Below are 111,356 nucleotides of genomic sequence, written 5' to 3'. Positions count from 1 at the left end.
CAGATCGATAGGGCTGTGCTGATGGAGACCTTGTGTACTGAACTTGAGTAATGAAAAAGAAGTGATGAATCTCTATCCGCTCGGTAGTTGGTTAGCCAATGCTGCTGAATGGCGGAGTCTGGGATGTTTTCGTTTAGCCATGTTTCGGTGAAAACAAACACACAACAATCCCTTGCCTCATGCTGTGTAGACCGACTGAGTTGAATTAAGTCCAGTTTGTTTTCCAGAGAGTGAACGTTTGAGAGCATGAGTGTTGGAAGATCCGGTCTTGTGGGGTAAAGCCCTTAGCCTAGCTCATATACCTCCACGCTTACCGCGCTTCCGTCCTCTCTCACACCGCTTGCGACGCTGCCTTGTGCAGATAGCGTCAGTAGGCGAGGCCGCGGCTTCGAGGTCTGGCTCCAGTAGTAAACAAAGGTCTCGTAGCTTCTCAGTAGCCGCCGGCGAGAGTTAGTGATTGTACACATTGCCGATATCCAAAAGACTTTGGAGATCATAGATGTGTTTTGGAGTGATTTCCTTGCGAGTTAGCGGTAATTTTACACTATTTGGAGACAAACAGACGACATTAAAAGACATAAAAGCACCGTCTTTGGGACCCAGAGAAGCCGTTGCGTCTGACCGCGCCGCCATCTTGGATCAAAAGAATGGGATTGAGCTCTTATGAAAACTGGACTTTAGAGAAATGATGCTCATCTTTGGACTGATGCTGCTGCTGCAAACTGCTGCATGTGAGTCACTTTCACATCAAACTCATGCTGATGATCAATCTCTGAAATAAAACACAATAATATTCAATTAAGTGCAAATGATATGGATATCTTCGTTGAAGACCCCCAAAAGTTAGTTGTGTCTTTAGAAGTTTGTGGTGGAAATTCAGAAATAAAATGCTGGAGTCTGAATTCCCCTAATGACAAAACTCTTTAGAAATCTAATTCTGTGATGTATAACTGTGTAACGGGGACGCTGAGGCAGAAGTTGAATCCATTTGCGGATGTTTATTAAGAAAAGCAGAGTACACAAAACAGGCAGGAGGTCGGTGTCAGAAGGCAGTCTAAGGCAGATGCAACATAAACGTATTCCAGGCAGCGGTGAGATAAAGCAGGCAGAGGGTCAATACCGGGTGATCAGTCCAAATAAACAAACGTAGCAAGAAGGGGAAATCTAGAGAGCAAAAGACATAGGCAGGCAAAAGGGGTCAAACCATAAAGCAGTCCTCACTGGCAAACAATCCAAAAGGGGCGATCCGTAAACTCGATAATCCAGAGGCAAAACAAGACGGCAACAGGTAATCAGACAGGGTATATGAAAAACGCTCGGTAAGGCAGGTGAAACTGGCAATACTTCGCAAGGTGGAAGCACATGGTGATCGCTTTTAAAGTACCAAACAGGAAGTGGAAGTAGAAGCAGCAGAGGGAGCATGCAGTCAGTATTCAGGTGAGGGCTCCCTCTGCTGGTGTGGCGTTACAAACTGCTTATTATGTATCAGGAAATAGCATTCGCTGACTGATTAAACATATTAATTTATCTTTTAAGGAGCTTGCAAACCAAGCTAACATTTATTTATAAAAGAAGAAAGAAATATATATTGTGCTTCTATTCTTGTTTTCACACATTATCACATGGCTCAGCTATATTGCTGCTAACAGCTCTCTGACTTCCTCTTTTCTCATTTATTTATTTATTTAGCAAATTGCATGCCTGTCATTAATAATTCATTATATTTTAGTAATTTTTGCTCCAAAGTGATCAGTCACATGACATTTATGCCTACACTGATTGTCTAAAAAACTGTCGAGATCAGACCACTGTCAGACTCATGGACCTGTTCTGTTGTGTTTTCTCCGTTATGTGCTCTGTGACCTAGTTTCCCGTCTGTGTCCGATTAGTGTCATTTAGTTCAGGTGTGTGTCATTAATTATCTTCATTAGCTTCAGCATTTATAGTCCAGTCTGTCCCATTAGTCTCCGTCCGGTATGTTGAATGTTACCCTGTGTGTTAGACTCTCTTCATCGTGTGGATTACCATTAAAAGGATTTGTTGTTATAATCTTCGTTATGCCTTCGTCTCCCTAACAGCAGTAGCGTGACAACCACTGCAGGGGCAGACTGGCCATCTAGCATATAGGGTGTTTTTCCCGGTGGGCCGATGCACTTTGGGGTCAATACTTTGGCCCGTCATGCAGGGACAGTGGTGCATTGTTTTGTCTACTGTACTGACAGCATAAACTCAATCCCAATGTGCCATAGACAGAATGATGAATTATCTTGCTCTGCATATTGCTTTACCCATGGAAATATGAGGAAATATAGGCCTGGTTTCACAGACAAGGCTTAGACTAAGGCAGGATTAGGCCATAGTTCAATTAAGACATTTAAGTGATTTTTATCTCTGACCCATGCGTACAAACTCTTTTTCCTGGAGTGAGAAAATTAATGAAGTTAACAACGATTTTAAACTCTGTTTTCATGTTAATATACACATTTATATTAAATATTCCACTCTCATTAATGGAGATAAGGACTAAAATTACATAAAGTCATTGCAAAAGTTAAACCAAAATGATATGAATTTAGAAATATTTGTAGTGGATGCGCTTGAACAATTTTCCTGTGGTATGCTATGCTTTAATGACAGCGAGGAGTGCTTTGGGTTACAAGTCTGACTCTCAAACTACTAGGCCACAACTGCCCTTTGATGGTGTTAAACATGGTGTTACGTGCATTGAAATTATATGCAGATGAGGTTATGCATAGTAAAAATAGGTGTTATGTGGTTATTTCGAGAGGAGATGAGGTGGAGATACACGTACGCACAATCTTCCTCTGACTGGCATTTATAAAGGGATTTTTGCGCATGTTCTGGCATACATATGTTTTTTTTCAGTGGATGTTTGTTAGTCAGAAATTGTTTTTATTCTCACCACAGCTAGTTTTTCCTTGTGGTCTTACAAAGATAGAAAAGCACTGTTAGTTATTTGTGTGTTCTTGTGCGAGATCTTAAACCCCACCCTGTGAATGATCTCAACTTCCTTTTCTCACTCAGAAACTGTGCAGTAGTTTAATAACTATATTGTGAGCACAGCTGAGTGTCAGTCGCTCTTCTGCCAGAGTGAGAAGCGATTGTGTGACTGAAGCAGCATCACACTCTTCTGCTGGGATTGAGTTCTTCTGGAAACTGGACTTTAGAGAAATGATGCTCATCTTTGGACTGATGCTGCTGCCGCAAACTGCTGCATGTGAGTCACTTTCACATCAATAACTGTAATATATCTTTAATATATCTGTAATATAACCTTTATTTTCGAGAAAGTATTCTCAGAATTGACACTCATAGACTGTGTCTGAAAGCACACACTAAACCCTCATTCACTAGTTCCTACATTAGTTCACTATATAGTCCACTAGACAGAGTGATTGAGAACATATGAGAGAATTCAGACACTGATGAAAACCTGCTGTTAACAAACACAATCACTGAAGGAAAGAACAAGAAACAAAACTACAACTGACATAAAGCCACAGCCTTAAATGAAATCAACTGAATAAAACAGAAGAGGATGATTAAACCACTCCACAAACAGCATCACCAGCTCCACTTTGTCACGGTGCACACAGCAGGGAGGACACAGGAAACGAGGATGTAACTCAAAAACATACTTTACTAGGACATCAGGGCAGGACAAGGCAAAGCTTACGCACAGGAACACCAGGGAGTAACGAGTAGACCAGACAAAATGGCACTACACAGACAGGACTATAAATACACAAGTAAATTAACGAACATGGCTGGACACGAATAAACTACTAATTACATGAAACGAGAACAGGAAAAAAACCAAATATGGGCACAAGAGGCAGGAACACATGACACACACACAACAGTTCCCTTACATTACTCCCCCCTCCCGAAAGGCTCGTCCCGAGCCTTAACAGTTCCATCGGGGAGGGGGGGTGGGCGCTCTGGAGGCCTCTCAGGACAGACACGGACCGGAACACAGGACAGGGACCTCCAGAGCGATACAGACAGACGGAGACATCGGAGAGCTGGATGAGACCAGCGGAGACACAGCGGAGCTGGACGAGACCAGCAGAGACACATGAGAGCTGGACGAGACCAGCGGAGACCCAGGAGAGCTGGACGAGACCAGCAGAGACCCAGGAGAGCCCAGGAGGCCATGATGGAGCCAGGGGCTCAGGTGACCATGGCGGTGCAGGGAGCACAGAAGGCCAAGGCAGATGGTCTACGGAGCCTTGGCCTCGGACCCCTCTCGGCCCGGCCCCTACAGCCGGAACCCTACTACCCCCCCCAAAAATTTCCCTGGGGATGTTGGGGGTATCAGGAGCCCTCCGGGGCTAGACACAAGTTAAAAAGACCTCGGTCACTGGTCAATACGGCGGCAGCCGGCTGCCACTACAACAACGGTGGCAGCTGGCCGGCTGACCATCCCAACGGCCATCCGGTGGGCTGGAGGCAGCCCCAACTGGTGTCGGGCCGAGTGACCTCGGACGGCGGGTTGGCCTTCCCCGCGAAACAGCGGGCTAGGTGAGCCGCGAACGGCGGCGTGATCTCCCGCGAACAGCGGGGACGGTGAGCCGCGGACGGCGGCGTGATCTCCCGCGAACGGCGGGCTGGAGACAGCGGCGATCCGGCGGGCATTGAGTCAGCGGCGATCCGGCGGGCATTGAGTCAGCGGCGATCCGGCGGGCATTGAGTCAGCGGCGATCCGGCGGGCATTGAGTCAGCGGCGATCCGGCGGGCTTGACTCAGCGGCGATCCGGCGGGCTTGACTCCCGTGAACGGCAGCCTCCTCTCCAGCGACCGGCGGGCTTGGTGATCCGCGAACGGCGGCCTCATCTCCCGCGAATAGCAGGCTGGAGTGAGCGGCCGGCATGACTTGGGGGAGCCGCGGACAGTGGGTGTGCTTTCCCCACGGACCGCGGCGTGAGACCCGTGAACGGCGGGCAAAAACACCAAACACAGGAACAAAAAAACACTAGAAAACTGGACAAAACAAAACGCGGTGAAGGGACGACGCTTACTGTATTGGTCTGGTCTTCTGTCACGGTGCACACAGCAGGGAGGACACAGGAAACGAGGATGTAACTCAAAAACATACTTTACTAGGACATCAGGGCAGGACAAGGCAAAGCTTACGCACAGGAACACCGGGGAGTAACGAGTAGACCAGACAAAATGGCACTACACAGACAGGACTATAAATACACAAGTAAATTAACGAACATGGCTGGACACGAATAAACTACTAATTACATGAAACGAGAACAGGAAACAAACCAAATATGGGCACAAGAGGCAGGAACACATGACACACACACAACAGTTCCCTTACACACTTATTACTAACCAGTTTGACTTCATTTCTTTCATATATCTACAAATTAACAGAGGTTTATATTTTATTTCAAATGTTTTGTTTGACCTCACCATTTTGGTGATTGCTTTAGTTGGGCTCTTGACCCTTGACTCTTCAACTTTAATTTTTCTTGGGCTGTTATAACTGTGTTTGTGAAGCATATTTGTAATGACAAGAAAAGTCAAGAGAAATTGTTGAGCAATTTTGATTAACTGCTGAGGGTCATCGCCAATTAACAATCAGATTCACTGATCTCAGTTAATATAAACCAATATGGGTGACTTTTAATTAATTTCATATTATTTATGGTAGAAATTAGTCTACAAGGTAGGTTGACTGACTATTATGAAAGAATTTTAAAACATTTTACACACAAAGCCTTTATAACTAAAGCACAATTTAGACAAACAGACATCAAGAATCAGCACATGAACCTCAACAATGGTGATTATTAATAATAAAAAAACAATTCATATTGCAAAGCATGCTGGGTGCCAGTGCAAAAATCCCAGAATGCATTGCAGCATGAATAAATTATGCAGCTGAATGTTCTTACTATTTTCTTTATTTGCTTTTATTTTGGTATTGTTTTGGTTGTGACTTCAGTAGACTGTGATGTTCTGACTTGAACCGATTTTTTTATTTGTTATAAAACAATTTTTTAGCATTTTTGATTGTCACCAATTTTGAGATTCATATGCTGATTGTTGATGTCTGTGTGTGTTTAAATTCTGCCATCGCTCAATACATTTATTTGTGCATATTGAGCTTAGAACTGTTTTACAACATTCGATAGCTGTAAGTGTATTAACATACCATATATTTAATAACAGATTAAACGTTGGGTAAGATCAGCAAACTAGACTAAATCATGATGGTTTTGACATCACAAACATCAGTCTCATCTGACCGCAGATTATTTTGGATTTTCTTGCTTTAAAAACTATACTTAATTAACACAGTTAATTAAAGCAACCAAATACAAATTAACTTTAAAAAGTCAAGGTTCAAGAGCCCAATTAAAGCAACCACTGATCGCCAATATGGTGACTTCAAATGAAAGCACAACACCTAAAAGAGCTTTTGTACACATATGACAGAAATAAAGTCAAAGTGTTTTGTAATAAGAAGCTGGTGATGCTGTTTGTGGAGTTGTTTAATCACTCTCTTCTGAGATTTTGGGAGATTTAATCTTTGGCTTTGGCTGTAAGTTTTGTTTCTCTGCTCTTTTTTCTCATTCCTTTGGTGATTTTACTTGTTAACAGCAGGTGTTCATCACTAAAGCTCAATCCTTATTTAATTAGTCACTTCATTCTCTCATTAACTTCAGTGTTACTTCAACACTTGTAGGGGAAGTCATGGCCTAATGGTTAGAGAGTCGGACTTGTAATCCAAAGGTTGTGGGTTCGAGTCCCCGGCCGGCAGGGATTGTAGGTGGGGGGAGTGAATGTACAGCACTCTCTCCACCCTCAATACCACGACTGAGGTGCCCTTGAGCAAGACACTGAACCCCCAACTGCTCCCCGGGCGCTGCAGCACTGCTCCGTGTGTGTTAGTGTGTGCATGTTGGATGGGTTAAATGCAGAGCATGAATTCTGAGTATGGGCCACCAGTATGGGCAGTATGTCACTTCACTAGTGTGGACGTATAAGTGCTCTTTAAAACCAAGGATTTTGCTGTGGGATTAAAAGGGGTTAAATGTGTGAGATGAATAAAAGAAAAATACACAAATGTAATTTTGACAGAAATACACCGTAAATTAAAAAAACAGTAGATTACTGGCAACCACAGCTGCCGGTATTTCACCATAAAATCAAGAACCCCCCCCGCAAAATACTGTAAAACCTAACAGTCTACTTCCTGTTGTTTTTTGTGGGTCACTATTGTGCTTGATCGCGGGATATAGAATATACAGATATATTGATACAATTGTTCAACATTCAAAACAATGCAGGGGTATAACAATATATCGTGTCACAATATATTGTAATAAAAAAATGCAAATGTATACAGAGGATAAGAGGTACGGAGAATGGATCAGATTTTATAGGGAAGTAAATGTTTAGCCATGTCACTCCTGATTTTTGAACTAATCAATCATGTTAACAACTTTACAGACTTGTTGTGAATTTCACTGACACTGTAGTAGGGTCGCTTTGTGAAAACATCTAAATGGTTAATTATAGATCTAGTAAGACAGAAACTCACCTGCTCCCCACTCATATTGGTCTGAAAAGGTAAAGAGGTGTTTCAGGTCTCGGGAGACTAGCGTAAATTGACCAACAGCGCCATCTGCTGTTTTGGAAAAGAAAGTTGCTCAATTGCTCGTGTGAGAAAATCTGCCCGCACTCATGTGAGAAAATCAAGCCAAGTTTCCTCATAAAAAGGCAAATGAGTCTCACAGTTGTAACACACAATACATATATTTGTCCATACCTCTGCATTTTCTCTCAAACAGTTTTGTATTTGAAAATCACTTTGCGTTTGTTTGAAAGTCGAGTTTTTCTTTGCAAAGCAGATTGTGTTTATTTGCAAAACACTGGATTTGTTTGATAAATATTGGCACAAAAATCGCTCCATAACAACTTCCCCACAAACTGTGTAGTTACTGATGCAGTGAGAATCTCTTCGCTAATTTTAATCACACTAGTTTAATCACTAGAGTGTGCTGCTATTATCTGCAAGAGATTTGAGTTGAACTGATGCTTTTAATGACTTTGCATAAATCAGTAGATTTTTATTCATGTACTTAAGCAAAACAGTTCTCAATACCCTTATGCTCACTTTACTTAAACATTATAAATATTAGTTTAAAAACAAATGGCAGTTGGACAATTTAAGTGCAGTTGGTTTCTGCAAATAAAATTAGTTAACTGAAAAGTTTGTATATTAACATTGTATTATTTAATTAAATACAGTTTTTCACTGTAAATTTGAACAGTTCTGTATATCCTAAAATGTTGCTACCGTATTTTTCACGGTAAAATTCTGGCAACCACAGCTGCTGGTATTTTACCATAAATTTAACAGATTTTTTTTACAGTGCACACAAAATCTTTCCTTGTCACACAATTTCTGAAAGCTGACACTCAAACAACAGAAGTCTGCAGAACCATACACTAATTATTTGCCTTTGACTCAGTTTTCAATTTCATAAAACATTTTTTGCAAAACACAACACACAATTCTGTATGTGACACAAAAATCTAACAGGAATTAATATCATGGTAAAGGTGTTTGCAAATGATTGCTTTTGAGATGTGTTTGTGATGTTTTAAATGCAAGTGCTTCATTTTGCCAGAAATGTGAGGTATTTTGCATTTTGTGTGTGCAATTCAGGGTCCAAAAATTCATACCCGAACCTGAAGAGACCCGTAAATGTGCTGCACGCAACCGACCAGGACCCGTATTTTATTGGAAAGTGGGACCCGAACCCGTGCAGACCCGAGAAATGCCTTAAATTTAGGCTACGCGGACCCGACCATTACTCGAGAGTGGGACCCGAACCCGGCTGGGAAGACACAGACCCGACACCCGATCAAAAAAAAAAATCCCTTAACCATTAGCCTTCTCCCTGACTGTGATGGCTACAATCCTCCTTGCCAATAAGTTTCCATGCATGTTAGGTGGTTCCTCTCTTGTCGACAGAGAGAGCCTTCTTAATCCACTCATTATTCCAGTTTTAAAAATCTACTTGCTGTTACTGTCGGTGACGGATGACTAATGCAACTTCGCAGTTTTTTTTTTTTCATCTCGAGTCAACTTCGTATGGAAGCCCGTTTCCGCCAATGAATAAAAAATAAAACGAGGTAATTGCGACTTTTTATCTCACAATTCAGACTTTTTTTCTCACAATTCTGAGATATAAACTCGCAATTCAGACTTTTTTTCTCGCAATTCTGAGATATAAACTCGCAATTCAGACTTTTTTTCTCGCAATTCAGACTTTTTTTTCTCGCAATTCGGACTTTTTTTTTCTCGCAATTCAGACTTTTTTTTTCTCGCAATTCGGACTTTTTTTTCCTCGCAATTCGGACTTTTTTTTTCTCGCAATTCAGACTTTTTTTTTCTCGCAATTCAGACTTTTTTTTCGCAATTCTGACTTTTTTTTCCTGGCAATTCTGACTTTTTTTCTCGCAATTCTGACTTTTTTTTCTCGCAATTCTGACTTTTTTTTTCTCGCAATTCAGACTTTTTTTTTCTCGCAATTCAGACTTTTTTTCCTCGCAATTCAGACTTTTTTTCCTCGCAATTCTGACCTTTTTTTTCGCAATTCTGACTTTTTTCCTCGCAATTCCGACTTTTTTTCACGCAATTCAGACTTTTTTTTCACGCAATTCAAAGTTTTTTTCCTCGCAATTCTGACTTTTTTTCCTCGCAATTCTGACCTTTTTTTCCGCAATTCTGACTTTTTTTCCTCGCAATTCGGACTTTTTTCCTCGCAATTCCGACTTTTTTTCTCGCAATTCTGATTTTTTTTCTCGCACCATAACAAACCACTCTCCGTGTAAGGCTTTGCAGTGCTTTGTTCAATTTATGAACTATAGATGAACTATATATTGAACTAGAGGAATGTTGCGCCCAAATATGATTTTTGAACAAACATAAAAATGACTCATTATTCTTTATTTCTGTTTTGCGCTCGTGTTGGACGGTACCATTACCGCTGGGCTTTCAGACACAACATTCTTCATTTCTTTATAGTTCTGAGTTTGAGGCAGCTTCTATCGTGTTATTTTAATAACAGCTGTAAAGTAAAGAGTGTATTACATTTACATTTATTCATTTAGCTGACGCTTTTATCCAAAGCGACTTACAATTGCTATATATGTCAGAGGTCGCACGCCTCTGGAGCAACTAGGGGTTAAGTGTCTTGCTCAGGGACACATTGATGTCTCACAGTGGATTCGAACCCGGGTCTCTCACACCAAAGGTATGTGTCTTATCCACTGCGCCATCACCACCCCTATTATTGTAACACGAGAGTGGATATATATGAATGCACGCAGGTAGGTTTCCTTCACTCTCGCATGTGCGCTTTCATCTCTATGTTCTTGCTATAGAATATCTTATCTCCTGTATTTAATGTTGTAAGATATCGTCCCTGATGAAAATTATAAATAATTTAAGGATTCATTATTTTTAAATGTTTTTTATTATTATTATTTAGTCAATTATATATGAAGAGTTCAGATGCAAAAGCTTAAATGCCATCTGAAATTTTCTTCTAAAATGAGCATTTTTCGTTTATGTTCAGTTATTTCACTTTAATGACAATGAAAAGAACCTGTACCTGAGAAAAATGCTCATTTTAGAAGAAAATTTCAGATGGCACTTAGAGGCTTTTGCATCTGAACTCTTCTTATAGGCCTATACATACTTCTGTGATTAAATTATCATTGCTATAGACAATAATAACATCAGTTGCTCTCGTTCTGGTTGCAGTTCTGGCTGTAAACTAGGTAGTGTAAAATCTTAGAAGCATATTCAGGAAAACGTTTATGAAAATGTCCAAACACAGGAAGCCTATATTCCAGATAAATGCCATCTAATTCAGGGATGCAAAATTCAGTTGCTTGAGGACCACAGCCCAGCAGAGTTTAGTTCCAACCCTGCTCAAAACACTGTTGTTGTTTTTTTATTCAGATTTATAGCTGAACCGTGTTGCGAGTTTATATCTCCGAATTCTGAGATAAAAAGTCGCAATTACCTTGTTTTATTTTTTATTCATTGGCGGAAACGGGCTTCCATAACTTCGACTGTTGCGTTTAACCTACAATAACTTTTTGTTGGTTGTAATAAAGAATCGGAGCAATTATTTTTTTGCAAAAAAAAAAAACATAAAAAAAACGCACTGAACAAGAAGTGCTTTACTGCGCGCGTGTTCGATAACAGGTGCGTCTCTTCAGTTTTGTTTCACATCACTGATGAAGGAATCCATGATCACTGTCTGCATTAACTCCGCTCGCGGAGTAATGCGTGTGTGTTTTTTTTTAACCTTATTTCCCTCTCACACTTTTCTCATCCTAATTTTACAAACTTTAAGTTACGCATACTGACTGACACTGATCACTGGCGGGTGCGGTATTGTATTACATACAATGTTAAACCGACCCGGGACCCGAAGTAATAGATTGGGACCCCGACCCGGACCATTTAAAATATAGACCCGAACCCGTACGGATCCCTCCGTGAAGACCTCTAGTTCAGATACTTTTCTGCTGTTTTTCTTTCTTACAGCTTCCATAATGATGAAACTTCCTCTTTCACTCACACAGATGTTCTTCTGTCTGTCTTTACATTGTGTGTGTGTGTGTGTGTGTGTTGTTCCTCAGGTCTGGAATTAAACTGCAGGTTTGATCAGTCTGATCCCTGTTACGCAGCTCTGAGACACAAACTCAATTTGCTGATGGTGCTGGACGCTAGTGAATATGACCTGAAGATACATAAGAGAATAAACAACAATCAAGATGATCCAGTTTGTAGAGTAAAGAATGGCAGGATGAGGACGAGTGAATGTAATCTTTATAATAACAGACCTGAAGTGACAGTCATTAATGGGACTCTGATAATAAACCGTGTGATCAGATCAGATTCAGGGAATTACAGATTAACACTCGATCACTCAGACGGCACAGAAACATCTAGAGATCTTCAAGTGATTGTTGAAGGTACAGAAACTCTCTCATCAGACTCATTACAATCTCATGTTCTCCAAAGATCTCACTCTTTGTTTTCTCTCTAATTGTTGTTGTTCATGTGTTCAGTGTCTGTGGTGTTTGTGCTGGTCTGGTGTTTCCAGCTGATGGTTCTGTTTGGTCTGTTAGGAGCTTTTCACATCTACATGAGACACACATCAGGTGAGAGACATTTATCATCATCATTTGACACACAGATATTAAGAGTGTGAAGATGATGATGATGGTGATGTGATGTTTTTAGGAAAGAAACAGGAAGATCAGAAAGTGAGGATGAGAAGATTCAGAGAAGGGCATGAACACACAGCAGAAGATTCAGCAACAGATCATCACATCTATGAATAATGACTTCATAATCTCACAGATTCTCACATCAGTCCAGCTTTCAGCTGTCAAATAAACCAGGAGAAGAAGTTTATATAGTCGACCCTGATCTTTACATGTGTTGTGTTTATTTCTTGTAGAGTATGTTAATGTGTTTCTGGACTTTGTGAGAATTATGTCTGTCAGGTTAGAACCAGTTGCTCATCTGTTTTAATTATGAAGTTCTATTTTATTATTATTATTATTTTTTCATTTGTCTTTGTAGCGGCTTCCACTAAGACACTAGTATTGGTAATAGGAGTGAGCCAGTAACTGACGTGTAAAAAGTCCATGCAAACACAAGTAAAATGCAAAGTGTCGTTTATTGTGCTCCAATGAATAAACATTTCTTCCAATTAGCTTCCTGTGGTGTCATTTAGTCTAGTTCACAGAGTACGAAAGTCCACACCTTGTAGACACAGCATACTGTTCAACTCAGTCCAAACACATAATCCAATAATTTGGCATGATGAAGCACGATCCAAACCCGTCCAACACAGTCGAAAACTGTGTGCTTCCCTACAGCCCATACACACCTGCTGTCTCATTAACCAAATACTCTGATATACTATTTCCAGTGCGCCACCCAATGGACAAACACATAAGTGCATTAAAATGGCTCCTACAGTTTTTATGCTTTGAATGAACTAGCAGTATTTGTATTTCATTACATGACACACCTTCTGTTCATTCATGATAAAACTCTTCTGGCAGACTGTGAAGTTATCCTGTGTGTTTGTTTTCCACAGCTGGAGTTATTTCACATTTCTACTCTTGCTCTTTTACTTTTTCTCTGTTGGTTTCAGTTGATTTATTTTCATTTATATTTTTTGTTTAGATGTTTTATGCAATAAAAACAGTTCCCCTTTATCTGTTTCTTGGTTTTGCAGTGTTTTTTTTTATTTTTTTTGTTTTTTTTAGGATTATATTTCTTTTAGTAATATATTTGACCAAATCTTGATAAACAAACTATTGCTTCAGAAATGTGAATAGAGATAGTGTTGAAGATATTAGGCTGAATGTGATCTTGACATGGTTTTAAGTGGGTTTCACTGATTTTACAGTTCATTGCCACTGAGACTCAGAAAGTAGCTCTTTTGCACGCTTTAGAATATTTTGTGACTGAGAATTGATTCTTCTTGTAACATCTTTCTCCTAGTTTCAGTCTTTTTTGTGTGTATTTAAAGAAGAGCTGTTTGCCCACATTGACCATCTCTGAAAGGCTTCCTCTTTCTTCTTTCTCTTTAATAGTCCAATCATTTCCTGGTGTGTCAGTAGAGCTGCTGTCTGTCAGTGAGACTCGATCTAACTCTCTTCTGCTGGACTTTAGAGAAATGATGCTCATCTTTGGACTGATGCTGCTGCTGCAAACTGCTGCATGTGAGTCTCTTTTACATCAAACTCATCTTATCGTGCTGATCAATCACTGATGAATCTCTGATGAATGTAATAGTACATTGAGAGCAGTGGCGGCTGCTGGTCTTTCAAAGAGGGGAAGCTCATTTTCGGCCTACATCATAAAAATTGTCCATTTATTTATACGTAAATTCTGCCCTACATTCCTTTTCATGAAAATGCTGTGTGACGCTGTCTAGGCGTCTTTTCCAGTGACTTGACCAGTGTCCTCTCAATGGCCAGCAGAGCTAGGCTGCTTAAACGGTCTTGGCCCATTGTGTTACGGGTGTAGGACTTGAGCCGCTTTAAGCAGGAGAAGCTCCTTTCTACACCTGCAGATGTAGCTCCAATTGTTGCCACTAATGAGAACAGTTTGTAAAGAACACTGTCCATCTCCGTGTCTTTAACCCTCTGGGGTCTAAGGGTGTTTTGGGGGCCTGGAGAAGTTTTGACATGCCCTGACATTTGTGCTTTTTTCAGTTGCTTATAAATATATAAATGGCTAAAGTCTAATAACACTGTAAACAGCACAAACTGGGCTACAATAATATGTTAGCAGCACCTATGTACTTGATTTTGTTTTTGAGAAAACAACGTTTATGCGTGGTTAGTGAAAAACTAACATTTTGAAGTCACTGAAATAAGGCCATAAAAAAAACATACAGAACATTTGTTCACAAGACTTCTGAGAACCGGATCTTGTAGCCTAGAATTTTTGCTTCAAAATAATGTGAAAATCATCTTGTTTATTTGCTCACAGAAAACAATATATTGATTTAAATTTCCTAAGACACTTTTTGAGTAAAAAGGGTCTATGCGAGAAGGCGTCAACCTTCACATTCACTGAGAAGACAGGCCTGCATAATGAGCTTCATAATGAGCTTCATAATCAGCTTCATAATGAGCTTCATAATGAGCTTCATAATGAGCTTCATAATCAGCTTCATAATGAGCTTCATAATGAGCTTCATAATCAGCTTCATAATCAGCTTCATAATGAGCTTCATAATCAGCTTCATAATCAGCTTCATAATGAGCTTCATAATGAGCCATTTAGCCATTAAGTATGTGACTGAGAGGGAAGATTTACAAGAAGGAATATGAGGACAAAATAATATATATTTTTTGTTTGTAGTTTATTAAGTATATATTTAGCTATCACACAAAATAACTTGAGATTCACTTGTGAATGCAGTTAAACAGTTTATTAGTAACAATCAAAGCTGTCTTTTTAGCATCATTACTCCAGTCACATGATCCTTCAGAAATCATTCTAATATTCTGATTTGCTGCTAAAAAAACATTTATTATTATGTTGAAAAGAGCTAAGAAGAATTTTGTATTTTTTTGATGAATAGAAAGTTGAGAAGAACAGCATCGTTTGTAACATGATACATGTCTTTATCATCACTTGTGTGCTAAATAAAAGTTTTAATTTCTATATATGCTGTCTCCAAGCCTTTGCACCTGGCATTTTCATAGTGTATATGTGCTCTGAAGGGGAAACAATTCTGGGTTATTTCTCTCAGCAGATCTTCTGCCAGAAACAGAAAATATCCGGGATAAACTTGTTTGTTTCCACTGACAGCATTAGATATGAGTTGACATCGCATTGGTTTCATACGGATTACTTTAACATAGAATATTTGTTTTTGTATTCATGTTGTTTTATTTACGTGTCTGTGAAGAGGTGACAGAGCCCGCAGAGAACGCACCCTGTTTATTTTCTCTATTTTTTTAAAAGCACATTGTCTTGTTGTTATTATGACTATACACGAATAAAAGTAGACCCTTTGCAGTTTCAAATGATACCTTGCTCTTATCTATACGATCAAAACTCGTGGAGTATTGTTAGTTTGTTTCGCTTCATAAAGAAAAACGAGACAGCCCGCACCAGTGGGTTAAGGAACACCAAGTAATCACAGCTTTCTCCTGTTATGATGAAAACTGGCCAGCAATTTCGCCAAGCAAATACCAAGAAAGAGGTTGCAGCAGTTTGTCAATCCGCTATATGGGACTGAGCTCGAATAGCTTCAGCATCAGTGACTTCTTATAGGACAAAATTGCTGTCAATCAAAAGGAGATGCAGTCTTTCGACAAACCCTCCAATCATCAGGCAGAAGCCCGGAGTCCAGCCCCCACTCCTCCATTCACCCCCAGAGACGCTGAGCGTCCGGGGGCGGGACATAATCGCAGCATTTATCCAATGACCGTCTAGTTTCGAAGCACTGAAAAAAACTGTTCAAAGCAGCCCCATTGAAGTCAACGGACGCTAGGCTTCAGCAGGGAAATACACTGATGCTACGGGAATATATGAGAAGGAAATCGCGTCACCTGCTATATGTAGCAGATTCTGAACGAACTCGTCTTCGAGATGAACGTGTTCTAACGCATTTTTAATCAATAAAATGTTAACACAATAGTACATATTTGACCATACATTTTTTGACATTATAGGGGAAGCCAAGCTTCCCTTGCAGTCTTAAAGAAATCCCCACTGATAGAGAGTCTGCAGTGATCTAGCAATAGAGTTTACTGATCTTCTTGACTGTGTGTTAGTGGATTACATCCTAAAAGTATGTGCACATTTTATGAAGAAGTACCTACAACATTTTGAGTGTGTAGTAGAATAGTAGACAATGTTTGGGAAAAGTTACTTTATCATAAATGTGTCTTTAACGGACACTCTGACACTTTACATGCATCCGGTCACTGTTTAAACCATAGAGATATATATACACATATTGTTTGTCACAATGCCCACACTTGTGATCTTTGCACTTGTTTTGCACTTGTCTACTTGCATGGCGTATTTCCTGTATTTGGTTAAAGTGTTCAAGTGTGTGTGAAGTCCACAACTGTGCAGTACTTTTAATTTACCAGTGGAACACACAACATACCCTAATGAAAAATAAATACTTAAATGTATTCGAAATACATTTATTTAATGCCAAGTATACTAAAATACATGTTTATGTTTATGTTCTTAATAAAATGCCCTGCAATTGTACTTTTAGTATACTAAACTGGTATACTTCTGCTGAATTAGAACAACACATTTTGTACTTAATGCACTTTAATTGTGCAGAAGTAGTGCTGAAGTACAATTAAAGATATACTTCAGGGAAACTTTAAATATTTTGCATATAAAGTCTGACATATTCAAAGATCATACAATCCTCATCTCAAGTGACGTTAAAACACATTGTAATAAGAAAAGTGCATTGTGCACAAGTAATCCGGCAAGTAAAGTTTAATTATAATTTTTATATCAGTAAGTCTCGAGTTATAATTCAGTAAATATGTTAATAGATTTGAACTATACTTAGTATGAAATAAATCTATTTTAAATATATTACTTTTTTACTATGGTAGTGTTGCAAAAATATTCAAGTTTTTACAGAGCTTTGTCTAACACGTTTTGTACATGTAATACTTTGCACTACAAAATAAACTTCAAAGTATCTGTTCAGTAGTAACTATGAATAATTGAATTGTGGCGCTTCTAATTAAGTGATAAAAAGCAGTTGCAAATGTATTGCAAAATACACATAGCTACCCTTGTGAAAAAGAAGTGCACTTAAGTATAATTTTATAAAGTGTACTTATTGCAGAAATAACATACTTTAAAAGAACACACAAGTGCAAATTAAATGTTATTTTCGAAGCTTAAATGCATTGTATTTGTAATTAACTTCAAATGTATCACATTTTGAAGTGATATTGAATGTAATAAGTTGAACTTTTGAGTGATTTTTTTTAAACCACTTAAGTGGTACTTTTTAGTACATCTTTATATGTACTTTCATAATTGTTTCTAGTGTCTTTAAAATATGGTTAAAGTGTACTACTAATGTACTGACAAGCAATTAATGTTAACTAAAATATGCTTTAATGTCAGTTAACAAGTTTAATTAACAGTTAAGCATGAATTAAATGTAATATTTTCAACCACCTAAATGCATGTTATTTGTAATTGATTGCAAGTATATTACAGTTTAAAATGACATTAAATGCAATTAGTTGAATTTTTGAGTGATATTTTTCAACCACTTAAGTGGGACTTTAGTATATTTTATATGTACTTTAAAATACATTTAAACATATTTTATATGTACCCTCTTCTCGTTTGGCTCTGTTCGAAGGCGGTCGCATTTTTCTACCCTCCCTATCCTGAACTTCCCTGCTTGCTCTCTCGTATTGTCTTGTCCTTCTTAAAGGAACACTCCACTTTTTTTGGAAATAGGCTCATTTTCCAACATCCCTAGAGTAATACAGATGTGTTTTACCGTTTTTGAATCCATTCAGCCGATCGCGGGGTCTGGCGGTCCCAAAATTAACATAGCTTAGCATAAATCATTGAATCCGATTAGACCATTAGCATCTCATTATAAAATGACTAAAGAGTTTCGATATTTTTTCTATTTAAAACTCGACTCTTCTGTAGTTGCATCGTGTACTAAGACTGGCGGAAAATGCAAACTTGTTTGTTTCCGCTGACAGCATTAGATATGAGTTGACATCGCATTGGTTTCATACGGATTACTTTAACATAGAATATTTGTTTTTGTATTCATGTTGTTTTATTTACGTGTCTGTGAAGAGGTGACAGAGCCCGCAGAGAACGCACCCTGTTTATTTTCTCTATTTTTTTAAAAGCACATTGTCTTGTTGTTATTATGACTATACACGAATAAAAGTAGACCCTTTGCAGTTTCAAATGATACCTTGCTCTTATCTATACGATCAAAACTCGTGGAGTATTGTTAGTTTGTTTCGCTTCATAAAGAAAAACGAGACAGCCCGCACCAGTGGGTTAAGGAACACCAAGTAATCACAGCTTTCTCCTGTTATGATGAAAACTGGCCAGCAATTTCGCCAAGCAAATACCAAGAAAGAGGTTGCAGCAGTTTGTCAATCCGCTATATGGGACTGAGCTCGAATAGCTTCAGCATCAGTGACTTCTTATAGGACAAAATTGCTGTCAATCAAAAGGAGATGCAGTCTTTCGACAAACCCTCCAATCATCAGGCAGAAGCCCGGAGTCCAGCCCCCACTCCTCCATTCACCCCCAGAGACGCTGAGCGTCCGGGGACGGGACATAATCGCAGCATTTATCCAATGACCGTCTAGTTTCGAAGCACTGAAAAAAACTGTTCAAAGCAGCCCCATTGAAGTCAACGGACGCTAGGCTTCAGCAGGGAAATACACTGATGCTACGGGAATATATGAGAAGGAAATCGCGTCACCTGCTATATGTAGCAGATTCTGAACGAACTCGTCTTCGAGATGAACGTGTTCTAACGCATTTTTAATCAATAAAATGTTAACACAATAGTACATATTTGACCATACATTTTTTGACATTATAGGGGAAGCCAAGCTTCCCTTGCGGTCTTAAAGAAATCCCCACTGATAGAGAGTCTGCAGTGATCTAGCAATAGAGTTTACTGATCTTCTTGACTGTGTGTTAGTGGATTACATCCTAAAAGTATGTGCACATTTTATGAAGAAGTACCTACAACATTTTGAGTGTGTAGTAGAATAGTAGACAATGTTTGGGAAAAGTTACTTTATCATAAATGTGTCTTTAACGGACACTCTGACACTTTACATGCATCCGGTCACTGTTTAAACCATAGAGATATATATACACATATTGTTTGTCACAATGCCCACACTTGTGATCTTTGCACTTGTTTTGCACTTGTCTACTTGCATGGCGTATTTCCTGTATTTGGTCAAAGTGTTCAAGTGTGTGTGAAGTCCACAACTGTGCAGTACTTTTAATTTACCAGTGGAACGCACAACATACCCTAATGAAAAATAAATACTTAAATGTATTCGAAATACATTTATTTAATGCCAAGTATACTAAAATACATGTTTATGTTTATGTTCTTAATAAAATGCCCTGCAATTGTACTTTTAGTATACTAAACTGGTATACTTCTGCTGAATTAGAACAACACATTTTGTACTTAATGCACTTTAATTGTGCAGAAGTAGTGCTGAAGTACAATTAAAGATATACTTCAGGGAAACTTTAAATATTTTGCATATAAAGTCTGACATATTCAAAGATCATACAATCCTCATCTCAAGTGACGTTAAAACACATTGTAATAAGAAAAGTGCATTGTGCACAAGTAATCCGGCAAGTAAAGTTTAATTATAATTTTTATATCAGTAAGTCTCGAGTTATAATTCAGTAAATATGTTAATAGATTTGAACTATACTTAGTATGAAATAAATCTATTTTAAATATATTACTTTTTTACTATGGTAGTGTTGCAAAAATATTCAAGTTTTTACAGAGCTTTGTCTAACACGTTTTGTACATGTAATACTTTGCACTACAAAATAAACTTCAAAGTATCTGTTCAGTAGTAACTATGAATAATTGAATTGTGGCGCTTCTAATTAAGTGATAAAAAGCAGTTGCAAATGTATTGCAAAATACACATAGCTACCCTTGTGAAAAAGAAGTGCACTTAAGTATAATTTTATAAAGTGTACTTATTGCAGAAATAACATACTTTAAAAGAACACACAAGTGCAAATTAAATGTTATTTTCGAAGCTTAAATGCATTGTATTTGTAATTAACTTCAAATGTATCACATTTTGAAGTGATATTGAATGTAATAAGTTGAACTTTTGAATGATTTTTTTTAAACCACTTAAGTGGTACTTTTTAGTACATCTTTATATGTACTTTCATAATTGTTTCTAGTGTCTTTAAAATATGGTTAAAGTGTACTACTAATGTACTGACAAGCAATTAATGTTAACTAAAATATGCTTTAATGTCAGTTAACAAGTTTAATTAACAGTTAAGCATGAATTAAATGTAATATTTTCAACCACCTAAATGCATGTTATTTGTAATTGATTGCAAGTATATTACAGTTTAAAATGACATTAAATGCAATTAGTTGAATTTTTGAGTGATATTTTTCAACCACTTAAGTGGGACTTTAGTATATTTTATATGTACTTTAAAATACATTTAAACATATTTTATATGTACCCTCTTCTCGTTTGGCTCTGTTCGAAGGCGGTCGCATTTTTCTACCCTCCCTATCCTGAACTTCCCTGCTTGCTCTCTCGTATTGTCTTGTCCTTCTTAAAGGAACACTCCACTTTTTTTGGAAATAGGCTCATTTTCCAACATCCCTAGAGTAATACAGATGTGTTTTACCGTTTTTGAATCCATTCAGCCGATCGCGGGGTCTGGCGGTCCCAAAATTAACATAGCTTAGCATAAATCATTGAATCCGATTAGACCATTAGCATCTCATTATAAAATGACTAAAGAGTTTCGATATTTTTTCTATTTAAAACTCGACTCTTCTGTAGTTGCATCGTGTACTAAGACTGGCGGAAAATGCAAAGTTGTGATTTTCTAGGCTGATATGTCTAGGAACTATACTGTCATTCCTGCGTAATAATCAAGGAATTTTGCTGCCGTACCATGGGTGCAGCAGGCGCAATGATATTACGCAGCGCCTGCTAATAGTATAACGTGACCACCTGTTTGCACAGGGAGCGTGCCTTGCAACCATGGAGACATTAGTAAGAGACGATTTAGAAAACATTTCCTTTGGTACAGAACCTGAACCATATCTGTTTGAACCTGAATACACAGAAGACGAACTTTTACAGCATGAAAGACAGGAAAGTTTGGAAAGTGTAGCTGAACAGTCTATGGCAGAAGAGAGGAGGAGAGCTGATTCGAACTGGTGGTGCAAGTGTGGGGTTTGCCAGCCCATGCTGACCGAAAGTGAGTGCCTGTGCTGTAGCGAGTGGGACCAGGTGTTGCCATCGATGGCAAGGGTTGATCTACCTGATGAGGAAGTGGCATGTATCGCAACATCCGAGGACCTCTTAGTAATGCTGCATCCTGCAGTGGTCGAAATTTTTTTCCGGTTTGACAAAATAAACTGGAAAAAATGTCCCATGCCGAGTGGACCTGACGGACAGCTGTCGCTAGAGTAAGTGATTTCTGCAATCATTACAATGCATGACTGCAAGATATAGAATGCGTACTGTCAGTATGCATTTTCAAACTTATATTCATGATGTGCTATTTCTCAGTCAATACAGGTTGGTGTCATACCGCGTTATAATGGAGTGGGCCCTGAAGGGAGAGACTTTGGGCAGAGGCAACCGAAAACCATTACCATCGTGTGTGGTTGGTGCTATTCGTCGTAGATATCCATCAGAGTCAGGAGCTTATGTAGGATTTCAAGAAGCAGAAGATGCAATAAGTATGCTGTAGGTACTGTAAGCCTACATTCCAAGTACTCAGTTTTTATTGCTTCTTACTGTCAAAATCCATTGTTGCACTCTGGTGGACTATAAAGACTATATTCTGTTTTATATTGCACAATGTGAATGTAAAACGTTTGGGTTCTGCTTGTGAGAGTTATGTTACAAGTATGTTATCAGTAATTACATTATTCTGCTTAGACATTTCATCTGCCTGTGAGATTTTCAGGCTTTTCCATAATAGTAACTAGTTTTAGAAGGCCTCTTGCAATATGTCTGAACTTTGCTGCCTTACACTCAGTGTCATTTAATTTTTCTAAATAAAGCTTTACCTTCATGTACATAAGAAATATGTAAAGCCTTGTTTTTTTTACATGATCTACCAACTTATACAAATAAATGTGTAACATGGCAACATGTACATTTTTTTTAGTTTTTTTTTGTGACCATATGTCAACAGATTTTACTAGTAAAATACATAAGCCTAGCTGATGTTTACAAATATAAGGAGAATCACAAATTGAGAATGCAGTCTTTTATGTAACTGTACAATAAAGCAAAAACATTTGTGTATGTGTGTACACACACACACACACACACACATATATATATATATATATATATATATATATATATATTATATACACACACACACATATAATGGGAAGTCCCATTATATGCTTCCATGTTTTCCAAATAGTCATCTGGTCCAAAATGATTGGAGCAAACACGCCATTTCTTGATTGATTCTACCGGTGTTTTCAAATCTATGTTCAGAGCAGCTAGCCATTGATTCTTTTGTTGCTTGTTTTTCGTTGGAATTCTATGAAACATGACGGTGGAATACACCTTCGACTTACTATTACAGCCCTTTACAACGCACATAACCATGGCTAATCGCACACAGGTAAATCCAGCCACTAAACTCAACGGCTGTAACTCAGCAACTACACAAACATAGTGCCGGTCACTTTGGAAGTTACCTAGATCGGGACTTCTTTCAGGCGCTGCGTAATATCATTGCGCCTGCTGCACCCATGGTACGGCAGCAAAATTCCTTGATTATTACGCCGGAATGAGAGCATAGTTCCTAGCCATATCAGCCTAGAAAATCACAACTTTTCATTTTCCGCCAGTCTTAGTACACGATGCAACTACAGAAGAGTCAAGTTTTAAATAGGAAAAATATCAAAACTCTTTAGTCATTTTATAATGAGATGCTAATGGTCTAATCGGATTCAATGATTTATGCTAAGCTATGCTAATTTTGGGACCGCCAGACCCCGCGATCGGCTGAATGGATTCAAAAACGGTAAAACACATCTGTATTACTCTAGGGATGTTGGAAAATGAGCCTATTTCCAAAAAAAGTGGAGTGTTCCTTTAAGAGACTCTCGCTGCACTATTTTACAAAACCGAAATTATGGATCTGATCAACTGGTCTCTTAACGCAGTTGACACCATCTTCTCGACTAGAAGATCGGGATCTGGAGAACCGGAATGTCCTGCTGGGACGTTTGCTGCTGGCTACACGATGGACTCATGGGAGAGATGGCGGGTCGTGTGTCTGGCGGCTCTCTCCGTGGAGGACATTGAAGACATCTTCTTATTCGGAACCATGATAACTGGGTTTCTGCTGTTTGGATTAGGTGTTGCCCTAAACTATCGGAAAATTAAGGAGACGGGATTGGCTATCCAAAACCTCTCAAGGCTGCCCGTCATGATTGAGGCTGTTGGCAGAGCGGTCGGCTCTGAAACAGAGACGATTAACCGCAATATGGATTCGATCACGGCTAAGCTCTCAGCTTTAGAAAGGAAAATTGATGGACAAGGAGATCAGAATGGACAATGAGAGTAGCTGTGAAACCAGAAGACAGCTGTTCACCCAAAGACAAAACAATCTTATCTCTTTCCGGCTTCCCAAAACAGAACGGCTTGGCAAGGCCGCTCTGGTATCAACTCTCATGTGAATACTGCAGGGAGACGCTCTTTCTTCCCTCCCCCATCAAACACCTTGTTATTGTCGGGTGCTTGGGCTCTGGCCAAGGTCGTTTCCATGGCAATTGCTATGTCGCACCACAACCTGCGAACTGAGACAACTGGTTTAGAGTGCTGGCGAAACGGATTTCAAGACATACGAACTCACACAAACTTACACATACACACACTCATACACCTCCCTACCCCCATCCCACGCCTTCGTCGCTTCATCCCGTCAGTTGATAACGGGTCTGTGTTCGCGCTGTAATGGCTGCAGGCCGGATGGCTGTTTCGTCTGAATTGGATTACTATGCAAGTTATGTTCCTGTGTTGACTGTGCTCTATGCTGAGGTTTTTGTCTGTTCTCACACTGCACTCTCGTTCAGGAGTGTAGTGTGAGGTCTATTTTTTTCTCCTCTCTTTCCTCATGTTGTGCTGTATTCTTCTTCTTTATTGCATTTCGTTGCCTTGTACCTACATGTGCAATGACAATAAATTGAATCCAATCCAATCCAATCCAATATGGTAAATATGTACTTCTCAATAAGATGTGATGTAATGTGAACTAAAATATACTTAAATGTCATTTCAATGTTCTTCAATGTTATATATATATCTGGCAATGAAGATGAAATTTAGTATGGGCTATTTAAAATTTGATTTAAAAAAAATCTCTTATTTACCTAGTTACAATCAACACAAACACAAAATGAAAATATTTGACAAAATCTCTAAAACAAATACACAAAAATGCTTTTTGCTTATACACAAGAAACTCAACAATATACACAGCTGCAACACTTTAACTCACTTATTAGAAAGAGTCTGGAGAACAATGCGAAATCACTTATACACAAAAGTACCTGTTCTCTACGACGTATAAGCCCATTTCCTCATTGGGGACCTAAAAATGTCCACAAGGTCCAAATTTACTGCTATTACTATCCTTGTGGAGTCATTTGGTGAAACCAGGCCATAAATTCTCAAACCTTTACTAGCACCAACATTAAACAGGACAGAAAAGTTTCTTCTTAAATCTTACTCCAGCATTAGTTGTTGCGAAAGACCAGACTGGGTTGGATCCATTTGCAGCTTTTATTAAGATTGGTCAAACAGGCAGGGTAAATCACCAGCCAACTGAGCAATAGAGGCAAGGCAGAGACAGTCGAGAAAACAGGCAGAAGGTCGAGGCAGGCAGCGAGAATCAAAAGTCCAATAAACAAATCCAAGTCGGAGCAGGCAGAGAATAATCAGCAACTTAACACAGTCCAGGGTCGAGAGGTAATAACGCTCAGAAATGACAACCGGGGCAAATCAAGACTTCACAATTAGGTGCTGTGTGTGAATGGCTTATATGTGTGTGTGTGTTAATGAGGTGAAATTAAAATCAATTATTTTACATGTGCTTTACTATATTGATAAATATATAAAAATAAGTGTACTTATTTAAAACACAACAAAATCATAATTATGTAAAATGTATGTTTAAGTAATACTTAATTAGACATTATTATAAAGTGCTTTTTAAAAAGTGCACTTAAGTATGTTAAGGCCTATTGTCATTAAAGTGTACTCTCTTTAAGTACACTTAAGTGACCTTTAATTTAGATTATATTATATTATCTGCAAGTGCACTTTTTAAAAAGTATACTTTTAATAATTGAAGTGCACAAAAAGTGCACTTTACTGCAATTAAGCACACTTCTTTTTTACAAGGATATCTCAGTACAAATTAAGATTTTAATGTATAAGACTTAATCACGCTGCATCACTGTAAGATGATGGAGAGGTCTGAGACGGGCGGGTGCACTGTGTTAATATTTTTAACACATTATTTTTTTTCTGTATTATCGCACCAATTAACACATTAAATCAACAGCCCTAGTTGCAATATTACTTTAAGGGTCTGCAGTGATCTATTCTGGTCTATACAGTTTATATTTGTGTAGTGCTAAAAAATGTAAGAGGAAGTGTGTGTTTCTTTCTTCATGTCCATTGTGCTGGTTTGAGGAAGGATTCTTTAAATGTTCTCAGTCCATTAAATGTGATACCAGAAAGATCAAGACATTTTTTTTTTAAAGAGAAATGTCACAGGTTAATGTCATTGGACAGAAAGTGAAGGACAAAGACAATTTATGCTTTATCATAATAAAGCATGTTAACATACAAGTGTTTTGAGACAGTGAAAGCGTGATAATTAAAGTTGAATACAATCAACATTTAGATTTGCATTTTGACTGAGAACATATAAAAAACCTGATATTACAGTGTCAAGCAGACATTTTAAAATGTAATTAATGTTTTATTTTAACAGTTATTTTTATTACACACTAAACCAAGTTAAATATGTCCAGTAATTTGAATATCTTCAGTGTCCTGCTGATTAGTAGTAAGTCAGGAGAAACACAAATGACACAAATCTGCATTCATGATGAAGATGAGCATTACATGAACTGAGATCAGATTAAGAGTCTGTTTGATGTGTTTCTTCAGCTGAACTTTAATTCTGTGAATGTATGTGTATCTGATTTTAATTAATGATGTCTGTATATTTTGGCACATTTCACTGTGTGTGTGTGTGTGTTTTGTTCTTCAGGTCTGGATCAGTTCTGCAGTTTTGTTCAGTCTGATCCCTGTTACGCAGCTCTGAGACACAAACTCAATTTGCTGATGGTGCTGGACGCTAGTGAATATGACCTGAAGATACATAAGAGAATAAACAACACACAACATGATCCAGTTTGTAGAGTAAAGGATGGCAGGATGAAGATGAGTGAATGTAATCTTTATAATAACAGATCTGAAGTGACAGTCATTAATGGGACTCTGATAATAAACCCTGTGATCAGATCAGATTCAGGGAATTACAGATTAATACTCGATCACTCAGACGGCACAGAAACATCTAGAGATCTTCAAGTGATTGTTGAAGGTACAGAAACTCTCTCATCAGACTCATTACAATCTCATGTTCTCCAAAGATCTCACTCTCATGCAAATGAATCAGTTGAGTCTCTGTGAAGGTTTTTATTCCTGTAGCACACAGTAAACACACTACATACTCCAGTAATAGTAACACGATTCTCCTGTGTTTGTCATGTGACTCTGATGTGTCCCTCCCTCCAGCTCCTATTGGCTCAGTGGAAGTGTCAATCATCTGCTCCTCCAGTGGGGTGATGAGGGTGTTCTGCTCCTCTGAGGGGGATCAGCTCCTCTACAGCTGGACTCTGAATGGAGATCCACTGATGGATGGAAACAGCAGCATTGATCTGGATGAGGGAACTGATGGAAACAGCAGCATTGATCTGGATGAGGGAACTGATGGAAACATCATCTGCAGCGTGAAGAACCACGTCAGTCACGCACAGAAGACCATTAGACTCCAACCCTGTCCTGGTGAGATCAGTTCTGTGAATCTGCAAATATTCATTTCATATGACTAAAGTTAAAACTGTTAAAATGGGTAAACAGTTGTGCTGCTGGATGATGTATAGGAGCCACAATACAATGTATTATACAAGGTGTAGGTCTATTTTAAATGCAAAAGTAACAGGTTTCTATTGTTATTTTATAAGAGGGCTAAATTCATTCTTGCAAATATTAGCAGAAAAGAGCATGGCTGCATGTGGAGGATTCTAAAGTTCTGTAATGACAACTGTCAGAAGATTTTAGCATGGTAATGAATATGACAATATTAATGTATTTAGAATAGATCTGCTGAATTGCTGCTGCTGCTGCTGTTGGTTATTGCTGTTGTTGTAGATTATTGCTGCTGAAGCAAAGCAAGCACAGGAACTTGATACTGCCAATACATATGCCGATACAAAGCTGTGAGTATTTAAGACATAATGCTGCTGCACAAATAGCATATAAAATAACTCGTAGGAGATCTATGCAGGTGCAGCTGGTGAACGTGGAGGGTTTCAGAAAAACTCTGAAAGCGTGCTGCAAAATGTTCTTGTAAATGCTAACCAGCCATTTAAATGTAAAGCAGAAAGCTCATTGGCTGCATATACAATATGAACCAATCAGCTTGTGCCAAGTAGTTTAACGCTGTGAATATCATCAAATAGGAAGCAAGCTAGAGAAGAGGAGAAATGCAGAGATTTGTGTGTGTGTGTGTGTAATGGTTTAAGAGTGTGTGATGGTTGATTGCAGAAGAGGTGTGTCTTCAGCTTTTTCTTGAAGTGAAGATGAAGTGACATGTGGCCAAGTATGGTGTCTTATACTCTGAATTTGTGCTCTGCATTTAACCCATCCAAAGTGCACACACAAAGCAGTGAGTAGTGAACAAACAAACACACACACACACACACACACATTGTGAACACACACCTGGAGCAGTGGGCAGCCATTTGCTGCAGCGACCGGGAAGTAGTTGGGGGTTTGCTGTCTTGTTCAAGGGTCTCACCTCCGTGGTCAAATACAATGCAAAATCAGGCTGTTCTTGAAGTGAACTCGTGTCTGTATCCACTGTTTTTGGACTATCACCATGAACTTGAACACGATTTATGCATCCGGTAAAGAACAGGTTGGCTTTTCAGAATCAGAACGAGCTTTATTGCCAAGTATGCGGCGCATACAATGAATTTGTTTTTTTGACATAGGCTTCCAGTACACAGAGACAACAACACACAAACAATAAACATAAGATGAGAATAAAAACTACACATATGTAAATATAAATAGACAGAAATTGAAAAATAAATAAATTGTATGTACAGTTGTGTTATAGATGATAGAATGGAATAGAATAGAAGTAGATGCAGTGATGTACTATGGAGGTGGTAATAAATAAATATAAGGTTATTGCTCATTTTTATTGCATAATGTGGGGAACATTTAACTGTGTATAAGGTAGATTGCCTGGGGGAAGAAACTGTTCTTGTGCCTGGCTGTCCTGGTAATTGGGGCTCTGTAGCGCCGGCCAGATGGCAAAAGTTCAAAAAGAGGATGACTTGGATGTGAAGGATCCAGAGTGATTTTCTGAGCCCTTTTCCTCACTCTGGATGTATACAGTTCTTGAAGGGGGGGGGGGGGCACCAATAATCCTTTCAGCAGTCCAAACCATTCTCTGTAGTCTTCCGATGTCTGATTTTGAAAATGGGCCAAACCAGACAGTTATTGATGTGCACAGAAGAACAGACTCGATGAGGGCTGAGTAGAACTGTTTCAGCAGCTCCTGTGGCAGGTTGAACTTCCTCAGCTGGCGAAGGAAGTACAATCTTTGTTGGGCCTTTTTTACAATAGAGTCGATGTGAATGTCCCACTTCATGTCCTGAGAGATGGTAGATCCCAGGAACTTGAATGTCTCCAGTGAATTTCAGTGGATGTCAATAGAGGAGGCTTCAATACGCTGCATTCTGTATGCTGACTGTTGTAAGGCTGAACTGCTGATCACTTTATGAATTGATAGCCTGTCCTCTGAACTTCAACATCCACAGAAAAAATGAAATCCATAGAAAACCTGCATATTAGGCTATTGGCTACATTGCCTCCCCCCCCTTTAAAGCATTTTCATAGAGTGCATTTAAATGTAAATGTTGATTTTGGAGTGAAATATATTTGGAAGTTATAACAGAACAATTGCTGTTTTATTAACATTTATTTATATTTTATATTGTTTTTATGGTATATCAAATTTAATCTAAGCAGTGATTTTTGTTCTGATATTTTTGTGATGGTTTGTAAAGTTCTGTATGGCCAGTAACTTAAAAATTAATAGCCAAATGGGCTAGTGGTTGAATGATGTTTTGTTTGTGCATTTTTTTCTCCAGGCCCGGATCGATTCTGCAGTTTTAATCAGTCTGATCCCTGTTACGCAGCTCTGGGAGACAAACTCAATCTGCAGATGGTGCTGGACGCTCGAGATCAAGAGCTGCATTTGTATAAGGAGTTAATAGATAGCAGAGAACTGAAAGTTTTTAGAATAAAGAACAATAAAGAGAAAAATCACAAATCCATCAAAAACAGATCTCAGTTCATCTTTGAAAATGGTACTCTGATAATAAACCGCGTGATCAGAGCAGATTCAGGAAATTACATATTAGGGCTCTATGGCTCAGATGGGTCAAGAACTTTTAAAAAACATCTTCCCGTTAATATTGAAGGTACACAAACTATCTCATCAGACTCATTCAATTTCATGTTTTCAAAGATCTCACTCTCATGCAAAAATAATCTCTGTATCATGCGACTGTCATGTGTTCCTCCCTCCAGCTCCTATTGGCTCAGTGGAAGTTTCAACCAGCTGCTCCTCCAATCAGAGGTCAGTGTCCTGCTCCTCTGAGGGTGATCAGATCATCTACAGCTGGATTCTAAATGGAAAAATAATAAAACAAGGGCCAATGTTTGGAAACGGCAGCGTTGATCTGGATGAGGAAACAGATGGAAACATCAGCTGCAGCGTGAAGAACCACGTCAGTCACGCACAGAAGACCATTAGAGTCACACCCTGTCCTGGTGAGATCAGTTCTGTTCATCTACAGATTTCAACATCATATGTCTACCAAAATATCTAATGTCATGATTAAAACAGTTGTGCTGAAGAGTTGTAATACAATGTATCTTTTCAGCTATTGAACATATTTTTTATCATTTCTATTGTTCTGTTGTATGCAATTATTTTTAAGTAAACATACAGCTTTGAAGACGTTCTGTCGACCATATTATAGTTCCCTATCTGTTGGTCACTACGAGTTATGTCGTGACGACATTAGGTGATTTACCTGGGAGCCCCGATCGCCTCTGATAAGAGAAAACGCCAATGAAATTGGCTAGTGGATTTTGCATACCTAAGCCACTCCCCGTGCATACGGGTATAAAAGGGCAACAGGTGCATCCACTCATCAGATTTTTGCTTCGGAGCCGAGTGGATGAACATGTTGATCTCCACAAAGCCATTCATCATCTGTCTGGAAGCTGTTCTGGTTGGCGTCACGGTGCGAACAGCGGTGTCCCTGTCTGCAGCGATTCCCCTGGGCCCTTCAACTAAAAGAGCAGATTTCCTAAAAGAGCAAATCATGGTCGGTTCGCGTCTTTTAAAGACGCTATTCCGGCCGTGTTCTTTTGGCTGCAGATGTTTCCTGTCCTCCGTCAACAACCACGATCATTGTCTTCAGTGTCTGGGCATCCAGCACGCTGAAGCTGCGTTCGTGGATGGTTTATGCGTTCATTTTGAGCATGTAACCATGGCAGCGCTGTGATCGTGCCTCTCTCTCCTCACGGGGATGGGCGATCTGAGGATTACAGTGAGAGCCTTTCCGCCTGGCCAGTCCCCACGGACCTTTCACTCCTCCTGCAGCAGCTGTTCTGTTCAGCTCTCCGGTGATTCTGCTGTGCCATCTTACGGCGTGCCCAGCATTTAATTCGGCGCGCCGATAGAGGATTAGTTGTCGATCGCGGCATCAGGGGATGGGCAATCGTCCTCTGAGGATGAAGATTCGGTGCGGCTGCCCCCCTCGAGTCTCGCGGCCGCTGCCGAATCGGACCCAGAGCTGATGGCCATGCTTTCTCGGGCCGCCGCGAGATTGGGCTGGAGGCGTGCACACCTCCCAGTCCTGAGCCCTCGCGGTGAGATGAGGCTTGCCCTGGTTCCTTTCTTCCCGGAGGTGCACGAGGAGCTGATGAAGTCGTGGACGGCCCCTTTTTACGGCCAGAAGCGGCGCGTCTGCCTCCCCATCCTCGCTACCCTCGATGGTGACGCTGACATTCCCCAGGCGGAGAGTACAGTTGCGGTGCACCTGTGCTCGCAAAACGCTGCCACTTGGAGGAATCGTCCTCGTCCCCCGTCCAAATCCTATAGGCTGATGGCCGCTCATGGCCAAAGCTTACAGTGCTGCGGTCCATGCCGCCCCTGCCCTGCACGCCACGGCTATCCCCCAGTGAGCCTGCTCGCACAGACTCTGTGCAAGGTCAGGGAGGACGAGGAGCAGGTCTTGTTGATTGCGCCATATTGGCCCACCCGGACTTGGTTTCCGGAACTCATGCTCCTCGCGACAGCCCCTATTTGGTGCATTCAGCTCTGGGTCCGGTGCAGCGGTGGCGACAACACCCGAGGGGGGCAGCACCGCCGAACCTTCATCCTCAGAGGACCATCCCCCAATGCTGCGATCTACATCCTATCCTCGGGTGGCGCACCGAATGAAATGCTGGGCGCCCCGTGGGAAGAACCAACAGAATCACCCAGGAGCCGGACGAGACATTCGTTGCATGAGGAGTAAGAGGTCCGTGGGGACGTCCCCGGCAGAGAGGCTCTTACTGTGATCCTCAGATCTCCAAGAGCGCCAGCCGGTGGTCCTCTGCTCAAGCCAGAGAGACCGGGACGGGTGGCGGCAGAGGGTGCCAATCCTTTCAGAAAGGAAAGGCGAGATCGCAGCGATGCCATGCTCATACGCCCACAACAGGCTCATGAGTCATCCACGAATGAAGCTTCAGCATGCTGGAGACCCAGACACTGAAAACAATGATCGTGTCCGTCACCCGCAGACAGAAAACGACCGCAACCGAGAGGACACGGACGAAACAGCATCTTGAAAAAGACACGATCATCCGTGATTTGCTCTTTTAGAATTTACTCTTCATCGCTGGTGAAAGGGACTCCGTTGACTGCACCATAACACCAACTGGGAACAAAATAAAGAGGTGGAAAGGCTTTGTGAAGATCAGCACTCTTCTCAGAGCGGAACAGACAGACAGGACCCATGGCGGAGCAGGGAGCTCAGGAGGCCATGGCAGGTGGTAACTGTGGCCATGGCATCCTTCTTCGGCCCTCCCACTCCACCCAGAGCTCTACTACCCCCCCCCAAAAATTTCCATGGGGAATCCAGGGGGTATCAGGAGCCCTCCGGGGCTAGACAGACAAAACAGTACAAGACACGACAGAAACCCTCCAGGGTCAGACAAACAGGACATCCCACAGGAACCAGAAGCCCTCCTGGGCTGGCTAGGAAGCTGAGTCTTCCTCTGGGCATGACGAGGAGTCAGGGGCCCTCACAGGGTCCCTCAGCAACCTCCTCCACTTCTGCGACAGGGGGGGTAAGCGGCTGCGACTGGCCTCCATGGCCACAACTCAAGGAGCCGCCTGCCCCAGACGAGTCTCCATGGACAAGACATGACATGACAAGGTTTTTTTAAAATGTTCCTGTGGGCACAACGAGCCATACATACGGCACTCCTGGCCGTGACGTGTGGACTAGATCCACGGGGATAGGGCTAGAGGCTGCGGCCGGCAGGCTTGAGTCAGCGGCAATCCGGTGGGCTTGAGTCAGCGGCAATCCGGCGGGCATTGAGTCAGAGGCGGACCGGCGGGCATTGAGTCAGAGGCGGACCGGCGGCTTGCACAGGGGAGCCGCGGACAGCGGCGTGAATAGGGGGAGCCGCCGACGGTGGGTTGGCTTTCCCCACGGACGGCAGCGTTGATCTCCCGCGAACGGCGGGCTCGGTGAGCCGCGAACGGCGGCGTGACTTGGGGAAGCCGCCGACGGTGGGTTGGCTTTCCCCACGGACGGCGGACTTGGGTGAGCGGCGAGGTTGGGAGCCGCGGACGGCGGCGAATATCTCCTACGATCAGCGGGTTGGATGAGCCGCGGACAACGGCGAACTTCTCCCGCGATCTTCTGACTGGAGGTCTCGCGGCCAGCGGACTCGCGGCACTCGCGGTAATCCTGCCGAACTCCCACGCCGACTTGCAGTGGGCTAAGGCGGGATGTCGAGTGGCGATGTTGTGGTCTGGTCCTCTGTCACGGTGCACACACGAGGGAGGAACCAGGAACACGCAGACGAGGATGTAAACTCAAATATGTCTTTACTTAAAATATCAAGGCAGGGCAAGACAAGGCAGAGCAAGACACAGACAGGAACACCGGGGAGTAACAAGTAGACCAGACAAAATGGCACTACACAGACAGGACTATAAATACACAGGTAAATAATAGCTAACGAGACAAACACAGCTGAACAGAATGGACTACTAATGACATGACAGGAAACAAACCAAATATGGGCACAAGAGGCAGGAACACAAGACACACACCACAGTTCCCTGACAGCCTTGTGTCGTTTCTTTGTTATAAAAACATTATTTTACATAATTTTAGTATTGAATAATAGAGCAATGGAAATGATCAAATGGTTTAGAGTTAGTTAATTTTACTGAATGTGGATTTCACTGTGTATGTGTGTGTGTGTGTTTTTGTTCTTCAGGTCTGGATCGGTTCTGCAGTTTTAAACAGTCTAAACCCTGTTACACAGCTCTGAGAGACAGACTCAATCTTCTGATGGTGCTGGCTGCTAGTGAATTTGACCTGAAGTTAATAAAGAGAATAAACAACACACAACATGATCCAGTTTGTAGAGTAAAGAATAGCAGGATGAGGATGAGGGAATGCGATCTTTATAATAACAGATCTGATGTGACAGTCATTAATGGGACTCTGATAATAAACCGTGTGATCAGAGCAGATTCAGGGAATTACAGATTAACACTCGAGAGCTCAGACGGCACAGAAACATCTAGAGATCTTCAAGTGATTGTTGAAGGTACAGAAACTCTCTCATCAGACTCATTACAATCTCATGTTCTCCAAAGATCTCACTCTCATGCAAATGAATCAGTTGAGTCTCTGTGAAGGTTTTTATTCCTGTAGCACACAGTAAACACACTACATACTCCAGTAATAGTAACAAGATTCTCCTGTGTTTGTCATGTGATTGTGATGTGTCCCTCCCTCCAGCTCCTATTGGCTCAGTGGAAGTGTCAATCATCTGCTCGTCCAGTGGGGTGATGAGGGTGTTCTGCTCCTCTGAGGGGGATCAGCTCCTCTACAGCTGGACTCTGAATGGAGATCCACTGATGGATGGAAACAGCAGCATTGATCTGGATGAGAGAACTGATGGAAACATCAGCTGCAGCGTGAAGAACCACATCAGTCACACACAGAAGACCATTAGAGTCAAACCCTGTCCTGGTGAGATCAGTTCTGTGAATTTACAGATATCAGCTACACATAGACTGACTGATTGATTGATTGATTGATTGATTGATTGATTGATTGGTGTGTTTGTGTTGTTCAGTGTCTGTGGTGTTTGTGATGGTCTGGTGTTTCCAGCTGATGGTTCTGTTGGGTCTGTTAGGAGCTTTTCACATCTACATGAGACACACATCAGGTGAGAGACAATTATCATCATTATTATTATTATTATTATTATGGATTTGTCATGCAAATATTAAGAGTGTAAAGGTGATGATGATGATGATGATGATGTGATGCTTTTAGGAAAGAAACAGGAAGATCAGAAAGTGAGGATGAGAAGATTTAGAGAAGGACATGAACAGACAGCAGAAGATTCATGAGAGCAGCAGCAGATCATCACATCTATGAGAAATGATTTCATAATCTCACAGAATCTCACATCAATCTCAAATCCAACTGTGTTTACTTCATATTTATGCTCTTGCTCTTTTACTTTATTCTTGTTTAGGTTTATTTATCTTCATTTTCAGCATCTATTTAGATATTTTATCTGTTTGAAGCTCTTGATCTGTTTCTCAGTTTTGGGGTGTCTTTTGTTTTCTGACAGTTTTTAAACTGACTGTCTTTTTTAGATGACTTTTAACATGTTTAATTTGTGCATTTGTAAATGGAGTTGTATTTGCAATAAAAAGTCACAAGCATATTGTATAAAAGCATTTTAAGTAACAGAAAGCACACAATTAATTTAAACAGACGTAAAAACAAACAATATACAAAACCAATAAATCCAGAAATAAAATTATTTTTTATGAGTCCAGCTGTAACTTGTTTTCTACTTCAGATCTCACCAATAACAAAGAAAGTGTATTACATTATTTGACTTGTATTATTTTACATTATAGATGTACATTGTTTCTGTAGAAATACTTTGATGTTAGTTGTACCTCATCATCATCACTTTTTTGCATGGATGAATCTGAGGTTTTAGGAATCGTTAATAATAATAATAATAATTATAATAATTCATTACATTTATATAGCGCTTTTCTGCTTTTCTAAGCACTCAAAGCGCTCTACATTGTGAGGGGGGGGGGGGGGGGGGGGGGGTGTTTCCTCATCCACCACCAGTGTGCAGCATCCACCTGGATGATGCAACGGCAGCCATAGTGCGCCAGAACACCCACCACACACCAGCTTACTGGTGGAGAGGAGACAGAGTGATGAAGCCAATCAGTGTAAGGGGACGATTAGGAGGCCATGATGGTCAGAGACCAATGGGGAAATTTGGCCAGGATGCCGGGGTAACATCCCTACTCTTTTTCGAAAGACATCCTGGGATTTTTTAATGACCACAGAGAGTCAGGACCTCGGTTTAACATCTCATCCGAAGGACGGTGCTTTTTGACAGTATAGTGTCTCCGTCAATATACTGGGGTGTTAGGACCCACACAGACCTCAGGATGAGCATCCCCTGCTGGCCTCACTAACACCTATAATACCTACATTTCACTGCTGGTTATACTCTGTATGATTATGTATGTGACAAATAAATAATTTCTTACCTCTTCCAGCAGCAACCTAGTTTTCCCAGGAGGTCTCCCATCCATGTACTGACCAGGCTCAACCCTGCTTAGCTTCAGTGGGCAACCAGTCTTGGGCTGCAGAGTGATATGGCTGCCCAAGTTACCGTTACAGTTAACGATGTTTGCCTTTTTCAGAGCGTGGTATTGAGGGTTGAAGAGAGCGCTGGTCATTCACTCCCTTCACCTACAATCCCTGCTGGTACTGAGACTTAAACCTGCGACCTTTGGGTTACAAGTCCAACTCTCAAACCATCAGGCCACGATTGCCCCGTAAACTATGTGTCACAGTCACTGAGGCGGAAGCAAAGATGCAGGTGAGTAATATTTATTAAGGGTCAGACCACACAAGAACAGTACAGACAACAGTCTCTCAGATGGGATGATGGCGCAGGGACCAGATGAACAGCGTGCTGATGAAGAGTGTCGAGGGTGAATCCAGTGCAGGTGATGATCCAGGTGAGACAAAGACTCCAGACTCACTCGGACACGAACAGGACGACGAAGGTACATGAAGAAATACTGACTGGGAACACATCCAACACATCCAGGTACATCCAACGATCTGACAAGGGAGAGAAGTATTCAATGAGGCTTTATAGCTGAGTGAATTGGCAGCAGCTGGTGCGGGAATTGAGATCAGCTGGCGCGCTGATCACGGAACGAGGGACATGCCCACTCGCACACAATACACAGACACAGACAATGATACACGAGACATGAAGGAGGCAGTAGATTAATATACCGTGACAGTACCCTCCCTCCTAGGAACGCCTCCTGGCGTCCCCAGACTCCCTTACCTGTCGATTGTAATCATCGATAAGGGAGTGATCCAGAATGTCTCTAGCAGGCACCCAACTTCTCTCCTCCGGACCGTAACCTTCCCAGTCCACCAAGTACTGGAATCCGCGTCCCCTCCGCCTAGAGTCCAGAATACGATCGACCGAATAAGCAGGTTCCCCTTCTACGAGTCGCGGCGGTGGGGGAACCGGGGCTGGCGGATTAATGCGGGAATAAAACACGGGTTTAATTTTGGACACATGGAAGACGGGATGAATTCTCCTGTACACTGGAGGAAGATTGAGGCGAACTGCCACCGGACTAATGATTTTAGTGACAGCAAACGGGCCAATGAATTTGGAAGCAAGTTTATTAGAAATGGAGCGGAGAGGAATGTTCTTGGTAGAAAGCCACACTTTGGAACCGACGATGTATACGGGAGGTCTAGACCGGTGGCGATCGGCCTTGGTGCGCGCTCCCACTTGGAGTAGAGTCTCGCGGGCTCTAGTCCAAGTGCGATGACACCTCTGGACAAAGGCGTGAGCGGAGGGGACCGCGACCTCGGATTCCAGACTAGGAAAAATTGGTGGCTGGTAACCTATACTACCTTCAAACGGAGATAGGCCCGTAGATGACACTGGCAACGAATTGTGGGCGTACTCCACCATAGACAGTTGCTGGCTCCATGAGGAAGGATTTTTGGAGACCAGACATCGCAACGTTCTCTCCAAATCCTGGTTGGCTCTCTCAGTTTGGCCATTGCTCTGGGGATGAAACCCTGAGGACAGGCTAACAGTAGCGCTCAGTAATTTACAAAATTCTCGCCAAAATTTGGACACAAATTGGGGTCCTCTGTCGGAAACCACGTCTGTCGGGAGGCCATGTAACCGAAAGACGTGGTGAACGACTGTAACCGCTGTCTCCTTGGCTGAGGGTAATTTGGGCAAGGGAATGAAGTGAGCCGCCTTCGAGAATCGGTCCACCACGGTCAAAACTACCGTGTTACCCTGCGAGGGTGGGAGGGCGGTGACAAAATCTAGAGCGATATGGGACCAGGGTCTCGAAGGGATCGGCAGCGGTTGGAGGAGCCCATCTGGGGGTCTATTGGAAGTCTTACCAGTGGCACAAACTGAGCAAGCCAAAACAAAACTGTGAACATCGCGAGCCATAAGTGGCCACCAAAATCGTTGCTTGACTAAAGATGTAGTGCTACTGACTCCTGGATGACAAGCCACACTGGAACAATGACTGAATAACGTCGGACCGTAATCCCTCTGGCACAAATAACCGGTTCGGTGGGCAACCGACCGGAGGCGTTACCCCTTGCAAGGCCGTCTTGACCTTCGATTCGACCTCCCATGTGAGTGCGGAGATGATAAGGGTCTCCGGAAAAATACACTCGGGAGTAGACGGGCGATCGGAACGGTCAAAAATACGTGATAAAGAATCGGCTTGATGTTCTTGGAGCCCGGGCGGTACGAGAGAGTGAAGTCAAAACGTCCGAAAAAAAGTGCCCACCGAGCCTGCCTAGAGTTCAATCTTTTAGCAGTTTTAATGTATTCCAAATTCTTGTGATCGGTCCATACGATGAAAGGTACCCCCGACCCTTCCAACCAGTGGCGCCATTCTTCCAATGCTAGCTTGACTGCCAACAACTCTCTGTTACCAATGTCATAATTACTCTCGGCAGGGGACAAACGGTGGGACAAAAACGCGCATGGATGCATTCTGTCGTCCACCGGAGAGCGCTGGGATAGCACTGCACCTACCCCCACCTCTGACGCATCGACCTCCACCACGAACTGACGTGATGGATCAGGGGTAATTAAGATGGGGGCTGAAACAAAGCGGCCCTTCAGTTTGGCAAACGCAGCCTCAGCTGCGTTTGACCACCTGAACGTAGTTCTGGGGGAGGTCAAGGCGGTCAGAGGAGAGACTAGTTGGCTGAAATTGCGAATAAACCGCCGGTAAAAATTGGCGAACCCCAGAAACCTCTGCAGGGCCTTGCGGGAGTCTGGGCTTGGCCAATCCACCACAGCCTTAACCTTGTCAGGATCCATAAGCACTCCCTCTAACGACACAATGTATCCTAGGAAAGGAACAGACTGTGCATGAAAAGCGCATTTCTCCGCCTTGACAAAAAGCCCATTCTCTAACAGCCTCTGAAGCACTCGTCGAACGTGCTGCACGTGCTCCTGGAGAGAAGAAGAAAAAATCAATATGTCATCCAGGTAAACATATATGAATTGATCGACCATATCTCGCAGCATGTCGTTGACGAGTGCCTGGAAGACTGCCGGGGAGTTGGACAGCCCGAAGGGCATGACCAAGTATTCAAAGTGCCCCCTGGGGGTGTTAAAAGCAGTCTTCCATTCGTCCCCCCTCCTGATGCGGACCAAATGATAAGTGTTCCGTAAGTCCAATTTAGTGAAGATCGACGCTCCCTGCAACCTCTCGAAAGCTGAAGACATCAGCGGCAAAGGATAGGTATTCTTTACCGTGATGCTGTTCAACCCTCGGTAGTCAATGCAAGGTCGCAGTGATCCGTCCTTCTTCCCCACAAAAAAGAACCCCGCCCCCGCAGGAGAAGAGGAGGGCCGGATGAACCCCGCTGCTAGAGAATCAGAAATATATTTCTCCATAACCTCTCTCTCTGGAACAGAAAGTGAATATAACTTGCCCTTAGGCGGAGACGTACCTGGCAATAACTCTATGGCACAGTCATAGGGATGATGTGGAGGGAGAGAAGCAGCACGAGACTTACTGAACACCTCCTTCAGGTCTAGATACTCCGTGGGCACGTTAGACAAATCCCCTGCCTCCTCCTGCAAGGTGGAAACAGAAACAGACGGACAAGCAGAAACAAGACAAGACTCATAACATTTAGTGCTCCATTCTGATACAGATTTCTGCTGCCAATCTATCCTGGGGTTGTGCTTGGTAAGCCAGGGGTGTCCTAAAACAATGGGTGCCAGGGGGGAGTCCAGAATGTAGAAGGAAATGATTTCAGTGTGATTGCCAGATACAATGAGTGTGATGGGTCCAGTGGTGAAGGAAATGGTAGGCAAGGTTTGGCCATTGAGGGTGTGGACTGCGATGGTATGAGTGAGGGGTATGAGGGGAACCTGAATCCGGAGTGCAAATTTGTAGTCCATAAAAATATCTTCTGCCCCAGAGTCCAATAGTGCTTGACCGTCGTGAGTGTGTGCTGTCCATCTTAAGGTCTCTGCACACTGAGTCCGAAATTTTCGCATGCGTTTTTTCGCATTCGCAATCTTAAAAATTCGTCACGCACAGAGACCGTGCACACTGAGTCCGATGCGTTTTAATTAATCCGTTGCGAAAAAAAATCGCAAAACTATACAAAATGTCTTTAAGTAGTGAGGATGATTTTGTTGTCCTCTCTCTTTTTAAAAAAAGAAAAAGAAAAAGGAAATATTGGGTCCATCCAATCCTTAAATTGCGCAGAGAGGAAGGTTCCGCCTCCTTATCAAAAAGCTGCGGGATTATCTCGAGAGATTCAAAGTTTATTTCAGGATGTCAATGCCTCAGTTTGATACTTTGCTAGTGATACTGAATCCACATAATAAAAAGACCACCAATTTCCGTGAACCAATTTATCCTAAACAGAGACTGTCTGAGGTATGACACACACACACACCGAACTGCGGCATCGGAAAGGTGCGCGCCAGGCATAAAAAATAGGCTACAGCAGTTCTTTATATTCTGTATTCCGCAATTTGTTTGTCATAAAGTGCGCTGTGCTGCAAGACGAAGTGTATTAATTTGTCTGACACTATTTTGGATTTTGGCTTTCGCTTGTACGGTGGCTCTGAATTGTCAAAACACCTTCTCAAAGCATCGCAAAATGCTTTATACAGATGCGAATCGAACCCGATCCGAATTTTTTTTTGACGGACGAAAATTTCGGAGGCAGTGTGCAAACGTGATTGACAAAACGTGAGGTTATATTTATTTTTCAACGTGCGAAAATTTCAGACGAAAAATTCGGACTCAGTGTGCAATGGCCTTTAGTCTTACCGGGAGGAGTGTAGATGTAAATGAGGTCTTTTCAGCGGAAATCCCACCCGACAGTAGCCTCAGATTCACTGCCGGGCTTGGCCTTTTACTGGGCAGTTGTATGCGAAATGTCCCGCCGTACCACAGCAAAGGCAAAGGCCCTGGGACCTCCGCCTCTCCTTCTCCTCCCGAGACAGCCGAGCTCGCCCGACCTGCTCGGGATCGTAGACGGAGCTGACCGCGTCCCTGTCACGGGCTCTGAGTGTCGGCGTTTCCTCCGGAAATCGAGCAGGTAACCTCCGCCGTTCGACTCGCGAGAGTCGGGAGTCCACCCGAAGAGCCAGTTCGATAAGTCCATTCAGGGTGGTGGGTAAATCCAGAGTGTAAATCTCCCTCTGGACGCGGTCAGCCAGCCCATGCAGGAACATATCCCACTGCGCCTCCTCGTTCCACTGACACTCTGCCGCCAAGGTCCGGAACTCGATGGAGTAATCCTCTACCGATCTCTCCCCTTGTTTAAGATCCGCAAGGATCCGGGCCGCCTCTCTTCCCGCAGCCATGCGGTCAAAAACTATTTTCATCTCGGCGGAGAGTGTCTGAAACGGGGCACAGCAAGGATCCTGGTTCTCCCACACCGCCGTTCCCCATAGTGCTGCTCTCCCAGTCAGAAGGGTGAGCACGAACGCCACCCTGCTCTGTTCGTTGGCGAAGGTCCTTGGCTGCAGAGCGAAATGCATGGAACAATGCGTAAGAAATGCTCTGCAATAGTTCGGCTCACCACTATACAATTCCGGAGCTGGTAGGCGGGGCTCTGGCTGGGAGACGCTCTCCGGTGGTATGAGGGGAGCTGGCGGTGTGGGCGTGAAGTTGCAGCATGAAGCTGCAGCATGAAGCTGCAGTTTCACAATACATGAATTACACTTACAAGTAACAGTAAAATGCTGCAAATCATTTTTTCTTGCGCTTGAAACGCGATTTACACCTTTACAAAGCTTCTCTTGCGCATGCAAATTTAATTTACGCTTACAGTCTTATGTACACTTTCACAAATCTTTCCCTGCGCACGCAAATCTTTATGGCGTTAAAATACCTTCATAACATGGCCGTGTCAAACTCAGAATGAGGTTAAGAGCGCTGTGATCAGACCAGGCCTACTGCCAGGCCCCTAACACGAGTGGAGAGACCAACGCGAACATTTAAATGTTAAAAGAATCAAATGTTGAAATTAAGAATCTTAAAACCATTCAGCATTCATCCTAAAGCTTTTCACTTAAAAAATTAGACACGTACGTTTTTCCTTTTAAACAAACAACCGCAGGGAAAAAAAAATAAAAAAGTTGTTTGTTTTGTCTTATTTTATTTAAGTGCCATAATTCCTTTATTTACCCTTTGATTTTTGTCAAGCTTAAGACTTCTGCCGTGCTATAACCCAGACTTTTTTCGCTTCAAAAATTAGGTTACACAAGTTTTCTTCTAAACAGTCACCTCTAACCCGCAAGAAAATGTTGTTTTATTTTGTTTTATTTTAATTATTCACACTAAATTCACCTATTCTTTTATTTATTGTTTGAGTTTTGTCAATCTTAAAACTTGCGGTGGGGCACATCAGTTAAAACGCACGTATGTGTGTACAAACTGGAATGAAAGCAAATGTTTTGGCGGGGGGTCTTTGGATTTTCGGCCGTAATTAGATGCCTAAACTTTTTACAACATCTTACGAAATGTAAATATTTTGTGTCACGCAATGGTGTGAAACGAGAACGGCTGCTGTGCGTCTGTCCGTATGATTACTGAACCGTCCGTATCAGATCAAGAGGTCCGTTGTAAAACCTCTAAAGATGATTCTGGGGATGCGACTCATTTGCAATCTAATGAGTTTTTGAGGGGATCTGGCATCGTAGACATTGTTAGAACGTTAGGTAAAAAGTTTGTTGATCAAAACAGGTAATCTTTCTAAGATGTTCACTGATCAAAGGATCTCATTGCATCTATTTTATGGCATGCACCTGCGTGAGCGAACTCTGTCGAAGGTTTAGGCAGGAGTTCACTGACTGGTCAAAGGATGCGTGACCTATTGAACCCTTTTTCGACAAACATCTGGTGAAGTTAGGTATAGTTTAGGAATAAAATATTTTTCCTAAGAAGAAACAGGTCATCTTTATCATGCAGACCTGGTGAATGTCACTTCAAACTGATGTTCTAAATGTGGCTAAAAAGAACTACTCTGAGAAGTTGAAAAAATAACTTTCAGCCACCGATCCGGCGTCGGTATGGACTGGTCTGAGGAACATCACCATGTACAAGTCACCACCCCCACAGTCTGCAGAGAATCAACAACTGGCTGACGATCTCAATGTGTTTTACTGCAGATTTGAAAAGGCCAGATTGACACCCAGCACCCGCTCTGATCTGCACTTCACACATTCACCTTCCCCCCCTGCAACCCCCCTTACTCCCTCCCCCACCATTCTACCTGCGTTTAAAGTCTGTGTAGAGGATGTGAACCGGGTCTTCAGAAAACAGAAATCTAGGAAAGCTTCAGGACCAGACGGTATTTCACCTGCCTGTCTAAAAGTCTGTGCTGACCAATTGGCCCCCATCTTTACACAAATCTTCAACAGATCTCTGGAGCTGTGTGAAGTTCCCCGCTGCTTCAAACGCTCCACCATCATTCCCGTCCCCAAAAAGCCCAAAATCACTGGACTTAATGACTACAGACCTGTCGCACTCACGTCTGTGGTCATGAAGTCACTTGAGAGACTGGTCCTGGCCTACCTGAAGGACATCACTAGACCCTTGCTGGATCCTCTTCAGTTTGCCTATAGAGCAAACAGGTCTGTGGATGACGCTGTCAATATGGGACTGCATTACATCCTGCAACACCTCGACAAACCTGGGAATTATGCAAGGATCTTATTTGTGGACTTCAGCTCGGCCTTCAATACCATCATACCTGACCTTCTCTCAGACAAACTGAGACAGCTCTCTGTGCCCTCCTCCATCTGTCAGTGGATCACCAGCTTCCTGACAGACAGGCAGCAGCTAGTGAGGCTGGGCAAACTCACATCCAGGACTCTCACCATCAGCACTGGCGCCCCTCAGGGTTGCGTTCTCTTCCCACTGCTCTTCTCCCTCTACACGAATGACTGCACATCAAAGGACCCCTCTGTCAAGCTCCTGAAGTTTGCGGACGACACTACAGTCATAGGCCTCATCAAGGACGGTGACGAGTCTGCTTACAGACAGGAAGTTGAGCAGCTGGCTGTCTGGTGCAGTCTTAACAACCTGGAGCTGAACACGCTCAAAACTGTGGAGATGATAGTGGACTTCAGGAGAAACCCCCCTGCTCTCCCCCCACTCACCATCATGAACAGCACTGTGACTTCAGTAGAGTCATTCAGATTCCTGGGCACCACCATCTCCCAGGACCTGAAGTGGGACAATCACATTGACTCTATTGCGAAAAAGGCCCAGCAGAGGCTGTATTTCCTCCGCCAGCTAAGGAAGTTCAACCTGCCTCAGGAGCTGCTGAAACAGTTCTACTCTGCAATCATCGAGTCTGTCCTATGTTCTTCTATAACTGTTTGGTTTGGTTCAGCTACCAAAACAGACATCAGAAGACTACAACGGACAGTTAGGACTGCTGAGAGGATTATCGGTGCCCCTCTGCCCAGCCTCCAAGAACTTTACACCTCCAGAGTGAGGAAAAGGGCTAAGAAAGTCACTCTGGACCCCTCACACCCAGCTCACTCTCTCTTTGTACTGTTGCCTTCTGGCCGGCGCTACAGATCACTGAGCACCAGAACAGCCAGACACAAGAACAGTTTTTTCCCCCAGGCCGTATCCCACCTGAACAACACATAACACACCCCGGTACTGTACATCTGTAAATAACCCATCAAACCTTCATCTGTACATAGGACACATGCACATTCACAGTTCTGTCTATGGTCAAGTCTCTTTTCTGTATATTTTTATTTTTATTACAATTGTTATTCTTAATTATTGTATATTCTCTTCATTAGTGTTCTTTATCACCTTAATTATATGTTGTCTGCACTATGTTTGTACTTTCTGTACTGGTAGCTCATAACACCAAGACAAATTCCTTGTGTGTGCAAACACACTTGGCAATAAAGCTCTTCTGATGTTCAGGATGAGATGAGATAGATAAAGAAGTCGATGACCACAAACTTAAATAAATAGGGAGGGTCAATGTGATTGTTTTAATAAGATGGTCTGCTGTAGGAAAATGCTGTTTAATTTAGTTCATTTTACTTAGTTTTGTTATTTATTTTTTCACTCATATATTTTTAAACCCATAACAGAAACATACACTGCAAACACACACACACACACGTGCACAAACACAAACACAAACACACACACAAACATGCACATAAACAACCATACAGTTAAATATTTAGACTTTTACGATGTCTCATACAAACCTTTTATAAATAAAAACTTTCAGAATCACACTGGGTGTCTACAAGATGATGAAAAGCAGGATGATTAAACAACGATATAACTATTGTTTTAACAAATAAGTTAAGATTCGTAGTTGTTTATACATAAAAAACCATGATCCTCTAAAGCAAGGATTATAAGCAGTCAGATGATCCTCTGATTAACGCAAGACACTTACAGAGATTTTCTGGTCTATATAGGATTATTTTACTAAGATATGATCAAATAATTGACAGAGGCAATAATTCAAATAATCGATAAGTCTGACTTATCAACCCCGCCTGATGTTTCTGACGATTTTTGACAAATATCTTACTGATACAGACATGTTAAGATGTTAAGTACAGTATGTGTAAAACGTGTAAAGTTCAATATTACTGTTAAAAATAGTATAATAAACACAAACACTCACATAAAAACAAACAAACACACACACACACACTAAAACAACCCCTACATTTAAACATTTAGACTTTTACAAATAAAACTTTAAGAATCACACCGGGTATCTCTACAAGATGATGAAAAGCAGCATGATGAAACAACATGATGTTTGTTATCAATTTAATGATATTTAATAAGAATCGTGTATCTTATCTTTGATACAATAATGCAACTTAAATGTCTCGAATGAAGAAGCGATATTTATTGTATTCATATAATAGCGACTTATATGAACGGCAAAAAACTAGCAAGCGTAAGGCCTAACAATTACAATTAGGTGGGGGAGAATAAGATAAGGATGGTGAAACCGCGGTAAACAAATTCAGACAGAAAGAGCGCACAAAGTCATGGAAACTTAAAAATTGTTCTGGTTTCAAAGCTTATCGCTATGAAAAACTTTGTGGTTTATATCTCACATCGGCGTGAGGAGTCCTAGAACAGTAGCGCTGTTACACATGTAGGTAGATGAAAAATGTAAAATGTAAACTAGAAAGCAGCTCTGATGTGAATTATCTCAGTAATTAGTCGCATTTGCTAACCAACTATTGGAATTCATGACGGGTTAAAACGCGTCGGTATACTGCAGATGAGGACAAAAACTGCTTAACGCTCGTTTTCATAAAAAGAAGAGCAAAATATCGAGACATCTGGGTCAGACTTAAAAGACCGACATCTAAAACGTGGGTATCAAAGCATCGGTGCGGACAAAATAAAAAACACACGAATCGTCCCACCTTTCGCTTAAAATGACATATCAACTGTAAGTCATTGACCTAACTATTGTTTAGAGAAATACGTAAAGAAACGCGTATCTGTGTATGTGCTGTGAAATGCGTAGCTTCAAGCATAATAGTTAGAAAAGTTTGAAGTGAAATAGTTGTATTTAGGTAACAGAAAGACACAAACACCCCCTTTTCATGCATGGTTTGTCTTGTGAACGCACACATCGTAGACAGACCAGAATGATGTCCTAAAAGAAATATAATTTGTTTAGTCTTAGGCAGTGTCATGTAGAAGGACTGTCATTTAATTGTTGTTGTATTTCTTTTGAGAATTTAACCCTGTTAACCCTAATTACAGAATAATGCAATGTCGGAAAACGATCAGACAAATCTGAACGTAAAACACCTGATTTAATTTTTTCACTTAGAGAATTTGTTAAAATGTTATAAATTAAGGAATTTTCTTTAACTCTTGCAGGTTTATGATCGAATAAGAGGAAAATAACAACTAGAGTAAAGAATATCGAGAACATTTGCACTAAGGGTATCAGATGTCTCGGACCCGGTATGTTATCGTGGCGAAAAATAATAATTTTGAGCTATCGTTGAGGTTTTGTCTGACTGTCTGTCTTTTGGTCAGGTGTATCGTTTTAAGGCGAACAGAATGCCTTAGATCGATGCACGAACTATATGTGTGATGGATATTTATGTGTTTTGAGCATATTTTCAAGCTCGGTATAAGTATGTTTCTCTTTGAGAACTTGTTGTTAGTTTACACGACGTTTAACTTGCAGACAACGTTCTGTTTGACAGTATTATATTTTAACCGTTTACATAATGTGGTGAATGCCAGTTTGCGGGAAAGTTGCAACTTGGGAGGTTAATTGAGTGATACCGCTGGGGTATATAAGGGGCATCCCCCTGAATTGAGGTATGCCACGTTATTGTCACTGTTTGCTTCCGGAATCCCGCCGCTCTGAGTCTGAGGTAGGTGTGCGCTTGGTGTTTAGTTCATGGTCTGTATGTGTATCGTGGATCTAACTAGGTTTTGTGCAGCCGGTGTTGCTCCGTGGAGGTTATCTGACCGCCTAAGGGGGTTGGTTTCCCCAGCGATCCTGTTATATTGCCTGTTTGGAAAGAAAACCACTGCAGATATATGTTGAGTGACGACTGCTCCTCTACTTGGTGCGTAACGTAATTGTATTAGGGTGGGTACTTGATATGAATGAGTTGGTGGCGCTTTTGTATGACGTGCTCTTTTTCCGTTCAGTGATCAGTATAAGGGATTGGTTTTCTGGATATTTGATGAAGTCCAATTGAGGGTATGTAAAATGATTTATATCCCTACGGGCATTCAAAAAGGTATGCATTTTTAATTTGCCTTTTTGGTGTATTTTAGCCTCGCAAGTGTGACATGCTCTGTGACATGGCCTAGCTCCGACATTGCTGTTTTGCTTTGGTTTTTCTTATTGTTTATTTTCACTGTTTTTGTGGAAACGTATTCCATTGGTGTTTGTCTGTTTGATGTTTCTGATTGGAGTTTAATTTGTTTTGAATTGTGTGTGTGTGTGTGTGTGTGTGTGAATTATTTTTTGTAATAACAATTGCCATTATTAGTGGTAGTTTGTTAATTTAGATATTTATTTTGTATTTCTTGTCTTGATGTGTTGATTTTGTTATTTGATGTTATTGAAGTCCATTTAATTCAGGGTTTTGTAGTCATATCGACTCTTGCTGTAATTATTTTTTTCCTCTTTTCCTTTAGGAACGGGGTGAGCCAGAGTGGGCAGGCTAGTCGGTGTGGGCATAGAAGCTCTCCCTTTTTGTCCAAAGTGTGGGGTGTAGGTTTTTGCTTGCAGTGCAATTCCACCAGAGTGCGTGGGTGTTTGTGAGATTTAATTCACCGAGGGCTGGTTCACTGTGGGCTATTGTAACGCCCAGTGCTTCGCCTGACCACTCTTCGGGGTACCCCAGCTCAGTTAGTAGATCTTTTTGATTTGATTTAATTGATTGTGATTTTTCTTTCTTTATTGTTGCGGTTCTGGGTCACTTGTCGTCATTTTATTGTGTTCTTCGCCCTGGTTTCAATTTTATTTCTGATTTAATAAAATTTCATTGCTCTGTATCCATGCCTCTTCGTATTTGGTCATTTGTGGGAGTGAACAAGCTTGCGTGCTTTTCTTTGCTTAGTATTTCCCCAGGTGTTTCGCCAGGGGTGGCGTAGACGCTATTAGTGATAACTCTGTAATCTGAACACCTACACCTTTTATGCCACAATAAGATGAATGTATTGAAGCGGTTGTTTAACAAGTTTGAAATGTTTTAATGTTTCTGTTTAACTGTATTACATTCAGCATGCTGTAAATAAAGCGGTTACAGCTCCTCTTCAGGAACTCGAGCTGCGCCTGGAGACTCTTTGGGGAACGCCTTCAGCGTGACCGGCTCTGAATACAAATTAAATCTGTCCAATGGATGGCGGGACGTCACGGGCGAGGTGACGTAATGACCAGCTGGCATAAAAGCACGTGCGGAAGAGGAACGTCTTAGGTTACGTATGTAACCCCTGTTCCTCGAAGGAACGAGACGCTGCGTCGCGAGGCCACACTTCCGGCATCCCTGCCAGCGCTTGCTTCAATTTAGAAGCTGACGCCGGTTTCACCGCACGTGCTTTTATGCCAGCTGGTCATTACGTCACCTCGCCCGTGACGTCCCGCCATCCATTGGACAGATTTAATTTGTATTCAGAGCCTGTCACGCTGAAGGCGTTCCCCAAAGCGTCTCCAGACGCAGCGTCTCGTTCCTTCGACGAACTGGGGTTACATACGTAACCTAAGATGTTTTTCTCTATTGCTAAAACACTATAACCAGGCTTTTGAACTAAAATTTCAAAACCATAACGCCATTTTTCAAAAAGCACACCCATTTTGCTGAACTTTAAACACTAGTCCCCTGCTTTAACACATGAGTCAGATTTGGTGAACTGTTACCGCAAAACTCTACACACAAATCCCTACATTTCTCAGTGCTTACACCATGTGCTCATTTAGAAAGCACTAGCATTCAATATTGTTCACTCAAGTCTGCACAGTTTGAGCTCAATTAGCACACAATTACCCAAGGGGAAACTCTAGGGGTCAAAATTTATCACACACCAATCAGAACCTTCGATGGAGATAAAAGGGCCAAAGTCAGCTCACAATAACCAGGTTTCCATCCAAGGATTTTTTTGCGAAAAAATATTTAGCGCTTTAAAATATTTACGATATAGCTGATGGAAATGTCAATTATCGATTAAATTTCTCATGTGTCGACAAAATATTTTTCCACATAAATTCCATATCGATACTTCAAATGTCGCAAAAATTTGTTTGGAAACACTTTTTGTCGAGAAAAGGGGCTTTAACGCACATGACAGGCATTAGCCTATCGGCAGCATCCGTGTTCATGGTGTTGCTCACGTTAAAGCACCGTTTCCCTGTAGTTCAAAAGCGCATTAAGTCATATTCATGTTATTAAATTATCTAAAATTATTTTACACATGGTAAGAAAAAGACGAGTTACCTCTCAAACATACTTATCTTAATTTGGTGTTAGTAGGCTAGCCTACGTTTACATGATTTTTATAAAAAAATAAATTACAGTGCACTGTTCAGTTTAAATAGCCTGTAGTCCGTGCCTTTCAGCTTGACCACCATAACCCCGTGATAGTATGCCAAGCACATTTTGTTTTACATGAACGTGAAGTACAAAAGTTTTAATTCATTCATTTTGGCTTGTTAGCTTCTTATATTTTTATTCTTGCTATTCTTTATTCTTGTTCTTTCTACCGTTAAATTTAAATGATTTGTTGTGGAGTGAGGGGAAATAAAATATTTGTTTCATGTTTCTTCAATATTTTTGGCTGACTGTATTTTATAATGACATGAACAGGCTGCGTTGTGGAGGCTATGCTTAACTGCGCGTGAGGCGCCGGCACAATCACTTGTGTATTTTTTATTTTTTTCTTGTAAAAGTGGAAACAACTTGCCCTAACCTTCTCCTTCATTTGTGGTCATATAAGAGTAAGACATTATTCAAAACTATTTAAAATATTTATTTTATTTGTGCACATTCACAATAAAAAAGAAAACGACTCAGACCACATCACTGTTATGCTAATCCCAGCATATAGACCACTTCTCAAACTCGCCAAACCGGTTCAAAAGCAGATCACAGTATGGTCAGACAATGCCACTTCAGCACTACAGGACTGCTTTCAGTGCACAGACTGGAACATGTTTAAAGAGGCAGCCACCTACAACAACCACACAGACCTGCATGCGTACACTGAAACTGTGACTGCTTATATCAAAAAGTGCACTGATGATGTGACAGTCACCAAGACCATTACCACACGTGCCAACCAGAAGCCATGGATGACAGCAGAGGTTCGTGGGCTGCTAAAGACCAGAGATGAAGCATTCAGATCAGGAGATAAAGCAGCTCTCAAAACAGCAAGAGCCAATCTGTCCTGTGGCATCAAAAATGCAAAACGGTCATATGCTCAAAAAATCAACAATCACTTCACAGACAGCAGAGACACACGGAGCCTGTGGCAAGCCATCCAGACCACCACAGGCCTGTGATGAGGACACATCCCTCCCCGATGCACTCAACCACTTTTATTCACGGTTTGAAATGCAGAATGACACACCTGCACAAAAACTGCCCACACCTCCCAACGACCGGGCGCTCTGTCTGTCTCCAGCCGACGTAAGGAAGACCCTATCTAGGATTAACCCACGCAAGGCTGTGGGTCCTGACAACATACCTGGCCGTGTTCTGAGAGACTGCGCTGCACAGCTGACAGATGTCCTAACAGATATCTTCAACACCTCGCTGAGTCAGGCAGTCGTCCCCACATGTCTCAAATCCACAACAATCATACCGGTACCAAAGAAATCACCTGTGTCCTGTCTAAATTACTACCGTCCCATAGCACTGACTCCAATCATAATGAAGTGCTTTGAGAGGCTAGTCATGCACAACATCAAAACCAGCCTCCCCAACACACTCGACCCGCTCCAGTTTGCATACCGTCCAAACCGCTCTACGGACGATGCAATTTCCTCCACCCTCCACCTGGCTCTTACCCACCTAGAAAATAAAGACTCCTATGTTAGAATGCTGTTCATTGACTTCAGCTCGGCATTCAACACAATAATCCCACAACAGCTCATAAATAAACTAAACCTGCTGGGCCTTAACAATTCCCTATTTGTAATTGGATCCTGGACTTTCTAACCGGAAGACCTCAGTCAGTCTGTGTCGGCCACAACACCTCGAGCTCTACCACACTGAGCACAGGGGACCCACAAGGCTGTGTGCTTAGCCCGCTGCTCTTCACACTGCTGACCCACGACTGCACTGCCAAGTTCAGCTCCAACCACATCATCAAGTTTGCTGATGACACAACAATGGTAGGTCTCATCAGCAACAACGATGAAACGCACTACAGAGAGGAAGTGGCACAGCTTGCTGAATGGTGTGGCACTAACAATCTGTCCCTCAATGTGGAGAAGACAAAGGAGGTTGTGATGAACTTCAGGAGAAACTCCGTTGACCACCCCCCACTGACCATCGACAGCTCGACTGTGGAGAGAGTCAGCAGCACTAATTTCCTGGGAGTGCACATCACAGAGGATCTCACCTGGACCACCAACACCATGTCAATCTCCAAAAAGGCACAACAGCGCCTACACTTTCTCCGCCGGCTGAAAAGAGCAAGTCTCCCTCCACCCATCCTCACCACATTCTACAGAGGCACCATTGAGAGTGTGCTGACCAGCTGCATCACTGTCTGGTACGGGAACTGCAGTGCTGCTGACCGCAAGACCCTCCAGTGGACAGTGAACACAGCTGCAAAGATCATCAGTGCCCCTCTCCCCTCCATCCTGGACATTTTCCTTACACGATGCTCCAGCAAAACCAACAGCATCGTGAAGGACTCCACCCATCCCTCCCACAGTCTCTTCCAGCTCCTACCATCAGGAAGATGGTACCAGAGCATCAGAGCCCGCTCCACCAGACTGCTCAACAGCTTTTTTCCCCAGGCTGTGAGAGCCCTGAACTCAAACGACCCAGCCTCCCTCTGAAACCCCATGCAAACTCCTACCTCCTGAAACATGGACCACCCCCCACCCCAAACCTTACCACACCAAAGAAAAAACTGTATGGGTCTTTTTTGTGCAATTCGAAGTGTGCTACACACAGGTGAATGGGCCTGTACAAACCACCTGTAACACACTCTCCTCTATGTGCACTAGACACTTTACACACACTGCTGCGTGTACACAATCCCACAAAAGACTCAGCAATATATGTATGTTTACATGCTCATGCACTACAAATCATCCTGCACTGTTCCCCAACCAGCTGCTTGACTCAAAATGTTTCTCTTTGCACATGTACAGTATTTGTGAAGCATTCGTATAGTTTGTATTTTGTATCTTCTATTTTTTAGTTTGTATAGGGTAAATACTTATATATAGTATACTTATAATTAAATCTGTCAGTAGGTTAGTTGTGTATAGGTTTATAGTGTTTTTTTACTTCATTGTTGTATGTCTATTTATGTAGCACCGTGGTCCTGTGAGGCACGACATTTCATTCCACTGTATGTCCCCACATGTAGCAGAATGACAATAAAGCTCAACTTGACTTGAAAGTTCATATAAAGATCTTTTGTCAAAATTATACTGCACAAAGTATCAGAAGTCTCAAAGAAGAAATGAAGAGTCTGGAACAAAATATTCTTGGAAGAAGTGTCAATAATATTCATGATGATTTTAATTTTGTTGATTCTATTACAGAGGACAAGCTTCTTCTGATAAAAATCTATTGGAGGAAAGAGGAAAGAGGACTACTTGCTTTTTTAATAACTAGATTTTCCCAACTAAATGAAATGGATGCACCCACTATATATTTTTTTGGGCTTGAAAAAAAGGCAAAATAACAGAAAATAAATTAATCAGCTGGAACTTCCAAATGGACGAGTAACAACTGATCAACAAGAGATTCGGTCTTGTGCCATATCATATATTTTTATGAGGACTTGTATTGCTCTCAGCAGTGTGATGGGATATCAGCAGACCTTTTCATTTCAGAGGATGAACAGATAAAGCTTTACAGTAATTTAATTTGATAATTGATTTTAGGTGAGAGACGAAAAAAGAAATAAACTGGACATGCTTTCTTTGGACCAGGAAAAAGCTTTTGACCGAGTAGACCATCATTATATGTTTAAGACTCTGGAAGCTTTTTCGATTTGGTCCATATTTTGTATAATGTATTAAAGTTGCTTTATAAAGATATTTATACCATTTTCTGTGACTAGAGGCATAAGGCAAGGTTGTCCTCTGTCAGGTCTTTTTTATGCAATGTCTATAGAACCTCTTTTAATAATGTTGAGAAAAGAGTTATGATGTCTCTCTTCCTGAAACTCTTGAAATAGCCCCTATTAAACTTACTGCATGCTGATGATGTAACGACAGTCATCAAACATACTGAGGATGTTAATAAATTCATTTCTTGTTTAACTAACTTCCAAAAAGCATCATCTGCTTGCATTAATTGGGAAAAATGTAAATGTTTATTGCTGGGTGAATGTCAAATTCCTGGACCTCCTAAATTACCGAAGCAATGTGGGGCAAGGATGGATTCAAAATGCTTGGAGTTTATTTTGGAAATGATCAATATGAAAAGAAGAAGTTGATTAGTTGATCGTGCAAATGGACTCCAGAGGTGGAGATGGTTACTCTCACAGCTTTCTTTTAGAGGAAGATGCTTAGTTATTATTAATTTAGCCATGTTGTGGCACAAATTTACTGTTTTATATCCTCCTAAAGACTTGCTGAAGAACATTCAAAAAGCCTTTGTTATTTATTTCTGGAACGGATGTCATTGGCTTCATCCAGGGGTCCTTTACCTACCTGTGACAGAGGGTGGTCAGGGGCTTAAACATTTGGAGTCCAAGATCTTGGCAATGAGATTACAAACACTGCAGAAATCATTGTATAGTTCAGATGAGGTGCCCTGGGTGGTGTTTGGAAGGTCTACACTTAAATATATAGGGGGAATATGCATTGATAAACAATTAGTTTTAATGCAGAGATCTTTGTTTAAAAAAAATAACAATAAAAAAAAAATCTGATTTGTTTTTGAGTTTTTCTACAGTATGTCAGTGCTTAAATCAAAACCATCCCTTTTTTTTAGTCCTCTTATAGAATTTTCATCAAGCATACCACAACCTTTGATTGATTAATACATTTCTAAATGCTGGTGTCACTAAGATTAGTGATTAATATAAATAGAGGTCAATGGACAACTATACAGTCACTGACTGATCAGGTTGGTTTACATTCTGTCAGAATTATAGAAGGGCTTGTTAGGGGTTTTAAATCCTCCTTCCCACCATCAATTGATAATTTTGTAAATTACGCTTTGAAGAATGGGGTTGTATTGCTTAATTTTCCTCAGTTAAAGGTGATTTAAAGATTGTAGAATTGATGAAATTGCTGGTATTTCCTTATTAAAGGGTTATGAAAAAACTAGTTTTTGATTTTTAGGGGGAAAAAATATTGCATTTCATATGTGTTAAAACGGAAAGGAAAAATGTATACTAAATGGAGATCTCAGATTTCTGTATCTGAACCTCCTATTTCAAAAAGTTGTGGAGATCGTCGATGGAGATTGATTCATTGTATTTTAGCCACAAATAAGTTTGTTGCAGAGATGAATGAAAATGTTACATCAAATTGTCCTTTATGAGATGCTTTAGATACTGTCTTCCATGTGTTTTGTGATTGCCTTATAGACCTATGATCCTATTTTTGTGCTGTTAAGAAAAATAATATCAAAATTAGGTTTTCTGTATACTAATAGCTTATTTATATTGGGTTGTTGTTATAAGTGGCAGAGTTATAAGTGAGATCTTTAACAAGAACAATGTGTACTTGCTCATTTTGTAATAGGTCAAGCTAAATGATCAATTTTGAAATCTCATCAGGAAAAACAAAATACAGGGACGGATATTTATTTGTATGGTAGCTTTATTTAAATCTTATGGAATATATGCATTACAAGCATAATATTCCGTTTTTTTAAATGGAGGTGGGTTATATATATATATATATATATATATATATATATATATATATATATATACAGTAGCTCTGGTTATAGTGAATGAGTTTGATGGTTTTTGGTTTTTAATTGGTAATGCAACTTATTGTGTATTGTTGTACATGTTTGATGTTTATTGTGAATGAGATTATATGTATTTAATGTTTTTAATATTTTTGTGTAGAATAAAGGGTTTGTAAAAGTAGAAGTCTCTCTCTCTCTTTCACACTCTCAGTGTATTTGCACTTGTATTGCTTAGTGTAAACTAACTTCCCCTCTTTGTTAAAGTCGTGTAATTTCCTGATGTATCATTAGAGCTGCTGTCTGTCCGTGAGACTCGATTTAAAGCTCTTCTGCTGGGATTGAGTTCTTCTGGAAACTGGACTTTAGAGAAATGATGCTCATCTTTGGACTGATGCTGCTGCTGCAAACTGCTGCATGTGAGTCACTTTCTCATCAAACTCATCTTATCCTGCTGATCAATCAGATCGATCTCTGATGAATATAATACTACATTAAGAGTCTGCAGTGATCTAGCAATAGAGTTTTCTGACCTTCTTGAACTGTGTGTATAAGTAGAGTATTATAATATGTCAGAGAAAGTGTTTAAGACGCATATAATCTGTATATGCGTAAGTATAACAGGTGATTTTTGTACCTCTATATCAGACGATGTAAATAGCATTCACTGACTGATTAAAAACATATTGCTTTCCCTTTTAAGAGCTTGCAAACTAAGATAACATTTATTTTAAACTCTTTACCGGCAGTGCTGATCTTTTCACACTTCATCACCACATGGTTCATCTTCTTTTCCGCTCCTCTTCTCTTACAGATCTCTGCCCCTGATAACTTCTCTTTTTCACCCACAAATCCACTCTGTTCTTCTCTCTCTCATGATATATTTTCTGTATTTGGCTGAAGTGTTCAAGTGTGTTTGATGACCACATGTATGTGTGTAGTAATTTGGTTTAACTAATGGGACACACTACATACAAGTTTTTTAATAATGGAAGTTAAAAATTAAAAATAATATTACAAAAAAATATTTAGCAAGTTAAGAGCTTTATTTAACACTTTGTACACACAATAATTTAGTAAATATACATTTCTCTTCAGTTGTCCCTATGACAATTTAATTGTGGTGCTTCTGATAAAAAGCAGTTGCAAGCGTTTTACAAAATACACAACCATCTCTGAACCAATAATATGTGCAACACTTTACATTTTACACAAATTACGTGTGATACAGTATCTTATTAAATAAACTTACAAAGCAAAGCTTTCCTCAACATCTCATGATTTCGGGGCACATGAGTTCCTGAACGTGATGAATGATGGGATACGCTTAGTCTCAAATACAGCTTCACTGCAGTATTAGATAGTGTGGATTTATTGTGCGAGAGAAAGTCGATCTATTTCTGCAATAGACTGCAAATAATTCATTGAATTTACAAACCTTTTTTAAGGTAAGTTGTTGCAATCAATTTATTTTAGCTACATTTAAATAAATTTAGTTGACTAACTTTCAACATTATTATTATTTTTTTTAAATGTAGCTAAACTAAATTACCTTTTTTTTTGTAAATTCAATGAATCATGTTTTGAAAACCTGTTATATTGAGTTAACACATAAAAACAGAAACCAGCTCATTTTCACCTGTAAAAGTTTATCCCATTTCTTCAGAAATGGAAATCTCTGATGTTTTTACAACCAGTCTTGGAAAACTCATAGATTTTAACTTTACAGGATTCATTCAGTAACCAAACAGGAACCAACAGCTGTGTGCTGTTCAGAGACACACAACAATTCTGAACTATTTTCATTTGTGAAATTGAGCGAAACAGACAATACTGAGAATATTGTGTTTAGACTTTAACACAATATTAACTTCTTGTTTATCGAACTATTGTATAAAATCAGTATTACAATTGGAATTGTGCAGATATTGAGGAAAAACTTGATATTGCTAAACTATGTGCTATAAATATAAAACACTAACCTATACACATTTGCCATCTTATTTTAGTGGCATATAACTGCATTCTAATAAACTTCATCACACAGTCAGTCGTCTTACATCATGTTTATCAGCAGCTGGATCAATGGAAGATAATGGACGGGTCTGAGCTGGGACGGGGTGCATTATTTGTGTTAATATTTTTAACATTATTTTTTCCCATAGTTATTCACAGCAATTAGAACATGAAATCAACAGTCTAGTTGCAATATTACATTAAGAGTCTGTAGTGATCTAGTCATATTCTTTATGGTTTATACAGTTTATATTAGTGGAGTGTTAAATGTGAGGGGAAGTGTGTGTTTCTTTTTTGTCTGTTGTGATTAACCTGTTAACCTGCTCCCCCCATTTTGGGCCTCACAGCTGAAAATGACCTACCTAAATTAAAATGGTAACAGTTCCTGACAACAGTGTGCTACACAAACAATTTAGGTTGGCTATCTTTTAGAAAGAAGACACTCTAGGCTGTACTCTCCATCATCCAGAGTTGATAATGTTCAAAAAGATAAAAAGTTATAGACAATGACGTGCCTTGAAAAATGTTTTTCCACACTGATATTTTTTATATATTTCATACACAAATACATGAAATAAGTCCAGAAATAGGTAATGGGTTGAAAGTCACATGTCTCATGAGTTTATAATTCAAATTTGAAGAAGATGCCATGAAAAATTACCTTCCTGCAACCATTTTTTCTGAGACTATGTCTAGCCCCCCCCTCAAAAAAAGAAAACACAACAGCACTTATTTTTTATTTTTTTCCTTTTTATTCGAAACATTCCCAAATGCATGAATTATATCATGAAATATCTTGATTCTCACCTTTATAAATTAAGTTAGTAGATCTATAGTGGGCGATGGTCAAAGTAACCTAATTATGTAATCTATTAACTATGCATAAAAACCTGTCCGCTTAATTAACAGATATGGGTGTCATGCCATGACATATTTTTACATTTACATTTACATTTATGCATTTAGCAGACACTTTTATCCAAAGCGACTTACATTGCATTCAAGTTACAGTTTTTACATTTTTATCAGCTACATTTTATTTTTAATACAACTGACTTTATATTTAATGTGAATTTGACATTGTACGTTATGCTACTAATCATAACACTTTCATTGTAGCCTACAGAAAGAGAGCAAAGAACATTTTCACTGAGTCTAGTTCAAGCACTCTCAAAAACTCCCATTAAAATCACTGAAGCTGTTTACACTGTCAAATTAATATCTTACTTACATATTCATACACACATTTGTAGGCAACTTTCTTACGAGAGAATTCGCCAGAAAGATGTATTCAGTCAGTGAGGGAGTGAAGAAAACTTTGTATTAAATTGTATTAAATATAGAAAATATTAATTGGCTATTTTTTACGGTGGCCGTGAGAGCTCAACGCGCTGCAACTTCAGAAAGCACATGCAAATAGACAAAACACCAGCAAATCAAGAAAACATCTTCATCATTTTGACAACACTGCAAATGAGAAACGCTGCAAATCCTCACAACACATGCAAATTGAGAAACGCTGCAAATCCTCACAACACATGCAAATTGAGAAACGCTGCAAATGCTCACAACACATGCAAATTGAGAAACGCTGCAAATCCTCACAACACATGCAAATTGAGAAACGCTGCAAATCCTCACAACACATGCAAATTGAGAAACGCTGCAAATCCTCACAACACATGCAAATTAAGAAACGCTGCAAATCCTCACAAAAACGTGCTGCATGGACCACAATGGAAATGTTTCAAGGGGACCCAAAAAAAGTGACGGACCAGCTGGGATTTGCTTATTGTGCAGTGGCTATTGGTTGAGTTGTTGGTGAACTGAAAGGAACTGAAAGTGTTTTTTTGTTGTTGTTGTTTATTTTAACACCCTGATTGCATGATTTCTTTGTCTTTTGGATATTATTAGATTAATAATGACAAATAACACGATTAACGTTATTATGTAAGATGGCTAACTTATCCTCAACTAAATATAATTTCAAGGTTAATGAAAATAAATTTGCAATGCTTCATTAATTGTTAAAACCAGGTCAAAATAAAAATGTCAGTAAGAATAATATTTAAAAATTTATTCAGGCTCTTTTAGTAGGCTAATGAAAGAAAGGACATTTGCATGTGTTGTGAGGATTTGCAGCGTTTCTCAATTTGCATGTGTTGTGAGCATTTGCAGCGTTTCTTAATTTGTATGTGTTGTGAGCATTTGCAGCGTTTCTCAATTTGCATGTGTTGTGAGCATTTGCAGCGTTTCTTAATTTGCATGTGTTGTGAGCATTTGCAGCGTTTCTCAATTTGCATGTGTTGTGAGCATTTGCAGCGTTTCTTAATTTGCATGTGTTGTGAGCATTTGCAGCGTTTCTCAATTTGCATGTGTTGTGAGGATTTGCAGTGTTTCTTAATTTGCATGTGTTGTGAGGATTTGCAGCGTTTCTCAATTTGCATGTGTTGTGAGCATTTGCAGCGTTTCTCAATTTGCATGTGTTGTGAGCATTTGCAGCGTTTCTCAATTTGCATGTGTTGTGAGCATTTGCAGCGTTTCTCAATTTGCATGTGTTGTGAGCATTTGCAGCGTTTCTCAATTTGCATGTGTTGTGAGCATTTGCAGCGTTTCTTAATTTGCATGTGTTGTGAGCATTTGCAGCGTTTCTCGATTTGCATGTGTTGTGAGCATTTGCAGCGTTTCTCAATTTGCATGTGTTGTGAGCATTTGCAGCGTTTCTCGATTTGCATGTGTTGTGAGCATTTGCAGCGTTTCTCGATTTGCATGTGTTGTGAGCATTTGCAGCGTTTCTCAATTTGCATGTGTTGTGAGCATTTGCAGCGTTTCTCAATTTGCATGTGTTGTGAGCATTTGCAGCGTTTCTCAATTTGCATGTGTTGTGAGCATTTGCAGCGTTTCTCAATTTGCATGTGTTGTGAGCATTTGCAGCGTTTCTTAATTTGCATGTGTTGTGAGCATTTGCAGCGTTTCTCGATTTGCATGTGTTGTGAGCATTTGCAGCGTTTCTCAATTTGCATGTGTTGTGAGCATTTGCAGCGTTTCTCGATTTGCATGTGTTGTGAGCATTTGCAGCGTTTCTCGATTTGCATGTGTTGTGAGCATTTGCAGCGTTTCTCAATTTGCATGTGTTGTGAGCATTTGCAGCGTTTCTCAATTTGCATGTGTTGTGAGCATTTGCAGCGTTTCTCGATTTGCATGTGTTGTGAGCATTTGCAGCGTTTCTCAATTTGCATGTGTTGTGAGCATTTGCAGCGTTTCTCAATTTGCATGTGTTGTGAGCATTTGCAGCGTTTCTCGATTTGCATGTGTTGTGAGCATTTGCAGCGTTTCTCGATTTGCATGTGTTGTGAGCATTTGCAGCGTTTCTCAATTTGCATGTGTTGTGAGCATTTGCAGCGTTTCTCAATTTGCATGTGTTGTGAGCATTTGCAGCGTTTCTCAATTTGCATGTGTTGTGAGCATTTGCAGCGTTTCTCAATTTGCATGTGTTGTGAGCATTTGCAGCGTTTATTAATTTGCATGTGTTGTGAGCATTTGCAGCGTTTCTCAATTTGCATGTGTTGTGAGCATTTGCAGCGTTTCTCAATTTGCATGTGTTGTGAGCATTTGCAGCGTTTATTAATTTGCATGTGTTGTGAGCATTTGCAGCGCATGTGTTGTCAAAATGATTAAGATGTTTTCTTGATTTGCTGGTGTTTTGTCTTGCATGTGTTTTCTGAAGTTGCAGCGCGTTGAGCTCTCTCGGCCACCGTAATTTTTTGTGTTTTGGAAGCTGCATTCAAAATCCACTTGGCTCAAAACTCTGAGGGGGCACCTGCTCCTCACTTTGAATGGGCATGAGCCTCTGATTTTAGTCATTATACATACTCCTGCATAGTTTTTCAATTATAAAATAATAGACATAATTTTAGACATCATATAAGTGATTTATCTGAGCACTAAACATACAAAAATAATTATTTGATAAAAAAATAGCTTTGTAGTACATTCTCAAGTATATACTCTGATTGCCAGACATACACTGATATTGCCAGACATGCTCATACAGTCAGTAATCAAACACTGATGTGCGTCCATACACACTCTAAAAAATAAAGGTTCTTCACGATGCCATAGAAGAACCATTTTGTCTAAATGGATCCATAATGAATCTTTAACATCTGAAGAACCTTTCTGTGTCACAAAAGATTCTTTGTGGTGAAAGAAGGTTCTTCAGATTATAAAAAGCTAAGAAAGAGATGGTTCTTTAAAGAACCTTTGACTGAATGGTTCTTTGTGGAACCAAAAATGGTTCTTCTGTGGCATCGCTTGAAGAACCTTTTGAAGCACCTTTATTTAGATGATAATCATACAGCTGATGGGCCATATAGTCAATAATAGCTGATCATTGATTCACATTGATAGCTGTCATAGAGTCGGTAATAAACACGCTGATGTGAGTCCATACAGATGGTAATCATGCAGATGCAGCCACATTCCCCACAAAACACACACATATATGAAAAATGTTGACGAAAAACAGAAAGAAAAAGATTTATTTGTGCAAAAAGGCGATTGCTTACGGCCCCATCAGATGACAGGTGACTCAAACAATATTCCGGGGATCTGTGACTTTTTTTTGTTTTTTGGATGGTCTTATTCTGTTTGTGACACTGTGTGCTACTGTGTTTGTTTGTTTTTTTTTTTCTTCTTCTTTTTTTACCACCAAGACGCTGTTTTTGAGAGTAATTTATTCCATAACAGACACAAACAATAACTCTCCTGAAGAAATGAAACGTTAACAAATGAATATCCATCCATATTACAATGATATTATTTCGCTGGACTAAAAGTGCTCTATGGTTCTGTGGACCCTTACCTCTCTATCTAAAGCAGGATTTCAGCAGTGGACGCGTTCGTGACTCGTTATTACTATGATAATGCTACATACTGCTTTTTTATTATGCTTGTTTTGATGTGTACTGCTTACACAAATTTAGCAAATAAACAGCGATCTATCATCGATGCTTGAGGCTTAGACCTTCAGAATGATATATAGTTTGTCAAGATTCATTTAATCCCGTTTCATTTAATCTATTCATAAACAATGGCACGTGCAAACAAAGCGTTCAGTGCACTGGTTAACAGGTTAAAGTTTGAGGAAGGATTCATCAAATGATTTCAATTCATTAAATGTGATATCAGAAAGATCAAGACATTATTTATTAAGAGAGAAATGTCTCAGGTTAATGCAACTGGATGCACTAGCTTGTGCTTTATCAGAATAAATCATGTCAACATGTGTCAAGTGTTTTCAGACAGTGAAAGCATGATAGTTACATTTGAATACAATCAATATTTAGATTTGGCCCTACAAAAAGCTAATACTACAGTGTCAAACAGATATTTTAAAATAAAATGAATGTTTTTTTTCCCACACTAAACTGAGTTAAATCTGTCCAGTAATGTGATTATGTTCAGTATCCTGATAATTAGTAGTAAGTCAGGAGACACACAAATGACACAAATCTGTGTTTATAATGAACTGAGATCAGATCAAGGGTCTGTTTGTCGTGTTTCTTCATCTGAACTTTAATTCTGTTTGCATAATTTGTGTCTGATTTTAATTAATGATGTCTCTAGATTTTGGTACATTTCATTGTGTGTGTGTGTGTGTGTGTTGTTCTTCAGGTTTGGATCAGTTCTGCAGGTTTGATCAGTCTGATCCCTGTTACGCAGCTCTGGGACACAAACTCAATCTGCTGATGGTGCTGGACGCTAGTGAATATGAACTGAAGTTAATAAAGAGAATAAACAACACACAACATGATCCAGTTTGTAGAGTAAAGTATGGCAGGATGAGGGCATGTGATCTTTATAATAACAGACCTGAAGTGGCAGTCATTAATGGGACTGTGATAATAAACCGTGTGATCAGATCAGATTCAGGGAATTACAGATTAATACTCTTTAACTCAGACGGCACAGAATCATCTAGAGATCTTCAAGTGATTGTTGAAGGTACAGAAACTCTCTCATCAGACTCATTACAATCTCATGTTCTCCAAAGATCTCACTCTCATGCAAATGAATCAGTTGAGTCTCTGTGAAGGTTTTTATTCCTGTAGCACACAGTAAACACACTACATACTCCAGTAATAGTAACAAGATTCTCCTGTGTTTGTCATGTGACTGTGATGTGTCCCTCCCTCCAGCTCCTATTGGCTCAGTGGAAGTGTCAATCATCTGCTCCTCCAGTGGGGTGATGAGGGTGTTCTGCTCCTCTGAGGGGGATCAGCTCCTCTACAGCTGGACTCTGAATGGAGATCCACTGATGGATGGAAACAGCAGCATTGATCTGGATGAGGGAACTGATGGAAACATCATCTGCAGCGTGAAGAACCACGTCAGTCACGCACAGAAGACCATTAGACTCCAACCCTGTCCTGGTGAGATCAGTTCTGTTCATCTACAGATATCAACATCATATATCTACATAAAAAAAACATAATATCATAATCTTTTCCTCTTTCATGGCAAATTAGTGTGTGTATCTTAAATATACCATGAAAATAATGATGATTATAATATCTAACATATTAGCTTTCTAAAAATCAATCACGATTCATCATGATTTCTGTTTGTCATCTTCCCTCTGTATATTCTGTCTGGTAACAATAATCATAGTTAATAATATGTTACCTCAGTAAATGAGTTAGTCAACAAAGATATTGTTAATAATTAAATGTGACAATTTAGAATGCATTATGTGTATTAAAGAGTGAAATATATAGGGAAATAAAATGCTCACTGTGAACTGCAAAATGGTCAGCACTTCTTATAGTCCAAAAAGTGACAGGTTTCTCTAGAAACTATTTGATGGCTACTTCATATTGTCTTGAATGAAGAAAACCAACTAGATTTAAGCAGCCCAGAGACAGAAGAGAATGGTAGAAATTTTGAGAAACAGATTCCTCACTGGTTGGAGATGCTGCTGGCCTTTGAGAAAGAATTTCAAAGAAAAAACATCTCAAACCAGCGCTCGCAAAATCACTAGCCCAGGGCTATTGCGTTTTCCAGTCGGACTACCAAAATGTATCACTGCCCAGATGAATAGTTTCTTTGATGAATAAAAAGTTCAGAAGAACAGCATAGTTAAATTAAACTATTTCTTTAAATTACATATTAATATTACGTTCTATTATGTTACAACATACATCTTCCTAAACTCAATTTTAAACATTAGAGCTATGAGTGATGCAATACCAAAATAAAACGATAAACTGACTAGGCTGTCTAATATGTGGAAATTAATCTGCACGCAAACAAAGTCGGTGATCACGTTGAGCCTTTTGACAAGAGAAAAGGCTTCAATAGTTAACCAAAGCTAACGACTGTGGTTACATACATCTTCCTAAACTGTATTTTAAAGGTTTAAGAGCTATAAATGATGCAATACAAAAAACGATGAGCTGACTAGGCTGTCTAATAGGTGGAAATTAGCCTAATCTGCTCGCAAATTTACCTTCGTGGCTCACGGGCTTCCTTCTGCACCAAAGCATTACAGCTATCGATTTTTAACAAAACAGGCCTACTCAGATGTATCTCACCTAACTATTGTCACTCGTTATTGCCTAAAAAACAGACAGTTATCCAAAGATAGGCTTACTTGGCGCCAGTAGACAGCCCTTTTTTCTCCCATCAATAAAAACGGATCGAGATAAAACTGTTATATATAATATATAAACTGTTATTATATCATTCATATAACTGAATCATGAATAACCAGTGTTTTGAGGACAACTACCTCAGAGGACGTGTTGCTCGACGAGGATTCGTTGTGACTTTCAATCTTGAGGAGACGTAATGCCGCGAGGCTCCCGAGGAGTGAAGAAGAGCTGGAGTTACGAGACTTCTCAGACAGTTGAACCTGAATACACACAGACTCACGGGGACTCGTGTCACAGTGGGGACCTAAATCGAGGTCCCCATGAGTACACAAGCTTATAAATCATACACAATGAGTTTTTTTTTTTTGAGAAAGTAAAAATACACAACGTTTCCTGTAAGGGGTAGGTTTAGGAGTAGGGTTGGTGTAGGGTGATAGAAAATACTGTTTGTACAGTATAAAAACAATTACGCCTATGGTGAGTCCTTACAATGACCAGATGTGTGTGTATATGTGTTTTGTTCTTCAGGTCTGGATCAGTTCTGCAGTTTTGATCAGTCTGATCCCTGTTACGCAGCTCTGGGACACAAACTCAATCTGCTGATGGTGCTGGACGCTAGTGAATATAATGACCTGAGGATAATAAAGAGAATAAACAACACACAACATGATCCAGTTTGTAGAGTAAAGAATGACATTACGAGAGAGAATGTATGTGATCTTTATAATAACAGATCTGAAGTGACAGTCATTAATGGGCTTCTGATAATAAACCGTGTGATCAGAACAGATTCAGGGAATTACAGATTAATACTCGATCACTCAGACGGCACAGAAACATCTAGAGATCTTCAAGTGATTGTTGAAGGTACAGAAACTCTCTCATCAGACTCATTACAATCTCATGTTCTCCAAAGATCTCACTCTCATGCAAATGAATCAGTTGAGTCTCTGTGAAGGTTTTTATTCCTGTAGCACACAGTAAACACACTACATACTCCAGTAATAGTAACAAGATTCTCCTGTGTTTGTCATGTGACTGTGATGTGTCCCTCCCTCCAGCTCCTATTGGCTCAGTGGAAGTGTCAATCATCTGCTCCTCCAGTGGGGTGATGAGGGTGTTCTGCTCCTCTGAGGGGGATCAGCTCCTCTACAGCTGGACTCTGAATGGAGATCCACTGATGGATGGAAACAGCAGCATTGATCTGGATGAGGGAACTGATGGAAACATCATCTGCAGCGTGAAGAACCACGTCAGTCACGCACAGAAGACCATTAGACTCCAACCCTGTCCTGGTGAGATCAGTTCTGTGAATTTACAGATATCAACTACACATAGACTGATTGATTGATTGTGTTTGTGTTGTTCAGTGTCTGTGGTGTTTGTGCTGGTCTGGTGTTTCCAGCTGATGGTTCTGTTTGGTCTGTTAGGAGCTTTTCACATCTACATGAGACACACCTCAGGTGAGAGACATTTATCATCATCATTTGGCATGTAAATATTAAGAGTGTGATGATGATGATGATGATAATGATGATGATTATGTGATGTTTTTAGGAAAGAAACAGGTAGATCAGAAAGTGAGGATGAGAAGATTTAGAGCACAACATGAACACACAGCAGAAGATTCATGAGAGCAACAGCAGATTTTCTGTATTTTAAATGATTTTTAACATGTTTAGACACAGATGTCTTTTTTATTAATTTGTAAGTGAAGTCAATTTTTAAATAAAAATGAACTTTGGTATCTCTGGCATATGGTAAGTTAAATTAAAATAAAATACTTTGAAATGAAACTGTATTTCCAGTCAAAAGTCACAAGCTCATTTAATATCATAAGGGTTAGATGGTCAAGGTGTCGATTAGGGTTAGGTGTCAAAATCCTGAATTTTCAGGAGTTAATTTAAATGTAGAATGCAGTTGTAACGTGAATTACTGAACTGTGTGGATACAGAACAGGTTGAGCACTAAAATATAAATTAAGAACCACATTTAGCTGTGTATCAAACTTCCAAAGTCACGTGATTTCAGTCAATGAGGCTTTGTTACGTCATAACTGTTTCAGGATTTCAGTGATTCACCCCTAGTGGGCGACTTCAGTGAATCCATCAACCAGCATATTTTACCTGATCTCAGATCAGTTTTATAAATTTGTAGACCTTTGTAATGACACAGTTATATAAAAGTAAGAGTAGTAGGCTAATTATCTCTTAAGTCTCTTATTAATCTGATTCACCAAGCTCTCCATAAAACAAACAAATCAAGTTAATAAAAGACAAGTGAATAAAAGAACACAGACACTTCATATTTAATGGCATTAGATGATTTTTTCATTGGATTTCAGTACATTACACTTTCAATAAATCATTTGCAGTTGGTTTGTAAATGGTGTTTTTATGCATGTTTGGTCTGCGTTTTTGTTTCATGTAGGGTGGATTAGTGTAACGTGGGACATTTTTTGCTATTTTGACTTGTGTATCATATTTCCATATGAAGCCAAAACAATAAATCAAAATCTTATACCATTTTGAAATCCCCAAGATGTTTCCTAACTAAATCAGAAGATTTTTTTTTTTCAGATATTGTACTTGAAGGGGAAATGGCACACATTTTAGTGCTCCTTATGCCAAATTGTTTAAGAATTTGTGGATTTTCTAATGTGGGACAGTGAATGCTCAAATCTGGGACACTGTTTTGTGTTAGAAATAGTTAAATTTTTACAAAGCAAACTTCACATTTTACACTCCTGGTTAAATGTGCGTACCCATGTTTGCTGAATTAATTTTGTAGGTCTATGGTGTGTTTGCTGTCTTCATCAGTTTGTCTAAAAAACTAGTAGCCTATATGTTCATATGTGGAATGTTAAATGCAACTATATAACACAGAAATCTTATACTATTTAAAGAAATTTCTAAAATATCAGATTTCTGGCAACAATAACAACCAGGTAATGGAATCAAAAATATAAAATTGGTCTTAATAAAGATAAAATAACAATTTAAAAAAGATTCAAACTTTGGAACATGGCATGCCTTTAAAACTGTTATTAAACTTCTATACTCTGCACATGGTAAGAATATGGAACGTATTTTCAAAAGCATGTGTTAAGCAAATTTGTAATGGTAAAAACACTCCATAACAGAAATTAGTAGTCCTGGCCATGGCCTTAAAACAAATAATATTGCTGCATTATACGCCCCACAATTAACAAAATTACATGCATGGCATTTAACTTTCTTAATGCACAATTTAGCAGTTGAATAACAGAATATTTGACTGCCCTATCAAAATGTGCTGTCCCACTTTTGAAACATCTTTTCTAAAGTGGGATGACAAAGATTTATTTAAATAGAAAATACACACACACACACACACACACACACACACACACATATATATATATATATATATATTAGATGATTCTAATACCATACATGTCAAGTGAGAGACATTTATCATCATCATTATGGGTTTAACATGCAAATATTAAGAGTGTGAAGATTATGATGTTGATGTGATGCTTTTAGGAAAGAAACAGGAAGATCAGAAAGTGAGAATAAGACGTTTTAGAGAACAAGATGAACACACAGAGGATTCTTATGCTTTTACATAATTTTGTACATAAAATGTTTAGACACACATTTATTTTATTTATTTTTTAGAAGTTTCTATTTTAATTTCTGTTGAAATTAAAATGAACTTTCATGCCAAGATCAATAAAAATAAAATGCTTTGAAATTAAACTGCAAGTTCATTTTATTTGTATCAGGGTTTATACAGTCAATTTTCATTTTAATCAATGGAAAGCACACATTAAATGTTCAACAGGCATTAAAAAACCAACAACATATAAAAACAAGAAATCCAGACGGAAATCTTTTTTTTTTTTTTTTATGAATGAGTTAAGCTATAAAGTAGGAAGTACTTTGCCACACTTCCTCTCCTTTCCTTTCCTGAATGTGTATCAGCGTCTCTCCTCTGTATGTGTGGTGCAAGAAATCAGAGAGAGATGCACGAGCAGAAGAACAAGAGTCCCATACTCAGAATCTGTGCAATCCAAGTACACACAGACAGCAGTGAGTAGTGAACACACACACACACACACTCCGTGAACACACACCTGGAGCAGTGGGCAGCCATTTTGCTGCAGAGCCCAGGGAGCATTTTATTGGTTCTTTCTTTTATTATTTTATTTATTTCTTGTCTTTTGTTATTTTATTAGTTTGTACTGAATGATTGATTACTTAAAACAATGTTTCAAGTTAATCGCTTAATGACATTTTGATGTTTTTTTTTTTTTTTCCAATTTGTATATTCTATAAATTTAGATCAATTATGCAAAAGCAACATTTACGAGATCAATTATTAGTTTTCTGAAGATAATTAAAAAGTAGATTTTTACTTTTTCGTATCCTAATGCTTCACATCCAGTCCAGTTGGTGGCGGTAATACACCATAAATTGGCTTGTCAACCGCCATTAAATCTTACAAGAAGAAGAAGAAGAAGAAGAAGCGGAATCGAAAGTGAAAGAATCTAAACCTGAATGATCACAGCAGCTCGACTCGTGGTGAGTTTGCATTTACTGTTTTATGTAAATATGTTGATTTATTGATAATATAAGCAATGTCAGACATATATTAAGATTGTTTTTTTGTATTTTGAATGCATTTGTGTTTTAGGAAGCATTCTTCGCGCAGTTCTGATCTGCAGTTAGTTATAGTCTAGTGAAGATGGCGACGGGACCCGAGCCAGCGCCTGGTAAGAGAATCCTGCCAGGATTGTGCAGCATTATGGAGCTCTTACGGAGACATGGTTATAGGGGAAATCACGAAATGAGAGGAAAAATATATTTCAATGCGTTTGATCGTTCGTTCTCAAAAGATACGTTTTTTTCTTTAATAGAGAACAAATGCATGCATTTTTGTCTTTTCCCCCACAATAACAAATGTGGGGGAAAACATACTCCATTTTCCAACCGTTCAGCATCAACGTTGAAACAATATTTTAACGACCATATTTCAACGTTGAAGGTCGGTCATATGCTGGCTGGGAATGGGCTTGGTGCACAAGATGGCGCCGTGAGGTTTTTGTTTTGTTTTGCGCCGTGAGCTTCGTCGACGCAAGTGTGTGCTTACTTCCGGTCTGGCGACGTATGCATTTACTGGGACCACGCGAAACTTGATAGATATAATTTATGTTTTTCAAATTAAACAGCGGATATCAAAGTACCTCTGTGTGGAAATTCATCAAGCTAAAACGTGGAGATTCATTCAAACACAAACCACTCAAATGTGTAATACTGTACATTTCCGGAGAGTTGATTTTGTTCTGACTGCTGCTTATAAGATCAAGTTTGTGACTGTCAGAGATTTCTTCATATTAACTTTATTTGATAACATAATTTAACTTTAACTGTACAATTTTATATAATTTAATTAGGTTTGCATTAATTAAAAGATCATGTTTGTATTTCCCAGTGTGTTTTTATTCATATTTATCTGTTTTGTGATAGATCTTTTGCATAAATCATTGTCTATAAGCAGGGCATGTAGACTATTTTTACGATTTCTTTTGCATTAATTATCAGATAAAACAAATATTTAAATTAGTTATATATTAGTTGTATCCTTTTACATATTTGTTTTTATTATTTAAAAATATGTTTGATGCAAAGTTAACTATCTGTAGCCTAAAATGTAAAAATATGTGAAAATGACGATGGAACAAACTGATGTAGGCCAATGTGCACAATTGAGAAATTGATATTTATGAAGATCAATCACAGCCCATGTCTAATAAGGTAAATTTTATAAAATAAAATAAAAAAATCAATGTAATACAAACAGTAATAAATATTTGCCTTTGAAGTGATATTATAAACCCTGTAAACATATATAGAAGGTAATATTTGGATTTCTCCGGTTCTCTGCACTGGTGTTTAGCACAACCGGAAGTAGCCTATCTATGCATAAACTCGCTAGACTGGAAATCCAAGATGGCGGAGATATGCAACCATAGATATGTATACGTAGATGCCTCATTAATGACTGTTTCTATGGGCCGCTATATGTAAGCCGTCCACCATATTGTAGTGGTCAACTTGACGTCATCCATCATAGTAATTAATCACTGAATATTCAAAAGATGCCACAATCCTGCACAGCTGATGGTCTGCGAAGCCAACGGCTCTGTGCCATTCCAATTAACCATTCCAAGATGGCGGCCGCACATCTACTGGTGCATTCAAGTCATGTCGGATACATCGTATTGACGAGTTGAACGCACATGAACGCTACCACAAAGTCGTTATTACAAGTGGGAAACTCAAAATTTTCTTTAAGCCCAGAATTTCTGAGTTGGGGGCGTGTCAGTGAAAAAAACTTTGTCGGATGCTATGGATGCAGCCAAAGACTAAAAATATGAATAAAATTATTATTTTTTTGTAATGTGCAATAAAACTAAGTTACATATAAAAAATATTATTATATTTTATAATTATAATATAATATATACCGGTAATTATTCAGTTTACATCACCTTCATAAATTAAATAAAAATGGAAAAAAGAATTCAATATTTTGTAGATGTAGAGTTTAAAAAAATGGTCCCACTTTATATTAATTGGCCTTAACAACTATGTACTTACATCAAAAAATAAGTACAATGTAATTACTGTGTTCAGATTGTATTGCAAAACACTTCTGCTGCTATTGAGGTGGGATACGGGTAAGGTTAGGGACAGGTTTGGTGGTATGGGTCGGTTTAAGGGTAGGTTAAGGTGTAAGGGATGGGTCAACAGTGCAATTATAAATGTAATTACAGAACTTATTTACAGATGTAATTACATGCAGGTATTTTTTAAATATAAGTACAATGCAAAAACATGTACGTACACAATAAGTGCATTGTGCTAAATGATTAATTTAAATGTAAGCACATAGTCGTTAAGGCCACTTAATATAAAGTGTGACCAAAGAAATTGTTGAATTTTATATAGAAAAGTTAAATCGCCATCTTTTTCCAACTAAAGTGAATCAGAATCAGAAAGAGCTTTTATTGCCAAGTATGCTTGCGCATACAAGGAATTTATTTTAGTGTAATAAGCTTCCAGTTCACAGAGACAACAACGACACACAGACAATAAAAATAAGATGAGAATAAAAAAAAGCACATATGCAAATATAAATAAACAAACTTCCCTAGTAAAACTGATTGTATTTGAGAAATGAAAAACAGGTAAAACTAACAAAAACACTAAAAAAACTGGAGAGTGAAGCACCGTGGCTGCCATGTGCGGCGCTATCTTGTCCTTGACAAGTATATATGCAAATAGCCCATAGTGACGTGTCGTTGTTGAATGATTCGTTCATTTTGAACAAATCTTTAATATGAGTCGGGAACAACGAGTTGTCTCAGGGAGTGATTCGTTTATTTTGTGTTGATCACACATTCTCAATAGCTTGTGTAGCTACATGAAACAGAAATGATTAGGCTTGTTTGAGATGAGCAAAATCTGCACAGAACCGTTCATCGGTGATTATCGCGAGATGCATGCCGGTTAGAAAAGTGTTCGACTTACGTCCGCCTTGCTCTGATGTCATGTTGACGTGTGCCAAATATCTCTCGTGACGGCGAGGCTTCTGTGTCGGATTGCTCTCCACCGACTGCACTGATCAAAAGCATGATGGGAAACAACTTGCTGAGGACACAGCTTAATGCTCATTGGTTTAGACAACCGTGATGCTGAGTTGTCTGCTAAATAAGATTTCATGTGATTATGCATTTAAATTATGCATGAATATCCCCAAACACTATGACAATGCGTGAGATATGTGATTGTTGTCATATTTCTATAAAAATCTAAAATGCATGTTTGTATTAAAGTAGAAATGGATGATAAATAAGCTACGCATTTCGTATGGAATTAAATACTTTGAGTGTTCATCATATTTATATTCATATAAAAGCAACAGGACTGAAATGATATCATGTTTATGCATTTATGCAAAATTATTCACGGCAAAACTGTAGTTATTCAGATACAAATACATGTAATTAAATGTATTTTGTGTTTTAAACAAGTTCATAATGATCACAGTTGATGGCTTAGTTTAGGGGCTATTGTGCGCTATGTAGCCTTAGAGCCTGTCAGATTTACAACAGCTGAATTCATCCATTTCTTCTGAAAGACAAGAAAGTGAGTGGCTGGTAAACAGGAAGAATAGAGTGAACTTTATATGTAGGCTACATACAAGCGAATTAGCCTATATTTGAAAAGTTTAGCCTATTATTAGGCTACTGCTGTTTCATTATGCGGTTTATAGTGATTATGTGTATTTTAAATGTCTAAAACATTAAATATCCTGAAATATCCTTATATTCTGCTGAAATGAACAAAATGACTTGGAAAAAAGATGAGTTAATTTTCCTGAACGAGATTCAAAGATCCAAGTCAGTAAAATAATGAATGTAATGGATTAGGTTGAATATTTGCTAGTTTTTAAAATGCCTGATTTCATATTATTTTGATGGATATACACAATTTTAGTTCAAGTGTTCCAGTAATTATGCACATAAATATTAACAGGTAATGATATTCTCACTATCAGTAACAATAATTGCATCAGTAAATCGTGATTGTTGGTGGGTTTTCATTGCAAAACAACAACAACAAAATGGCCCAGTTTTTTAAAATAGCTGCAGCAATTCATTTTGTGCCCCAAAAATAATACATTGACAATACACTTGACATTATATTTACTTTCATACTACATATTATCCCTCTCTTTCAGATATGTCAGCAGGTCCAGATGATCCAGTGATCCGGATTCTTCTGATGGGCAGAAAGGGTTCTGGGAAAAGCTCATCTGGAAACACGATACTGGGAGAAAGAAAGTTTAAAGTTAAAAAGAAGCATGAGTGTGAAGTTTGTGAAGAAGTAAACCAGATTGGAGAGAAGCAGGTGCATGTGATTGATTTTCCAGATCTACTGGATCCAGATCTGAATAAAGACAAGGAAGAGAAACTGAAAGAGCAGCTGGTCTCTCAATGTTCATCAGGTCTCAGTTCAGTTCTGATCACCGTTCCTTTAGAGGAACCTTTGGAAAATGAGGAAGAGATCCTGGATTATATTAAGTGGTTATTAGGTCCTGAAGTTCAGAAGTACATCATGATTCTGTTCACACATGGAGATGAGCTGGAGGACCTGGAGGAGACCATTGATGAACATCTACAAAACCATGAAGATCTTCAGCGACTGGTGACTGCATGTGGAGGAAAGTTTCAGTGTTTCGAAAACAAGAGTAAATCACACGATCAGGTACAAGAACTACTGCAGAAGATTGAAGGAACAATGATGGAGAACGGAGGGAAATTTACTATGGAACAAATGAAGAGGAGTGACAGCAAAAACACTATTGTCAATTGTAAGTTGCTCTTTTGGTGTAAGTTATTTAAGTAATACATACGTTGGGCCACAGGGTTATTTTAAATACACTTCAACAACAGAACAAACACAGTTAAAGTATAGCAGGTAAAGAAGCTCATGTGCGTGTGAACCGTTCTATCATATCTCAAGCTTCCATTTATAATATTTGATGCACACTTTTGTAACAAATCACTCAAAGTCATGTAGCCTATTCACTGTTTATTTTATCTGTTGTCAGTCTGAGACGACGTTGCCATAATGCGTTGCTATGGTTTCCTTCTAATTGACAGATTGGCATTTTGACTCCATCAACTTCATGATTTGTAAATTTATCTCCACGTGTTTTCTTTCTGTTGCAATTATTCTGCTTATTGTACATATAAAATACAACAAATCTGTATCAGTAGTCCCACATTCATAATTGTGTTTACAAAGTTTACTATTGTAATTATATGTAATTATAATTACTACATAAATATAATTACTGAAGTAATTGTTATATTAGTGATATAACAAATCTAAATTCTAGGTATCGGCAGATATTCAATGATTTAGATCAATTGGGGCTCAAAAAGCTTGATCAGGAGATCCCTAAAAATAATTAAATTATAAGTTTATTAATAAGGCATTAACGTAACAATCATTACTTGTTGCTTTGTGGTTTTGTCTACTTGTTACTCAGATTACCCAGATTCATTTTGTCATAAATATTCTTACCATAAACATAACTCTGAGTCTGAGAATGTGAACAGCTCTGAGAACTTCACATGTTTTCATCTTGTAATTACAGATTTTTTAAAATGATATTTTACTCCTAAATAGCTATTTCTACCTGAATATTTCAGAGCTTAACAAAACTAGAAACATTTCTATTCATTATAAAAAATTTATTTTTATTTACATGACATTTTCAGAACTAGAATTCAAACTTTAAAAATTTCTCAGGCTAAACTGTTTATTAAATGAAAGGCACCAACATTTGTTGGGCTCTAATTAGTTGTAAACATCTGCAAATACCTGATATGTGAATACTGATCTTAAAAGAGAAGAGCTGTTAGACAAAGGCTATATAATTGAATTGCACATTGATGTGATTGTTGTGTTGTAGTTTCAGGAGACAGTTCAACTTATGAATTTTCACATGAGCATCCGAAAGACCAGATCAGACTGGTTCTGCTGGGAAAAACTGGATCTGGGAAAAGTGCCACTGCAAACACCATCATCGGCAGAAACGTGTTTGACTCTTCACTCAGTTCAAGGTCTCAGACTAAAGAGTGTCAGTCTGAAACTACAGTGAGGAAGGGTAAAGAGATCTCAGTCATCGACACTCCTGGACTTTATGATACTGAACTCACTAATGAAGAAGTTATGAAAGAAATAGTTAAATGCATAACATTCGCCTCTCCAGGACCACATGCTTTTATTTTTGTGATTAATGTGGATCGATTTACTGAGGAGGAGAAAAATACAGTAAAGGAGCTCAAAGAAGTGTTTGGAGAACAGATGGAAAAATACACTGTAGTCCTCTTCACTCACAAAAAACTGTTAGAGAAGAAAAATACAACCATTGAGCAGTTTCTAGAAAATGGTAATTCAGATCTGAAAGAATTTGTAGGCAGTTGTGGAAATCGATTCTTATGTCTGGACAATAAGTCTGCTAGTTCCTCACAGTTCAACGATCTGATCAGTAAAATAGAGAAGATGGTGACAGAAAATGGAGGGACACACTTCACCAATGACATGTTTGAAGAAACAGAGAAAGACATTCAGGAGATTCAGAAGCAGAAACTGGATGAAAAAGTGAAGCGGTTCAAACAGGAGAACAAACAAGTCAATCAAACAGAATGGCAGAAAATATACTGGAGTTTAGTAGAGGAGTCAAAACATGAAGCGCAGGAATCTTTTTTGGAACGTCTTTGTGAAGTTATTTACCAGCCTTACCTGATTCCACTGATCCCTGAAGAGGAAATGAGTGCAGTAAAGGAGGCACAGAGCAAAGGAATCAGTCGCAGAAAGGCTTTTACACTTGCAATCAAAGCCTCAAGGAAACTAGCAGGTCAGAAAACGTGTAGCATTCAGTGAGTGATTTAATAATGATCGGACAAATGAGCCCTTGACAGTTAAGACTACTGACAAGCTCCTTTAAGTAAAATCACTAAAAACATTTGTTTTTATTTCTAATGATTTACTTTTTTTGTTGATTATATCGAGACCATCTTTGAAATAGCTGAAAGTCAATGCATCTGTATTGGCATCTTTATTGTCACAATCTGTGATGTCATGCACTAGTCTCCACAATACAGCAATGCACTGCAACAACTGCAAGTGATATTGAACAACTGTAAGAATTGTGTGGCATTAATCTAGACAAGGCAAGGCAAGGCAAGGCAAGTTTATTTATATAGCACATTTCATACACAGTGGTAATTCAAAGTGCTTTACATAAAAGAAAGTGAAATAGACATTAAAATCAATAAAAACATGGAAATAAGAATAATAAAAACAAGGAATTTTAAAATGATATAGAAAATGATTTAAGATAAATTTAAAGAAAATGATTATACATAAAATATATTGCAGTCAGTTCGGACATATAGCACAGTGCTTATTCAACAAATGCACAGTTAAACAGATGAGTTTTGAGTCTGGATTTAAATGTGGCTAATATTTTAGCACATCTGATCTCTTCTGGAAGCTGGTTCCAACTGCGGGCCGGATAATAGCTGAACGCAGACTCCCCTTGTTTTGTGTGAACCCTTGGTGTTTCTAACTGACTCGATCCTAATGATCTGAGTGGTCTGTTCGGTTTATATTCAGTGAGCATATCAGCAATATATTTAGGTCCTAGGCCATTGAGTGACTTATAAACGAGTAAAAGTACTTTAAAATCAATCCTAAATGTAACTGGAAGCCAGTGTAAGGACCTGAGGACTGGTGTGATATGCTCAGATTTTCTGGTTCTAGTCAGAATCCTGGCAGCAGCGTTCTGGATGAGCTGCAGTTGTCTAATGGTCTTCTTGGGAAGGCCGGTGAGGAGACCATTACAGTAATCCACCCTGCTGGTGATAAAGGCATGAACAAGTTTCTCCAAGTCTTGACTGGAAACAAAACATCTAATTCTTGCAATGTTTTTGAGATGATAGTATGCTGATTTAGTTATTGCTTTGACATGACTACTGAAACAGGTCTGTCTCCAGAATCACCCCAAGATTTCTGACTTGATTTTTCGTTGTTTGACCCCTAGAGTCAAGGTATGCATTCACCTTGAGAACTTCATCTTTGTTTCTTTGTTAATCTAAAAGCAGGACTGAATCTATTATTATCACTCAGTCACTGCTGTGTATTCACACGATGCTTTATTAATTTGTTTGATCAGTGACAAATTCATAGTGATGTTTTTTATTTGAAAGTTTGAAATATAAATTTGCTCAGACAATGCTTGATTTTATCAGTATCCAGTGTAATTAACTTTTCTTTGAGGTATCAGTTAAGTTGTGAACGGAACTGTTTCATGTCGTGTGAAAGGGTCTTCAGATGAGTCGTGATCGATCTGTTAGTTCAGTTAGTAAATACGAATGTGTCATATTGTGATGCAGTTTTATAAAGAGGCTGGTAATGACGGATCTGAATCAAACTGATACCAGTGTGAATGCAGTTCTAGTTCACTTCAGTTTCTCCTTCCAGTCCATGTGAGAATCAAACAGCTGCTAAAGTGAGTCAATCATCTGAAACAGCTTCAATTTGAGATGATTCAATTCATCTTTATCAATGTGATCATGTGATTGTTATTATATCCGTACAACATCAACCTGAGATTATTATTGATAGAATAAAGTTTATTGAACAAACCCTTGCCTGGGATCTTTTTGTTCAGTATTATGTGATTCTCGTCTGTATTCTGTGTTCATGTTAATTCACTGTTCATTGAACTTCTAAATAGCGACCAACCATCCTACTTGTACAATGACTGCCTACAACAATGGAGACATCAATATTACTGCTTTTGTATATTTAGAAAAATTCTAAAGCTTTGACAATGTAAGCAGTTGAAAAAAGTAAGACTATGAGTGATTTATCTTATGATAAAACACAATGTTCAATGTGAGTGTGTGTGTACAGTATGTATGTGTGTGTTAGAGAGATCATACTCTTGTGTTCCACGATTAAACCAAATATTCCCTTTACAGTTGTTTACGATCACTATGACATTTTTTTCAATACTTCTAACAATTTTCCAAAATTCTTAACACGCCGACACACTAGAACAGTTAATTTCATGCTCAAAATCACACATTGCAAATTAAACTCCAACACTAATTTCAAATTACAATAATACACTAACAATACACTATATCTACCAAAACACTGCAAACATGTCCCAAAATCAAATGATTAATCCAAAACACTAACTTCACTTTCAACAGGAACATTTAGTCAATCATAGAAGAATGTCATAAAAACACTAACATAAAAGGGAATTACAGAAACTGCATTATTTTAGGTGTCAGGTCTGACCTTATACAGGAGACAGTATATAAAGGGAAGTAAGGGGCAAGGAAAAGAGACATCATTCTCGAATGGGTGTCAAACCAGGCTCCGACTGCAATGGGAATGATGGAATGCCACATTGTTCTATGTGATCACATATATTGGCAAGTGGTCTCCTCTCCTACCTGTCCCCTTTCTCTGGCACCAGTCTTTGGTAGCAGTAATAGGACCTAAATATATTGCTGATATGCTCACTGAATATAAACCAAACAGACCACTCAGATCATTAGGATCGAGTCAGTTAGAAATACCAAGGGTTCACACAAAACAAGGGGAGTCTGCGTTCAGCTATTATGCGGCCCGCAGTTGGAACCAGCTTCCAGAAGAGATCAGATGTGCTAAAACATTAGCCACATTTAAATCCAGACTCAAAACTCATCTGTTTAACTGTGCATTTGTTGAATGAGCACTGTGCTATATGTCCGAACTGACTGCAATATATTTTATGTATAATCATTTTCTTTAAATTTATCTTAAATCATTTTCTATATCATTTTAAAATTCCTTGTTTTTATCATTCTTATTTCCATGTTTTTATTGATTTTAATGTCTATTTCACTTTCTTTTATGTAAAGCACTTTGAATTACCACTGTGTATGAAATGTGCTATATAAATAAACTTGCCTTGCCTTGCCTTGCCTAAAATCTCATGCAGGAGTGCACTTTTCCACACAAGATCAGCCCAAAGAGGTCCTCTTTTACTGTATATCATATGGTCATGCGACTAAAAGAACTGATGTGTTTCCTAGATGGGAATAATTTATATATTTGCATAACTTCAATCAGTTGTTTCTCATTAGCAATGGAATAAAATACAGGGGATATATTTGTGTTTCAATTCACAATAGGAGTCACTTTGACTTTAGCCGATAAGTTAGTTTTAGAACAAGATGTTATCTGTTCTGACATACAGTGTGAAAGCATATGAAAATTTGGCAGTAAAATGACATTGTTTTGGTCTTGGTTGAGCTTGTGTGTAAAAGAAGTTCAAGCATTTTAAATATGTGTTAACTGTATGCATTTTGTAGGAAAATGTTTAAAAATATTGAAAACATTGTCATAGCGATTGTAAAAAACTGTAAATATTACAATAGTCTTGTTTCGAAACAATAGTTATGTGAACTAAAAATATATAACTGTATTGAAAACATGGGATCAGGTTTTGAAATATTGTCTAGCAGTGTTATAAGTTTGATCAGTTTGGATTTGAAAAGTTGAGAATGCACACCTTTCATGTGGAAAAGGGTACCAACGTGAATAAAAAACTAATCTAATGTAATCTGTGTCTGATATTAAATATTTATGAGAGAGATCTGTATTAGCAATATCACTTTGACTCTGTAGATGCTGTTACATTTCTGTGTGTGTGTGTGTGTGTGTACTAGTATTATCTATGTTATGGAGTCCAAATGTCCCACAAAATATAGCATGTGCTCATAATAAACACTGAAGTCAGTTTGATATAAATCTGTCAATAGCCTTTGATTAAGTACAGACTTTTTAGAAATGTGACTCTTGTAAGTTTGTCTTTTTTTTAGGTATTAAAGTAGGAAGTGCTAAATCTCTGAAACCATCTCTGAAAAACTTCCTGTTTCTTCTTTGTAAAAGTCGTGTAATTTCCTGATGTGTCAGTAGAGCTGCTGTCTGTCCGTGAGACTCGATCTGACTCTCTTCTGCTGGGATTGAGCTCTTCTGGAAACTGGACTTTAGAGAAATGATGCTCATCTTTGGACTGATGCTGCTGCTGCAAACTGCTGCATGTGAGTCACTTTCTCATCAAACTCATGCTGATGATCAATCTCTCACATCAAAACATTTCTGTTGTAATATTACATTAATAATTAATATATCTTCAGTGACCCAGTCACTGTGTTTTCTTGTTGTAGACAGTGTGTATTAGTAAAGTATTATAATATGTGAGAGAAAGCGTTGACGTCAGTAAAAGAGTGTCTGTGTTTAAAATTCATGAAAACAAAATAAAAGTTTCGGTAATTATAGTCTTTTTAGACCTATAACAGGTGATTTTTCTTTTGTTACCTCTGTGTCTGAAAATACCAACAGCATTTACTAATTGATTAAAACATATAACTTTACCCCATAAAAACTTGCAAGCTATGTTAACATTGTATTTAAACAGTACACAGTTCTCTTTTTTTCTTCTTTTTTTACCCCTTATCACATGATTCAGACACTTTCCTGCTGCTTTTTCTTTCCAACTTCTCTCTGACTTCCTCTTTCCACTCTGTTCTTCTCCCTTCCCTCCATGCTTTCAATTTCATGTTGGTAGCAAAATATATTGCTAATATTTCTGTTTATTTTAGTAAATATTCCTGTAGTGATCCGTCACATGAAATTCTCAGCTCAGGTTATTGTGTTCAGACTTGAACGCTCATGAGAAAAGATGGAAGAATCAAATCACTCACTTCCACATCTGCCATTGAGATTAATGAATGAATCTTGATCTCGTTCATAAGGAACATCATTTGAGAGCTGAGATCAGATACGATTCTCCTGTTTAACCTTAATCGTGTCAATGTTTGTGGAATTTGTGTCTGATTTTAATTCATATGTATGCACATTTATCTCTCTGTGTGTGTGTGTGTGTGTGTTTTGTTCCTAAGGTCTGGATCAGTTCTGCAGGTTTGATCAGTCTGATCCCTGTTACACAGCTCTGGGACACAAACTCAATCTGCTGATGGTGCTGGACGCTAGTGAATATGACCTGAGGATACATAAGAGAATAAACAACATAATAGATGATCCAGTTTGTAGAGTAAAGAATGGCAGGATGAGGGAATGTGATCTTTATAATAACAGATCTGAAGTGACAGTCATTAATGGGACTCTGATAATAAACCCTGTGATCAGAGCAGATTCAGGGAATTACAGATTAACACTCTTGAACTCAGACGGCACAGAAACATCTAGAGATCTTCAAGTGATTGTTGAAGGTACAGAAACTCTCTCATCAGACTCATTACAATCTCATGTTTTCCAAAGATCTCCCTCTCATGCAAATGAATCAGTTGAGTCTCTGTGAAGGTTTTTATTCCTGTAGCACACAGTAAACACACTACATACTCCAGTAATAGTAACAAGATTCTCCTGTGTTTGTCATGTGACTGTGATGTGTCCCTCCCTCCAGCTCCTATTGGCTCAGTGGAAGTGTCAATCATCTGCTCCTCCAGTGGGGTGATGAGGGTGTTCTGCTCCTCTGAGGGGGATCAGCTCCTCTACAGCTGGACTCTGAATGGAGATCCACTGATGGATGGAAACAGCAGCATTGATCTGGATGAGGGAACTGATGGAAACATCATCTGCAGCGTGAAGAACCACGTCAGTCACGCACAGAAGACCATTAGACTCCAACCCTGTCCTGCTGGTGAGATCAGTTCTGTTCATCTACAGATATCAACATCATATATTTACTTACAAAAAAAATCAAAAAACATAATATTATAATCTTTTCCTGTTTCATGGTGAAGATTAGTGTGTATCTTGAAAATACCATGAAAATAATAATATTTAACATCTTTCTGGTTTTATGAATGTTATGATTTATGACCATTTCTGTTTGTCATCTTCCCTCTGTATTTTCTCTCTAGTCTCAATCATCATAGTTAATGATATCTTACCCCAGTAAATGAGTTATTCAGCTAAGATAATGTTGACTAACATAACATAATTAAATATTACAATTTAGAATGCATTATGTGTATTAAAGAGTGAAATATAAAGGGAAATAAAATGCTCACTGTGAACACTTCTTATAGTGCACTACGTAGAAAATAGGGAGCGACAGTATTGAAAACCCTTTGATTTCTAAGTCCAAAAAGGTTTCTCTAGAAACTCTTAAGTTTATTTATTTTTTGTTCTTCATTCAAGACACTATTTCATACTGCATTGAATGAAAAACAAACTGGATCCAAGCAGGACAGAGAGAGAAGCGAACGGTAGATTCCTCACTGTCACGAATCCTGGCCATGAACTCCCATTAACTCACCACCAGAGGTCACTCGCTCACCACATGAACTCTTGCACTAACTGTTGCACGCCACCTCAGACTACAATTCCCATCATGCCTCATACCTGGGACTGATTGCACTCCACATCTGCACCTCATTAACACACACACATACAGGTCCTTCTCAAAAAATTAGCATATTGTGATAAAGTTCATTATTTTCTGTAATGTACTGATAAACATTAGACTTTCATATATTTTAGATTCATTACAACACAACTGAAGTAGTTCAAGCCTTTTATTGTTTTAATATTGATGATTTTGGCATACAGCTCCAAAAACCCAAAATTCCTATCTCAAAAAATGAGCATATTTCATCCGACCAATAAAAGAAAAGTGTTTTTAATACAAAAAAAGTCAACCTTCAAATAATTATGTTCAGTTATGCACTCAATACTTGGTCGGGAATCCTTTTGCAGAAGCTTCAATGCGGCGTGGCATGGAGGCAATCAGCCTGTGGCACTGCTGAGGTGTTATGGAGGCCCAGGATGCTTCGATAGCGGCCTTAAGCTCATCCAGAGTGTTGGGTCTTGCGTCTCTCAACTTTCTCTTCACAATATCCCACAGATTCTCTATGGGGTTCAGGTCAGGAGAGTTGGCAGGCCAATTGAGCACAGTAATACCATGGTCAGTAAACCATTTACCAGTGGTTTTGGCACTGTGAGCAGGTGCCAGGTCGTGCTGAAAAATGAAATCTTCATCTCCATAAAGCTTTTCAGCAGATGGAAGCATGAAGTGCTCCAAAATCTCCTGATAGCTAGCTGCATTGACCCTGCCCTTGATAAAACACAGTGGACCAACACCAGCATCACTGACTGTGGGTACTTGACACTGGACTTCAGGCATTTTGGCATTTCCCTCTCCCCAGTCTTCCTCCAGACTCTGGCACCTTGATTTCCGAATGACATGCAAAATTTGCTTTCATCCGAAAAAAGTACTTTGGACCACTGAGCAACAGTCCAGTGCTGCTTCTCTGTAGCCCAGGTCAGGCGCTTCTGCCGCTGTTTCTGGTTCAAAAGTGGCTTGACCTGGGGAATGCGGCACCTGTAGCCCATTTCCTGCACACGCCTGTACACGGTGGCTCTGGATGTTTCTACTCCAGACTCAGTCCACTGCTTCCGCAGGTCCCCCAAGGTCTGGAATCGGTCCTTCTCCACAATCTTCCTCAGGGTCCGGTCACCTCTTCTCGTTGTGCTGCGTTTTCTGCCACACTTTTTCCTTCCCACAGACTTCCCACTGAGGTGCCTTGATACAGCACTCTGGGAACAGCCTATTCGTTCAGAAATTTCTTTCTGTGTCTTACCCTCTTGCTTGAGGGTGTCAATGATGGCCTTCTGGACAGCAGTCAGGTCGGCAGTCTTACCCATGATTGCGGTTTTGAGTAATGAACCAGGCTGGGAGTTTTTAAAAGCCTCAGGAATCTTTTGCAGGTGTTTAGAGTTAATTAGTTGATTCAGATGATTAGGTTAATAGCTCGTTTAGAGAACCTTTCATGATATGCTAATTTTTTGAGATAGGAATTTTGGGTTTTCATGAGCTGTATGCCAACATCATCAATATTAAAACAATAAAAGGCTTGAACTACGTCAGTTGTGTGTAATGAATCTAAAATATATGAAAGTCTAATGTTTATCAGTACATTACAGAAAATAATGAACTTTATCACAATATGCTAATTTTTTGAGAAGGACCTGTATAAGCCATTCACACACAGCACCTAATTGCGAAGTCTTGATTTGCCCTGGCTGTCATTTCTGAGCGTTATTACCCATGTTTTGTTTTGTACCTCTCGACCCTGGACTGTGTTAAGTTGCTGATTATTCTCTGCCTGCCCCGTCTTGGATTTGTTTATTGGACTTTTGATTCTCGCTGCCTGCCTCGACCTTCTGCCTGTTTTCTCGACTGTCTCTGCCTTGCCTCTATTGCTCAGTTGGCTGGTGATTTACCCTGCCTGTTTGACCAATCTTAATAAAAGCTGCAAATGGATCCAACCCAGTCTGGTCTTTCGCAACACTCACTAGTTCTCTGAACAGAATAAACAGCAGCTTCATCTGCTGCAGTGAAAACCCTGCGATGCTGCTGGCCTTTGAGAAAGTGTTTAAAAGAAAAAACATCTCCAATAATAAAAACAGAAGAGAAGAAAAATAATAAATAATAAAAATTCAATGACTTAGGATTTAAAAAAGGATTTGGATTTAAAAGTTTTTAAAATAGCTTTTGGAAATCATTTGGATAAAAGTTGCTAAATTAATAAACGCTAATTAATGTGGAAAAGAGCATTGCTGCATATGGAAAATTTAAAGAAAATCGTATTTGTTTGAAATGTTAAAATAATTTTAGCACACGCACACATACACTGTATGTCTATCTGTCAACCTACAACAGATGTTTGTTAAATTATACATGAAATTTTATTGTGATGAAGAAACATATTGTATTTAATTAATATTGATATTAATATTTAATTTATTTATCTTGAAAAAATTTCGAACATTTTCAAACTGTTTTTAATATAATGTTTAAAATCGCAGATGTTTACATATAATGTAAATTTAGAATTCACGTTAGTTTGCCTGAATAAGTGTGTGTGTGTGTGTGTGTGTGTGTTGTGTTCTTCAGGTCTGGATCAGTTCTGCAGGTTTGATCAGTCTGATCCCTGTTACGCAGCTCTGGGACACAAACTCAATCTGCTGATGGTGCTGGACGCTAGTGAATATGACCTGAAGATAATAAAGAGAATAAACAACACACAACATGATCCAGTTTGTAGAGTAAAGAATGGCAGGATGAGGATGAGTGAATGTGATCTTTATAATAACAGATCTGAAGTGACAGTCATTAATGCGCTTCTGATAATAAACCGTGTGATCAGATCAGATTCAGGGAATTACAGATTAAGACTCGATCACTCAGATGGCTCAGAAACATCTAGAGATCTTCAAGTGATTGTTGAAGGTACAGAAACTCTCTCATCAGACTCATTACAATCTCATGTTCTCCAAAGATCTCACTCTCATGCAAATGAATCAGTTGAGTCTCTGTGAAGGTTTTTATTCCTGTAGCACACAGTAAACACACTACATACTCCAGTAATAGTAACAAGATTCTCCTGTGTTTGTCATGTGACTGTGATGTGTCCCTCCCTCCAGCTCCTATTGGCTCAGTGGAAGTGTCAATCATCTGCTCCTCCAGTGGGGTGATGAGGGTGTTCTGCTCCTCTGAGGGGGATCAGCTCCTCTACAGCTGGACTCTGAATGGAGATCCACCGATGGATGGAAACAGCAGCATTGATCTGGATGAGGGAACTGATGGAAACATCATCTGCAGCGTGAAGAACCACGTCAGTCACGCACAGAAGACCATTAGACTCCAACCCTGTCCTGCTGGTGAGATCATGTCTGGTCTGGTGTTTTCAGCTGATGGTTGACATGCAAATATTGAGTGTGAAGATGATAATGATGTGATGCTTTTAGGAGAGAAACAGGAAGATCAGAAAGTGAGGATGAGAAGATTCAGAGAACGACATGAACACACAGCAGAAGATTCATGAGAGCAGCAGCTTAAGCCCAATTCATAAAAACAAACAGCATATAAAAAAAATAAATCTAAACAAAAATCAAATGACTTCTTTTTAAATAAATGAGTCCAGCTATAATTCCTGTTCCTCTGCTGGTATGTATCTCTCTGATTTCTTGCACCGCTTATAGAAGAAAGTCACATCTCTGATACATGTTTATGTAGGACATTATCAACTAAATAACACATTATACAGACATTTAAAATTTAATAGTATTAGATGGTTTGTAATTGCATTTAATAGATCACACTGTAAAGGCTGCTTTGATCTCCTCATGAAGCCAAATTTCAGGAACTCTCACAAAACAGATGCCATGCATCAAAACAATAAACTGACTAATCTGGAGAGAAGATCTCAAAGAGCAAAGGACACCACCTTGACCAAACTAGTTGCTTATTTATGATTCCCTCCCTCCCTCTTACTCTTCTCCTCCACTAAGCTCAAGTAAGAAGGTCATGATGTGTCTTGTGACTATTGTTTTTCCTCTTTCATGTTTGGCATCATTTTAAATGTCTCAGTGCGATTGGTAAAATGGTCTCAATCTCACAGCAGTCACTTATATTATGAGAAATATAGAAAGATTCTGACCAACCCAAAGATCTTTTATATTTTTACAACTAATTTGAAGATTTCTTTGTTCTGGTCTGGATATCTAAGCGAAGTGGCGATACAATCACTTGGGAGTCTGTAGCCAGAAAACCCCACAGTGTGTTTGAGTCTCTGGAGCTCTGCATGCAAATCTCTCACAAGTTTCTGTGTGTTTCTCCGCTGTCAGGTGTGCTTCTCTCACTCTTAGATTCATCTTTGAGCAGTTGATGTTATGTATTGATCTGAATTGAATTCTCATTGTTTAATTATGTAATTGACATGATACATTTTTACCTGACAAATAAAATGTTATATCTGATTTATTCTGATCTCTTCTGAAATCATTGTGACTAGTACATAAAGTGCAGTCTGGTATTATAACAAATCCGCATCCAGGATCAAACTAAAGGCCCAATGAATGGAGAATGCGGCATATAATGTGGGACCTTCTGATTTCTCTCTATCACTGACTTACCAAGTTGCAGCTGTGTGATTACGGAAACTATGCTTTTTATATGAGTGAGCATGTGGCAGCCGACTTAAAGGTATTAGTTTACTCTGCATCCCCATGAAGTCCAGGGGCCTCATGTATTTTAAACTCGGTTTTCATTTCGATAAACACATTTACATTAAATATTCCCCTGTCATTAATGGAGATAAGCACTGAAATTAACCTGCATAAAAGTCATTACGCAAGAGTTAAAACTAAATTATATGTATTTAGACATATTTGTAGTGTATGCGCTTGATCACTTTTCCTGTGGCATGCTGTTTTAATGACAGCGAGTGCTATAGTAATTCATATTTATACTAAACTGCAGATCTCATGTTATGATCAATTTTTTTAAGCAAGAACAAGGATCAATGATGCGCACTTAGATACTGGTGGACACTGCTGGATTCGGTGGTCGAACGGTCCATTGTCCGATTTAAAAAGGTCCAATGATTATAACTTACTGTAGAATTGCAGCTGCACGGAGGTGTTGATGGCGTGTCAAAGCATATTCACAACGTTATGAAAAATACCATTGTTTTTGAAGGATACAGATTGAAAAAAACAAAAAAACAGTAAGATTTGCGTGTTTCCTTTTTAAAATACTTTGTCGGTGATGCGCCAAATCAGACAATTGTTTTTATACTACTGTTGTCACGATACTGGAATTTCTAACTTCGATATGATACCTTGAAAAATATCGATATTCGATACCATTTTCGATACCACGGAGAAAAAAAACTGCCACAATATTGAGGGCGTACTTTTTTTTTTAAAGATAAATAAGTCTAGAACATGACAATGAGGTATATTTTACATGAAAAAATGTCTTGAGGTAGTGCACCTGTTCAAAAGCCTCTCAGATTGCCATACATTCAAAAACCAATAAAGTGCAAGTAAAAAAAAAAAACAAGTGCCATATTTTGTTTTTCCAAGTAAAATCAAATCCAATCACAATATCAACAAAAGATACTTAAACTTCAAGCAAAAACAAAATCAGTGCAATCTTATGCATCAAGTAAATGAAATCCGTTACTGCAATTATATGCAGATTTTCTCTACAGAGGTGAGTGAGATTGACACCCATTACTGTATCCTAAAGTTGTTTTGCATCTTTCAGATTTTGAGCTAGGAACACCAGCATGTCAATGTGCTACTCTGTAAGTCGTGCCCTTGTTGCATTGCAAATGAGCCCTGATGTACTAAATACACGCTCTGAAGCTGAACTTGAAGCAGAGATGCACAGATACTTATTAGCAAACTGGGCAAGGTGAGGTTAAGTTGTCTCATGTGTCCTCCACCATGTGAGTGGGTCCTCTTCTGCACTGATTTCAGGCATCTTTTCATACACGGAGAACTCATTTTTGAGATTTTTCTGCACCCTCGCCTTCTTCTCTGGATGATGAACACTCTCCATGTATATTCTTTTTTTCCCCTGTATGCTTGTTAACAGTCTCTTCAGATCTGATTTAGTTTTTTTTTTTTTTGCTGGTTGCTGCTTGTCATCTGGAGATGATGTTTGCTGACTTTGGCCCCCTGCTTCTAGCAAATTGACACTGACCATAATATTCTGTTTAACCTCCTCTCTTAAGGTTACAAAACTGTCCTTGAACCTTGGGTCAAGAAATGTGGCTGTTTAATATCAGCTGTAGATGTGTATTATCATATCTCTGTCTGAGATCGTCTCTGATGTTCTCTTTAAGTTGACGTTTTAGGTTGCTGTCACCTTCATCAACTGTCAAAGTAGAGAAGATCTTCCAACAGGACTGCAGAGAGAGTGGTGTGTTTTTTACCACTAAGGGCATACCTCTTTCATACCTCATCAATACCTCTTTTACAGTCTCAAGAATTGTAATATCTGAATCTTTGGGCATGGGGTGCTATTTCTTCCGATCATTAGCTAGAACTGAACAGATAGCTTGTTGCTGTTCTAGAAATCTCTCCACCATTTCATAAGCTGAGTCCCAGCGTGTGGGCTCATCATGGATCATTTTGTGTTCAGGCAGTTGCAAATGTTTTTGTTTTTTCTTCAGCCGTCGCAACATCTTCGGTGACCTGCTGAAGGCAGACACTGTCTTTTTCAACCTCGACAGTGATCCAGACACACGGTCTATATCCAGGCCCTTGTTAACGGCTAAGTGCAAGTTATACCCAAAGCAGGGGACCCATGTCTTGCTAAGATGGCTCCGCAGATGGCAGCTACTGTGCAGTGTTTGTTTTTCCTGTTTTTTGTTACTCAAATACGATCAGTTTTACCAGGGATGACCTGGTGAATATTCGGCAGAACACACCATAAAATATTTTACCGGATTTTGACTACTCGGACGTTTAGCCGGACATTATAGTTGGCGGAGCCGTAGCTCTGGTCAAACGCTTCAGGAGGATGTGCAGATGGGGGAAGCGAGCCGGCATGCTCGTGAAGCTTCGTTAGCGCGGATTTCGAATGCCGCTGCCTAGCATCCATATGGTGAATCTCCGCTCTCTACCCAACAAAATGGATGAACTCCTTCTGCTCTCCCGGACAAACAAGGATTTTTCTAACTCTGCTGCTCTGTGTTTCACAGAAACCTGGCGACATACCGAACAGCGTACTACATTTGGCTAATTTCCAGCTGATCAGAGCAGATCGGGACGCGGAATCAACGGGGAAATCATGCGGTGGCGGGACGTGCTTTTACATCAATGAGAGGTGGTGTACAGATTTAACTGTGTTAAAGAAGATGTGGTGTTCAGATCTAGAAACGCTCTTCATTAACTGCAAGCCGTTCTATTCGCCGCGAGTTCTGCTCGTTCATTCTCGTGAGTGTTTACATTCCACCGCAAGCGCACATGAGCTCAGCTTTACAGAAACTCACTGATATGATCACAGAGAGTGAGCAACAACACCCGGACTCTGTTTAATCATCCTCGGGGACTTTAATAAAGCAAATTTCTCCCACGAACTGCCAAAATACAGACAGCACATCACATGTTCCACCAGAGACAGTAATATACTGGATCACTGTTACACAGCGATAAAGGACGCATATCACTCGGCTCCACGAGCAGCTTTAGGACTCTCTGATCACTGTTTGGTTCATCTTATTCTGTCCTACAGGCAGAAACTTAAATCTGCAAAACCTGTATTAAGAACTTTTAATAGATGGACTAATGAAACAGAGCGGGATTTACAAGCCTGTTTCTCTCTCACTGATTGGACTGTTTTTGAAGCTGCTGCAAACGATCTGGACGAGCTCACAGAGACTGTAACATCTTATATCAGTTTCTGTGAGGATATGTGCATCCCTACCAGGACTCATTTAACCTACAACAATGACAAACCATGGTTCACTGCAAAACTCAGACAGCTCCGTCAGGCCAAAGAAGATGCTCACAGAAAGGGGGATAAAGTCTTGTATAAACAGGCCAAATACACACTGGAAAAAGAGATCAGAGTGGCGAAGAGGAATTATTCTGACAAGCTAAGGAACAAATTCTCTTCCAGTGATCCTGCTTCAGTGTGGAAATGTATGAAAGATATCACCAGTTACAAGACACCATCCCTCAGTGCTCTGGAGAATCAACAACTGGCAGACGATTTGAATGACTTTTACTGTAGGTTTGAAAAACAACCCACACCCACCCTGAACACCTCTCCACACAACCATTAACACCTCCTGCAACCCCCCTCTCCCCCACACCTACAGTTCAAATCAGTGAAGATGACATGTGCCAGGTCTTCAGAAAGAACAAAAGAAGGAAAGCACCTGGCCCAGACGGTGTGTCACCAGCCTACCTAAAAACCTGTGCTGATCAGCTGGCCCCCATCTTCACACAGATCTTCAATAGATCACTGGAGCTGTGTGAAGTCCCCTCATGCTTCAAATGCTCCTCAGGGCTGCGTTCTCTCCCCACTGCTCTTCTCCCTCTACACCAACAACTGCACATGTAAAGACCCCTCTGTCAAGCTCCTGATGTTTGCAGATGACACCACACTGATCGGCCTCATCCAGGACGGTGACGAGTCTGCTTACAGACAGGAGGTTAAGGAGCTGGCTGCATGGTGCAGTCTTAACAACCTGGAGCTTAACATGCTCAAAACTGTGGAGATGACCGTGGACTTCAGGAGATACCCCCCTGCTCTCCCCCCACTCACCATCATGACCAGCACTGTGACTGCAGTGGAGTCATTCAGATTCCAATGATATAAAACACTCAAGTCTCTTAATTCTTGAGAAGTGTAATTATTTGTTTCAGCTTGATCTCAGCAGTGAATTGTGTTGATATCAGTGATCAGTAGCACACAGACATCAGAATGTGTCACTGCTTAAAACATGAAGGTTTTGTTTTGTGTCTAATTATTGTGTTTCATGTGTTCAGAGTCTGTGGTGTTTGTGCTGGTCTGGTGTTTCCAGCTGATGTTTATTTTGGGTCTGTTAGAAGCTTTTCACATCCACATGAGACACACCTCAGATGAGAGACATTTATCATCATCATTATGGATTTGACATACAGATATTAAGAGCATGAACATGATGATGATGATGATGTGATGCTTTTAGAAAAGAAACAGGAAGTGAGGAGGAGAAGATTTAGAGAAGGACATGAAAACACAGCAGAAGATTCACAAGAGCAGCAGCTTAAGCCCAGTTCATAAAAAAACAATTATAATTCAAACAAAAAAATCAAATGACTTCTCAAATGAGTCTATAAATGAGCTATAATTCCTGTTCCTATGCTGGTATGTATCTCTCTGATTTCTTGCACCGCTTAAAGAAAGGCACATCTCTGATACATGTTTATGTAGGACATTATCAACTAAATAACACATTATACAGACACTTCATATGTAATAGTATTAGTTGGTTTGTTAATTGCATTTAATAGAATAGTCCCATTTCTGGGAAATTCGTCTTGGACTCCATGACGTGGCCAGTACACAATACAATTCACATAACGCAGTACAACAATCAATAATTTACACAAACAAATACATTGAAAAGCTACAATATTCTGAACAACCACCTCATCCTTGCAATTCTCTATTCAATAATTTCACCACAGCTGCCACAAAATAATTTTTATAGAGATTTGATTTACATATAAAATATGTGTCATCAGCAACATTTTTCTCAGTTTGCCTTAAAACAGATACCTCATACATCTCCTGAATACGTTGTTTCACTTCTCAACCTACAATTTTTAAAGCAGTATGTACAAATTTAGATTTTGATTCAACAGTCAGATTTCCATACCATACTGTAATACCATATCTTATCAAACTTTCAAAAACAGACTGATAGAACAGAAATAAAATCTTCTGATTTACCCTGAATACTTTTAACCTTTGCAAAAAAAAAAACAAAAAAAACTGCTGCAATCTAGAACACTGACTGTTGATGTGAGAATCAATCAATCAATCACACTTTATTTATAAAGCACTTTAAAAACACCTAAGTGGACCAAAGTGCTGAAAATAAAACTCATACAACATAAAATACAATTAAAACAACATTAAGAGGCAAAAAACAAAAAGTTCACTACTGTGTGTATGCAGAGCACAAATTCTGAATATGGGTCACCATACTTGGCCACACACCACTTCCCTTTATAACGAATTGTCCAAATAAACACCCAAGTATTTATGAGATGAAATCTGTTAATTTTCCATGTATCGTTACAGGACCATGATCCCCCACAGATCTAGGGTTGAAGATTATTTCTACAGTCTTTGTTTCATTTAAAATCAAGGAATTTTCATCACACTATTCTAGCAACTTCTAAAAAGTCCTGCAAAGGACTAGTGTGTCACGTTACAGAAACGAGGTCTGGGTCCAAGAATGCAGGGAGGTGTCTTTAATAAAACAAACTAACACAAAGGCCAACACGGCACAATAAACAGAAACCAAAACATAACATAAGCAGATCTAAGAACATGAAGCAGGACATGAATCACGGGTAACAACATATAATGAAAGCACACAGAGTGGTGAGAAGGCGGAAGCTATATAGTCCGTGGTGATGGGGATCAGCTGTGGGTGTAATGATTAGCCAGGTGTGTGCAATGAAACAGGCGTATGCGTGTAATCCTGTGAGTGGAGTCCGGGAGGAAGGGAGATGGCGACCTCTGGTGGGGAAGGGCAGACCTGCAGTCCGGCCTCGTGACAGTACCCCACCTTAAAGGAACGGCTTCCAGACGTTCCCCAAGATCCAACAGTCCGGAGGGGGGTGAAACAGTGAACAGGGGGAGGGGTGGCGGGCCAGGTCCGTGTGGGGGCAGAGGGTCTGGAGATGGAGGCAGCGCAGGAAGCCAGGGCGGGTCTGGAGGAACGGACCAGGGGGGCTCCAGCCCAACAGGAACCCCAGGGCCCAGCCAGGGTGGGGCCGGAGGGACAAACCAGGCAGTGAGTTTAAGAACGGCCTCTGTGGCCGTGACAGGGGAGACAGTGAGTTCAGGAACGGCCTCTGTGGCCGTGACAGGGCAAACAGTGAGCTCAGGAACGGTCTCTGTGGCCGTGACAGGGCAGACAGAGAGCTCAGGAACGGTCTCTGTGGCCGTGACAGGGCAGACAGTGAGTTCAGGAACGGCCTCTGGCCGGGTAAGGAGCTCGAGTGGAGCCGGCAGGGCGAGAAGTTCGGGTAGAGCCGGCAAGGCGAGGAGCTCGGGTGGCGCCGGCAGGGCGAGGCGCTCGGGTGGCGCCGGCAGGGCGAGGAGTCTGGGTGGCGCCGGCAGGGCGAGGAGCACGGGTGGCGCCGGCAGGGCGAGGAGCACGGGTGGCGCCGGCAGGGCGAGGAGCACGGGTGGCGCCGGCAGGGCGAGGAGCACGGGTGGCGCCGGCAGGGCGAGGAGCACGGGTGGCGCCGGCAGGGCGAGGAGCACGGGTGGCGCCGGCAGGGCGAGGAGCACGGGTGGCGCCGGCAGGGCGAGGAGCACGGGTGGCTCTAACACGGCCTCCTGGCCAGCAGTGAGCTCTTGGGAGGCCTCCTGGCCTTGTGAGACGGAAGCCTTCTTCCGTCTCTTCCTCCGTTTCCGGGAGCGGGATGCCGTGGCATACTCAGCCTCCACAGTGGGCGCCGCTGCGGCATTCTCGGCCACCTCTGGGGGATAGAGAGCGGCCACCGCCGCCTCGGGAGCGCTGTGCACGGCCACCGCTGCCTCGGGAGCGCTGCGAGCATGCCCCGCCGACATCTCCGCCGCTAACTCCACCCTGAAGGCTGAGCCGCTCACCTGAAGAATCCTGTCGATGTAACCATCCAACGACTCCTCAGGGTCCCAGTATGGTGCTCGGGACCTGAACGGCTCAGCTAGACCACTCCAGAAAAAGACCACCAGACACTCCTTCTCAACGGTCGACTGCCGAGCCAACCCGATGAACTCCTTGGAGTAATCCTCCACGCTCCGATCCCCCTGGCGCATGTTCAATAACCTCCCCGCTGGACCCATCTTTGGTGCTTTCATTCTGTCACGTTACAGAAACAAGGTCTGGGTCCAAGAATGCAGGGAGGTGTCTTTAATAAAACAAACTAACACAAAGGCCAACACGGCACAATAAACAGAAACCAAAACATAACATAAGCAGATCTAAGAACATGAAGCAGGACATGAATCACGGGTAACAACATATAATGAAAGCACACAGAGTGGTGAGAAGGCGGAAGCTATATAGTCCGTGGTGATGGGGATCAGCTGTGGGTGTAATGATTAGCCAGGTGTGTGCAATGAAACAGGTGTATGCGTGTAATCCTGTGAGTGGAGTCCGGGAGGAAGGGAGATGGCGACCTCTGGTGGGGAAGGGCAGACCTGCAGTCCGGCCTCGTGACATAGTGTTCCTATGCAATAAGCTCAGTATTGCTGTGTCATCTGAGAATTTAATAAAAACAAAATGCGGGGCCACCATATTTGTGATTTTCACCTCAGAATAACAGTTGTTGACCCGAACTTGTTGTGTACAGTTTGTGAAAAATGAATAAAACCATTTAATACAAAAAGGATACACTTTCAATTGCTTCAGCCTTCTGATTAATATCTTAGGTTGGAGTTTATTGAAAGCCGAACTAAAATCTATAACAAGTAAATGTGCATATGCTTGGGTATCCTCTAAATGTCTGCTTACCAAATGTGATATAATTAATGGCATCCTCAGTCCTCTATCCAGCCTTGTGACCGAACTGCAACGGGCCAAGCGATAGTTTAATCTTCTGTTTTAGAACATTTTCTATTAATCTATCAAAACATTTCATGATATTTGAAGTCAAAGCCACAGATCTCAGCTGTACGATTGTTCTTGGGAACCGGTTTAATTACAGTTTTTATTCCACAAAGAATGAATTATGTAGTTGTTTAATTGTATACACGTCATTATTGTCCTAGCTGACTCCTAACCCTAACCCTCTTGAAATATTTAACCTCATTTATTTCAATATATTCTATATATTCTTGGAAAAGTTTAATGTGAGGAATATTCCGAAACACTTTAGATGTTCTAGATAAGCTTCTGATGGTCAGTTCTTCAGTGTTGTTAACAGGGAACATTGTCCATTATGATTTTGTGTCAGACCTCTTTAGTAGATGCTTGTTAGTCAGCAATGGTTTTTATGGCCAGTTATTTGTTGTGATTTATTACAAAAAGAAAAAAACAGCTTATAAATATATAAAATAATGTCTTATGAAAATGTAAAACTGTAGAAACATAAGTCAATGGAAAGTCCCCACCAAAATAGAAAGCATGTGTATGTGTTAGTTATTTTTGTGTCTTCGTACAAGGCCTTCAACCTCAACCTGTGAATGATCTGAACTTCCTTTTCTCACAGAAACAGTGCTCTGGTCTCATAAACACACTGTGAGCACAGATGAGTGTCAGCCGGGCTCTTCTGAAAACCTGTGTTGTAATATTAAAGTGGTCTATAAGTGTATTTCTTCTTCTTAACAGTGTATATTAATGGAGTACAGTTAAAATGTAACATTTTGTCACAGCTTCTGAAATTTTCATATTTCCCTACTTCATGAATCATTTCTATTGTATTAACTAAATCTGGTCAGGAGAGTAAATGTTGTAATTAAAGGTTATTTTAAGCAGTTTTTATGTAAAGAGAAAGACCCATTAGTTATGTTTGATGTTTAAGAGAGTTTCTATTATGCTGAAGTTTATATGGTTGGCATTGTGCTAAAGGGTAAATGTGGTCTGGTTGCAGGCGGCTACATGATGTTATATATAGAGCATGTTTGTTCACTCAGCACACAATATTATGATAATGCCAACACATACAGATAACTATTTGATTGCATTTCCATGCAAACGAGCTGTGCTAACTACAGAAACTTTTTTTAAGTGAACAACAGGATTGAATGTGAAACACTAATATGTCTTTCCTTACTTAAAAACAGACTTGAATAAAATGTAATTATTAAATTTATCTGAACTTAATCAATGTTTTAGTTACATCAGTTCAACTAAAATGTCTCCCCTTCAAATTCTGTTTTATTTTATAATTGTAATATTATATTCTTTATCGACATTTAAAATATTGTGAGAAATAGATCGCAGAATTAATAAAGAGAATAAATACAAATAAAGAGAATAAACAACACAGCAGATGATCCAGTTTGTAGAGTAAAGAATGGCAGGACGAGGATGAGGGAATGTGATCTTTATAATAACAGATCTAATGTGACAGTCATTAATGGGCTTCTGATAATAAACCGTGTGATCAGATCAGATTCAGGGAATTACAGATTAACACTCGCTCACTCAGACGGCTCAGAAACATCTAGAGATCTTCAAGTGATTGTTGAAGGTACAGAAACTCTCTCATCAGACTCAGACCTGCTGCTCCATCAGTGGAGCTATTTCAGCATTTCTCTGCTCTTTTACTTTATTCTGTTAATTTTGGTTGATTTCTCTTCATTTGCGGTGTCTGATTTAGGTATTTCAGTGGGAACCTTTGACCCACATTGACCTTCTCTTAAAACTTCCTCTTACTTTCTTTGTTAAAGTCGTATAATTTCCTGGTGTGTCAGTAGAGCTGCTGTCTGTCAGTGAGACTCTTCTGCTGGACTTTAGAGAAATGATGCTCATCTTTGGACTGATGCTGCTGCAAACTGCTGCATGTGAGTCTCTTTCACATCAAACTCATGCTGATGATCAATCTCTCACATCAAAGCACTGTAATATTAAAAGATGTCATCAGTGATCTAATATGTTTTCTGATCTTAGCAGTGTGTGTTAATGGATTATTATAATATGTCAGATGGAAGTGTCTAGTTACAGCAAAAGAGTGTCTGTGTTAAAAACCCCATGAAATCCCATAACTGATGAAATGCATTACCTTTCCACAATCTTTAAGCCTAAGCTAACATTTGATGTTGAAAACTGAAATTTAGAAAATCTGGTTTCTTCTATAATGGTTCAAACACTAATGAATAACCAGACACAAACTCATTTTTATTATTCAAAATTCGTATTTTATAGAAAATCGTAAAAATTATATAAAGCTTGTTTTTAAATATATTTAAATTTAATTTCTAGCTTTTATATAAGCACCCTCTCGCGCTACAGACGTCGCTACCAGCATTTTTATACTGGTGCTTTATGAAAACCTTTGGCTTCAATATTTGTATGATCTTAATCATTTTTCATGCCTAAAAACATGTAAACTCAGTAGATATTTCTTTGCAATTAACTGTATCCAGGGCATGTTATATAGGAGTGCTAGGGAACGAAACAGAAGCAAGAGAACGTCAGTTGAAGCAGTAGAAATAGGATACTGGCAAAACATATTTTCCAAATGCTCCAGTGTGTATTTGTGTTTGAACCCTGGAGGTTTCTATTCTCAGTGTTTTCAATGTAGCCAATCACTGATATTTTCTGTTGATTTCCTAAATGCAGTGGCCAAGCGTTTTAAGTTAGAATCAACTCCATGCCACAGTTTTATTCAGTGCTGCACACTCGGTAGTCTCTCATTATAATTAAAAAAAACGTAACATGATGTAAATGAGAGATTCATTGTGCAGAGTAGAGCTTCATTGGTTATAATGTAACTTTGTGAGATTGTGATGAACTGAAATGAATGACAGCTTTGTAATTATAAAGGGAGCAATCTTGGCACGCTTTCTTGGCTAATCCATTCAGAATTTGAATAAGTTTTGTTTTTCATGATGCTAATAGCACCAGTGATATCTTACAATGCAGCTGTCACTATCAATGGACAGGGCAAAAATATGTCAAAATAGATGTACGTTAAGGCTAGAGCACCTTCACTGATTTCAGAAGCACCCTCAGTGATTTGATTCTGGAACCCGGCCTGCCTGTATCTGGAGCTTATAATTTTATATAGTCCTATATTATATTTATATTTATATTTACCCCGTATATTAAATCCTTGTGTTTAGAGCCAACATGATGTACTGTACATGCTTTGAGTGACCGTGCATGGACCTCTACGATACCATGACCCAGATAGCAAACACAATTATGACAAAGTTATATCCCAATATATAATTTCATGATTATAAAGTTCCCAGGATTATTAAGTCTCTGTATTGTTCCAAAGACGGCTCTAGTTCTCAACTGAATGTGCGGGAGTCAATATTTTACTTTTTCGGGCAGCATTTTGTGTGTATGGTTCTAATTTAAAGTTTGGCTTTCAGCATAGCATTTAAAAATACAATAATCATTCTTTTTTTTTTTTCATCATGGTTAAAAAACAAAAACATTAATGGACAGAAAAGTACACAGAGCTTGTCGTCACCAATAGCCTAGGGGTTTTAATTAAGGATAAGAAAGACATTTCTGCCAGCAGTATCACTGTCTGTATGTGTTGATACATTCTCTCTCTCCACCTCTATGCGTGTGTGTGTGTGTGTGTGTGTACAAGTTTGATTATACTAGTCCACAATGTCCTCACTAATCTAATGAAACCTGTTGAACACTGACTAGTGAGCTGGACCAACATTAGTTAAGAATGCTAACTAAAATATTAAATATAAATTGAAAATAAATATTAATTGATAATTAATTAAATATAATTAATATAATTAAATAAATATAAATTTGATATAAATCTAGTGTTTTGCATTTCTTTCTGTGAGGATTGTGATTAGGAGACAAAAAATATTAACTTCATATAAAAACAATGGAGATCTATAAGAAGAGCTCAATAATATATTCAAATAAATGTGTGTGTGTGTGTGTGTGTGTGTTTTGTTCCTCAGGTCTGGAATTAAACTGCAGGTTTGATCAGTCTGATCCCTGTTACGCAGCTCTGGGACACAAACTCAATCTGCTGATGGTGCTGGACGCTAGTAAATATGACCTGAAGATACATAAGAGAATAAACAACACACAACATGATCCAGTTTGTAGAGTAAAGAATGGCAGGATGAGGATGAGTGAATGTGATCTTTATAATAACAGACCTGAAGTGACAGTCATTAATGGGCTTCTGATAATAAACCGTGTGATCAGAGCAGATTCAGGGAATTACAGATTAATTCTCGAGAGCTCAGACGGCACAGAAACATCTAGAGATCTTCAAGTGATTGTTGAAGGTACAGAAACTCTCTCATCAGACTCATTACAATCTCATGTTCTCCAAAGATCTCACTCTCATGCAAATGAATCAGTTGAGTCTCTGTGAAGGTTTTTATTCCTGTAGCACACAGTAAACACACTACATACTCCAGTAATAGTAACAAGATTCTCCTGTGTTTGTCATGTGACTCTGATGTGTCCCTCCCTCCAGCTCCTATTGGCTCAGTGGAAGTGTCAATCATCTGCTCCTCCAGTGGGGTGATGAGGGTGTTCTGCTCCTCTGAGAGGGATCAGCTCTTCTACAGCTGGACTCTGAATGGAGATCCACTGATGGATGGAAACAGCAGCATTGATCTGGATGAGGGAACTGATGGAAACATCATCTGCAGCGTGAAGAACCACGTCAGTCACGCACAGAAGACCATTAGAGTCAAACCCTGTCCTGGTGAGATTTTAATACATGATTGAAGTATTTGCTAGACAACAGCAACAAGAGAGATGCAGAATCTCACAAAACCTGTCAAGAACACGTCAAAGTCATATTTGTATTTTGATGGATTGTGATAGTTTAATAGTTTAACTGCTTCAGGACTCTGCTTTTTGGTTGATTCTTAAGGAAAGATTAGATAATTAGATTAATAATTAGATTATTAATAAAGTCAGGCTATTTATTATTAATAAAGTCAGGCTATCATCATGGTCTCACTTTTTTAATGAAAAATAAACTTTAAACTTTAACAAGTGTTTAACAATGTTGTTTATTTATTTACTTTTACTGTTTTTAACTTTCTCTGGCATGGCACTAAATTATAAACAAATATTTAATCCCAAAATCAAAATAAATTATATTTTTATAAAGAAAATAAACACCATTCATTTTATTTGCACTGCAACATTATTTCCATGACAATTAAATGCACTTCTACTCCCTAAACATTCTTAATGTTTTAGAATTTAATTTTAATTTTAATTTATTTATTTGTAATTACAATTATTATTTTTTTTTTTTATTTGCTGCAAATGCATTTCTCTGAGGTGCATTTTATGGTGATATGATGATTTGAGTTATTTTATACATATTAGAATTAATATACATTTTTGCATTAATGTTTTGAGAATTTATCATTTTATTTTAGTGCATTTCCTCATATGTCAAATGTGAGGGGTAAATGTCACAATGCAAAAGGGTACAATGCCCCCAAAACATTCAATGAAACATGCTTAACATCACTTACTAATTACAGATTTGAACTGTAATGTGACCTGGAAGTGTCTGTGGTGTTTTAACCTTTAGGTGGAAGCATATTGTTTAAGTGTTGAGGTGGTGCTCTGTATTCTCTAAGAAGAAGCTGAAAAACGTCTCGGTTACGTACGTAACCCTCGTTCCCTGATGGAGGGAACGGAGACGTTATGTCGTGACGACATTAGGGGATTTACTTGAGAGCCCCGACTGCCTCTGATAAGAGAAAACGCCAATGAAATTTGGCTAGTGGATTTTGCATACCTGAGCCACTCCCCGTGCATACGGGTATAAAAGGGCGACAGGTGCATCCACTCATCAGGTTTTCCGCTGAGGAGCCGAGAACGTGTCCCTGGCAACCAGCGATGGTTCAAGATTGTGGCATGGGGACATAACGTCTCCGTTCCCTCCATCAGGGAACGAGGGTTACGTACGTAACCGAGACGTTCCCTATCTGTCGGTCACTACGAGTTATGTCGTGACGACATTAGGGGTCTATGGAAAGCGCCACAACCTGAACCCCGTCACGACCTTGTGGCATGCAGATGTTGACAAGCTAGCGCGTGACAGACAAATGCGATGCGAAGGTCGCAACCTTCCCGTCGCCCCAGCGCAAATTCGCTAACCTTGGTGCCCGCAGGGACCACTGAGTACATTGCTGCTGGAGATAGCCAAGCCGCTGTTCCTTTCCCCAGAAATCGGAAGGGATTTCGACCTTCTATGAAAGATTGCTTCAAGTCTTTCCTGTTTGTTGTTACAGCCCGGCAGTAACGACGGGGAAGCGAGCCTTCCGGAGAAGGGCGCTACGGAGGCCACACCCTGCCCGAAGGGAGGTAACGTGTGGAGACACTGGTATGGACTGGCCCAAGCCTGGGGCAGTGCTACATACGCCTGGACCCTGGGGCAGATCCTACCTAGGAGAAGGGAGGAAGGCTGCCAGCAGGGCCTGACAGAGCTCTGTCAAAGGGAAGACACGGGTTTACCATGAGGGAAACCGTACCGTGGATGAATACACGTGTGGGATCACCCGAAGGGAATCAGGCCGCACGGGCACCTAGCCGAGTACAGGGGCTGACCGGAGACCCGGGCAAGCTAACACCGGTACTGAGCCTGGCGTCAGACTGCTCCGCCCAGCCTGACTGCCGGGGGTGCTGGAGGAACTCCGCCAGGGTTCGCCGTTCGGGGAACTAACTGGAGGAGAGAATAGGCGCTCGTATCCCCGGGTAAGGGGGAATGGCGCAGCAAGCGTGACACCGGCCAACTCTTCCCGCCACTTACCTGTTACCCAACACACGGGAAGAGACTGGCTCAACGCGGAGACTGTAAAATCTCGCGAAGGTGTTCGGTGTCGCCCAGCCCGCAGCTCTACAGATGTCTGCCAAAGAGGCGCCGTGCGCCAGCGCATAGGAGGAGGCAACACTCCGTGTGGAGTGAGCCCTCACCCCGAGGGGGCACGGCTCGCCTTGGGATTGGTACGCCAAGGCGATGGCATCCACTATCCAGTGGGCCAACCTCTGCTTGGAGACAGCCTTCCCTTTCTGCTGACCTCCGTGGCAGACAAAGAGCTGCTCAGAGCTTCTGAAGCTCCGGGTGCGGTCCACGTATATGCGCAGCGCTCTTACGGGACACATCAACGCCAAGGCTGGGTCTGCCTCCTCCGAGGGCAGTGCTTGCAGGTTCACCACCTGATCGCGGAAAGGCGTGGTGGGAACCTTAGGCACGTATCCAGGCCGGGGTCTCAGGACAACGTGAGAGTAGGCCGGCCCAAACACAAGGCACTCTTCGCTTACCGAAAATGCTTGAAGGTCCCCGACCCTCTTGATGGAAGTGAGCGCGGTCAGGAGCGCTGTCTTGGCCGACAGGAATTTCAGCTCGACTGAGTCCAGCGGCTCAAAGGGACCTCTCTGAAGTCCAGCCAGGACAATAGAGAGATCCCGGGAGGGCATCAGGGGTGGCCTAGGAGGATTTAACCTTCTGGCACCCCTCAGGAACCTCACGATGAGATCGTGCTTCCCCAGGGACCGGCCGTCCACTGCATCGTGATGGGCCGCAATAGCAGCCACGTACACTTTCAAGGTGGAGGGCGACAGCCCGCGCTCCAACCTCTCTTGCAGGAAAGAAAGCACCACTCCAATCGTGCATCTTCGGGGGTCCTCCCGCCGAGAAGAACACCAGTCCGCGAACAGACTCCACTTCAGCCTGTGGCAGGCCACTCAAGTCTGCCGCGTCCCATCCAGGAGCCGCACATGGCGGTTCCACAGAGCCGGACGCGGGTGCCGTATGGTGCCGAGCCCCTGAGAAAGAAGGTCCTTCCTCAGAGGGATGCGCCAGGGAGGGGCTGTCGCGAGGAGGGTGAGTTCCGGAAATCAGGTCCGGGTGGGCCAATATGGCGCAACCAACAAGACCTGCTCCTCGTCCTCCCTGACCTTGCACAGTGTCTGTGCGATCAGGCTCACTGGGGGAAACGCATACTTGCGCAGAGCCCGAGGCCAGCTGTGTGCCAGTGCGTCCGTGCCGGGGGGGGGCCTCGGCCAGGGGGAATACAGCTGGCAGTGGGAGGACTTGCGGGAAGCAAACAGGTCTACCTGAGCTTCCCCGAATCGACTCCAAATCAGCCGGATCGTCTCGGGATGGAGTCGCCATTCTCCGGGGAAGTGAGCTGTCGTGAGAGCGCGTCGGCTGCACGATTGAGCTCCCCCGGAATGTGGACGGCGCGCAGCGATTTGAGCTGTGACTGACTCCAGAGGAGGAGATGGCGGGCGAGCTGTGACATGCGGCGTGATCGTAGACCTCCCTGCCGGTTGATGTACGAAACAGCCGCAGTGTTGTCCGTGCGGACCAACACGTGCTGGCCTAGGAGCAGTGGCCGGAACTGCTTTAAGGCCAGATGCACTGCCAACAGCTCTAGGCAGTTGAAGTGCCAAAGCAGTCGAGGCCCCATCCAGAGCCCCGAGGCTGCCTGCCCGTTGCATATAGCGCCCCAGCCCATGCTGGAGGCATCTGTTGTGACAACAACATGCCGGGACACTTGTCCTAAGGGCACCCCGGCCCGTAGGAAGGCAAGGTCCGACCAGGGGCTGAAAGAGCGGCGACACGATAGCGTGATGGTGACACGACGTGTCCCGCGGCGCCATGCCCATCTCGGGACCCGTGAGTGTAACCAGTGCTGAAGTGGTCTCATATGAAGCAACCCGAGCGGCGTGACTGCGGCTACGGATGCCATATGCCCCAGGAGCTGCTGAAACTGTTTCAGCGGAACCACTGTCCTGCCTCTGAAGGAACTCAGGCAGTTCAGCACTGATTGGGCACGCTCGTCCGAGAGACGTGCCATCATACTCACAGAGTCTAACTCCACACCGAGAAAAGAGATTCTCTGCACGGGGGAGAGCTTGCTCTTTTCCCAGTTGACCCGAAGCCCCAACTGGCTGAGGTGCCGGAGCACCAGGTCCCTGTGACCACCCAACTGTTCTCGCGATCGGGCCAGGATGAGCCAATCATCGAGATAGTTGAGGATCCTGACGCCCACTTCCCGTAACGGGGCAAGGGCGCCCTCCGCCACCTTCGTGAAGGCACGGGGAGACAGGGAGAGCCCGAAGGGGAGGACCCTGTACTGCCATGCCCGCCCCTCGAACGCAAACCGTAGGAACGGCCTGTGTCGAGGGCGAATCGAGACATGAGAGTAAGCGTCCTTCAGGTCGATCGCTGCAAACCAATCCACGGAGTGAACTCATCTGCGTCAACATCTTGAACGGGAGCTTGTGTAGGGCCCGATTCAAGACTCGCAGGTCCAGGATTGGCCGAAGGCCACCGCCTTTCTTGGGCACGATGAAGTAGGGGCTGTAAAACCCCTGCCTCATCTCGGCTGGAGGGACCGGCTCGATTGCACCCTTTGCCAGAAGGACAGCAATCTCCTCGCGCAGGACAGGTGCATCTCGGACTGCCACCGAAGTCTCGAGGATGCCGCTGAACCTGGGCGGCCGCCTGGCGAACTGAATCGCATAGCCGAGTCGAACTGTGCGAATGAGCCAGCGAGACGGGCTGGGTAGCGCAAGCCACGCCCCCAGATACCGTGCAAGCGGCACCAAAGGCCCAATCGACGTGCCCGCAGTGGTGCAGCGAGGGGGAGTAAGGTTGGATGGAACAGAAGGCAGTGCGTTCTGACTCATCCCCACAAAACTCCCTAAGTCCCCGGGGGGACTGGCTAGAGGTGCGCGGGGAGGCATCGCGTCCCCAGACCGCACTCTCTTGGCCACTGGCAATATGGGTCTCGGGTGAGAGTGAGGAGGCATTGCGTCGCACACTGTCAGCCCGCAGACCTGGGAACCCGGAGGGAAGGGAAATTGCTCTTTCTTTGACAATGTGGGTACCACTGGCCCTTGAGCCAGTGGCGGAACAGAAAGAAAAGAAAACACAGGATTCTCCACCCGGCCTTCCTCCGGGGGAAGGAGCGACGCTAGCCTCGTCGTCTCCTGGGAAAGAGCAAATTCCTCCATCTCCGGGTTGTGCGCGTCAGGGCCGCTTTGTCGTCTTCCTGGAGGACTTGGCGGCCGGCTGAGGCGCAGGGGGCGCCGCACTCCTGCGAGAGGCTCGACGCACCGGCCTAGGTGACGACTCAGCACGGGGCGGAGCAGCTCTGGAGGACGCAGGAGGGCGCCCACGGCGACCAGCAGACTGGGGCCTGGCCCTTGGGCCAGCGGTGGCAGCTGGAGCATCCCGCCGTTTAGGGAGGATGTGCTGAATTGCCTCCGTCTGCTTTTGTACTGCCGAGAATTGCTGGGCAAAACCCTCGACAGTGTCGCCAAATAGCCCCGTCTGGGAGATGGAGGCGTCGAGAAAGCGTACTTTGTCGACGTCCTTCATCTCGGCCAGATTGAGCCAGAGATGGCGCTCTTGGACCACTAACGTGGACATCGCCTTCCCGAGGGACCGCGCCGTGACTTTCGTCGCCCGGAGAGCGAAGTCAGTCGCCGTGCGCAGCTCCTGCATCAACCCCGGGTCGGGACTACCCTCGTGCATTTGTTTTAGTGCCTTGGCCTGGTGAACTTGCAGGATGGCCATGGCATGCAGGGCAGAGGCGGCCTGGCCCGCAGCGCTGTAGGCCTTGGCGGCGAGTGCGGCCGTCAGCTTACAGGCTTTGGACGGGAGACGCGGACGATTCCTCCAGGTGGCGGCGTTTTGCGGGCACAGGTGCACCGCAACCGCTCTCTCCACCTGGGGAATATCCACGTACCCCCTGGCCGCCCCGCCATCGAGGGTAGTGAGGACGGAGGAGGGAGACGAGCGGCTTCTGGCCGAGAAAGGGGCCGTCCACGACTTCGTCAGCTCCTCATGCACCTCCGGGAAGAAAGGCACCGGGGCAAAGTGCGGCCGCTGGTCGCGTTTTGCGCCGATGAACCAATCATCCAGCCGCGAGGGCTCGGGACTGGGCGGTCTGTTGACCTCCAGCCCGATACTCACGGCTGCCCGGGCAAGCATGGCCGTCAGCTCTGGGTCCGGATCGGCAGTGGCGACAACACCCGAGGGGGGCAGCCCCGCCGATCGTTCATCCTCAGAGGACGAAAGCCCATCCCCCGATGCCGCGATCGACATCTGATCCTCGGGCGGCGCACCGAATGAAATGCTGGCGGCCCCGTGAGGCGAACCAGCGAAATCACTCGGGAACCGGACGGAACAAGCGCTGCGGGAGGAGTAAGAGGTCCGCGGGGACGTGCCCGGCGGAGAAGCTCTTACCGTCACCCTCAGATCTCCCAGAGCGCCAGCCGGCGGTCCTCTGCTCGAGCCAGAGAGACCGGGACGGGTGGCGGCAGAGGGTGCCAATCCTTTCAGAAAGGAAAGGCGAGAACGCAGCGTTGCCATGTTCATACGCCCACAACAGGCGCATGACTCATCCACAAACGCATCTTCAGCGTGCTGGATGCCCAGACACTGAAGACAACGCTCGTGACCGTCATCCGAGGACAGGAAGCGACCGCAACCAAGAGAACACGGACGGAACGGCATCTTTAAAAAGACGCGAACCGCCCAGTGTTTTAGAAATTTGCTCTTTCAGGTGAAGTGCCCAGGGGAATCGCTGCTGCAGGGACACCGCTGTCTGCACCGTAACGCCACCCAGGAACAAACTTCGAGGCAGACGGCTTTGTGGAGATCTGATCTGTTTTGAAGATTTCTCATCCACTCGGCTCCGAAGCAAAAATCTGATGAGTGGATGCACCTGTCGCCCTTTTATACCCGTATGCACGGGGAGTGGCTCAGGTATGCAAAATCCACTAGCCAAATTTCATTGGCGTTTTCTCTTATCAGAGGCAGTCGGGGCTCTCAAGTAAATCCCCTAATGTCGTCACGACATAACTCGTAGTGACCGACAGATAGGGAACTGCTGTGTAAAATGCAACGTGATAAAGAGTACTAGACAGGGTCCTTGACAGGTTTCCTGAGATTCAGATGAATTGATTCTCTCAATTGGCCACTTAATTCTTCAAAATGATTATCTCTGCAATAATTAATATTAATAGACAAATTGACTGGATGATGACAGGTGATCATTCTGAAGTGTTGTGATCAGCACTGCTGCTGTTGTATCAGTTGGTGGTTAGATCAGCACAGCAGTCAATAAAAGGGACAGGGACAAATCAGTTAGGCCCAATATACGGGACGTCCCGGCTAATACGGGACAGTTAGTGACCCTAACCTCTGCGTCAACACAGACATCAGAGTACAGTACGAGTTTCTCATCAGCTGGTGTAAATGTCCCCTACACTTCAAGGATGTGTGGATGCTGAGCTACAACAAATAATGTAAATTACAATTACAATTAAACTTATAAATAATGATGGCAGCGTGGGCTCTATAGGCTCTTATGTAGCCAATATGATTTTAAACAGATTTTCTATACTGTTAATTGCATGTAGCTATTCTATTCTTGTTACTGTTGCGGTTGGTATGAATTAACTTCTCGAAGCTGCTTCTTCTTTTGGAGTTTGATTTAAATGACCTTGTCTTTTTCTTCCATAGTTTTAGTCTATCCGATTGCTTTGGGCTGTGTTGCTCTGATCCTGATTCTGCTGTTTGTCACTGTATGTTACGTTTACAAGAAGAAACAGCTCAAGTCAACACCAGGTCAGTTTGTTTTAAATCTGTAGTTCTTATAATAACTGATGAAGGTTAAAATGTAGTAATATTTGATGGAAGTGTCAAACACAGAGCTAAACACATGGGTTAATACTCCTTTAAATGCTGAGAAGATTTGTAAATATGTTATATGTGCTGGTAATTGCATTCACCTTACAGACAGTTTGAAAGACAATTACACTAAAAGTAGAAACATTATAGATGTTATGAAGATGATCTGAGCCAGCTTTGGTGGAGATTTCTAGAGTTAAATTGCTGTAATATGGCTTTGAAACAATATTACAGTGTTCCTCAAGCCTCATGAATATATAAAAAGAAACATCTTTAGTTTTAACCAGATTATTTGATTTGATAATGATTTTGAGCATTTATTTTTGGCTGGTAGTACTTATGTATAATAATGGTATGAATAGGAAGGTTAAAGTCATTTGCCCTTATTCATGAAACATGAGCTTAATTAATTATGTAAATTATTCATAAAACTGTTCTGGCTGATTCACAAAAGTGTTCATATTTTCACATTGTTGGTTTGAAAACATGTACACCAGCTTCCAACACAACACACATAAAACATTTAAATGTTTAGTGTCATAAGCAGAGAGAATCAAAAGGCTAGCGCTTATGAGTGTGTCACGTGTGTTGTGTGTGTGTTGTGTGTGTGTGACTGACATTAATATTTCTTTCTGCCGTCCAGTCAGAAGACAGTGATGTAAATGAGATGCAAACCATCTGCTGGAAACAGGGACAGTTTATTGATTCATATTCATATGGCTGTTCACTTCACGTGTTTGTTAATTTTTGGAGGGTACTTACCTTTCTATATGCAAATTACTCAGAATTGACTTATATATTTCCAAACGTTTCATGAATGAGATCCAACAAATCAAAGATTTGTAAATATTACTGTCTGTATTCTTTCCTTTCCTTACATGCAAACACTCATCTGTGAAAAAACGTTTAACAGGCATGCTCTGTATTGAGGCTAGTTTTGAAGCAATGTGACACTCACAATATTTTCAGCCTCTGCTGCCTCAATATATGAGCATGACATGAACACATGAAATTCATCTCCAGCTGCTCTGAGAGTCTCTTAACTTGCACTGCATTGAATCTTTTCATCATTATTGTTTGCTACTTTCGCAGTAAAATAGTTTCACTCCAGAAAAGCTTCATTTGTCAGTCAGCAGGTTGTGGTAAAGCTGCTATTTCTGCAGTAAACTAACAGTAAAAGCTACTCAGTTTATGTGGAGATGTCCAGTCTCGTCTTTCATTGTTTCTCCACAGAAACTCCGCTCCCGGCTGCTGATGTGGAATACGCCACGGTCCAACCACAGACAAAGAAGAAGAAGAGGGAGGTGGAGGAAGAGGTTCAGTACGGCGATGTGACATTCACTCCGAACCACTCAAACGCTCCAGAGAGTGAGAGTTAGAGTAAGCAAGACAATGAAAAAAAGAGGAATCCAATCGCATGTTATTTTTCCTCAATCCACTGAGCACTTCTCTTTTTAGCACTTTTAACAGGTGTGACAATATGAAGGCAAGAAAAAGCTTGAATGAAAGTCTTTTAATCATGAATCTTGAGGAGCTGATTGATGTGCACAAGTGCTCAGAAGTCATGAAAACACAGCAGTTGGTGACCTGCGCCGATATTAGACACTGACAACACAGACATGAGGTGACTTTCATATTTTCATCAGTGATCGACGCTGATTGCTGGGAATAATCTCTCATTCGACCCCCTGTAGATCTTGTAGGGTCTTGTCTCTATCCCATGTGCTGCTATTGTATAGTTGTGCCAGTGCTGTGCTTTTTTGTGAATTCATTGATTAGAATTACAGTTCTCTTGTCTTTTATGAGACTGTGTCATTTTTTCATAAGTGCATGTGCAGCC

The 111,356-nt window shown here is 40.6% G+C and overlaps 5 protein-coding genes across 6 annotated transcripts in view; all 5 read left to right on the top strand.

Annotated features, from left to right (window-relative positions):
• The first annotated feature begins 3,092 nt into the window (after positions 1–3,092).
• LOC306853054 (uncharacterized protein) lies at positions 3,093–35,876 on the top strand. The gene is made up of 10 exons (XM_079390224.1): positions 3,093–3,238; positions 13,690–13,818; positions 26,684–27,019; positions 27,214–27,483; positions 29,865–30,197; positions 30,307–30,549; positions 34,291–34,626; positions 34,821–35,054; positions 35,161–35,253; positions 35,364–35,876. Exons 1-10 carry the CDS (start codon positions 3,193–3,195, stop codon positions 35,438–35,440), a joined length of 2,097 nt encoding a protein of 698 aa, XP_079246350.1. The 5' UTR covers positions 3,093–3,192; the 3' UTR covers positions 35,441–35,876.
• A 1,165-nt stretch (positions 35,877–37,041) lies between these two features.
• Positions 37,042–65,317, top strand: LOC306852888 (uncharacterized protein; the record flags this gene model as incomplete). The annotated part of the gene is made up of 4 exons (XM_079390009.1): positions 37,042–37,147; positions 63,952–64,281; positions 64,476–64,709; positions 65,169–65,317. The coding sequence occupies 4 exons, from the start codon at positions 37,042–37,044 to the stop codon at positions 65,315–65,317; spliced, it is 819 nt and encodes a 272-aa protein (XP_079246135.1).
• Positions 65,318–70,661: 5,344 nt separating this feature from the next.
• Positions 70,662–77,440, top strand: LOC306852887 (GTPase IMAP family member 8-like; the record flags this gene model as incomplete). Its single annotated transcript, XM_079390008.1, has 3 exons — positions 70,662–70,689; positions 74,724–75,356; positions 76,467–77,440. 3 exons carry the CDS (start codon positions 70,662–70,664, stop codon positions 77,438–77,440), a joined length of 1,635 nt encoding a protein of 544 aa, XP_079246134.1.
• Positions 77,441–81,507: 4,067 nt separating this feature from the next.
• LOC306853063 (uncharacterized protein) lies at positions 81,508–88,423 on the top strand. 2 transcript variants are annotated; one of them, XM_079390233.1, is made up of 6 exons: positions 81,508–81,666; positions 82,528–82,857; positions 83,052–83,288; positions 86,550–86,885; positions 87,080–87,316; positions 87,404–88,422. In XM_079390233.1, exons 1-6 carry the CDS (start codon positions 81,621–81,623, stop codon positions 87,478–87,480), a joined length of 1,263 nt encoding a protein of 420 aa, XP_079246359.1. In that variant the 5' UTR covers positions 81,508–81,620; the 3' UTR covers positions 87,481–88,422. The 2 variants fall into 2 exon arrangements, with proteins under 2 accessions (XP_079246359.1, XP_079246360.1); XM_079390234.1 differs by lacking the exon at positions 86,550–86,885 and having other exon boundaries at positions 81,540–81,666; positions 87,404–88,423.
• A 12,889-nt stretch (positions 88,424–101,312) lies between these two features.
• Positions 101,313–111,356, top strand: part of LOC306853068 (uncharacterized protein) — a 47,623-nt gene continuing 37,579 nt past the window's right edge. Inside the window, exon 1 of the mRNA XM_079390242.1 lies at positions 101,313–101,542. Within this exon, the coding sequence (XP_079246368.1) occupies positions 101,359–101,542 (184 nt within the window). The 5' untranslated portion in view covers positions 101,313–101,358. The remainder of the gene's footprint in view (positions 101,543–111,356) is intronic.

The sequence above is a fragment of the Barbus barbus genome, assembly GCF_936440315.1.
Source record: "Barbus barbus genome assembly, chromosome: 33".
Classification (NCBI taxonomy): domain Eukaryota; kingdom Metazoa; phylum Chordata; class Actinopteri; order Cypriniformes; family Cyprinidae; genus Barbus; species Barbus barbus.
This window is presented reverse-complemented; position numbering and strand designations above follow the sequence as displayed.

Bases quoted from the DNA above. Each gene is read 5' to 3' on its own strand.
- LOC306853063 (XM_079390233.1), top strand. From the start codon at position 81,621: ATGATGCTCATCTTTGGACTGATGCTGCTGCTGCAAACTGCTGCAT. The intron at 83,289-86,549 runs GTGAGATCAGTT...TGTGTTCTTCAG, and splicing joins ACTCCAACCCTGTCCTGCTG to GTCTGGATCAGTTCTGCAGG. The intron at 86,886-87,079 runs GTACAGAAACTC...CCCTCCCTCCAG, and splicing joins TCTTCAAGTGATTGTTGAAG to CTCCTATTGGCTCAGTGGAA.
- LOC306853054 (XM_079390224.1), top strand. From the start codon at position 3,193: ATGATGCTCATCTTTGGACTGATGCTGCTGCCGCAAACTGCTGCAT. The intron at 27,020-27,213 runs GTACAGAAACTC...CCCTCCCTCCAG, and splicing joins TCTTCAAGTGATTGTTGAAG to CTCCTATTGGCTCAGTGGAA. The intron at 27,484-29,864 runs GTGAGATCAGTT...TTTTTTCTCCAG, and splicing joins TAGACTCCAACCCTGTCCTG to GCCCGGATCGATTCTGCAGT.